Genomic DNA, 124,659 nt, shown 5'->3' on the forward strand with positions numbered 1-124,659 from the left:
TTTAAATGTTCTCACCAAAAGAAGTAAGTATGTATATCATTTGATAGATATGTTAATAGCCTGATTTGCTCATTCCACAATGGTTACATGTTTCAAAACATCACATTGTATGCCATAAGTATATACTATCAACCATTAAAAATAAAAATAACATTTAAAAATGAGGTAGCTGCCTTCCAGCAACTGTGTCTGTAGGGGGTATAATCCCAATGCATTTTAATATCTAGCACAATGATATTCTTTTCCAATGTGCTTTAGGACCACAAAGGGAGGGAACAAGTGAGGTTACACCTTCAGAAGCAGATGAGCCGCTTTCAACAATGATAAAGAATTACTCAAGTGATGACAGCAGGAGTATTCTAACCTTAGGGAACATCATGAACATCCCTTACACCTAAGAGGAGATGAAACTGCAAAAAGATGTTTGAAAGGGGTCGCAGCAACGAATGCTTCTAATGGTGAATCTCTACGTTAGCTGCATACTAGAATCTCCTTGGGAAAGTTCAAAAAATCCCCAAGCCCAGATCTCACGCCAGACCAATTAAATCTGAATCTATAGGGGTGGAACCCATAGACCTAAGTATTTAAACAAACAAACAAACAAACAAACAAACAAAACTCAGATAATTCCAAAGTGCAGCCGAGGTTGAGAATCGCTGTTTTAAAGCAGGTGCAAAAAATTAAACGTGGACTTTGATAGGGGGACGGTGGTAGGCATGGATGAACTGAAAAGCCCTTCAGAATAGAGCGGTGACTGCGAGAGCAAGGACAAAAACTATATGAGAGCCCGTGGCAGGAGATTTAAGGGCCGTTCTTGTGTGGGACTGACAGGATTTGGGGGACGGTGACGCCCTCAGCATACACCCGACTCTATTAAAGTTGAGTTATTCTGCCAGCGGCCCTGTCCCTACCCGCAATCATATTTTCTAGCACCTTTTCCCACAGTTTGGAAAAAAAAAAAAAGGGCGAAAACGTTCTCCCACGTAACGCGCCGTGGACGTGTATGGGAGGAGCAAAGGCCTGAGAATCACAAGCACGCGGCCGCTACCATTTCTTCGCGATTCCAGAACCAGAATTCACGAACATTTAGAGGAGGCCTTCCTCGGCTGTGTTTGTGCCCCACTTACGGAGCGATGGTGGATTTCTCTGGGCAAACTGTCGCCTTTACAACACCAGGGGGCGGAGGCGGGAGGGAGAGCGGCAAGGGTAAAGGCGGGGCAACTGCTGACGTTCCCGCTGACGACTCCGACTCAGCCCTAACCCTGGTTTCCGGCGGCGCGCGGCTCCCTTTTCCGCTCTCCCGCGCGAGCACAGGTACCGCCTCACTCCCACGCGCCCCCCAGCGCTGCCGTGCTAGACAGCTGAGAGAACAGACACAGACCTGTCGGAAGGTCCTCTGCAGGTCCCCCTTCCGCTCTGCCGATCGACTTCCGCCTCGGGCAGTCAACATGTACGTTGCGGCTGTCTGGCGAAGCTGCTTCTGAGCGTTTGCGGAGGCGCAGCTTCCCCTCTGCGGGGCCGCCCTGCTTCCCCCCGATCCCCGCCTCCCCCCGCCCCTCGCTCCCGTCCCTGGGGTCGGCGGACTTCTCGCTACATGGGGGCGGGCTTCCGCGGTCGGCGCACGGCTTCCTGTTCTGAGGCTGCCCGGCGGTAGGCGGTGGCGACTCTGCCCGCTCCCGTTTCGGCGCGGTGACCGAGCGCCCGGGAGGCTCGAGGACCGCATCGTGTGCCGTTGCGCCAAGCCCGGTCCTGCGCCGCCATGGCCCCAGTGCAGCTGGAGAACCACCAGCTGGTCCCGCCCGGAGGCGGCGGCGGGGGCAGCGGCGGACCCCCGTCAGCCCCAGCCCCTCCTCCCCCGGGAGCCGCCGTGGCGGCGGCCGCTGCAGCTGCGGCTAGCCCGGGCTACCGGCTGAGCACCCTCATTGAATTTCTGCTGCACCGGGCCTACTCGGAGCTTATGGTGTTGACGGACCTGTAAGTGCCCCGAAACCCCTGCCTGTTCCCCAGCCCCCCCTTCCCGCCCAACCGGCTGAGACGTTTGCACCTCCCTCTCCCCGAGAGGCTGCTGTGTTCTCCGCTGGACTGCTTAGTCTAGAATTTTTGAACTCCTGGGGTTCAGCGGAGGTGGAGAAGCTTTGTATCTGGGGTCTTCCTGGCAACGATGCAACCGAGACTTGTTAATTTTGCGTGTTGTTACACTTCCATCCACTGAAAATTGTATGAAATTTTTGTCCGAGTTCCCAACAGAACTCTCTTGATTTCTTGGCTGGAATACATAATATTCGAGCTTTCAGAAAAAACTCCATAGACGGGAAATTTGTATTACAGCCTCTTGACGATACGTTTTAAATGTAAGCTGTTACTGCTTCTAAGTTAATGGAGGAGCTACATGCGTTGTGTATAAAATACAAATTTGAATTCGAAGTACTTTTTTCTGGAACTTTTGAGTGTTTGAGGTCTTAATGAAGTTAGTGTGAGTAAAATTTTTTTTGTATGTAGCCTGTTATTTCTTGGAGTATGAAGGGGGTTTATAAATCACCTAGTTACCCATGAAATGCCTTGGGGCATGATTAAGTTGTTAATCCCTTCAGAATAGGATCAGAATATACTAATGAATTTCAGTGTGTGAAGAAAAGGCACCGTAACATTTTGGGACTCAGTTGTACATCTTATAACCCAGGTTCAGAAAAAGTTAATCAGAATTTTATTTTTTGTCTATTGCAAGACTTCAGATCAGGGTTATCAGTTGAGATACATTAGTATGCAGATATTAGGCTGTAAAGCGTTACAGTAATTCGTTTTAGAGATTGATAAGATACTTGTTTGCAGATGGCTGAAAGAATAGGCTACACTTACTCCTGTAAAACGTCATTCTCAGTTTTGATGTACTGTACTTTTTTGAATGGGACAGAAAAAAGTAGAGTTAAAGAAGCCTGCCCATGGCTAATGAGAAATTTAAATAGCTGTCAGGATTAGGGACTATTGTAATGACATACCTCTCTGCACCATTTATTGTTGGATTTCATAAAAATCCAAGAATATCCATGAGAAAGTTTAATGTATGTGAAGGTCACTGTCCTATATAGAGCTATGGAAAAAAAATGTTGAAAACTGATGCTATCGGTGGTGTAGTTTGCTTTTCCATAGGGGATTTGTAGAAATTCCTTGAATTGTGGTTTTTTGTCTTTTTACTATTTTAGGAGTTGGTGTATGAAGAGAGGAACATCTGTTTTGTTGCTGTAGAATAAGTATGTAGTTATAGTCCCACACCCTTTATGTGATGATTCCCATATTTGTATCTCCAGCACAGACCTCTCTGATGAACTCCAGACTCTATATCCAGATGCCTACATTTCAGTATCTTGATAGGCGTTTCAACATAGCAACTCCAGGACCAAACTACTGATTCCACTGTCCTCCCTCCTGCAAAACCTTCTTTGCTATCTCACTAAATAGTATCTCCATTCTTCCTGTTGTTGCTCAGGCCAAAAATTTTGGAGTAACTCCTAGCTCCTCTTTCTTCACATCCTACATACATCAGCAAGTCCTGTTATCTTTGTCTTCAGAGTCTGACCATTTCTCAACGCTTCCACCAAGTGTTGGTCCAAGCCACCTAATCCTTCACCTGTGTACTGCAGTAGTTAGCTCACTGGTATCTCTGTAGTTCCCTTGCCCCTTCTATAGTTTCTTCTCCACAAAATAGCCAGAATGATTCTTTTAAAATTTCTCTGCTCAGAACCCTTCGATGGTTCCCCATCTCACTGAGATTAAAAAGTTTTGATAATTGCCAGGTGTGGTGGCTCATACCTGTAATCCCAGCACTTTGGGAGGCTGAGGCGGTATCACTTGAGCCCAGGAGTTCAAGACTCTTGTCTCTACCAAAAATAGAAAATTAACTGGGTGTGGTGGCCCAAGTCTGTAGTTCTAGCTACTTGGGAGGCGGAGGTGGGAGGATTGCTTGGGCCCAGGAGGTTCGCTTGAGCCCAGGAGGTTGAGGCTGCAGTGAGCATGATCGCATCACTGCACTCCAGCCTGGGTGACAGTGAGATCCTTTCTCAAAAAAAAAAAAAAAAAAAAAAAGTGTTGATAATCACCTGTATAGTGATCATAAAATTTATGGTCCAAACCGGGACACTTTTGAGCATAGTGGGGCTGATGATAATGTCAGAACAAGAGGCATAAACCAGGACTGTCTTGGGCAAACCAGAAAATCAGAACATGTGGTCATCTTACCTTTAAGGCCTTACATGATGTGCCTTCTCTTTTCCTTACCTCTTTTTTTTTTTTGTCTCCAACCTCTTTACCACTTTTGGTTTGTCCCTTACCTCTTTAACTGCATGTCCTGAAACTCTCCTCTTTGCTTATCCTGTTCTGACCACATTACCCTTCCTGATGTTTCTTTTTTAAGACAGGGTCTTGCTCTGTTGCCCAGGCTGGAGTGCAGTGGCACAGTCATGCTCACTGCAGCCTCTTGACCTGGGCTCAACTGCTCCTCCTGCCTCAGCCTCCCAAATAGCTGGAACTACAGGCATGTGCCACCACACCCAGCTAATTTTTTTATTTTTGATAGAGACAAGAGTCTCACTATGTTGCCCAGGCTGATCTTGAACTCCTGGGCTTTAAGCAATCCTCCCACCTCTGCCTCCCAGATTTTTTTTTTTTTTGAAACAGAGTCTCACTGTGTTGCCCAGGCTGGAGTGCAGTGGTGTGATCTCGGCTTGCTGCAGCCTCCGCCTCCCGGGTTCCAGTGATTCTTGTGCCTCAGCCTCCTGAGTAGCTGCGATTGCAGGCATGCACCACCACACCTGGTTAATTTTTGTATTTTTAGTAGAGATGGGATTTCACCATGTTGACCAGTCTGGTCACAAACTCCCAACTTCAGGTAATCTAATCTCCTTGGCCTCCCAAAATGCTGGGATTACAGGTGTGAGCCATCGCGCCCAGCCTCCAAACCTTCTTGATGTTTCTTGTTAGTGCCTAGCACGGTGCCATCTTCAAGCCCTTGCTTTTTCCCTAGAAATCTGTGTGGATTGCTTTCTCATTAGTCCTTTAGGTCCTTGTTTACATACAATTTATCAGAAAGATTTTCTCTGACCACCTATAAAATAGTACTCTGCCCCTTCAGTCTATCCTTTCTTGCTGCTCTATTTTTCTTTACAGCACTTATTGCCACCTGACATTATTAGCTTGTTGTTTGTTCCCACCCCATAAGGACAGAGATTTTGATTTATTTGTGACTTTCCCTGGGGCCTAGAACAATGCCTGGCACACAGGGCTTAACTAAGTATTTATTGATTTAATACATGAATGTTTAGAATTGTCATCAATATATGGTTTGATAGAAGAAATAACTAGTGTTTGATAAATCAGTAGGGTGACTAGTTTGCAAGAATCTGTTGTACACTTCAAAATAGCTAGAAGAGAATAATTCAGATGTTTCCAGCATAAAGAAAAATATTTAAGGTGATGGATATCACAAGTACACTGATTTGATCTTTACAAATTATATAAATGTATGAAATTATATGTACTGTGAAACCATACATCTTTAATGCATCAATAAAAATATTGTTCAAAAAGAATTGTAAATCATGGGAAATTTAATAGGAAAAGTTATTTTTGCTCTTGATACACAGGTATACTAAAAAACTTTTTTCACTTTTGATTGTGGTAATTATTAATAAAATTAGTTTGGAAACTTACCATGGAAGTTCCTAAATAGTATATTTTCCCTAAAAACTGTCAGGATTAATATGTTAATGTAGAGCCCGTGTTCTAGCTATACTTTATGAGTCTTTAGGGAAACAGTTACTTATTTCAGTAACAAGTGATGCTTGTGTGTGAACTATCGAAGGTAAAAAGGACAACCTTGGCAACTTAGGTGGTTTTGTTTTGGTCTCAGATTTCTGGGTTTTTCTGCTTATCCACCTCCCTTCCCCCTCAACATACACACTCTCATCCTAGAGTTTACTCTCTGCCTTGACTTTTTAGAGACCTAGGTTCTACCCTTTATTATTTTTTGAGATAGGGTCTTGCTCTGTCACCCAGGCTGGAATGCAGTGGCACAATCATGGCTCACTGCAGCCTGAACTTCCAGGGCTCAGGTGATTCTCCCACTTCAGCCTTCCAAGTAGCTGGACTACTTGCCACCACACTTGGCTAATATGTATTATTTGTAGAGCTGGGGTTGCTGTGTTGCTTAGGCTGGTCCCGAACTCCCGAACTCAAGTGATCTGCAGCCCAACCCCCACCCCCCGCCAAGCCTCCCAAAGCGCTGGGATTACAGGTATGAGCCATGTACCTGCCCCTCCCCCCCCTTTTTTTTTAACTTCTTTTAATTAAAATCAGAAAATGCCAGGATCTCAGTCATGTCATCTTGTCTTATTGTGCTTTGGTGTAAATAAGTTTCTATGCCTTACTTCCCAACATTTGCATTTTAGAGCTTTTACCCTATGTGGTAACTTTCTTATAGATTATAGAATTTCAAATAGATTAGGAGGAATAGGGGAAAGGGGAGGCAGGCAGCAAAGCCCGTCTTTTGTCCCTGAACTGATGCTGCCTCTGACATGAGATGGTCCTTTTAGGGTCTCTGAGGCAGGTAGGAGGAGTGGGAACAATGATTGCTATTCTTTCTACCCCCAGAGGCTCTACTCCCCTTCTCCCCTTATAGATACCCATCGTTCTCATTCTCCCCCTCCCTTGAGGTGAAGACAGGGTAAGGGCTGTGGATTCTCAAGGAGTGTTCTCAGGAGGTTTGGCATGTAGAGGAACTTGCCAGTAGCTGCCTTTATTTGCAGTCTTCTAACAGGACCTTAATTTCTGCTTCATCCCTCTGGTCTTCATCCCACCTAGCTCTCTTTATCATTCTGACCATAACTTTAACTTCCATCTCACTGTCTACCCTAAGAATAGCAGGTAACTATAAGCCAGAGCTCATTTTAATATTTTCTCCTCCTTGTACTTTGAACCTCTGGAAGTAGTTTTAGTTTTTCTGTTCCTGTGGCACATGGGTGGGAGACAATCTAAATGGCTGGGTGTGTATACTTCAAGAACTGATTAGCTGTGAAAGAGGCATGAGAGTTGTTTAGGCCATTGAATCTTGGACTGTGGGATAGAGGTTAACAGAATGTGGCAATTCAGGAGGCATTAAGGATCTTTCTAGACATCAGTGGATGTGAATGTTTAATGGTATAACTTATCTGGGAAGAAGTTGACATTGGTTGCTGGCTATCAATATTGGAGGACTAGCAAAAAGAAATTTAAAAATCCTATTGGAGCTGTTTAAAAACAATAAAACATTTTTCATTTAACCACCATGCAACATAATTACTGTAAAACCCTTGACATACACTGGCCCTTTTGTATGCTTAGCTTCCAGTTTTGTCCACCATAACACAACATGGAGGGATTATTGCTTGGAAACAGGTATCCATTGGATACAGGGAGGCTGGCAACAAAGTAGTAAGTTCTGCATCTGTGACCATTTTGGTTTTAAAATAATCTTTTCTCTGTTACCCTATGATATAGTGTGCTAATGTGGGACTTGGGCTTTTTAAATGTTTGAGGTTCATGCAATACGTTTTGAAATATTTTGAATGGAGAGAAATGTTCTTTGGTTGGTTTTTGCCTTACAACCATGCTGCTGGAAACTCATAAATCTAAAAAAGCATAGGTAGCCACATGACCCTGTAGTAGCTGTTTACCCAGTTTTTCTGAAACATTAATGTGTTTAATAGAGTCAAAGTAAAGACTATTATCACATTAGAATGAAGGTATACATGTATTTAATCAATTTGTTTTTTGTTTTTTGTTTTTTGTTTTGTCTTAGACTGCCAAGGAAATCTGATGTGGAAAGGTGAGTATGAAAACAAACAAACGAACAAACAAACCCTTAAAGTCTCTTTATTGATCAATCTATGAGTGTTGGTGTGTGGGTATGGGTGGTGTAGGGCTGTGGATTGGAAACCTAGGCCCAAAGAGTCTAGAATGATTTTTCACACCATGGGTTTAGGGAGTCCTGGGAAATATAATTTCCTAACCCTTAACAATAGTTGGTGTGAGACCAGTTCTACATCTTCTATTCTACAAACCTTTATTGAGTGACTGACCTGGTCAAGTCCCTAAGGGTGATATTAAGATGTAGAAGGTATAGTCTGTAAAGGAAGACGCTGAGGAGCAGCAGACTGGCTTTAGAAAGTTGACTGCCACAGGCATGGTGGCATGTGCCTGTAGTCCCAGCTACTCAGAAGGTTGAGGCAGAAGAATTGTTTGAACCCAGGAGGCAGAGGTTGCAGTGAGCCGAGATCAGGCCACTGCACTGTAGCCTGGGCGACAGAGTGAAACTTTGTCTCAAAAAAAAAAAAAAAAAAACCACAAAGTTGGCTGCTAATTTATCACTTGCAACAATGATGCTATTAAGTATCTTTAGAGAATTGACATTTGCCTGCTGCTCCTACTGTTACATAGTTAACATTTTGGTTCAGTTGGAGCTTGGAGCTTAAGATTTAACTTAAGGCTAAAATGTTTCCAGAGGCTAAAGGAACAAGCTAAATTAAAGTTTCAAAAAAATCATTTGATGGAGATTTAAATTGTAACTACAGTATACGGTACTTGACCATATCTTTGGCACTACTTATGCTCCTTGGCTGATTTTTTTTTTTTTTTTAATACCAAATCACTTGGCAACTTTTTAGCATTTCTTAGTGGCAACACTCCATTGCCAACCCCAGCTTAACTTTTTGATCGACTTAGAGATCAAAAAGGTAGAAGTAAAAGAGACAATTAAGGCAACCTGTGTTATGGTTTGGCTGGTCAGTATTAAAGGGGGAAAACGTTAAGTCAAGGATTTGTTCTGTCTCCTGTGGGGTATGAAGGGAAACTGGGCCTTTGGAAAACTCATGTTCCCTATCACTTGAGATGACATGGTGTCAGAAAACCATGTTACTGTAGTTTACAAAGGGGACATCTCCGTTCTAGTAGAGGACTGCATTTGGGAAACCGAATTAATAATAGACAAGTGTGTTTGCTCTGTGAGAGGAGCAGAAACATTGCATCCTCTATAAGCCATTGCTGAGTTAGAGTGAAGGTACTGAGGTTCCCAGCCCTGAGATCTGCTGGATCTTAATGTGTGTTTAACATTTCTGCTGTGTCTCAGTCTTGTCTCATGATCCTTCATAGACACTGGCAAAGAGTTATAATTATGCCCTTGATTCTTCTCTTTATAGTACCACTAATCATTGCTGGCCTATCTTCAAGAGAGCCTTTTAGGGTGCTTGTGGGCTGTGTGTGCTCTCAGTAGGAGCTAGCCTCTAGCCTTCAGTCAGGATTGTACTTCAGCAAGAACTTTTACTTTGGTGCATTGCGTTATGGTGGTGGTATTGGCAAGATGTAGAGATGTGGATTGGATCTGTAGGTCATTGAACAGCTGTACTAAGATTAATAGGTCAGAGCCTACTTGGAGGGAGGTTGGTGTCCTGCTGGGTCCTGTCATCAGTCCTGGCTTGTTGAATATTTTTTTCAGTGTCTTAGACCATGAAAGATATGATTATCAGTTTTATAGCTGCTATGAAGTTGAGAGATCTAGCTAACACATTGATTGACGTTAGTAAAGCTTTTGGGGCTTTAGGATGAGATAAAAGTACTAATGAGTATTGGGGGAAAAGGAATAATAGTGAGTATAGGATAAAACTAGATATGGACAGACCTTTTATTTTTAGTACTCAAAGTAATTTCTTTAGCTTTGCTTGGATATTTTTTAATGTATCCAAGCTTGTCACTGAAATTAGTTTGGTAAAGAGTTACGTAGTTAAGTTCTTTAATTATTCAATTTTTTTTTTTTTTTTGAGATGGAGTCTCGCTCTGTCGCCCAGGCTGGAGTGTAGTGGCCGGATCTCAGCTCAGCTCACTGCAAGCTCTGCCTCCCAGGTTTACGCCATTCTCCTGCCTCAGCCTCCCGAGTAGCTGGGACTGCAGGCGCCCGCCACCTTGCCCGGCTAGTTTTTTTGTAGTTTTTAGTAGAGACGGGGTTTCACCGTGTTAGCCAGGATGGTCTCGATCTCCTGACCTCGTGATCCGCCTGTCTCAGCCTCCCAAAGTGCTGGGATTACAGGTTTGAGCCACCGTGCCCGGCCTGATTATTCAATCTTTCATGCTAGTGCAGGATGGGAAATGGTGCCCTTTTGTAGAATGAATACAGTTTCAGGCTTTGGTAATGATCAGTTTCAATTCCTTTCACTTACCAAAAGGGTTACTAATTACTTACTAATTAAATTACTCCTAATTTCAGTTATGAGTTGATAATTCATAACTCTTCATTTAATCCCTTCTGTGAACCAGTTTACTTCTACTGCCATATACTGAATTTAGCATATTTTTGTAAACAACTTTTATTACAATATGAAATCAATTTAAAAATGTGACTTATTGCTAAAACATTCTATTTGGTTTATTGCTCTGAGGTGAAAAAGCATATGCAGATAGTATACAAAATGTGACAATAGTTCATATTTAGATAAATACTTTAGGTGGCTCATTTTGTAGTGGTTTTAAGCAAAGGCTGATTTATTTATATATTTATTTATTTTTTTGCTCAGCTGAAATAAATTGTGAAATACTTTTTCTAATATGTTGGTTCTTTAAGAGTTGTTTTATTTTATAGGAAAATAGAAATAGTGCAGTTTGCTAGCCGGACACGCCAACTCTTCGTTCGATTATTAGCTTTAGTGAAATGGGCTAATAATGCTGGCAAAGTGGAAAAATGTGCGGTGAGTTAAACTTTTTATTTTACTTTGTATAAAATAACTTTTTGGATGTTATGATAGACATTTTAGCTTTAACTATCCTTGCCGATTTGAGTGACGTGAATAATCATATTTCTGAATGATAATGTATATTTCTGCAGAAACTTAGTATTTTTTTGTTTTTTTAATTTATTTTTTATTTATTTATTTATTTTTTATTTATTTTTTTTTATTATTATTATACTTTAAGTTCTAGGGTACATGTGCATAACGTGCAGGTTTGTTACATATGTATACTTGTGCCATATTGGTGTGCTGCACCCATCAACTCGTCAGCACCCATCAACTCATCATTTACATCAGGTATAACTCCCAATGCAATCCCTCCCCCCTCCCCCCGCCCCCCTCCCCATGATAGGCCCCGGTGTGTGATGTTCCCCTTCCCGAGTCCAAGTGATCTCATTGTTCAGTTCCCACCTATGAGTGAGAACATGCGAAACTTAGTATTTGTTTATGGACACCTGATCAGAAAGAAGAGGAGGTAGCTGGAGACATCATTACATGAGGAGACTTTAAATATGAGACTGGGGCAAAAGGGGGAAAATTGTTAGTTTATATTTGTACGATTCCTTAGAATTTGCAAGGTTCTCCCTTACATTTTGCTTATTAATTCTTGACAATCCTGTGAGAATGGCAGAGTTGGTAATTTTTTTTCTCAGTTTTACAGATGATGAAACGATAAGGTTCCTAGAAGTTATATGGCTTCTTCAAGGTCGCAGAGGCTGATAACAACGTTTTTCTGTTTGTTTATCTACTAATTCTCCAAACCTCTAATAAGCACAGGGTATAGGGGACAGAGGATGGAATCTTCAATAAGGAATAGTCCCTGCATTTGAGAACCTCATGGTCTTTTGACTATTGAATCACTCTTTGGAATGCAAAGTGACATGCAGTGCAGTGTACCAAAGATGCTAAAATCTACCAGAAATAAAGTTTTATGCTATGTTCAAGAAGCGTTAAGGAATAAAAACTTGATTTTTTTTTCAGATTGTTCACTGTTGGCATATAGAAATATTACTGATATTTTGTATGTTGATTTTGTATTCTGCAACTTCACTGAATTTATCAGTTCTAATAGATTTTGGTGGGGTCTTTAGGTTTTTCCAAATATAAGATCATATCATCTGCAAACAAGGATAATTTGACTTCTTCCTTTCCAATTTGGATGCCCTTTCTTTCTTTCTTTTGTCTGATTGCTCTAGCTAGGAGTTCCAGTACTGTGTTGAATAATAGTGGTGAAAATGGGCATCCTTGTCGTGTTCCAGGTCTGAGAGGAAGGGCTTTCAGTTTTTCTCCATTCAGCATGATAATTAGCTGTGGGTCTGTCAAATATGACTTTTATTATGTTGAGGTATGTTCCTTCTATACCCAGTTTTTTGAGGGTTTTTATCATGAAGGGATGTTGAATGCTATTACATGTGTTTTCAGCATCAGTTGAAATGATCACATGGTTTTTATTTTTCATTCTATAGATATGATATATCACATTGATTGATTTGTATATTTTGAACCATCCTTGCATCCCAGGGATAAATCCCACTTGGTCATGACGAACGATCTTTTTAATGTTTTGTTGAATTTGGTTTGCTAGTATTTTGTTGAGAGGATTTTTGTATCAACATTCATCAGATATATTGGTCTGTAATTTTCTTTTTTTGATTTGTCTTTGTCTGGTTTTGGTATTAGGGTAATACTGGCCTTGTAGAATGAGTTTGGAAGTTTTCCCTCTTCCACTATTTTTTGGAATAGTTTAAGTAGGATTGTTATTAGTTCGTCTTTAAATGTTTGGTAGAATTCAGTAGTGAAGCCATAAGGTCCTGGGCTTTTCTTTGCTGGGAGACAAATTATAATTAATATAATGAATTATAGCTTCAATCTTGTTACTTGTTATTAGTCTGTTTGGGTTTTGAATTTCTTCATGGTTCAATCTTCACAAGTTGTATGTGTCTAGGAATTTATCTATTTCCTCTAGATTTTCCGATTTATTGGCATGTAGTTGCTTACAGTAGCCACTAATGATCCTTTGAATTTCTGTGGTATTAGTTGTAATGTTTCCTTTTCATCCCTGATTTTATTCATTTGGGTCTTCTCTCTTTTTTTCTTTGTGAGTCTGGTTAAAGGTTTATCAATTTTGTTCATTGTTTCAAAAAATCAACTTGTTTCATTGATCTTTTGCATTGTTTTCTTCGTTTCAAATTCATTTATTTCTGCCCTGATCTTTAGGTTTCCGGTTTCTCTTGCTTTTATAGTCTTTAAGATGCATCCTTAGGCTATTTATTTGAAGTTTTTCTTCTTTTCTGATGTAGGCACTTATAACTATAACTTTCTTTCTTAGTGCTGCATCCCATAGGTTTTGGTATGTTGTGTTTCCATTATCATTTATTACAAGAAATTTGTAAATTTTCTTCTTAATTTGTTCATTGACCCACTGTTCATTTGGGAGCATATTGTTTCCGTGTGTTTGTATAGTTTCCAAAATTCCTCTTAATGTTTTCTAGTTTTATTCCATTGTGGTCAGAGAAGATGCTTGATATTATTTCAGTTTTTCTAAATGTTTTAAGACTTGCTTTGTGGCCTAACATACGGTCTATCCTTGAGAATGATCTATATGCTGAGGAGAAGAATGTGTATCCTGCAACCTTTGGATAAAATGTTCTGTAAATATCTATTAGGTTTATTTGTTCCATAGTGCAGATTAAGTTCTATGTTTCTCTGTTGAGTTTCTGTCTGGGAGATCCGTCCAGTGCTGAAAGTGGGGTGTTGAAGTCTACAGCTATTATTGTATTGACATCTTGCTGTTTAATAATATTAGTATTTGGTTTATGTATCTGGGTGCTCCAGTGTTGGATACATATATGTTTACAATCATATCCTTTTTCTGAATTGACTCCTTTATCATTAATGACCTTGTTTGTCTGTTTTCATAGTTTTTGTCTTGAAATCTATTTTGTCTAAGTATAGCTACTCCTACTCCTTTTTGGTTTCCATTGACATATAAATCTTTTTCCATCCCTTTATTTTCAGTCTGTGTATGTGTGTCTTTATAGGTGAAGTATGTTTCTTATAGGCAACAGATCATTGAGTCTTGTTTTTTTAAATCCATTCAGCCACTCTGTGCCTTTTTATTAGAGAGTTTAGTTCATTTACATTTAGTGTTATTATTGATAAGTAGAGATTTACCCTTGCTGTTTTGTTGTTTTCTAGTTGTTTTGTGGTCTTCTCTTCCTTTTTCCCTTCCTTCTTATCTTCCTTTTAGTGAAGGTGATTTTCTCTGGTGACATGATGTAATTTCTTGTTTTTTATTTTTTGTATCCGTTGTATTTTATTTTATTTTTTTTCTGAGATGGAGTCTTGCTTTGTTGCCCAGGTTGGAGTGCAGTGGCGCAATCTTGGCCCACTGTAACCTCTGACTCCCAGATTCAAGTGATTCTACTGCCTCAGCCTCCTGAGTAACTGGGATTACAGGCGCATGCCACCACGCCTGGTTAATTTTTGTATTTTTAGTAGAGACGGGGTTTTGCCTCGTTGGCCAGGCTGGTCTTGAACTCCGGACCTCAGGTGATCCACCTGCCTCGGTTTCCCAAAGTGCTGGGATTACAGGCGTGAGCCACTGCACCTGGCCCATTGTGTGTTTTTTGATTTGAGGTTACTGTGAGGCTTGCAAATACTGTCTTATAACCCATTATTTTAAACTGATGACAACTTGACACTGATTGCATAAACAGACACGCAAAAAGAAAACTAATGAAAACTCTGCAATTTAACTTTATCTCCCTCCTTTTTAACTTTTTTGTTTGTCTTTAGTTCTTATTGTCTTGAAAAGTTCTGTGTCTTCAAAAGTTGTTGTAGTTATGATTTCCTGTTGGTTTATCATTTAGTCTTTCTATTTAAGATAAGAGTAGTTTACATAGTACAATTACAGTGTTATAATATTCTGTATTTTTCTGTGTGCTTACTATTACCAGTGAGTTTGTACCTTTAGATGATTTCTTCTTGCTTATTAATATACTTTTCTTTCAGATTAAAGAACTCCCTTTAGCTTTTCTTGTAGGACAGGTCTGATGTTGATGAAATCTCTCAGCTTGTTTGTCAGAGAAAGTCTTTTTTTCTCCTTCATGTTTGAAGGATATTTCCACTGGATATGCTATCCTCGGGTAAAAGTTTTTTTTTCCTTCAGCACTTTAAATATGTCATACCATTCTCTCCTGGCCTGTAAGATTTCCACTGAAAAGTTTCCTGCCAAACGTATTAGAGAGCTCTGTTGTATGTTATTTGTTTCTTTTCTCTTGCTGCTTTTAGGATCCTTTCTTTATCCTTGACCTTTGGGAGTTTGATTATTAGATGCCTTGAGGTAGTTGTGTGGGTGCTAAATCTGCTTGGTGTTCTGTAATCTTCTTGTACTTGAGTATTGATATCTTTCTCTAGGTTTGGGAAGTTCTCTGTTGTTATCCTTTTCAATAAACTTACTACCCCCTATCTCTCTTTTTCTGCCTCCTCTCTAAGGCCAATAATTTTGAAATTTGTCCTTTTGAGGCTATTTTCTAAATTTTGTAGGTGTGCTTCATTCTTTTTTGTTCTTTTGTCTCTTCTGACTGTGTATTTTCAAATAGCCTGTCTTCAAGCTCACTAATTCTTTCTTCTGGTTGATCAACTCTGTTATTAAGAGATTCTGATACATTCTTCAGTATGCCAATTGCATTTTTCAACTCCAGAGTTTCTGCTTGACTTTTAAAGCAATTATTTCAATCTCTGTTAAATTTATCTGACTGAATTCTGAATTCATTCTTTGTGTTATCTTGAATTTCTCTGAGTTTCCTCAAAACAGCTATTTTGAATTTTCTGTTGGAAAGGTCTCATATCTCTGTTTCTCCAGGATTGGTTCCTGGTACCTTCTTTTGTTCATTTGGTGAGGTCCTGTTTTCCTGGATGATCTTGATGCTTTTAGATCTGGGCCTCAAAGAGTTAGGTATTTATTGTAGTCTTTGCAGTCTGGGCTTGTTTATGCCTGTCCTTCTTGAGGAGGCTTTCCAGATATTTGAAGGTACTTAGGCCCCAAGCTCAATAATGCTGTGGTTTTTGCCGACTCATAGAGATACTGCCTTGATGGTCTTGGATAAGATCTGGAAGATTTCTCTGGATTACCAACCAAAGGCTCTTGTTCTTTTTCCTTAGTTTCTTCCAAAGTCTTGCTCTTTGTGCTGAGCCACCTGGAACTGGGGGTATGGTGATGTAAGCACCCATATGGCCACCACCACTAGGACTGCACCAGCTCAGACCTGAAGTCAGCACAGCACTGGGTCTTGCCCAAGGCCCAGTGTAACCACTACCTGGCTACCACTTACCTTCACTCCAGGCCCTAGGGCTCTATGATCAGCAGGTGGCGAAGCCAGTCAGGTTTGTGTTTTTCAGGGTAGCAAGTTTCCCCAGGCTTTGGGTGAGCCCAGAGATGCTGTCTGGTGGCAGGGATTAGAGTCAAAAACCTTAGTAATTTGCCTGATATTCTTTTCTTACTGTGGCTAAGCTGACATTCAAACCACAATACAATTTCCTTCCTGCTTTTCCCTCCCCTTTCCACAGGCAGAGGAGCCTCCCGCTTTGGCCATCACTGGCCCATGGGAGGGGTTCTGCTAGGCCACTACTGATGTTCGCTTAAAATCGAAGGATTCTTCAGTCAGCTTGTGGTGAATAGTGCCAGGCCTGGGACTCATCCTTCAGGGCAGTGGGCTTCCCTCTGGCCCTGGGAAGGTCCAAAAATGCTGTCCAAGAGCCTAGGCCTGGACTTGGGGACCCCAAGAGCCTGCTTATGCTGTACCCCACTTTGGCTGAGCTGGTACCTAAGGTACAAAACAAAGTCCCCTTTACTTTTCCCCCTGCTTTTCTCAAACAGGAGTCTTTCACCATAGCCACTATAGCTCTGAATGTGCTTGGTCCACACCTGAAGTCAGCACATCTCAGAACCCAAGGTCCATGGCATACTACCTGGGTATCACTGCTGGTTATTCAGGGCCCAAGGGCTCTTTTATTCAGCGGGTGATGAATCCTGCCAGGACTGGGTCCTTTCCTTTAAGGCAGCAGGTTCCCTGCTAGCCCAGGGTGTGTCTTTGTCATCTGTGAGCTAAAGCCTGGAATAGGGGCCTCACTACTCTGCCTGGTGCCCTGTCCTACTGTGGCTGAGCTGGTATCCAAGATGCAAGACAAAGTCCTTTTTACTCTTTGCTCTCCTCTCCTTAAGCAGAAGAAAGGAGTCTCTTTTGTTGTCACAAGCTGCGCTGCGTGGGGTTTGTGGAAGAGTGGTGCAAGCACTCCCTTAGGCCCCCAGCTGGTGTATCCCTAGGTCGTGTACCACCTAGTCCTCTGGCTCTGAGCCCAGCCTAGCGCTAGGAGTTGCCTAGGAATTGCAGTACTTGTGTCCTAGACTGCCTTTCATGTTTACCTAGGACTCCAGAGTACTTTGGCCCACATTAGCAAGGCTTGCGGAGAAACTCAAGTTCTGACCGCTGCGATGGGCAATTCTCTGGCCAAGGCTGGTCCAAATGCTCCTTCTGGCCCAGCACAACTTTGCTTTCCACTATGACAGGGCAGCACTGAGTTCAGTGTAAAGTCCCCCAGTCACTGTTCTCTCCCTCCCTTAAGTGCAGGGCCTCTGCTGGGGTAGCAGGGGAGGGGCAGTGTCAGCAATTCAAGACTGCCTCTCCTGCCCTTCTCAATGCCTCTTTCAGTGATATGAAGTTAAAACCAAGTACTGTGATGGCTTACCTGATTTTTGGTTTTTGTAATAGTGCTTTTCTGCGTGCAGATAGTAAAAATTTCATGTTCCTGGAGAGGGGGTGACTAGTGTTGGCTTGTATTCCACCATCTTGCTCTGACCCTCTCAGCATTTTTGTTTTCTGAATGTAGATACAGATGTGTTTATGTCAGGGATACAGTCCGTCAATGAGAATTAGAGGGATTGTTCATGTTTCAACCTAATGATTATTTAACTAGTTTTATTAGAGATTCTTGATAATGATCTTTAGCCATGCCAGATGTGTTATGAGTATATAGATCCATAGTTTATAGAACTCTGACTAATGGTAAAACAACCTGGATAATGTTTTGCCTAAGAAAAAGAGAAAATATCTCTCATTCTCCTGGAGATTTTTTTCAGTAGCTTTATCGAGCTATCATTTACATACCATACTATTCACCCACTTAAAGTATACAATTCAGTGGTTTTTGTTATATTCACAGATATGTGCAACCTTCATCACAGTCAATTTTAGAACATTTTAATCACCTCAGAAAGAAAACCTGTGCCCTTTAGTTGTCACCCCCAGCTCTCCTCTAGCCCTAAGCAGCCGCTAATCTACTTCGTCTCAATAGATGTGCCTGTTCTGAACATTTCATATAAATGGAATCAAATGTGTTGTGTTGTGATTGGCTTCTTTAACTTAGCATTTTTTTTTTAGTGTAGTATTTTCAAGATTGATTCATGTGATAGCATGCGTCACTACTTCATTCCTTTTTATGGCTGAATTGCATGGATATACTACATTTTGTTTATCTGTTCAGTTAATAGGCATTTGGGTTGTTTCCAGTTTTGGATTATTATGACTAATGCTGTTGTAAATAGTCATGTCCAACTGTCTGGATGTATGCTTTTATTTATCTTGAGTGTATACCTAGGAGTGGGATGGCTAGGTCATATGGTAACTCTTTGTTGAACTTTTTGTGGAACTGCCAGACTGTTTTACAAAGTGGCCACACCATTTTACATTTCCACCAGCAATGTATGGAAGTTTAGTTTCTCCACATCCATGCCAACACTTGTTGTTACCTGACTTTTTGAGTCTAGCCATCCTAATAGGTATGAAGTGGCATCTCATTAAAGTTTTAATTTGTATTTTCCTAATGACCAGTGATGATGAACATGTTTTCATGTGCTTATTGGCCATTTGTGTGTCTTGTTTAGAGAAACATTTATTCAGTGTTAAATTCTAAAGGAGATTATTATTAAACATATTCACAGCTGGTGTGTGAATACTTAAAAATAACATGGATTAGTTCTTGTGAACTAAGACTATCTATGTGAATGGATTCACTAGTCGGTTACTCAAAACTCAAGTTTTATCTTTTTTTTTTTTTTTTTTTAAAGACATGGAGTCTCACTCTGTCATCCAGGCTGGAGTGCAGTGGTGTAATCACAGCTCACTGCAACCTCGAACTTCTGGGCTCAAGCAGCCCTCCCACCTCAGCCTCCCTGAGTAGCTGAGACCACAGGCACACACTACTGTGCTCATCTAATTTTTAAAAAGTTTTTGTAGAGTTGGGGTCTTACTTGGTTGCCTAGTTTCGAACTCCTGGCTTCAAGCAATCTTCCCGCCTCCACCTCCCAAACTGCTGGGGATTACAGGTGTCAGCCACCACACCCAGCCACGTTTTATCTTGATTAATTATATTTCTAAGTTCAAGAAATGTAGCTGAAGCTAGTGTATTTTGAGTTCAGTGAAGTAGTTTAGATAATGTTTCATTCATTGTTTATGTTTAAGTGGAGCGATAGGGGCTGGATAACTGTGGCATCCCAGTAGGGTTGATGCATGTCTTTCTGCTGGGGAGGTCTTTGGTACTCTTTGAGCTTGACGTTGGTCTGATAAGCATTTTTACAGTGACCTGAGTTAAGGGAGATATGAGATGGCCTAAATCTGAGTAAAAGCCTGTTAAAAAGTTGAGAATGTATTAGCAGTGTCATGACTGTTGATAAGAAGTTAATGTTGGTGGCATTGATAGAAATTCATTGTACTAGTCATAGAAGGTAGCATTTTTACTGGACCATGCTGTATATTGGGTCTAACTAAGAATTAGAAGAAATATTTTTGTTGTTATTGTTTCACCTCTTCTGATTATTGACCTTTTGGGCAAGTGTCTTAACCTAAGCCTCAATTTTCTCATCTCTAAGCTCATAGTAATTATCTGGTTGTACTTCCTAGAGTTGCAAAAATCAAATAAAGTGTTTGAAAACACTAAGAAATTGTAGAGCACTGTGTTTTTGTGATGTTGGTATTAATTCTGGGTACTATGTTTTAAGTTGGCCACTGACAGCCTGTTTGAAGGACATGAGAGAGAAAACTTTAAGTATTGTTCTAGAATAGAACCAGAAGATGGCCGGGTGCAGTGACTCACACCTGTAAAACCAGCACTTTGGGAGGCTGAGACGGGTGGATCACCTGAGGTCAGGAGTTCAAGACCAGCCTGGCCAGCATAGTGAAACCCCGTCTTTACTAAAAATACAAAAATTAGCTGGGGGTGGTGGTTCACCCCTGTAATCCCACCTACTGAGGAGGCTGAGCCAGGAGAATTGCTTGAACCTGGGAGGCGGAGGTCACAGTGAGCAGAGATCGTGCCACTGCACTCCAGCCTGGGGGACAGAGCGAGACTCTGTCTCCAAAACAAAACAACAACAAACAAACCATGAACTAGAAGATAAAAGTTTTAGTGAGGTAGTTTTTAGCTCTGTGATGAGCTCTACTAGTTTAGGTATCCTTATGAAATGCATTGGGTAGAAAACTGATGGAAAGGATTTCTGTATTGGGCATGAAGTGGACCTGTATCTCATAATGGGTGTTTTGGAGTGTTTTCTATGTTCTTTCTAGGCACTGTTCTAAAGGTTTTTTATGTGTTAACTCTTTTTTTTTCAATTGATATATCATAGTTGTACATATTTTGGGGGTACATGTGATATTTTGATACATGTACATAGTGATCAAGGCAGGATAATTGGGATGTTCATTACCTCAGACATTCTTCTTTGTGTTGGGAATGTTACAGTTCTTGTTGTTTTGAATATACAATAAATTACTGTTAATTATCATTTCCCTACTCTACTATCAAATACTAGAACTTATTCCTTTTAACTGTATTTTTGTACCAACTTTTCTTCATACCTCCTCCCCCGTTCCCAGCTTATCTTAACCAACATTCTACTCTCTACTTCCATGATATCCACTTTTTTAACTCCCACATATGAGAGAGAATGTGCAATATTTGTCTTTCTGTGCCTGGCTTATTTCATTTAACATAGTGACCTTCGCTTCACAGTGAACACACTGCCATGCTGTTGCAAATGGCAGGCTTTCATTCTTTTTTATGGCTGAATGGTATTCCATTGTGTATATGTACTGTATTTTCTGTATTCATCTGTTGATGGACCCTTGGGTTGATTCTGTATCTTGGCTATTGTGAATAGTGCTGCAGTAAACCTGGGAGTGCAGGTGTCTTTTTGGCATGCTGATTTCCTTTCTCTTGGATATATACTCAGCAGTGGAATTGCTGGATCTTATGGGAATTCTATTTTTAGTGTTTTGCTGTTGTTGTTTGTTTGTTTTTTGAGACAGGGTCTCATTCTGTCACCCAGACTGGAGTGCAGTGGCACAGTCATGGCTCTTTGCAGCATCAACCTCCTGGGCTCAAGTGATCCTCCCTAGTAGCTGTGACCACAGGCATACACCACTATGCCAGGCTAATTTGTTTGTTTTTTATATTTTTGTGGAGACAGGGTCTCCCTGTGTTGTCCAGGTTGGTCTGCAAGTCCTGGGCTCAAGCAATCTTCCTGCCTCTGCCTCCCCAAACGCTGGGATTACATATGTGAGCCACCACACACAGCCTATTTTTAGTTTTTTTTTTTTTTTTTTTTTGAGGAACTTCCATAGTGTTCTCTGTAGTGGCTGTAGTACTTCACATTCCCACCAACAGCGTGAGGGTTCCCTTTCCTCCACATCTCCACATCCTCACAAGCATCTGTTATTTTTTGTCTTTTTGATAATAGTCATTTTAACTGGGATGAGATGATATCTCATTGTGGTTTTTATTTACATTTCCTTGATGATTAGTAATGTTGCATTTTTTTCATAATACCTTTTGGCCATTTGTATGTCTTCTTTTGAGAAATGTTTATTCAGGTATTTTGCTCATTTTAAAAATGGAGTTATTTGGCTTTATTTTGCTATTGAGTTGAGTTCCTTATGTATTTTGGATATTAATCCCTTGTCAGATGGATATTTTGCAGGCGTTTTCTCCTGTTCTGTGGGTTGTCTTTTCATACTGTTGATTATTTCTTTTGCTTTGCAGAAGCTTTTTAGCTTGATATAATCTCTTTTGTCTATTTTTGCTTTTGTTGCTTGTCTTTTTTTGTTTGTTTGTTTTTGAGATGGAGTCTCGCTCTGTTGCCCAGGCTGGAGTGCCATGGCGTGATCTCGACTCACTGCAAGCTCCACCTCCTGGGTTCACGCCATTCTGCTGCCTCAGTCTCCCGAGTAGCTGGGACTACAGGCGCATGCCACCACGCCCCACAAACTTTTTTGTATTTTTAGTAGAGATGGGGTTTCACCGTGTTAGCCAAGATGGTCTCGATCTCCTGACCTCGTGATCTGCCTGCCTCGGCCTCCCAAAGTGCTGGGATTACAAGCGTGAGCCACCGCGCCCAGCCCAGGCTAATGTCTTAGAGCATTTTCCCAATGCTTTTTTCTGGTAGTTTCATAGTCTCAGGTCTCACGCTTAAGCCTTTAATTCATTTTCAGTTGATTTTTGTATAGCGTGAGAGATGGGGGTCTAGTTTCATTCTTTTGCATATGGTTATCGAGTTTTCCCAGCACCATTTATTAAAGAAACTGCCCTTTCCCCAGTGTATGTTCTTGGTGCTTTTTTGGAAAATGAGTTGGCTATGTGTGGATTTCTGTGTTCTCTATTTTGCATTAACTGTTAATCCTGAGAACAACTTTATGAGATTGGTAATCATGATCACCTCCATTTTACAGCTGAAAAAACTGAGGCACAAAGAGGTTAAGTTACTCGCCCAAGGTTACAAGGCTAGTAAGTAGTAGAATTAAAATGGAGAACAAGGCAGTCTAGGTCTAGGAATACATGCTTTTAACTCCTTCATTACCAACCAACTCTGGAAGTCTGTAAGAAGAAAAAACCATTTTATTCTACTTATTTTTCCTAACTTTGATATTATGTATGTGTAATGTTAAGAATGGATAAATGAATTAGAAAGCTTTTACTTAAAGTGACAGAAAATTATTGCTCTTAAATACAAATGTATTAAATATTTCTTCTTCAAATTACTGGAGAATGTTTGAAGAACCACTTTGAAATAGGGAAAACTAATTATATTAATTCCCCTTGAAGTTTACTTTGGAATGATTTAACAATATTTAGTGTGAAAAGGAGATAGTTTTCAGGAATGCTTAATACATTTACCCTTTACTTTAAAGATGATTTCAAGCTTTTTAGATCAGCAAGCTATCCTGTTTGTGGACACTGCTGATCGCCTGGCCTCGTTAGCTAGAGATGCTCTGGTCCATGCACGCCTGCCTAGTTTTGCCATCCCATATGCCATTGATGTACTGACTACTGGCTCTTACCCACGGCTGCCAACCTGCATTAGGGTAAGTGCTTTGCCCCCATGTTCCTAAAAACTAAAGGTTTTGCCATTGGGTTGGATTGTATTATTAAGTAGCCCAGCAAAAAACATTGTTAAAACAAACAGTATATATAGTTTGCTTTTTTCTCTATAACTAAAGTTGTACTTTTTTGAAATAAGTTGGGGCCAGATGTGAATAGATATCAAAATGGGTGAAGGTTTTATTTTTTTTTCCCCAGGGGAGCGCAGATGTGCAGACATAACATCTATTTCAGATGTGAAAATGCTACATGCTAGTTGCTTTTTGAAAGTGTTTTAAACTTTTATTGTTTTGGTAGTTTACTGACTTGGTGCCATATTGTATTTTATACTTGTAAGAACTTGTGGAAGTTATCAAGTGATATTTAGTTGCTTTGTAAATAGAGCATAAAGGAGGTCATGTTGTATTATGATCTTAGCTAAATGACCGGAATCATTGTTGCTCTTATGCATGATAGTTATGGCCATTATTTTTGGATGTAGACTGCAGAAATGTGTGTTGAGATTCTCTTAGGTAAAATCGAAAACACTGTATAAAAACAGGAAAAGATTTTTTTTTAAATCCCTTTTCGTACATTATTTACAAATCACTTAAATTTTTTTGCAGGATAAAATTATTCCTCCAGACCCAATTACCAAAATTGAAAAACAAGCCACACTCCATCAGTTGAATCAGATTCTTAGACATCGGCTTGTAACCACAGATCTTCCTCCTCAGTTAGCAAATCTTACAGTTGGTATGTATCTGAAATTTATTTTTTTTTAAGACTTGATGGCCAGGTGCAGTGGCTCATGCCTGTAATCTTAGCACTTTGGGAGGCTGAGGCAGACAGATCACTTGAGGTCAGGAGTTTGAGACCAGCCTGGCCAACATGGTGAAACCCCATCTCTACTAAAAATACAAAAATTAGCTGGGTGTGGTGGCACGCACCTGTAATCCCAGCTATTTGGGTGACTGAGGCATGATAATTGCTTGAACCTGGGAGGCAGAGGTTGCAGTGAGCCAAGATTGCACCACTGTACTCCAGCCTGGGCGACAGAATTTGCATGTTAGAATATTTTCCTGAGTAGCTTTTTGGGTTTTATTCAAAGAAATAGCATTGTGAAGATTTGACTGACAGTTTTATGGTGTTTGATTCTATGACTTGTCAGCCATATCATTTCTCTTTAGTACCCAGAAATACAGTGCTGGTATTTGCAGCTTGGGAGTGGGGCTGGAAAGAGAGAAGGCTCCCCAGAGTTGAGCCTCAAGAAAATATTGTTCATTTATATTAGAAGAGTTGCCTTTCATTTCTTGACCTGGAAGCTGGCTACTTCTTATTCAGGAACCATTGAATTGTTGGAACCTTATGAAAGAACCTTCAATCTATTTAAAAATTTTTATAAGTAAGACTCAAAGTTCTAGGTCGGGGGAAGATTCTCATTTTCTAGCAAAGTACACTTCTTTTTCTTCATCTTTTTCTTCTAAAAGCAAATGGCCGGGTGAAGTTTCGTGTTGAAGGAGAATTTGAAGCCACCTTGACTGTGATGGGAGATGACCCTGATGTTCCATGGCGTCTTCTCAAGCTAGAAATTCTAGTTGAGGATAAGGAAACAGGAGGTAAATCATAAGTAGTGATTTAAATCATAAGTATTAATTTAAATGTTTGATATTTTTATATTATTGAAATATTCCCAGCTGGGGATTATGGCTCATGCTTGTAATCCCACTACTTTGGGAGGCCGAGGCAGGTGGATTGCTTGAGCTCAGGAGTTTGAGACCAGCCTGGACAATATAGCAAGACCCCATTTCTAAAAAAAATTTAAAAATTAACCAGGTGTGGTGTTGTGCTCCTATAGTCCCAGCTACTTGGGAGGCTGGGGTTGGGAAGTGGGAGGATCACCTGAGCCCAGGGAGGTTGAGGCTGCAATGAGCCATGATCATGCCACTGCACTCTAGCCTGGGTGACAGAGCAAGATCCTGTCTCTAAAATATATATATATATTCCTGCAAAATAATAAATGTGTGTAGCAATTTATCCTGTAATTTGAAGCAAGTTTTGTAATTGTATCTACCTATTGACCGTGGAAGTTTCAGTGTTTCTCAGAGTACAATGTCAAGTTTCTGTAGATAATTTCAGTGCTTCTTAAAAAAATTCATTGTTGTTATGTGCTTCCTTAGTTGGTATAGTGACACATTTGTACACCTATTTGATTAACTACCTTCTTTTCTTCTGCCAATGGAAGATGGGCGAGCTTTGGTTCATAGCATGCAAATCAGCTTCATCCATCAGCTGGTGCAGTCTAGGCTCTTTGCTGATGAGAAACCTCTTCAGGATATGTACAACTGCCTACGTATCCTTCTGATATTTGAGACATGTATTTGTAAGGATTTTGTGGTACCTCTCCCACATTTTTCATTTGGCCTTAGTCTTGTACTGTAGCAGTCTACATTCCTTGCCCCCATCTCCCCCACCCTTTTTAGGGTGCAAATAGAGCTGGAGAACTGGCCACTGTGAAGAATAGTGATATGTTTATAATAAACCAAATTTAAAATTTTACTGTTGACTTTACAGGTAAAAGCAAAAAGTGATTAGTTAAAAATAGTGTTGTTTGAGGTTGGGCATGGTGGCTCACGCCTGTAATCCCAGCACTTCGGGAGGCTGAGGCGGGTGTATCACTTGAGGTCAGGAGTTCAAGACCTGCCTGGCCACCATGGTGAAACCCCGTCTCTACTTAAAAAAAAAAAAAAGCCTGTTGTGGTGGTGAGCACCTGTAATCCCAGCTACTAGGGAGCCTGAGACAGGAGAGTCGCTTGAACCCAGGAAGCAGAGGTTGCAGTGAGCTGAGATCGTGCCACCGCACTCCAGCCTGGATGACAGAGCAAGACTCCGTCACACACAAGCAAAAAATAATAATAATAAAAAAGTACTGTTTGGTGAAAAAAATAGTACTCTTTGGTCAATCTGTGTTCTCTAAACTATGACAAATTAAGACACAACCCAGACTTTATGGTTTTATATTGGTTTAAAATTAAATATAAAACCTTTTTCTGAAATTATGCTATAAATTATAACACTTTTTAGGATGAGCCATTGGAGAAATAATCATTTCAGAAGTTTTCTTCGGAAATTTTTCTCCAGTTTTTCAATAAGAGAGCCTTTCTTAAATGAAGTTTGCCTGTATTTGATTGACTGTTGGTATAACATATTAATTTTACTTAACAACATCTATCAGATTCTTTCTGTTTATCACTTCAGTTAGAAGTGTTACATTCCCAAACTCTAATGTTAATCCGAGAACGGTGGGGAGACCTTGTACAGGTGGAAAGGTATCATGCTGGAAAGTGCCTCTCCCTCTCAGTTTGGAAGTAAGTAAAATCAGTTCTGGTGGGTTCGTGCTATGACTGTAAATACTCTTTTATTTCTGTTTTTCTCTCATACATCTGATTTAATATACTGTTGACCCTTGGATAACACAAGCTTGAATTGTGTGGGTCCACTTATATGCAGATCAATTTGCAAGATGCGAAACCTGCATATAGGGCCAACCTTCCCTATACGTGGGTTCTGCTGGCTGACTGCAGAACTGATTGCAAGACATGAGTTTGCATGGATTTTGGTATTGGGACAGGAATCCTGGAGCCAGTCTTCCAAGTATACCAAGGAATGACTGTATACCAATAGCTATGCACCTCTAGTAAGATGCTTTTGTTTAGTAAGGTCCCATGGTATTATGTAGACCACCTAGGACATCCATAGTTGACACCTGTCGTAGAACATGTTTTAAATACATAGACATTTACCTATTTGTACTAAGACTTACTATTCTTAAAAAGTTTGAGAGGTTAGTTTACTCTGGACTTATACCAAATTGCTAAAAGACCATTAGGTTAGATTGTTGGATATCATTTTTAAAAACATACATGCTTACCACAGTTTTCCACTTTGAATTGTGCCTGTTAAAAACTTTTCTTTGGGAGAAAATCGGTATTGGACTGTTTACAACTCTCAATTCCCTGTTTGAACTTTATTTGATTCCTGTTTTTCTCCCCACCCCCGCATCTTATTATCCCAAATGACCACCATTTTCTGTAAAGGAGTCAGAGGTGAGTAGATGCCACTTTGAAGACAGGTAGTTTTTGTTTTGGGGTTCTTTTTCGTGTGTGTATATGTTTTATTTTTAAATTATATATCTTAATGCAATAAATCAAATATTGTATTGGATTACAGAATAGCTATCTTCCCATTATTATTCCCTCCACAAACACTGAGGGCCTGCCATATTCCAGGCTCTGGCTAAACTGCACAATGGATTGTCTCTATTTTATTCTAGAAGTTAACAGACTGTGTTGAAAAAAATTCTTCATTTTTTTTCTCTAGTCAACAGGTTCTTGGGAGAAAAACTGGAACAGCATCTGTTCACAAAGTTACAATTAAAATTGATGAGAATGATGTCTCCAAGCCTTTACAGATTTTTCATGATCCTCCTTTGCCAGCTTCTGATTCCAAATTAGTAGAAAGAGCCATGAAGGTAAAAGATCTCAATATATTTTAATATTGGTTTAAATGAATGTAACTTGCCATTTATCCTTAAACTTAGCATAAATTTTAAAAAATATCTAATTCTTCCTAAAACCTTTTATGAAACTTATTTTAAGTAAATGTTACACTTCTTACATTTGTTATTTTTTTAAAAACACCTGATACTATAATATATAATTTTTAAGATATTCTTTCATATTTTATAATTTAGATCAGATACCATTTTAATTTTAAGGTCTGGCATTAGGGCACCATAACTAATTTGTAATATCTTTGCCTGCACTTACCAAAATGTTAACTATAGTTTTTAAGCTATCAATACCATGTAAGTTAATTTTTAACTCAATACCATGTTAGTTAATTTTTATCTTTAAGTTTGCTTTCTATTAGTGGTTAACACTTAATCAATGTGATTCCAAAAGAAAATATTTTGAAGCACAGTAATCTACTGTTGGGCTTTTAAAGTAAAAATGTTTAAATTGCATGTATGAATTTGTTGTTCTTATTTATGCAGATTGACCACTTATCAATAGAAAAACTTCTGATTGACAGCGTCCATGCAAGAGCTCATCAGAAGCTCCAAGAACTGAAGGCCATTCTTAGAGGCTTCAATGCCAATGAAAACTGTAGGTTCTTTTAAACTGACATTTGTTTTTCTTTGGTTTAAACTAGTATCCAGTTTTATTTGATGGGAATCTTAATATGACTTTTTCCTGATATTTTGCTTTTATTGTGGAAGCTGGTATTTCTGCATTTAACTTGTGATCTGCCAAACTTGTCCTAATTTTTCCCTTATTACTTATTTAGCTTGGCCTCATTTTTGAAATATTTGTGTATTGGATTTCCTTAAAACTTTATGAAATGGGGCTGGGCATGGCGGCTCATGCCTGTAATACCAGCACTTTGGGAGGCCGAGATGTAAGGATCATTTGAGTCCAGGAGTTCTAGACAAGCCTGGGCAAAAAATGAGACCCCGTGTCTATTTATAAAATTTTTTAAATAAAAAAGAAAAACTTTATGAAACATGAGCTAACAATTTAATATGAATGATTTTAAAACTTTTTTTCTAGTGATAAAACAACATACCAAATATTTATAATATACTTGTAAAATATGCCCCTTTGAGTGAAGCAGAATTCATCCCTTGTCTTTTTTTAAAAGTTTTAAAAATTATTGACAGAGTTCAAATAAGAAATGCAGGTACATGGACATAGTGAAAAATCTTCCAAGTTTAATTACCTAGTAAGTATATTCAGAGCTTTGAGGGACAGTCATTTAGAAAGTGAACCCTTTCATTCTAGGAATATAGGTTCATAACATCATAATAAGCATATTTACTATCCCTGCCCCAATTGTTTTTGGCCATAATTACCTTGTGCCTGCAGTGCACAGTCTTTAATTAAGTTAGATGACGTAAGTGAAGTGCTTTATAAGTAGGAAGTCTTAATAGTGCTAGTAACGAAGGTACTGCCTTTTGTCATCACAGAGCCCAGCTCAACCCATTATACTTAAAAAAGCTGCTTCTTAGATATGTACTAGTAACTCTGAATTAAAACCACTTTGACAGAAATAGATTTTTAAAAAATTGCCTGAAGGAAAGACAGAAAGTTAGAAAACGAAATCTGCATTTAGAATACATACTCATTCAAAGAAAGTGAAAAGATAGAGGTGAAAAAGGGGATCTAACATAAACCAAAGCATTAGCTTATATTTTTAAAGAGACTAAGGAGAGGGACAGCCTAACTTAACAAAAATGCAAATATGGGCCTTATAAAAGAAATAAAGAATCTGCCAGAAATTTGGTGAATGTATTGGTTAGATGTATCTTGGGGGTGCCTGTCCATTAGCCCTATCAGGGTTTAACATTAGCTTCATCAGTACTTCATTATCTTAATTTAATTAAAAGCTTCATTAGAAGGCCCTCCCCTTTAATCCCTCAAGCAAAGATGTTAAATACAGACCTAAAAATTATGATTAGAAAGTATAATTGAAACTCTCACTGGAGTTAGAAAGGCTACTAACCACTGCCCCCTTTTGGTGTTTTTTTCTTAATAGCTTTATTGAGATACAATTCACATATAATTACCTCATTCAGTGGTTTTTACGGAAAGAGTTGTGCAACTATCACTGCAATTTGATTTTAGAACTTTTTTTTTTTTTTTGGGAGATGGAGTCTTGCCCTGTCGCCCAGGCTGGAGTGCAGTGGCGCGATCTCAGCTCACTACAGGCTCCGCCTCCCGGGTTCACGCCATTCTCCTGGCTCAGCCTCCCTAGTAGCTGGGACTACAGGCACCCGCCACCGTGCCCGGCTAATTTTTTGTACTTTTAGTAGAGACGGGGTTTCACCGTGTTAGCCAGGATGGTCTCGATCGCCTGACCTCGTGATCCGCCTGCCTCGGCCTCCCAAAGTGCTGGGATTACAGGCATGAGCCACTGCGCCTGGCCGATTTTAGAACATTTTAATCATCCCAGAAAGAAACTGTGTACCCATTAGCAGTCACAACCCATTCACCCCTCTCCTTCTCTGTCTCCCTTCTGGCAATCATTAATCTACTTTCTACCTCTATAGATTTGCCTATTTGGACGTTTCATATAAATGGAATCATAATGTGTGGTCTCTTACATACTGTTTTTAACACAATTTTTTTGAGGTTCACAGTGTGTTTCAATACTTCATTCACTTTTATTGTCAAATAATCCATTGTATGGCTATACCATCTTTTGTTTATCCATTCATCATTGTTGAACATTGGGGTTGTTTTTCTTTTTTGGCTATTGTGGATAATGCTGCTATGAACATTCATGCCCAAGTTTTTGTGTGGACATAAGTTTTCATTTCTCTTGGCTGTACACCTAGGAGTGTAATGGCCGGGTCTTGTGGTAACTCTGTTTAACCTTTTGACGTGTTTAACACCACTTTAAAATCTAACCAGCAATGTGGGAAGGTTTCATTTTGTCCACATCCTCACCAATACTTGTTATTGTTTGCATTCTTTTATGTGAGGATGCAGTTATCTCAGTAACATTTGTTGAAGACTGTTTTTTCCTATTTAATTGTCTTGTCACCCTTGTTGAAATTCCCCTTTTGTTTTCTCTTTTTTAAGAAATGGGGTCTCACTGTGTTGCCCAGGCTGGTCTTTATCTGTCTGTCTATCTATCTATCTATCTATCTATCTATCTATCTATCTATCTATCTGTCTATGTATCTATTTTAAGTCCATGGCCTGCTGAACAGGCTGGTCTTATGCTCCTGGGCTCAAGCAATCCTTCCACATTGGCCTCCCAAAGTGCTGGGATTACAAGTGTGAACCACCATGTCCACCTCTTTTGTTCTTAAGGAAGAGTTTAAGTATTTTGCAATCTTAATTTTTCTAATTTTTCAAAACTTCAGTTGTTGAGATTCCAGAAAATAGGGGGTGTGTAATCTTTTGATAGGCTTTGGTTTACTTTAGTATCATCTGTAAACAAGGCTTAGTAAAAAAAACGGAGCAAACACTTGTAAGTTAAAAAATAGAAACAAAAAACTATGATTGCCAAGGGATAAATTACTTTGAAAAATAAACTCAAAGCATATGTTTACATAGGAATGGTTTTGTGTACTGTTCACCTAGGTTCTGAAGATTTCTAAAGAGAAGTCTTCAGAACTCAGGTGTAAAATTCCTTTTTGTAGAAATGTTAGAGATCTGAGTTCAGCTGTCTGCTCTTAAACAAGTCATTTACACTATTTGGGCCATTCTCCTCATCTGAAATTTGAGGATATTATAATAGTCCAGGCTCTTCCTAGATCTTAAACTCTAGTAGGAATGTGCTACACCAGTGGTTTTCAAGCCCTAGGTGTTTTGTAGAGTCCTAGGTGTTAGAGAAGGGTGCCTTAGGGACTACAATTTGGAAGGAAGGGGGATGCTTGCATGCGGGGTTGATCTCCTCAGTTCTGCTTTAATCAGGACAGTTCTAGAAATGAGGACTGCTAGAGGAAAGGGTCTGCCGACCCACCATTTTAGAGCGTGTGCTTTAACTTGTTTTTAAAATTCACATGCATGCATTTATACTCTCCATGTAGTCTTACTTGATCCTTTTTTGATGGGTGAGCATGCTTTATTAAGATCCCTACTGGAACCAGGGACTACATAGTCTATTCTTAGAATCCCTTAGTGCAGTCACCCTTAAATCAGCTGGCTTTTCTTTTAACACCTAACTGGAATAACCCAAGGAAATGAGTAGTTCAGAGAATGGAGCATTTCAAGGGAAGGCTAGGGGAAGGCATAGACTTCAGATTTTGAGCAGCTCAGGTATGTGGTTTCGTGGGGGTAGAAATGGTTTAGGGGAGAGGAGGCAGGACTTTGGAGATAAGTTCCAAAAAGGCAGTGCAAGGCACTAAAGGTAACTTGAGATATGGCCTAGTTGGCAGCATTGCCTAACTCTTGAAAGCCAGGGTGCTGCTCCGTTGTGTTGTACTCTACCCTTCAGCGCTTGTAATCAGGGCATCCTGATCAGTTTGGAAGCTATGAACCACACACAGCCATTCCTAATTGAGCTTAGTGGCTGCTCTTCACTCTTCACACTTTATATTACTGTCTGTTCATCCATTCCTCATCTTGTTCTCAATAAATGATAGAAATAAAAGGAGATACGTATGTGTTCTTGCGGGACGAAATAGCAGCAAGTCCTGTCATCTTACACTGCTTTTAATTCCCTCTTCTTTATTTTCTTTGCAAGTTTCCCCATTTTTGTATACCTAAAACCTGTTGCCTTTAAATGCTTTAGGGCATTATGTATTTTATTTTCTGTAAAGAAAACTGTGGGCATTGGTGGTTAAAAAATATGTACATCAATTTATGTCTAAGTATTTCTTGTCTTTTGAACTGTGTTCTCTGTATTCTTTGATGCCCTATTTTTCTAAGAATACTCAATTGTGGTAATTAGATTGAAATTATAATTGTTACCCCAATTCCCAGAACTAGTTTTGCTCCGTTGCCACACTTTAGAAATGGTTTTGCTTTAGAGAATCCACTCCTACCCTGTCAGGAATTGTAACAGTATGGAAATGTTTCAAAAATCAGTAACTCTGTTTCACATTTGTAATAACTTTTTATTATGTTAACATAGTAAGTTCAGCAAAACATCACTGATTTGAACTAATTTGTCACATTGGTCTGAATTATAGGGTAAAAGAAATTTTTGTTTTTGCCCTTTTCTGTTTTTTTCAGGTCAGAGTTCTGCTGGATTTGCATGTTAAACATTTTGTATACAAATATGTATTAGATGTACAGGTTGAGTATCCCTTATCTGAAATGCTTGAGACCAGAAGTATTTCAGATCTTGGATGTTTTTTTCAGGTTTGGAATATTTACATTTATACTTACAGGTTGAGCATCCCAAATCTGAAAATCCGAAATCCAAAATGCTTCATTAAGCATTTCCTTTGAGCATCATGTCAGCACTCAAAAAGTTTTGGATTTTGGAGCATTTCAAATTTTGGAGTTTAGGATGCCCACCCTGTGCTTTAAAGCAATTTATTTTTCTCTAATTAAATATATCTTCTGCAATCTTTTACTTTATTAATTTGTTTGATAATTTGTTTGTGTAGACAGTACCAATGGTAATGTCACCCATTTGAATTATTGAAAATTTATAGTAAGAGGTTTTGGTTTGTTTCTTTGATTCAAAAGGAATATAGATAGTATACATTTGTCGAACACTTTGCTTTTTAAAGCACTTTCACAGCCTTGTCATTTCTTGATCCTAACAACCTGTGGCATAGAGGGGAAGATGTTATTGTCCTTGTTTAACAAAGTAGCAGGCAGAAGCCACGCCTGGTGAAAAGCCTGCATCGCCACTCCCCTCTGCGCCTGCCACGTTACCTCTCCTTCCTGCACCTGTATCGCCATTCCCATCTGTATCTGCCTTTCTTTTTCTGTGCTGTAGCTTCAGAGGAACTTGGTAACAAGAAGAGCATATTCCTTTTACAACCCCTCAATCTGATCAGCACTTAGTGTGTTTTCAATGTTTTGCTTGTTTACTGGATTTCATTATGTCACTTGCAGAATTAAGAGAAAAGTTAATTGGGCCTGGTGGAAATACTATGAAACTCTAGATCAGGTATATTGTCAGCTTTGGGGATTTGTGTTTAGCAGTTGCCTATGTTCTTAATTCATCTGTGACTTGAAATGGAGTACACAAATGACTTGAAAAAAATTTTTCTTCCTGAGTAATCAATAATGTTTATTAGTTTTCAAGTGTTTCTTTAAACACATGGGCTCTAATTGCCAGAATACCTCTTTTTTATGAAGAATGGCATTGAAAATCATGCGGCCATAGAAGATATTTATTCTGTTTACAAACAACCAGTTTTCTTTCCATTATATATGAGAGAAAATCCTTAAAAATTAATTAACTTATTAGTAATTACCAAGTGAAAGTAAAACTAGAACTCAGCTCACTGATGAAACTGAATTTTCACTATTTCAACCCTCTTTAAGAAATTTTGGATTTTTTTTGCTGTAGTATTTGAGATGGGCATGTTTGTTTCAAGTCACCTTGAAAATTACTTTCTTTTCTTTTTGAACTACTAACTGACATAATAATACTATTGCAAATTTTGCAAAATCATGTTTTTTCTCTAACATTTAGGATCCTTCAGTAGTTGGTTTGTTTGTACTCATTGATTGAGAAATAATTTTTCTGGAAAATATTCAGATGGAAAAGTAATTTTTAATTCTTGATTGTTCAGCTTCCATAGAGACTGCACTCCCAGCTCTTGTTGTTCCCATCTTGGAGCCCTGTGGTAATTCAGAGTGTCTGCACATTTTTGTAGATTTGCATTCTGGAATGTTTCAGTTGATGCTTTATGGACTTGGTAAGTTACTAAATGATATAATCATTCAATGTAAGAAAAATTATTTTTAACAACAAAAAAAAACATTTTCTGTCATTAGGTATTAGAAAGAATGGTGTATGATGTTCCCCTTCCCGAGTCCAAGTGATCTCATCATGGAGAGGGGGGAGGGGGGAGGGATTGCATTGGGAGTTATACCTGATGTAAATGATGAGTTGATGGGTGCTGACGAGTTGATGGGTGCAGCACACCAATATGGCACAAGTATACATATGTAACAAACCTGCACGTTATGCACATGCACCCTAGAACTTAAAGTATAATAATAATTAAAAAAAAAAAAAGTGTGGCACACATACACCATGGAATACTATGCAGCCGTAAAAAAGGATGAGTTCATGTCCTTTGTAGGGACATGAATAAAGCTAGAAACCATCACTCTGAGCAAACTATCACAAGGACAGAAAACCAAACACCGTATGTTCTCCCTCACAGGTGGGAATTGAACAATGAGAACACTTGGACACAGGGTGGGGAACATCACACACTGGGGCCTGTTTTGGGGTCTGGGGAGAGGGGAGGGATGGCATTAAGAGAAATACCCAATGTAAATGATGAGTTAATGGGTGCAGCACACCCATAGTACATGTATACATATGCAGCAAACCTGCACGTTGTGCACATGTACCCTAGAACTTAAAGTATTATAAAATAAATAAAAATTGAAAAAGAAAGAAAGAAAGAAAGAAAGAATGGTGTATGTAGTGTCGAAAGTGGGTATGGAAACAATAACTCTGGCTGATGTCAGTTCCTCAGGGCTGTTTTAACTCTACTTTGGATTTTCTTGTAGCAGATGTTGAACTTCCCAGTATAAAGCATATTCATGTTTGCTTATGTAAAATATGTTGATGGCCGCTGTTTTTTTAGGTTAACTTATCTGTCCCAGTAGCTCAGTTTCTATTTTACCACTGGGTGACATGGAAATTACAACAAGGAATTCTAATGTCATTTGTGGCTGAAGAACATTTTTATTACAGTAGAAACATCTAAGATGACTTGAGGTACAGAATCCTGGAGGAAAGGATTTTTTTTTCTGGGCTAAACACAGTAGAAATTAAAGTTTGATTTCTTACTTGTTCTGCTACTGAGTTGGTGTTCTGAAATGATGAAATAAGAATTTAGTGTTTTTGTATTGCTACTGGACAGTGTTCTTGAATATATTAGGACATCTGCTATTTGAAATTAATATTCAGCTAGAAAGGTTGAAAATAAAGGACTTTCTGGTTATATTTTATAGCCATAGATTTTTTCTATGGGCTGCTCATGGAAAACTGAACTAATTACTTTGAATGACATCACATTTATGATGGCTAAATGATGCATTTATGAATTACTTTAACTGTGGGTTCCAAATAAGGCAAATGTTATTTGTTCTTAAAAACTTACATTTAACTGTTTTCCTGATTATTAACATAGTACATACTCATAAATAAAAAACTTAAACGCACAAAAATTAGAAAAGCAACAGAAAATAGTCTTTTAGGGATGTATGCTTGTCTTAGCAGCTCAGGCTGCCATAACAAAATATCATAGACTAGGTGACTTAAACAACAGAAATTTATTTTATCATAGTTCTGGAGGCCAGAAATTGAAGATCAAGGTGTCAGCATGGTTGATTTCTGATGAGAGCTCTCTTTCTAGCTTGTATGTAGACAGCTGCCTTCTTGCTGTGTCTTCACATGGCTGAGAGAGCAACTTCTCTGGCCTCCGTTCTTATAAATCTACTACTGATCCTTCATGAAGTCCCTACCTTCATGACCTCATTTAAACCTAATTGCCTCCCAAAGACCCCTTCTCCAAATACCATCACACTGAGGATTAGGGGTTCAACATATGGATCTTGGGGGGACATAGTTGACCCCATAGCAGTGCTTTTCTAATTTTTTCTATACTTTGTCCCCATTAATTAAAATCATTTTGTGTCTTGCTTTTTTTGCTCATTATTTACTAGCATTTTCTACTGTCATTAAAAATTCTAACTGACTTAATTTGCAAGCTGATCTTCAGCCAACAGCTCTTGCATATGCCAGAGATCATTTGTGTTTCATAAGTAAACATTTCAGTGGAGTTTTTGATTTTATGATTTTTAAGGTTCTAAGTCTAGTAATACTGTGAGTTTTAAATACTTATAATTTAAAAATACTGATTAAGTAGACTAAGAGTTTGGGGAATTAAAATATAGGCAAAAAATGGATTCATGTATTTGTTACTTGTTCTTTCTGCCAGTGTACATTTGCTATTAATTAGTTGTCGTATCTATAATGCTGCCTAAATGTTAAAGAGGGAAAACAAACTAGGTTGGCTTATTTCTCATGATACATTTAGTTTAATTTTTCTCTGACTCAAAAACAACATAATTTTCTGCCTTAAACAATAATTTTCATTTGTTTTACACTACTTAGATGAAGGTTTTGTTTCCCATGTAAGCAGTTAATTAATTAAGTGCTTTATTCTGTAGACCAGGCCACTCTGGATGATATGGAGAAGTCTGTGAATGATGATATGAAACGAATCATACCCTGGATTCAGCAACTTAAGTAAGCTTATTTATATAGCTCAAAACTAAAAATGGAAACTTATTTTGACAAGATGTTTTCTTCTCCATCATTACTTTTGGTCAGTCACTGTCCTTAAGGTTTATGACATGAAACTTAAGTGCCTTTTGGTACCTTAGAATCTAAATTATCTTGAAATAGTTCCAAGATGTCAGTTTCTCATATCAAATTCTCCTCTAGAGCAAATATAGGAGCAAATATAGGTGTGAACGGCATAACACTCAGCTTTCATCCCTTACCACATTTTTTTCTGTACAAGCACTTTACAAATCACTTAAACAATGAATTTTATTGTATCAAGTGTTCTCTGTAATAAAGTCCTATTTGTTCTTATCCAGGGTAATCATCATGGTTGACTACCAACTGACACTTTCAAAAGTCATTTCTGCTTCTCGAACACTGTCATTCAATTTGGCTCAAAATCCTTTAAATGCTTCACACTGTTAAAGTAAATAAATTTGAAAATGGAGCTAGATATAATTCTGTGGAGTTTCATTACCACTCTGGTACACAAAGGTACCCTTATAGCAACTCTAACAAACTCTTTCTTAAAATTAATAAAACAAAATTCCAAAGGATAAAAAAAAACTCAGAGACTAAAACCAAAACTGGCAAATGGAGAAGGCAGTACGGGGGGCAGGTGGGGCTTGTGTAAAGAAAAGACTATAAAGTGGGATCTATTGTTCTTATAATCTTTTAGCCTCTGCCCTTCCCTTTAGCCAATATTTGAAAAATTCAATATAACCAAGTAATGTTTTCATTAATAGGGTATGATTTTTTTTTTTTCTTTTTTTGAAACAGGGTTTTGCTTTGTTGCCACCCAGGCTGGAGTAGAGTACAATAGCGTTATCTCAGCTCACTGCAACCTCTGCCTTCCAGGCTTAAGCGATTCTTCTACCTCAGCCTCCTAAGTAGCTGGGACCACAGGCGCATACCACCATGCCCAGCCAATTGTTGTTTTCAGGGATTTTTTTTTTTTTTTTTTTTTTTGAGACAGTCTCACTCTGTTGCCCAGGCTGGAGTGCAGTGGCGTTATCTCAGCTTACTGCAACCTCTGCCTCCTGGGTTCAAGGGATTCTCCTGCCTCAGCCTCCCGAATGACAGGGATTACAGGTGTGTGCCACCATGCCAAACTAATTTATTGTATTTTTAGTAGAGACGGAGTTTCACCATGTTGGCCAGGCTGGTCTCAAACTCCTGACCTCAGGTGTGATGTGCCTGCCTTGGCCTCCCAAAGTGCTGGGATTACAGGCATGAGCCACTGTGCCCAGCCCAGGGAATGATTTTTAAAGCCAGTAGATAGATAATATTATGTGAGCCTTTATTTTTGAGCAGCTATTTAGTTTATCTGTATGTGAAAAAAAAAAAATCAGTCATTAATCTGGGTAGTGATTTCTAAAACTTTTAGTGTTTTAGCATCATTGTGCATTTTGGCTAAATAAGCAAGGTTTAAATATCCTAACATGCTTAATAATTCACATCTTGCATAACTTGAGGTTGTTTATCTGGCAGTTCTAGCTGACCAAAATATAAACTAAAACCAGAAAGCTAAGTCCCAGAAGCCTTTAACTCACCAAATGTGTGCCTGTACGTAAACTTACATAATTTATTTATAAGAAAAGTCCCCTGATTGTCATTTATAATAGTGTTTCTCAAATGATCTGTGGTGAATGACCAGTTTGCCACTAATCTATCATGGGACACTGATTTTTCGAAATAACTTTATTGAGGTATAATTTACATACCATAAAAATGCACCCATTTTAAGTGTACAATTCAATGATTTGTTGTAAATTTACTGACTTTTGCAACCATCACCACAATCCACTTTTAGAACATGTAGGACATTTCCATCACCCCAAAGAAATGTCCATTTATAGTTAACCATTCCCAACCTCAGAAAACTCTGAATCCACTTTCTATTTGCCTTTTCTGGTCATTTCATATAAAGTAGAATCAAAATATGCTGTCTTTTGTGACTGGCTTCTTTCACTTAGCATAATGTTTTCAAGGTTCATTCATATTGTAGCAGTACTTCATTCCTTTTTATGACTGAATAATATTTCACTGTACGGATATACCACATTTGGTTTATCCATTCATCAATTGATGAACATTTGGATTGTTTCCACTTTTTGGTTATTATGCATAGTGATGCCATGAACATTCATGTGTAAGTCTTTATGTGGACTTATGTTTTCTTTTCTCTTGGAGTGGCACCAAGGAGTGGAACTGCTAGGGCGTACAGTAATTTGTTTAGCTTTTAAAAGAAAATGCCAAACTGTTTTCCAGAATGACTGTGCCATTTTACAACCCCATCAGTAATGTTGCGAGAATTTCCATTTCTCTACATCCTTGCCAACAATTGTTACTGTCTTTGAATATAGACATCCTAATGAGTATGAAGAAGTATCTCATTGTAATTTTGATTTGTATTTCCCTAATAATGATGTTGAGCATCTGTTTGTTCATGTGATTACTTTTTTAAATAATGTGCAATAAAAATGCATTCCAGGAAAAAAGAAATGAAAGAACATGTACAAGATATAAGCCCCAGTGTTTTTTTATTAGAATCAACAGATAAAGTTACACTTCACTAAATATAATCAGAACAAACATAGGAAAAAAGAAAATTATAGAAACTGTGTACATTTTTCATTGAAAGTGTACACACACGCAATTAATATAGAAAGTCACTTAGACTCAAGTTTTTGTCCCACAGAATCATAACAAATAGTGAAGAGTGAGATAGCAGTTTCAGATCAACTTTGAAAAGACCACCTGGTATATCAGTAGTTAGAATTTTTAATGTGACACATGAGCTTGTTTCTTGTTTGTAATAACTTGTCTGTGTTAGATTGATGATCATGCTAATCATGAGAGATGTTTCTCATGTTTTCCTTTTAATAACATACATAGTAGAGATATCATTCTCACAAAGCTATGTTGATGGGAATCAAAGTAGAGATTTGAAAGAAATTTTAGCAAGTTCAGGATATTAATTTTTAATTTTTATTCAAAATGAAGCAAGTGATGGTATATTTTCAAAATTTATCTTCATTCCTTCATCAGTAACCAATTCTTGCATTTGATCGTAAAGTTGTAGTTAAATTTTTCTTTCAATGAAAAAAACAAAACGGTTTCCAGAACAGTTGACAAACTACCCTTAAAATGTCATATATTATAACGTGGTTTTACTGCACATGACTGGTATACAGTTTGTACCACATGCAACTTGCCACACAAATGTATCAGCACCCAAACTGGTCTTTGCCCTATTCATCAAGGCAAGGCTGCTGATATGAGCTGGGATGTTGTGGCATTGTTATGCTGCTGTGAAAATTCTTGTTTTCTGTAGTTTCATTATGCATCAGTGGAGTTTGTGAACCAGCCATTTTATCCCTTTTTTACATATTATATGGTGTCCTAGTTTCAAGGATAGATAATCACATACAAGGAATAAGAGGAGTACTATATTAAAAACATCAGTGAAATCTGGCAGCTTACCTTTGTGGGAACAAAGGTAGTTAATACTACTGGGACCTGCTAGATATACTACACACTTCACACATACACAATTTAAAAACTGGGGCTATATAAAGAATATTGAGATTAGTTGATGCTGTCTTTAAACTATAGGAAATCTGTCACTCCTTATAATAAACTAATATAGTATCTCATCCTTATAGTTAATTCTACCTTATAACTAAGATCATTCACATTGTGGTTTAAACTTCTTAAACTAAAACTAGAATTGACGGTCTAATGCAAAACTATGAAGAAATGATTTGTCATTATGGCCATGTGTCATATTAAGTTAAATTTGAGTTAAATTTCAATTAATTTTTTTTAATGATCTTTAATCATTCGTAAATTGATAGCACGCAGATAATCAGAAAAGTCTGAGATTTGATGTGGATTATCACTTTTAAATTCAGGTTTTGGCTTGGACAGCAGCGTTGCAAGCAGTCTATAAAACATCTGCCTACGATAAGCAGTGAAACATTGCAGCTTTCCAATTACTCAACTCATCCTATTGGAAACCTTTCTAAGAATAAACTGTTCATTAAACTTACCCGCCTTCCACAATACTACATTGTAAGTATGCAAAGGAGTGATTTGGAGTGATCAAGTTTAGTAATTCTGTTAGTATCTTAAATGACTTATTGTTTAACTTGCCAATGAATTTTATTGAATATTTGACTTTCATATAGTGATTCTCAACCCAGGGGGTTAGAATGGGGGAGAGAGGAATGTCATATCTCAGTTGGGGAACATAAGGTATAACCCCATCCCTCACTCTAGGGTCCGTCCTATCATGAGGCCTAGTCTTTGATTGCAATGAGACATCTCTGTAAGAATAAAAAATTTGAGAGCAATTCCTGGTGATATTTTGATGTCAGATAAAGTTGTTTGACTTGAATATTAACTTGTATAGTGAAACCTTTCAAATATGGACTGGCTGAATTGGCTTTATTTTTTCATCCTTCATTGATTGAAGGCATCTTTCTTTTTATTGAGTATGTGTTCCTTTTAGTGCACAGTGAGGTCTTCTCTTATTCCTTTTTCACTGTTTCTGTATGTTTTCTAATTTCTTTATTTTTGAATTAGTTAAATTTGCAATAATTTGAAATATGAGCTCATTCTGAATATATTTTCCTGCTTGTTGAAATTTCTGGCCAGGCGTGGTGGCTCACACCTGTAATCCCAGCACTTGGGAGGCCGAGGCAGGCAGATCACGAGGTCAGGAGATGGAGACCATCCTGGCTAACACAATGAAGCCCCATCTCTACTGAAAATACAAAAACAAAAAATTAGCCAGGCATGGTGGCGGGCGCCTGTAGTCCCAGCTACTTGGGAGGCTGAGGCAGGTGAATGGCGTGAACCCAGGAGGTAGAACTTGCAGTGAGCCGAGATGGCGCCACTGCATTCCAACCTGGGTGACTCCGTCTCAAAAAAAAAAAAAAAAAAAGAAAAAAGAAATTTCTGTATATATACCAAGTATACCAAGTAGATGTGTTGGCTAAGAATCTATGTTTTACAAATATTAATTCAGGCCAGGTGTGGTGGCTCACACCTGTAAAACTAACACTTTGGGAGGCTGAGGCAGGAGGATCACTTGAGCACAGACATTTGAGATCAGCTTAAGCAATATAGTGAGACCTCGTCTCTTACAAAAATAAAATAAAAATAAAAATTTTAATTCAAGATTGTTGGTTGAAAGTAATGGGAGTGAACTTTTTAAGGTTTTGACCTGTACTTTTAAAAGATATTATTTTAAAAGGACACCATGTGTAGGCTAACATATCTTAAGCTCGGGATACTTATGTAGACTAATGAGTCTGTCATTGATCTGAATTTTACTTTTTTCTGAATTTTAAAACAGCAGCTGTAGAACTAGATTTGGCCCACAACAAAAGACTATTGTTTCAGTTCTCAGTGAGCTTGCTTGGTCTACATGTGAAATGATAATACAGAATACATGCATCATAGCGAAACCCATGAACATACAAAGATCTCTTATAATCAGCCATGCACAAAATAAAATAAAAATGGTTATAATTATTTTCTGACATTTAGCATCAACAAACAACCAGGCTTTAATGTCAGTGACCAGTGATCTATTATAAAGCAATAATTTGTTTCACATGGTTTACACCAAAACTGAATGTAGATTACTCCTCGTCCTCTAGATTTATCACTTAGGGGAGATATGTTCATGGAAGTGGAAAGAACTACTACGATGGACATTAAGAAGAACAGAGGAAAGTCTTGCTGCAATTGATCTCCCTTTAAATGTGTTTCTGCCATTTTACCTTTCCTTTTTGGTTAGCTTTATTAAGATATAATTTACATAAAGTAAAAATACAGACTTTTTAGCCTGAGTTCTGATAAATGCATACAGTTGTGTAGCCTCCATCTGAGGACACAGAACAGATCCATTATACCCCAAAATTCCCTCACAATACCCCTTATGATCAGTCCCCTCCAACTAGTAATCACTGGCCTGTTTTCTGTCTCTATAGGTTTGCCTTTTCTGTCCAGTTTCTTTGACTCAGCATAATGCCTTTGACATTCATCTGTAGTGTTGTGTGTATAATAGTTTCTTCCTTTTGTTGCAGAGTAGCATTCCATGGTGTGGGAGTACCACAGTTTGTGTTTAATGAGTCACTCATTGAAGGACATTGGGGTTGTTTCCAGTTTGGGGCAATTGTGACTAAAGCTGTTAAACATTTGCATATAGATTTTTGTGTGTGCATAAGTTGTCATTTTTTATTTCATCTTGGATAAGTAACTAGGAGTGGGATTATTGGGTCATACGGTAAATGTGTGTTTAACTTTGTAGAAAACTGCAAGCTGTTTTCCAAAGTGATGTACTATTTTGCATTCCAGCCAGCAATGTATGAGAGTTCTAGTTGCTCCTCATTCTTACCAACAGTTAGTCATTAGAATTTTTAAAAAATATTAACCATTCTGATAGGTATGTAGTGGTGTCTTATCGTAGGCCTAATTTACACTGCCCTAATGGCTGAAGATGTTGAGCATATTTTCATGTGCTCATCCTATCTTCTTTGGTGAAATGGCCATTTGACTTTTAATTTTAACATTTCCTGAGGTACCTCATCAGTGTGATGCTTTCCTGAAGAGTATGTGTGGGGAGGAGGGGTAGTAAGGGAGAAAGGAAGCAGGAAGAGAGATGGGAAAGAATGTGTGTTGGTCAGGAGCCTTTCCTAATGGCATTTATTTTTGTCACTAAAGTATTTAGGGACTTTTCTTAAATTTTAGCTACACCTTGGAAACAGTAAGCAGGTATAGTAGGAAGAGCAAGCCCTCTGGAGCCAAACTTCTGGAATCAAAGCATGAGTCCGTCACTTACTACATGTATGACCTTGGGCAAGTAACTTGCTTTTTTTGTGCCTTAGTTTCCTCATCGCAAAAATAAAGATAGACTGGTTGCGGTGGCTCATGCCTGTAATCCTAGTACTCTAGGAGGCCTAGGCGAGCGGATCACCCGAGGTCAGCAGTTCGAGACCAGCTTGGGCAACATGGCAAAATCCCTCCTCTAATAAAAATACAAAAAATTAGCCTAGTGTAGTGGCACACGCCTGTAATCCCAGCTACTTGGGAGGCTGAGGCATAAGAATCGCTTGAACCTGGGAGGCGGAGGTTGCAGTGAGCTGACATTGTGCCACTGCACTCCAGCCTGGTTGACAGAGTAAGACTGTCTCAAAACAAACAAACAAAAAAAACCTACTTCACAGGGTTATTAGGAAGATTAAATATGTTAGCATCTGTAAAGTATTGGGACAATACTTGGCACGTATTATGCTTTGTATCAGTGTTAACTGTCAGTATTGTTACCCTCACAGTGACCATATTTTTCAGTTGAAAAATTAGGGTTTGTTTTTACATATTTGCAAGTGTGAGGGTTGGTTGTCATTTTTCTCTGCCTTAATAATGGAATTTTTAGGATGTTTGAGTGGTTAAGGGAGGCAGCAGAGCAATTTAAAATAGATACCATTCTAGAAAATCTAGCAGACTGTATTAGTCTGTTTTCGTGCTGCTGATAAAGAAATGCCTGAGACTGGACAATTTACAAAAGAAAGAGGTTTAATTGGACCCACAGTTCCATGTGACTGGGAAGGCCTCACAATCACAGCGGAAGGCAAGGAGGAGCAAGTCACAGCTTACGTGGATGTTGGCAGGTAAAGAGAGAGCTTGTGCAAAGAAAATCCCATTTTTAAAACCATCAAATTTCGTGAGACCCATTCACTGTCATGAGAACATCACAGGAAAGACCCGCCCCATGATTCAGTCATCTCCCACCGAGTCTTTCCCATAACACATGGGAATTATGGGAGCTACAAGATGAGATTTGGGTGGGGACACAAAGTCAAACCATATCACAGACCTATTGGATTTAGGCATAATTTTTTATTTTCAATTTAAAAGCTGAGATATGAATATCAAGAACACCTAACACATAATAGTTTAAATGCCCCATTTGTTATACTTTATGGTTGCTTTTGCTTTTATCATTCTTCTTTGGTCTCATGTACTTTTTGGAAAACAAATTATGTATTTACTAGTAATGCTCTTTTTTGATACGATTGATTTAACCTCTTTTTTTCTTTTTTTTTTTTTAAGACATCTACATTAGATTTATAATTCTGAGCCTTACTTGATGATGTACAGAGGAAAATATCTGACACTTATTATTTCTCTGAGTCTTATTTCTTTTTGGGATTTTTAGGTTGTGGAGATGTTGGAGGTTCCCAATAAACCCACACAACTGTCGTACAAGTACTACTTTATGTCTGTGAATGCTGCAGATCGTGAAGACAGTCCTGCAATGGCATTGCTGCTACAGCAGTTCAAGGAAAACATCCAGGACTTGGTTTTTCGTACAAAAACCGGGAAACAGACCAGAACCAATGCCAAGCGCAAGGTATGATTCCATATGAAAATGAGCACAGAATTTGTGTGTGTTAACTTGGTTGTGTTCTTTACTCATTTTTAATATGAGAAAGAACTAAGATACGGTTTTTAAGAGACGAGGCAGCAATAAGGCTTAAGTAACAATTGTCTACATTTTCTTGAAAATGCTTCTGTTTTAATTAAATAATTGTCCATTTTCCATGAGATAACTTGTTAAACACAAAATATTTACTAATAAATTACCAGTGTTTAGGTCAGTATTTACTCAGTAAATACAGTAACATTTGTTTTGGTTAACCCTGAACTTTCTTCCAGTATTTTAACTATCTTAATGAATTGTATCACATGTACCTTTTTTTTTTTTTTTTTTACCTGTTTGTGTTCTTTACTTAAATTCTAGTTGTCTGATGATCCATGTCCAGTAGAATCCAAGAAAACAAAACGATCAGGAGAAATGTGTGCCTTCAATAAAGTTTTAGCTCACTTTGTCGCTATGTGTGATACAAATATGCCATTTGTAGGACTTCGGTTGGAGGTAATTTTTTTGGAACAGTTCTGAATACCCCATATGAAAGAGTAGTTTTTAAAATGTGTTGCTCAGGGTATATATAGATTCCACTAGGAAAAGCAGAATGTTTGTGATCCTGTTCATTTTGGGAGGAGTGGTAGGGTTACAATCATAGCATCTTATGGTATACATGTAAAACATGGCTTGAATTATTTCATCTCTCTGATTCCAGATTCTGGGTCTTCTGCTCTTTATGGAAATTGAATGTAAATTTTTCCCAGTTAAAAAAAGTGGACAGGGCTGGGCACGGTGGCTCACACCGAGCACTTTGGGAGGCTAGGCGGGTGGATCACTTGAGGTCAGGAGTTTGAGTCCAGACTGGCCAACATGGTAAAACCCTGTCTCTACTAAAAATACAAAAATAATTGGGGCATGGTGGCACATGCCTGTAATCCCAGCTACTTGGGAGGCTGAAGCAGGAGAACTACTTGAACCCGGGAGGTATAGGTTGCAGTGAGCCAAGATTGCACCGCTGTATTCCAGCCTGGGCAACAGAGCAAGACTCTGTCTCCAAAAAAAAAAAAAGGATAAAAGAAAAAGTGGACAGGCTGAGTGCAGTGGCTGATGCCTATAATCCCAGCACTTTGAGAGGCCAAGGTGGAAGGATTGCTTGAGCTCAGGAGTTCAAGACCAGCCTGGGCAACATAGCAAGACCTCGTCTCTATTAAAAAAGTTAAAGAAAGAAAAACAAGTGGACAGTTTTTAAGAATTAACATTTTACTTTTATACCTCAGTAGGAGCATTGTTTAAGGCTATTAGAGACGGTTAGTTGATATTTGGGTGGCTTATTTTTGAGTTGGTAAAGCCATGTATATTGCTTAAGCCCTAGTAAAACTGGGATCCTTTCTAAGAAGCAGATCAGAAAGAATATTAAACTAAATTTTTACTTTTCTCACATGGGAGAAGCAATAGATTTATGCAGAATTAGTGCCTTTAAAGAATATGCAGTTGTGATATCCAATATAATCCTCAAACGTGAAAGGGAGGTAACAGACCTGCATTTTTTGTATTTCCAAAAAGGAGTTTGGCCAAGGATGGGTAGCCACTCAAAAGTGATACACTGAAACCCCAGTTATTTCTCTGTAGTTTAAAGTTTTATGTTTTGTAAGAATCCCCTCCTCTGTAAGTTATTGTGAACGAAGGAAAGACCTGGAAATGTGGAAATGGACTTTTTCAGCTGGGCTGATGATGATGGCCTTGGGAAGATTTGTTGAAAATAGCTTTCATGCTTTAGAACAGGGATTGGGAAACTTTTTCTGTAAAGAGCCAAATATAAATATTTTAGACTTTGTGGGTCAAGTGGTCTCTGTTATAGCTACTCAAATCTGCTGTTGTAGTGTGAACCAGCCAGAGCTGATATTTAAACAAATGAGCATGGCTGTGTTATGGTAAAACTTCATTTACAAAAACAGGCAGTGGGCCAGGCGCTGTGGCTCATGCCTGTAGTCCCAGCACTTTGGGAGGCCGAGGTGGGCAGATCACCTGAGGTCAGGAATTTGAGACCAACCTGGCCAACATGGTGAAACCCCGTCTCTACTAAAAATACAAAACTTAGTTGGGCATGGTAGCGGGGGCCTGTAATCCCAGCTACTGGGGAGGCTGAGGCAGGAGAATCGCTTGAACCTGGGAGGCGGAGGTTGCAGTGAGCCGAGATCACGCCACTGCACTCTAGCCTGGGCGACAGAGCGAGACTCCTTCTCAAAACAAACAAACAAACAGAAAATCCAGGCAGTGGGCTGGATTTGGCTCATGAGCTGTTGTTTGCCAACCCCTGCTTTACAGGACTTTGGGATCTGCAGGCAGAGGATAAGGTGTGAAATTGTAAAGAGCCCAGAGAGAAACCCAAGCCTAGAAACAGGCACCTAAAATAAATACTCTTGTCCTTGATGACCCAGCTCCTAGAACTGTGAGCTTGATGAATGTCCTCTTATCTGGATACTGGCCTTAGCTCCTAAACTGTAGTGTATCCATGTTTCCCATGTAATTGACTGTATTCTTGGACTCTTTTATTGTGTTATTTGGATTGATTATATGAATGTCATTCAGTTAACTACCTTTGCAGTGGGAAGGGAAGATGGATATATGGTGCTGGGGCAAAGCAGTGCATTTATATCCTCTCTTCCCTACCCACAGGCCAGAATTTGCAAAAATGTGCGTCTTTGTAGGCCTACGTAGGTTAATGACTGTAGACATACATCCTCTCTTTCCACCTTCTCTGTATTCTTATACTTGCTGCACATATGGGACACAGATGAACATTCTGTAGTGCTCTATTGAACTCAAACTCTTAAAAACTTACCTACTTTTTATTCTCAGTGAACATTCTAGCTATGTTAAACATAAAAGCAAGCACATTTTCTACTTAAAGTAATTTAGGCTGAGATGTGACTAACTAAAACTAAATCTAATCTTATAAGAGATGTTTATATATCTTTTTTTTTTTTTTAAATGGAGTTTCACTCTTGTCACTCAGGCTGGAGTGCAATGGCGCGATCTCGACTCACTGCAACCTCAGTCTCCCCGATTCAAGCAATTCTCCTGCCTCAGCCTCCCAAGTAGCTGGGATTACAGGCATGTGCCACCACACCTGGCTGATTTTTGTATTAGTAGAGATGGGGTTTCACCATGTTGGCTAGGCTCGTCTTGAACTCCTGACCTCAGGTGATCCGACCGCCTCAGCCTCACAAAGTGCTGGGATTACAGGTGTGAACCACCGCACCCGGCCGGATGTTTATATGTCTGATTGGTAGAATAGCAGCAACATTTTTGAGCTGGCCCACACTTCATTTCCTTTTGAATCTGAACCCCTACTTCCTATCTGGTAGCAGCTTTTTTTCTAAACCTTTCCCTTTCCCAGGCCCAAAGAGCGGGGCTCACTTAAATACTTGGAACTTCCTTAAATCCTTTCCAGAACATGGTAGATATAAATAGTCTGTCATGCAAGACCTGGGAATATCTGCCAAAGGCAAGCATTTCTTTAGATCAGATGACTTTCTGGCATACTGTAATTACTTGCAGTCCCATGGATAGGGTTTCAGGCACTATCTCTGCATTTATCTTTTTAATTTGCTTTCTGAATCCTTTAATTGGGAAAGAGATGTCATTGAGTAAATGCACAAATTGGAAATCTTTTCTTGAGTTTCACATAGGAAGTAGTTTAATTCTTAAAAATATATTTCAGAAGAGTTGTAAACTAAAAAATATTGTTTAGAAATAAGCTACGACAGTGACTCAAACATTGTTTTGAACAAACAGTATAGAATTACACGAGAAAACCATTCTTATTTTGTAGTGGCCTCTTGAACTACTAAAATTGATTCTAGATTACTTTTGGCTCACTGCAAAAATTAGACTAATCTCCTGAATTTTGAATATTTGCCACTTGTGGAGGTGTTTCTTAAACTAGATGGGCTGGGACAGCTTTGAGTTCCACTGGACTTTGTATAGTTTCCCAGGAAATCTAATGATGGGGATAATACTCATGCCTAATACGTTGTAACTTGGGGAAAGAATGGCCCTGTAACGTGCCACAAGAATAGAGACTGTAGTACTTAGAAATGGTAGTTGTTTTTGTAAAATTGGTGGTCTGATATAATTCTGTTTTTCTCTTTCTAGTTGTCCAATCTGGAGATTCCACATCAAGGAGTGCAAGTGGAAGGTGATGGCTTCAGCCATGCAATTCGCTTATTAAAGTAAGCCCCTGTCATGTGTTTCACTTGGTGCCATATGTTGCAGTCACACTCTGAAAGCTGCTTCTCTTCCATGAGACAACATAAAGCAGTGTTCAGAACCTGTGGGTGTTGTGGATTTCTGCATAGAGTTACTAGGGTCTGGGGGAAGATTCCCTTTAATCTATGGAGTGGCAATCCAGCATCACTTGGTTTTTTTGTTTTGTTTTGTTTTGTTTGTTTGTTTGTTTGTTTTGAGACAGAGTCTCGTTCTTTTGCTCAGGTTGACTGGAGTGCAGTGACACAATCTTGGCTCACTGCAACCTCCCAACCTCCGTCTCCTAGGTTCAAGCAATTCTTGTGCCTCAGTCTCCCAAGTAGCTGGGACTACAGGCGCACACCACCATGCCCGGCTAGTTTTTGTGTATTTTTAGTAGAGACAGGGTTTTGCCATGTTGGCCAGGCTGGTCTCGAACTCCTGGCCTCAAGTGATCTACCTGCCTCGGCCTCCCAAAGTGCTGGGATTACAGGCATAAGCCACCGCACCTGGCCTCACTTGGTATTTTTGGATGTCTTTTCATTCAGCAGATATATATTGAGTGTGATTGTGTGTCAGGCTTGAGTTCTGACATCCCCTCAGAATGCTGTCGGTTCATAAAGCAGAGGAATATGGACTAGTTCAGAAGTCAGGAAGGGTATCCTTGAGGAGGTACCAGTTGTACTCGGACTGAAGGAGAGGTGAGAATAAGAGGAAAGTGGGGCAGAGGTAGTGGAGGTCCTAACCAGAGGGATAACTGCTAATGTGAAGGCTTAGAGGGAAGAGAGAGCTTGGCATTTTTGTGCTGAAAGGAGTTCGGCATGGCAGGAGATGGGAGAAATGAGGCTGGAAATGTAAGCAGGAATTGGTCAGATCCTTTAGGCCTATGTAAATGTCCTTCAACAATTTAGGTTTTATCCTAATGGCACTAAGAAGCTATCAGATGATTTTAAGCTAAAACTGACATCATTAGATAGGTGTTTTTGAAAGCTCAACCTGATAGCAATATGGAGAATAAATTGAAGGGGAACAAGACTAAAGTAATGAAGTTGGTGAAATGGTTCACATTAGAGTTGTTGGTAGCTCAGAGCAGGGTACGTTCCACAAGGAGTTAGGAGAGAAAGTATTCACGAGTTGTGATTAGATTGGTGTTGAAGGTGAGAAAGAGGGGAAAGTGGCAAAGATGATTCTTGGTTTTATCTTGGGCAAATGATAGATGGTGGCAGTGTTTTCTGAGATAAGGGACACCAAAGATGTGAGTTTGAATGGACTTTGCTAAGTTTAAGGTGCCTGAATACCCTTTGGGCATGTGTTTCAAGCTCAGGTAACAGATCTGGGAAGGAGAAGTAGATAAAGTCATCACCATGGTGATAGTAATTGAGCTGGGGTAGTAAATTAGATCACCAGGAAAGAGTATGCAGGAAATGGTCATAGGGCTTAGTTCTAATGGACAAAGGACGAGGAGCCAAAGGATGTTTAGAAGTAAAGCTAATGTGGTACATGTGCTTTATAAAGTGACCCAGTATGGACTTGCAAACCAGAATACCATCTAAGAGATCAACCTTTTTGGTCCAGGAAACAGATTTCTTTGCAAAGGAGAGGTACACTTTATTGTTTCCCAGGTGTTGCTTAATGATATAAATTATATAAGCAATTTTTATTTATTGAATTCCTCTGTCTGCTAAGACATAGCAGCTCTGCAATTTGAGCAATGGGGCTTTACCATTTGTTATATAGGAATCTGTTTCTGTGGAAGGTAGAGCTAGCAAATAGTGTCACATGACTCATGTGTCATTAGTGCTCCCTTTAGATACCACAGAATTGAAGAACTAGAATAGTTCCTCTTCCAGGCTATCTTAACACCATTTCTACAAAAACATTTTCAGGAGAGAGAGAACTAGTCTTATAATGGAAATCAGTAGGAAAATGCAATACTTTCAATTGCGTTTGGTTTTGAATTGCTTTGCCTTGAATATAGGTTATTTTTTTTTCTTTTTACTCTTCTTGGCACCTGTAGATAAGTTGATAATTTGCATAATATCTTGTTCTCGGCATTTTTACAAGAGAAATTTCAGTCTCCTTTCTTCTTGAACTCAAGGGAATGCATAAGAGTCCTACCTAGGAAGGAAGTACTTTATATTTTTTTAGCTTCATTTTATAATAACTCTTAAAGTCTTTAATCCTGGCTTTTGTTTTCTTTATTTTAAAATATAAAGGAAAATATACATAAATGGATGTGTTAAAGATAACTGTTCGTCCAGTAAGTGCTGTCCATTGTTGGAGTAGGGTTTAGAAGTGAAGAAGGAAAAAGTAAATAATAAATGTCTCAACATGATTTTATTAAAATCCTATATAGACCTAATTAGTATGGAATTGGACTCATGCATTTGTTTTCAGAAACTCTTGTAACAAGCTTTTAGTCGTGGATATATTAATATTGAATATGAATATGAGTTGATACTTCAAAGCTTTAAAATTGGCACACTTTCCTTCTCTTTGCCAAAAATACATTCTGTTCTTGTTCTACTTTATCTCCTTGAAAATGTGTTGAGCAGGCCTCCTTGATGCATCTCTGCAATCATAGTATCAAATGTATCATGGTAAGCTTCTTCAGTTGCTATGGTTCATGGACCTTTTGCCTTGTGCAAATTCAAGAACCTTGATCCTATAACCCAAATCAGGCTTGGCACACAAGTTTTGAGAGCGGCATGCTCATGGTGCCTAGTTTTGAACACTTCAGCAAACTTCCCACCTTCTCGTTGAACTCATGTCACAGTCATGGGCAGTAGTAAAGGTCCTCTGGCCACACCCACGAGGGTTTTTCATTTCCTCCATTGTGTTTCTTTGCCTCCTATAGCTTATGCTGATAATGCACAGGCACAGCTCTGTTTTTGCAAGTTGTGCGGCCCAGCTTGTCCTTCACACACGTGTACAGTCTTTATAAAAACCTCTTCACTTTCCTTTTAGGCACACTCATGCTGCTTTTGCTAGTACTTTCAGTGATCTCCCTGCTTTTGCACTGCAGGGCCATAGTGGGGTTAATGATGTTTGTAAAAGCCCTCACAACAAAGCTAACACACATCTGCCAGACCATAAAAGACCATAACCTGGCTCCTCAATTTGTTTAATACTGAGAAGTACAGGAGAAAAGTTGGTTAGGAGCAGCCGTGTAAAGCAAACATTTTTGAATTGGCAAAAATTTTCAGATAGGTTAATCCATTGTCCAGAAAATACCTTCCACGGTTCTTAATTTTTGGCTACTATAGTAGTATTTTGCAGTATTTTAAGTTTGTAACAATTTTGTCAGGTTTCCTTTTGGGGAACCTGGTTTTGGGTTGTTGTTTTTTTCCCCCTCACATGATCATGCCGGGAAGATAAAAGTTACAGTTTATTTTTATTCATTCTGTTCCATTCATAACCTTAAAAGCAAGTAACTATTTTACGTGTGCCTTGAGGTAGAGCTCATTGTATCTGCATCACAGATTAAAGTGATATACAATGCACTTTCAGGGTTCCGCTGTCCCTAAGAGCATAAATGGAAAAGAGGCTTACACTAATGTTAGTTCTCACTTGAACACATACTGACTTCTGTGCTTTCCTTTTCTAACTAGATAGATTTTGTGAAAAACCTGTTTTATTTGAAAGGAAGATAATGTTCTGCATTTATATTTTCAAACTTGAGATTTAAAAATCTGTCTGAATTGGCTGCTTTATAACTCCTATGGGGAGGGCTATGTTGTGAGGGGTAAGGGCAGGCAAGTCGTCAGTGTACCTGTCAAGTTGAAGAACAGATAAGTAGTGTATGCAATTTCTGTAATAACTACCCAAAATATAGTTGCACAAAATCTTTCTGGTAGTGATAAAAACTATATAGTGTGAAAGATTAACTTTTGAAAAACTTCAAAAGCTGTATATTGAAGAGAAGCTGTGATAGAAGTTTTAATTAGCACATGCAATCTGTTTTTTGCTCTCAAGTTGTTTATTCCAGGTCAGTGGTTCTCCACCCCAGGGCAGTTTTGCCCTGCAGGGGACTTTTGGCAATGTCTGCAGATGGTAGAGACCTGGGCTGCACAAAACAGCCCCCTCACCCCACAACAAAGGATTTTCCAGCCCCAAATACCAATCCTGCCAAGACTGAGAAACTTTGTTCTAGGTGTTATATTCTGAATTAAGGGGTCTGAACCAAGATTCCATAATTCCAATTATATTTGTTGTTTTTTTTGCCTCAATATAGATATTTATTATACCAAATCTGAGAATTAACCACCTTCTGTATGAGGTAAAGGTTATATATAATTAAATAATATCTCTCTTTTTTTTTTTTTTGAGACGGAGTGTCACTCTGTTGCCCAGGTTGGAGTGCAGTGGCCGGATCTCAGCTCACTGCAAGCTCTGCCTCCCGGGTTTACGCCATTCTCCTGCCTCAGCCTCCGGAGTAGCTGGGACTACAGGCGCCCGCCACCTCGCCCGGCTAGTTTTTTGTATTTTTTAGTAGAGACAGGGTTTCACCGTGTTAGCCAGGATGGTCTCGATCTCCTGACCTCATGATCCGCCCGTCTCGACCTCCCAGAGTGCTGGGATTACAGGCGTGAGCCACCGCACCCGGCCTATAATATCTCGTTATTTTATCTCTTACTGAAATTAACTCATAAATAGCTAAAATATATTACCTCATAATGTTTTATGACCAATGAGATAGTTTGTAAAGCTGTAGAAAGAAAATGGATAGGTAGGTATTTTAAGAAACCAAGCTACTACATTCCTCTTGTATATGTGATGTATGTGTGACAATATGTATGTTAAACGAGTTAATACATGTAAAGGTCTATGAAAATAAGGGTTACCTCTACAGAGGAGGAGGTGGCAAAGTGGGGATAATGAACCTGGAATTTTATCATGGTTATTCAGTCAGTGACCAAGATTTGGTTTTACTGCAAGGGAGAATTAACCTACATGGGGCCAGGCTTGGTGGTGTGCACCTGTAATTCCAGCTACTTGGGAGGCTGAGGTGGGAGGATCGCTCAGGAGTTCAGGGCTAGCCTGGGCAACACAGCAAGACTCCATCTCTTAAAAAACAAAACATATGAATACCTGCTGTGTCAGCCACCATAAGCACTTTCATTTTTTTCATCAATGACACATAAAGTAATTCTTCATCTCTATTTTGTAATTGGGAAATTCAGAGACATTAAATGTGGCTGAGTCAGAGTTAGAATGTGGGTCTCTGACTCCAAGGCCCTTATTCTTTGTACTGTATCATCCTGTCTTCAAAGAGTGGTTTTATAAGGATTTGTTCCCCTTAGCTTTTCCTTGAGGATGTTCTAGATAGATTTTGTAGAAAACCAGTGTTCTTGATTTTCATTCTGTAGAATTGTAGTCTTTTTTAAAGAACAAAATTATGAATAAAGACAAACATCACTGTTAAAATGAGAGTTCTAATCCATATTGATGTGAATGGAAATGGATTAAATACTATTAATTGCTGTGAATTGCTTCCTGCCTTGGCAGAAGGTATCTAGAAGTGGAGTTTGAACTGAAGCTCTAATGTCATACCCTGTCTGTCATTGTGTACATTGCGCTTTGTCTGTGTAAAGTGTATTTCATATGCTGTCTTTTATCACCAGAATTCCTCCCTGTAAGGGTATAAGTGAGGAAACCCAAAAGGCTCTGGACCGCTCTCTTCTTGATTGCACTTTCCGATTACAAGGTAGAAATAACCGCACTTGGGTAGCAGAGTTAGTGTTTGCAAATTGTCCACTTAATGGCACTTCTACCAGGGAGCAAGGTGAGATGTTTCACACATTTTGTCTTTGCATATTTCTGGATTTTTTTAGTATCGGTTACTATTAATATTCTCTTTTAATCCTGTAGGCCCATCCCGGCACGTTTACCTGACATATGAAAATCTGTTGTCTGAGCCTGTTGGTGGTAGAAAAGTGGTTGAAATGTTTCTTAATGACTGGAATAGCATTGCACGATTATATGAGTGTGTGTTGGAATTTGCACGTTCTCTACCAGGTACATGTAGAGATAATCTCCTTTTTAAATAAATAATAATAAAAAAAAAAGTCCATACCCTTTTTTTAACTGAAGAAGTAAAACATGCACAGTGTTCAAAGCAAAAAAATCAAAAGTATGTCTAATAAAACTTAAGTGTTCCTTTCACTTCAGACTTCAGTTTCCTTCCCCTAATGAAAACCACTGTTAAGTTTCTTTTGTTTGCAAAAATTTTACACACAGGTATACTGTATCATAATAATAGTGCTTATTTACTGTGTGCCATACAATATTATAAACAGTTTGCTTGTGTTAACAAATGAGTTATCTTCACAGTCTTCACAATCACAATCATGAGGTGAGTATTATTCCTCATTTTACAGAAGAAAACAAGTTGCAAAGACCAAGAACTTTGTATAAAGTCCCATAGCTAGTGAGTGGCAGAGTTGGAATTGGAACCCTTTAACCACTATGCTAGACTGCTTCAGTGTATCTCACCTGCCCTTGCCCCCTTTTGTAGAAATGGAAGCATATTATTTATTATGCTGTTGCTTTTTTTTAAACCAAGTTACTTAACTAGAGACCTGTCTGGGCATATAATATTGCCAAAATGCCCTCTTATTCAAATTTATATTTTAAAATTTTACATGTATAATATTAATCTCCTTTTCGTTTCCTTCGGTTTAGACATACCCGCTCATCTAAATATTTTCTCAGAAGTTCGTGTTTATAATTACCGCAAACTTATCTTGTGTTATGGAACCACCAAGGGAAGCTCAGTAAGTCTAATAGAAATGCTGAAGTTCCTGTCTTATGAATTTTTTAAAAATCAAGAATTAAAAAAACATGAAAATTACCTTAATATAAGTAAGAGCTCAAGTAAAAGTTAGGGATAAAATGGTAAATTTTAAATGCTTGTGGCTGTAAATATAGTATACTATAATGCTTAACTCTTTAAAATTGAAAACAAAAATAATAACCCTGTGATGGGGTATATGATGTTGAAGCAATTTGGACAAGGTAATGTACTGATGGTGTTTGTATTTTTTTCTTCACTGATTACAGATTTGCTTGGCAATGTGATTATTGTAAGGAAAATTATGTATGAGTGGTTATAACAATATGGGATGTTTTTGCTTTTGGGCACATGAATGTTAACATTGTTTCATCTTAATCTTGAAGTATTTCCTGTAATCTGTAGTTCTTTATTTTTTTCCCACCTCACATGTAAAGTCCTAGAAATGTAGTATAAAAATGCAGCCAACTGGTTTCTCTCTAGACTTCTACGTCAAGTAATGTCAGGTTACTTGAGCTTTTTAAAATCTATTAACCAAATGTATCTGTGTTCAGAGTGGCACCCTTCCCCTTTATGACAGTGCTCCTTAGTTGATGGTACCAAGAGTGTGACTCTTCTTTAGTTCAAGAGAAAAATGAAAAGAAAAACTAATGATAATTTTCAAATAAAGTTTAATAAAGTTGTTTTAGCGCCTTTCTGTTTTATTTAGTAAAAGAGGACTAACACATGGTCAGGGAATGTACTTTCAATATTAACACATATTAGCACATCTGGAGTTCGAATCCAGTCTTATTTTATTGCTTGTTTTCCAAAAAAAAAAATCTCCTTTAGATTTTTGGCATTTTGCCTTACTTTTAACATTTTTCCCCCTACTTGAATCTGTTACTTTCTCAGTTTCTGAAACATGTAATCTTTTTCATTTAGATTAGTATCCAATGGAATTCAGTCCATCAAAAATTCCACATTTCTTTGGGAACTGTTGGCCCAAACTCAGGTTGCAGTAACTGTCACAATACCATTCTCCATCAGCTTCAAGAAATGTTCAACAAAACACCAAATGTGGTTCAGTTATTACAGGTAATTAAGTTTATTTTCTGTCTAAAAATAAGAGTTGTATGCTAGCCGTGCTGGTTCACACCTGTAATCCCAACACTTTGGGAGGCCAAGGCGAAAGGATTGCTTGTTCTCAGGAGTTCAAGACCAGCTTGGGCAATGTGGCAAAACCCTGTCTCTATAAAAATACAAAAATTAGCCAGGTGTGGCGATGCACGCCTGTAGTCCCAGCTATCTGGGAGGCTGAAGTGGGAGGGTCACCTGAGCCTGGGGAAGTCAAGGCTGCAGTGAGCCGTGATTGTGCCACTGCACTCCAGCCTGGGTGGCAGAATGAGACCCTGTCTTAAAAAACAAACAAACAAACAAACAAAAACAGCATTTAGTGTCTCAGGCAAAACTCTTCAAAAGATCATGGAGACTTGTCTTTAATGACTAAGACTGATAACTTTTGTCTTCTATATCTTGAACACTTCTTTGAGAATTTTCTTTGATTCAATGTGGACCCAGTGATCTAGTTTGCATTTTCTTCAAGGGGAAGTTTTATGGAATCTGCCAGAAGGACGTTGTCTCGTTTTTGACATTTATACACTGAAAAGTCTGAGGTTTTAACGTTTGTACAGAAACTGGTTGCTCTCACTGTGTTTGTTCCTTTTAGGTACTGTTTGATACTCAGGCTCCATTAAATGCCATCAACAAACTCCCCACTGTGCCCATGTTGGGCTTGACCCAGAGAACCAACACTGCCTACCAGTGCTTCTCCATTCTACCACAGTCATCCACCCACATCAGACTGGCCTTCAGGAACATGTATTGCATCGATATATACTGCCGGAGTCGAGGTGTTGTGGCAATACGGGATGGTGCCTATAGTCTTTTTGATAACAGCAAATTAGTTGAAGGTTTCTATCCTGCACCAGGACTAAAGGTAACAGACTTTAGTGTTATAACATGAGTAAACATAAAAATTATCTCTAAAATAGTTTCTTTGATGGGGAAATAATGGGGAAAAGCAACAAATTCCTGTTTAAATTTAATATAAGTAGCAGTGTTAATTCATCATCTCTATAACTTCATTCTGAAGGAGCTAGAAGTTCTGATAAAGTGCTGTGCTTATGTGTATGAGATGATTAAAATATTTTTCTTTACATTCTTACCTTCTGATTAGTAGGATGAAGATACTAAAAAGAGTTGTATTTGGTCTTTGGAACTTTAAAAGTAGTTTTTATCATTGATTTTTGAAAAGATTTGGTCATCAATTCTACTGTGATGCTTATTTATTTATTTATTTATGAGACAGAGTCTCACTTTGTCACCCAGGCTGGAGTATAGTGGCACGATCTTGGCTCACTGCAACCTCAGCCATGTGGGTTCAAGTGACTCTCCTGCCTCAGCCTCCCCAGTAGCTGAGATTATAGGCATGTGCCACCATACCCGGCTAATTTTTGTATTTTTAGTAGGGATGGGATTTCACTATGTTGGCCAGGCTGGTCTCGAACTCCTGACCTCAAGTAATCCACCTGCCTCAGCCTCCCAAAGTGCTGGGATTACAGGCGTGATGTAATCTGTGCCTGGCCTGATGCATTTTAAAAATGTAAGGTCCTGGACCCTCGCAAAGTGCTAGGATCACAGTAACCTGTGCCTGGCCTGATGCTTTTTAAAAATGTAAGGTCCTGGACTACAACTGCCAGAGTGGTTAACTGATGTGATAGCTCAGTTGTATGTGTTTTTTGTCTGGAGTCAAATAAATCTAAAAGGCTTGATTTGAAAAATAGTCTCCTGCAATTCACTCTTGTCATTTTCTTGCTCCCCAGATGCCCTGTTTTCAATTCTTATATAGCTGATTATCTTGATATTTATATCTTTATCTCTAAGTAGAATGCCTACATTGCTATTTGTTTACTTTTTGGTTGAGGGCATTATCTGATTCTCACAATGAAAGATGAGCATTCTTTTTTTTTTTTTTTTTTTTTCTGTTTTTCTTTTCTTTTCTTTTTTTTTTTTTGGAGACAGGATCTCGTTCTGTCCTCCAAGCTGGAGTGCAGTGGCATGATCATGGCTCACTGCAGCCTCAACCACCAGGGCTAAATCCATCCTCCCACCATTCCACCTCAACTTCCCCAGTAGCAGGGACCACACCCGGATAATTTTTGTATTTTTTGTAGAGATGGGATTTTGTCATGTTGCCCAGGCTTTAGTTGTTATTAAATTCTTTTTTATGTGTGCCTTCCTCCTTCCAGGCTGCTCTCAGTACATAAACACATTTGTCTTTCCTCCTATCTTGGTAACATGGTTAGGTAGCAATTTTGATTAGATTATTTTTCAGCATTTGCACTGTTATGAATATGTAAGCATTGCTGCAACCAAGCTTACTATGATTATTTTTCCTGTCTTGCTCAACATTTTATTTTATTGGGAATATTAATTGGGTCTTTTTTGGTTTCACTTTCTCTGTAGTACCTATCACTAATTAACCTTAAACTCTCTTCTATTTATATAACTCCTTTTAGTATGTTCAAACATATCAAGATACCTTATTGATTTAATCTTGAAGAAATCTCTTCAATAGGCCTCTGACCTGCTCCAATTTGAACTGATAGCAGTCTGGGCCTTCTACACAGTTTTCACTTAGGAATCTGCAAAAGGATGAAAGGGGAGATTCCTTTATTTCTCTTTTATGTTGCATGTTGCATGCCTTGTGTCGTGGGCCCCTTGTTTTTTTTCTTAGTTTATTTCATTGTTTTGATTACTGGGAGAAGGTACATGGTGGGTGGAGAGTTAATTTGAAATCATGTATGCCTGAAAGCATCTTTAGTTTACCCTCATCTAACTGAAGTGGCTAGGTAAAGAACTCTAGGTTGCAATCATTTTCTGTAAAAATTTTGAAGAGACTACTTCATTGTCTCCTAGCTTGCATTGTGACTATTGAGATGTGTAATGAGTTCACACTGTTGAACATTATGTGACTTGACTGGGCTCTTTCAGTCTGAAAACTTACATCCTTTTGCTTTGGGAAATTTCCTTGCACTATTTCTTTGTTCATCTCCGTTGTTTTCTCTGTTAGCTCGTTTGGGTACTCCCAATGTTCTGATGCTAGGCATTGTGGACTTGTCCTCTAGTTTTCCTATTTCTTCTGTTTTTTTTTTTTTTTTTTTTTTTTTTTTGTCTCTTGTTTCTGGGAGATACCTCACTTTTTTCCTCTTATCCCTCTATTTTTTATTTCTATCAATATTTTATTTTGGCCATTCTTTAAAAATTTTTTTCAAAAGGTCTTTTTTTGTTTCAAAATGTTTATTTTAAACATTCTATTATATGACAACATTACTTTTTCTTCTTTTTATCCTACATAATCTCTATTTTATTTACCTTGCTTTTGTGTATGTGGGGGTGTGGTATTGATTTCTTTTATATTAGTGTCTTTACTCAAATGTTAAGCGATTCTTAACTCCCTGCTCTTATTTAAAGGTAAGACTTATTGACTGTGGTCTTCATTGCAGGATGATCTCCTTGTGCCATTTCTTTGGGAAACTCCTGATATCAGTAGCTTTAGGTCTTTTTGTTGGACTGGTGTGAGTACCAAGACAGAAGTATCCAAATCTTCTGCATAGATGGTATGCATCTGGCTCTCAATATTGGGAAAGTCAAATGAGAAAACGAGTATTCTCAAATTTATGTAGACTTTGATCCCCATTTTTTATATGGTAGTCCTTCTCTCAATTGATCTTGGCATCCCTCAAGTCAGAGATCCTCCTCCAGGGTGGAAGAGATCAACCCAGCTCAGTGAGAATAGCAGAGGATCTGGAGGGTCTAAGTGTCTCTTAGACTTTCACTTAGTCCTTCTGTTATTAGTCCCACTTTTATCCCCACTTCCAAAGGTACCCATATTAGTCCGTTTTCACACTGCCGTAAAGATACTACCCAAGACTGGGTAATTTATAAAGGAAAGAGGTTTAATTGACTCACAGTTCCACAAGCTTAACAGAAAGAATGGCTAGGAGGCCTCAGGAAATGTACAATTGTAGTGGAAGGTAAAGGGGAAGCGCAAGAGCAGGGGAAACTTCTACTTATAAAACCATTAGATCTCATGAGAACTCACTATCACAACAGCATGGGGGGAACTGTCCCCATAATCCAATCAATCAGTCCCTCTCTCAACACATGGGGATTATAATTCGATTACAATTCAAGATGAGATTTGGGTGGGGACACAGAGCCAAACCATATCAGTGCCTGATACTGCCAGTTCCAAAGTGTCTCGGGGATCTGGATGGAAATAGTTTGCTGCTTGGCTTTCCCCACAGCTTACTTAGGATACAGCTTTCTCACATTGGATGGTTCTAGTTGCTACTAAACCATCTGCTTTGCAGCCTCCAGGATGTATTGCTGTTTTTTCTGTTCTCCCATTCTTTTTGTCTTTGTTACTTATTGCTTCAAAAATTTTTTTCCAGTAGTTTTAGTGGGGAAAGAATGCAGTGTGTGTTGTGAGCCCATCATCTTTAATTAAAAGTAGACTGTCGACTTTTTTTTTTGAGACAGGGTCTCACTCTGTTGCCCAGGCTGGAGCACAGTGGTGGGATCACGGCTCACTGCAGCCTCAACTTCCCAGGCTCAAGCAGTCCTCCCATCTCAGCCTCCCTAGTAGCTGGATCCACAGGTGTGCACTGTCATGCCTGGCTGATTTTTGTATTTTTTGTAGAGATGGAGTTTTGCCATTGTTGCCCAGGTTGGTCTCGCAAGGGATCCTCCCACCTCAGCCTCCCAAAGTGCTGGGATTATAAGCATGAGCCACTGGGCTCAGCCCACTTTGGACTTTTAATAGCTCTCTAGTGATTCTGATAAGCTTATGATAGAATACTGGGGATGTAAGGAGTGTTAAAGAGAATCTGTGCTTGAAACATAAACTCTGATAGCCTTGCTCAGTTTTGACAATATATAAAAACAAGGCTGTCCCACTCTTAATGGTTCAAGATTAAATCATGTAATATAAAAAAGGAAAAAATTGGATCATTTCTTACTCAGTTTTCCTTTCATATTTTCTAGTTTAAAAAGTGAGAGCGCTCACTAGCTGGGGAATTTTCCAAGTTATGGCCAATATGCTTTTCATTTTTTACCCCCATTTCTGGATTAGAAGTTAATAAGAAAATATTATGATCTGATGGTAAGAGGTGCCAGGATGTACTTCTTTCTTCAACTTTTTGCTCACACAATATTTCTTAGTTGATATGACCTTTTTTTAGATGCTGTTTTTGTTAACTGTTTTCCTCAGTTTCCAGCTTCAAAATTAACAATATTTCTTCTAGGTTGTCCTAGTAATGATCTTCAAGGATCAACATACTATGTTTCTGTTTAAATATTCTAAATAATTTAAAATGTTTTGCTAATAATGTTAGGTAAAATAATCTAATTTTTACCTGTTTATATCCGTAGACGTTCCTGAATATGTTTGTTGACAGCAATCAGGATGCTCGAAGAAGGTCTGTAAATGAGGACGATAATCCCCCTTCTCCTATAGGAGGAGATATGATGGATTCTTTAATATCGCAGCTCCAGCCACCACCCCAGCAACAGGTAATATCTAGCCAAAATTCCAAGTGGTATCACATTTCTGTAACTTCACAGGTTCTATAGGCATCAAAGACAAGGAGGTCCTTGGTGGGCCCGAGATGCCCAGGAAATACTTACGAAATAAAGAGTTACAGAAGGAGGTGAGGAGGAGACTTCCAGTGACAAGAAATGAATAGTGTTGGAAACAGCATTAATCTCAGATCATTCACGCACTTAAAATGATGTTATATGATTCCAGGGATGGAAATATCATCCGCAGGATGTGAGATCTTTGAGAGAGTTTCCTCACCTTGTCTTGAAGGACAGATGCTACTAAGTAGAGCACAGTGGACTAAATGTCTAGCGATGTTCAGTAGGGACTGCTACAGAGAACAGGTGGACAAATTTTCAGGGTTCTGTCCTCAGACCATTTGGATAAGCCACATTATAGAACCATAAGAGCTTTCAGTTCTGTCCTGTCACCTTCACATGTCTGAGAGTTGAACAGGCCCCTAGGCCAGCCATTGTTTTCTCACAGACCCTCCTGAAATAGAAGGTGAACAGTGATCATTTAGCCCTTCAACAGTCCTGTGTGACTCCCTAGTCTGAAAAGTCCTCATTGAGGCTGTAGACTCTGGGCTGGAGTCTTCAGGGGCTCCATTTTTAGTTGTATATGAGCACACAGCCTCTAGGCAAGGCTCTTTGGCACATCCTTTAGTTTTGGTTTACAAAATAGCTCACTGCTTCTCACCCAGAAGCTTTCATGAATAGCATTGCTTGAAACCAGCATTGTGCAGAGAATCCTCTTAGCTTATTTTATTGCTTAGCTTCTGGTCTGGCTACTTAGTGACTACAACTTTCCAGTGCTTAAATCTTTGAAAAAATACTAGATTCTTACTAGAAGGAGGGTTTTTTGGAAGCTCTGTTGTTCCTGGCAGCTATTTAGGGTTACTTGCCTTCTCGCTGTTTCCCTTCTTGGCCTTCATGTAGAACAGGGAAGCTCAGTAAAGGCCTATGCAAATGTCTCTGTAGCCAAGGTGCCACACTCTTGTGACAGACATTGACTCAGATGAGATACTAGCCCTCCGAGGATGCTGGGCCACCATGGGAGAGAAGTACCTTGGCCCAGCGGATATCAGAGCAGCCTTTTTCTTGTGGAAGCCACTTTCTTGCATTTTTTATTTTTCCTGTACCTGATATGGAGCAGGGAATGAGCCACATCCTTTGGGGGAAAGAAGTAACTGAGATGGGCTGTCTCATGACCATGGCCGTAGCAGGGCCAATGTTATAGGGGGAATGGAGGGAGAATGTGGTCCATTATTCTCTCTGTCTCCCAAGATAAGTTGTTCATTGGCTCCTCTATAATGATTTTTTTTTTTTTTTTTTTGAGATGAAGTTTTGTTCTTGTTGCCCAGGCTGGAGTGCAGTGGTGTGATCTCAGCTCACCGCAACCTCCACCTCCCAGGTTCAAGTGATTCTCCTGCCTCAGCCTCCCGGGTAGCTGGCACTACAGGCACGCACCACCATACCCAGCTGATATTGTATTTTTAGTAGAGAGGGGGTTTCTCCATGTTGGTCAGTCTGGTCTCAAACTCTCGACCTCAGGTGATCTGCCTGCCTTGGCCTCCCAAAGTGCTGTTGTTACTGAAAAAAATCATAATTTGACACAGTGAGAGCCTGCAGCGCTAGTTTATTAGATACTCTGATTTGGCTAAGAGCTGTATACACCCAGTAGCATTTCATACTGAACGTGAGATTTCTAACTAGGAAAATAGTTGCAAGCTAAGGCAGAAGGATTAGATGTGGGTAGATTGGCCAAAGGTTAGGATATTCTAGAAAAGTTAGAATGATTTGTCACTTTGGGAAAACTTGAGGAATTTTCTGCTTTTTCTTGCTCTGAATTCAACCTGTAGGTAGAGCCTTTTTGTTTGTTTTGTTTTTAAGTTAAAAAGTTTGACACTTAATACCAAGTCAGAATCCTTTTAAAAGAATATTCATCTGCCATGGTTAAATGTCTTTATACTCCTAAAGATTGAGCCTTTTATTGAGCAGTTTCAGTTTTCAGTTTTTTCTGCTTATCAGATATCTGTGCAATGCTTCTATTTGTAAACTGTTCATCTCCCTGATAAGACAGTTGTGAGAAAAAAATGTTCATAAAGGGATTCATGTACATTTTACTTGATGTTAGCAGGTAGCTTTTCTTCTTTTATGTAAAATGCTGTTTTAGTGTATAAGCTAGTCCATGAGAAAGGAAAGGAAGAAAATATAAAAGTTTATGAATATCATAGTTTTAATTAACAAGTTAGTATGGCTTACATTTCCAAACATAAAGGTACATTCTACATTATTGGATAAAACAGTATGGGCAAATACATGATTTTGTAGCTTATGAGTTAGCCTGAATTCTATAATTTCTTTAAGATAGAAAGAATCAATAAAAAAAAAAAAAGTAGACAATCTGGTTTTAAAAATCGGTAAAAGATTCAAGTCATTTCACATAATAGGATGTCCAAGTGGCCAATAAGCGCAGAAAAGGTATTCAAACATTATTTGCCATCACAGAAATACAAATTAAAGCTACAATGAGGTAATACTCCACACCCACAAAAATGACTTCAAGAAAAAAATTGATAATTATTTCCAACATTTGATGTTAGGAACAACTGAAACTCTCGTGTGGCACTAGAAAATATGTAAAATGTTACAACTACCTTGTGAAAGTGATAAAGGTGAGTAAAGGTCAGGCTGAGCTACCATATTTCATTGATACTAAACGCCACCAAATGTGAGATGCATCAGTTTTTATCTACTGCTCAGAAAGAAAAAGCACTGCCAGTTAAACTAACATCCCATAAATGGAAAGAGACACCCTGATTTTAGAGATGTTAAAGTGTGGGGGGAAAATGTCTTAGAATCAATGAAATGGTAGATAAATAATAGAGATAAATCAGTTATATGCTAGATATAAAATGAGCAAAAAACATCTTGAGGGATAGAAAGCATTGCAAGATCGGGAAAGAGGATGTTGCTATTTTAAAACATTTCGAAAGTCAGGGTTTATAAAGACTTGTGTTGTTGATGTGTATTTATTTTGCACGCTTTTATACCTCATGTTTCCTATTTGGTAACCAACAAAGTGTGTAAATATTAACACTGTAGCTATAATTAGTGAAAGCCACACTCTTATGCTCCACGCAGTTGGCCATTTTACCAACATTTAATTTTCTTCTTTTCAGCCATTTCCAAAGCAGCCAGGAACATCAGGTGCTTATCCTCTTACTTCACCCCCTACATCTTATCATAGCACAGTCAATCAGTCTCCCTCTATGATGCACACACAGTCTCCAGGTAAGATATCACTTACTTTCTTGTCACGTTCAACTTTCAAATCCAAAATACACACACACACCCCCTCCCCCCCCCCCCCACATTGAGAAGCACTGTGCATCTAGCCTCAGGCTTCAGAGAGAATTCCCTTTCTAGTCTATGGCTAGATAGTTGTCACTCATTTATTATGGAAGGTTTGTGAAGTCTGTGTCCAGGCTCAGGAGCACTTTAAAAGGTTTAAATTAATGTCACCCAGAGCCAGACTCACAGCACAACTCCAGGGGGTGCTAATCACAACATGATCTATATTACAGATCGACAGACTCTAAGGCCTATAGAGCCAAATCCTGCCTGTCATCTGTTTTTGTAAATAAAGTTTCATTGGAATGAAGCCACACTTGTTTATGTAATGTCTATGGCTGCTTTCCCACTATGACAGCCCTTTACAGAAAAAGTTTGCTAAGCCATGGAATAGGTGGAAGGGTGGCCTGCCCCCAAGCTCCGAGTCAGGCAGTGCACAGTCTGTTTGTCCAGACATAATGGCTTTGTTGGCAGCCCTATGAAGTGCGCTGTAAAAGTGCTTGAGAATGCCAAATTTTTGCTTTTAACTGAATGATTCAGTGGTATCTCTTGAGTACTTGCTCAGTGCCAAATGCTGCCTGGTGCTGGGGATTTAGCAGTGAACCAGATATCAGCCCTGCTCTTGAGCTTATCATCTAGCAAGGAAGCTAGGTCATCAGATTTATTGGGGAGAATGACCCCTTGCCTACTAGGTCCTGGTAATATGTCCAGAGCATAATGATGGTTTTTTTCAAAGAAAGTTTTAGCATAAAAGATGTGATATGTAATATAGGATGTAAAATATAAGAAATTAAATGACTTTTAAAAGCATGCATAATAAAACCTTTTATCTACTGTAAATATATCAGTCCACTCAACTAAAGAATACATTAAGTAGTTTAGTACCAATTGAAGGCATTCGGGCTTATCAGAAAACAGGACAAACAACTACATTAAATCCTGATTTTTAAGTAACAAACCCAACAAATACATCTGCTTTTAAGTTTTCACTTTGAAAAGCAGAATTTGCAGTGCATGCTTTTCTCCTTTATAAAATACAAAAATTCTTATAGATATGTATATGTGTGTCTGTATATGAGAAATTTGTATTGACCAGAAAATCCGTTAATCTGCAGGTGGGAGATGTAATGATATAACTTATTCAATAGCTAATTCCATTTGTAAAATGAGAATAATATAAAACCTTTTCCATAGGGATGTTGTAAGAATTGAATGCAATAGTTCACATAAAGTGTTTAGCCTGGGGCGTGGTACATGACAAATGCCTCTTTGACCAGTCCATTGTAATCTGTCTTGTTGCCCAGATTGGGCTGCTCGACATCCCGCACTGCCTAGGCACTCGCACCCTGGCAGATCCCACCCCCACCATGTCTCACACGTAGCCACTCATATTGCTCTTCACATTACTTCAGTGGTGTCGTTTTAAAAAAATAGATCCTCATTTTTTAAATCTTTAAATTCACTTTTATTTGGGGGGTGGGGTGTGCTTCCTCTGCTTAGATTCCTAGATAAACAGTCTTCATCTGTAATGCCAAGTATGATGAGTGTTACAAAAAGGGTCACTTGGGCTTCTGAAAGAGCGTTCGATAAGGAGGGGTTCAATTGTTTGTTTCTTGGGGATGCCTTGTTTGCCTCCCTCCTTTCAACACTAGTTAAGCCGAGACGTGAAGGGTGGGTCAGAGTTACCCAGGTGCAGGGACATGGACAAGGAAGATATCTCAGGCAGACTGTGCAGGGTGTGTGGAGTCTGAACTCCCAGAAGATGGTAGACTCTTCCAAATGGCTGGTGTGTGGAGAGACAGGACTCTGTTCAAAATTTTGGCCTTTATTGTATGGGTAAATAGGAAGCCATTGTTGGATTTTAGTCTGGGTTAAATTTATACAACTGAAAGTGACTAGAGTGGTGGATGGGCAGATTTCACAGAGAAAGGAGCAGGGCGTTCTCTTGAACCTGTTGATTTTGCAAGTCCCCAGAGAGTCCTAAGTCAAGATGTCCAGTAGGCAGTTGGCTGTATGAGCCTATGGTTCATCAGAGATGGTTGAGCCATAGATGAAGACTTGGAAGTTGTTGTTGTCATGTCTAGGGTCATTGAAGCCCAAGTGGGTAGTTGAGTCCACCCCTAGGAATACCAGTGGTCAGTAGGGAAGTAGCAGCTAGGGAGGAAGTAGGCAAAACAGGAGAAACAGGATTGTAGAACCCCAGGGGAGTGTGTTTCTAGGATAGGAGTTGACATTGTTTTTATACAGTAGGAAGGGAAAAATATTTTGAAATAATTATAGTAGTAGACAAGCATATATAGTGCTTACTGTGTGCCAAGCCCTAGTCTAAGCACTTTACCCATTTAATCCTCACAGCAAACCTGTGGTGTAGGTCCTATTATTATTGCCGTTTTATGGAGGAAAACTGAGACATGGAGAAGTTAGGTCGCTTGTCCAGATCATACAGCTAAATAAGTAAATGTAAACACTTAAAGGTTGGTCAAGTTGATCAACATACTGACTGAAAGTAAGGCAGTGCTTTAGGTATTAGAGAACACAAAAATATGAAATTATCTCACATAGTACAGTTCCCCCTGCCTTATCGCTCTCCGAGGTTTTAGTTGCCTGAGATCAACTGAGGACCAAAAATGGGCAAGTATAGTACAATAAGATATTTAGAGACAGAGAGGTACCATATTCACATAACTTCTATGATAATATACTGCTAAGAGTGTTCTATTTTACTGTTGTTAATTTTTTACTGTACTTAATTTGTTAATTAAACTTTATCATATATGTGTGTAGGATAAAAACAGGTTTCAATACTATCTGAGGTTTCAGGCATCCACTGGGGGTCTTGGAACATATCCCCTGTGGATAAGGCGGGGACTGCTATAGTAGAGAATTTGAAACATGCTGATATTAAAGGTAATTATGATAATGTAGCAAGTGTTTAAATGTTGCATTTATTCATAGTTTTGGTAGCCATAGTTCACCCTTTCATAATCCTAAATTAAAACTAGTCCTGTGGCTTTAAATAAGTTAACGTTTGTTTGTTTTTTATATCTCCAATCTCAGTCTCTCCGTAAGTCTAGTATTGTATTTTCTTTTTTCTTTCTTTTTTTTTTTTGGAGACAGAGTCTTGCTCTGTCATCCAGGCTAGAGTACAATGGAGCAATCTCATCTTGCTGCAACCTCCGCCTTCTGGGTTCGAGTAATTCTCCCGCCTCACCCTCCTGAGTAGCTGGGATTACAGGCACGCGCCGCTGTGCCTGGCTAATGATTGTATTTTTAGTAGAGACGGGGTTTCGCCATGTTGACCAGGATGGTCTCAAACTCCTGACCTCAGGTGATCTGCCCGCTTCGCCCTCCCAAAGTGCTGGGATTACAGGCGTGAGCCACCACACCCGGCCTTGTATTGTATTTTCTAACTGCCTATTCGGCATAATTTCCATGTAACATCTGGTAGATACCTGAAACTCAGCATGGCTGAAACTAAACTCCGGATCTCTTCACTGCCCCAGTGCTCCTCTTCCCACAGACACCCCAGCTCAGTAAATGGCAGGCCCGCCCTTCCTGCTACTTGGGCTGAAGCTCTTCGAGTCATGCTGGATGTCTCTTTCATACCCATGTTCAGTCATTTACCAAATATTGTCAGCTTGATTTTCAGAATTTACCCAGAATCCAACCACTTTTCACTACCATAGTCTGTTACCTTTACCCAAGCCACTAGTCCTCTCTCACCTGAATTATTGCAGTCATTTCTAACTGGTTTTCCTGTCCCTACCCCTACCCTTGCTCTATAGTCTGTCCCACAGCAGCTAGAGTGATCCTTCTGGGACAGAAGTTCGTCCATGATTTCCGCTCCAAACTCTGCATTGGATTCCCACTCATTCAGGGTAAACCCTAAGTCCTTAGAGTGGCCCACAAGTCCCCATGTGATCTGGGACCCACCCCTCTTCCTCCAGCCTCTCTGGTGTCCTCTCTTCCCACTGCCCACCTCGTTCACTCTGTTCTTGCCACACTGGCTTCCTCCCTGTTATTTATAACTGCTTCCACCTTTGGGGCATTTGCACTAGCTCTCTGTTTGGCTGGAATATCTCATCCCCTGGGTATCCTCATGCCTAATCCTTTCTTCACCTGTCAGCTCACATGCCCCTTTCCTTAGAGAGGTCTTTTCTGATTGCTATATATAAGGAACAATACCCACCTCCTTCACTACACGATATTGTCCCCTTACCCTGTTGTATTTTTTTCCATAGCACTTACCGGACAGATACTTGTCTTTCTCATTCTATTAGAATATAAGCTTTGTTAGGGCAGGGATTTTTATCTCTTTCGTTAACTGCTGCATCCCCAATGCCTAAAACAGTGCTTGGCATGAAGTCGGCATTCAGGCCTTCTTGTTGAATGAATAACTGAATAAAAAGTACACCGGATTTTTAATCAGTCAATATAAGAGCTAGAATTTGGGCCCATGGAATTGAACACTCTCTTTCGATAATGAAATCTTGCCAGTTTTTCTCTGTGTTATATATATGGGAGCTATACTACTCGTTTCTTTAGTTTGTAGAGAGATTTTTAACTTGGGGTCCTTGGACAGGACATAAAATGTGTCCTGCAAGATTATCTATAATTATTTTCCTTTATTAGGAAATCTGCACGCTGCCAGCTCCCCAAGTGGGGCTTTGAGAGCCCCATCACCAGCGTCATTTGTTCCAACTCCTCCCCCATCCTCGCATGGAATCTCAATAGGACCAGGGGCCAGTTTTGCTAGTCCACATGGTGAGTCCATACATGGAAATCGATACAGCATAAGAGCTTGATGTGAAAATAATTTTTGTTGAGTAAATTTTTTCATTGCAAAATTAATACTTGTTTATTGAGGAAGTAGCAAAAATATTGCTCAAGCAAAAAGAATCAAATTTATCTAATTCCACCACACAGAGGTAATGACCAGTGAGTTGGTCTCTGCCTTGGACTTTCCCTTGCTGTTGCTCTGCCTTGCCCTTCCTGTCACATGCCCTGCTTGCCTGCCCTCTCACGTTTCTGTTATTCTCGCTTGCTCTCTACCCAGCTGCTTGTCTCCCCCTTCAAATACCTGCCCTTGCCCCCCTACAGTGGGTACCCTAACATACGAATTGTTTTGAGACTGGAATTTTTTAACTTTTTAACTAAAAAATTTTATTTTGAATTGATTCAACTAGATAAAAATTAGAACCAGAACCAGGAGTCAGTGAAATGTTTCCTTTTTATTCCACCAACCACCAGTTCCTCTTCCCAGAAACATGTAGATATTCTTGCAGAGCTGTTTCATGCATACACAAGCAAATACATGCAAGTGTTCTTTCCCCTCTCCTTTACACACACGACAGCATACTTTACAGTGTTCAGTGCCTTTTTTCACTTAATATATCATGAGTATGATACCATAGAACATAAACAGGTTCCTCAGTTTTTAAGTTGTATAGAACCTGGGATTTTAGTTTTTACTATTAATATTTGTGGGAACATTTCTGTCACATCATCATACCATATGGCGTAGTAATATCCCCTTGTCAGGGTGTACCATGACTTAACTGCTCTCCTATTGTTATATGTTTAGAATGTTGCCATTTTTTTCACAATTAAAAATGGTGCCATCTGTGCTCATATCCATGATTGTTTCCTTAAGTTCCAAAAATGGAATTGTTGTATCAAGGGTTTTGAGAAATTCTGAAGCTTTCGAAACATATTGCTAACTGCTCATCTGAAAGGCTGTACCAGTTTCCCATACCATCATACAAGAATGTCTGTTATCCTGCATCATTGCCAGCAGGGAGTATTACATATTTTAAAGACCTTGGCCATTTTGTTTTTTTTGTTTGTTTGTTTGTTTTTTTGTTTTGTTTTGAGACGGAGTCTCGCTCTGTCGCCCAGGCTGGAGTGCAGTGGCGCAATCTCGGCTCACTGCAAGCTCCGCCTCCCGGGTTCACGCCATTCTCCTGCCTCAGCCTCCCGAGTAGCTGGGACTACAGGCGCCCGCCACTGCGCCCGGCTAATTTTTTCTATTTTTAGTAGAGACGGGGTTTCACCATGATCTCGATCTCCTGACCTTTGTGATCCGCCCGCCTCGGCCTCCCAAAGTGCTGGGATTACAGGCGTGAGCCACCGCGCCCGGCCGACCTTGGCCATTTTGATAGGTGAAAAATGGTATCTTATTGTTTAATGTGTTTCTTTTTTTCCTTTTTTTTTTTTTTTTTTTTTTTTTGAGACAGAGTCTCTCTCTGTTACTCAGGCTGGACTGCAGTGGTGCAATCTCAGCACACTGCAACCTCGGCTTCTCAAGTTCAAGTGATCCTCCTGCCTCAATCCCCTCCCCAGCAAAGTAGCTTGGACTACAGATGTGCACCACCACGCCTGGCTAGTTTTTGTGTGTTTTTTTTTTTTTTTGTAGAGATGGGGTTTTGCCGTGTTGCCCAGGCTGGTCTCAAACTCCTGGACTCAAGCAATCCACCCACCTCAGCCTTCCAAAGTGCTGGGATTACAAGTGTGAGCCACCATGCCTGGCCGGTCTTTGGTGTTTCTTATTTTATACCTCCCAGTTATATATGCTTTACCTATGTTCTTGTGTTTTTTCTTACCCATTTGTAAGACTTAAGTAAAGACCATTTAGTCTCTGACATATACATAGTAAAAGTATTTTTTCAGTTTGTCATTTGGTTACAGAGGGATATAAAAAATATGTTGAAGGTATCTGGAGGATGAAATTTATTTATTTGTTTTTTATTTTTGAATATTTTCGTGGATACCAATGGAGGATGAAATTTAAATATCAGATTGTTCAGGAAGTCACTGCTTTCAAAACTTGAGTCTTGGTTCATTTCTTAGTCAACGTAGCCTAAATAAAGAATATGGAAAATTTCCTTCTCCTCATTTGTGGAAGTTGGTTTAAAAATATATTTCTGCCTTTAAAGGAACTCTGAGATTGTTTGCTTAATATTTTCATGCATATAGTAGCATACATTGTTTCATATTACATACATTGAAGCTTGTGTGAAGGTAAATTTTATCCTCTCTCTATCTTTATATTTTTCTAATTTTTGTATCATGTTAAAAAGTACCTTACACAAAATAGAGATTCAGTCATGACATGTTAACACACATCAAGCTTCAGTGAAACATCTTATTGGAAGAAAAAATAAAATTATTACTATGTAAAGATTTGAATGCTGTCAAGTAATTTTCAGTTATTAAAATATAGGTTTTGAGAATCATTTGTTTACCTTTTTTATAGGAACTCTTGACCCTAGTTCCCCATACACTATGGTGTCACCAAGTGGACGAGCAGGGAACTGGCCAGGATCTCCTCAAGTGTCCGGCCCCTCACCAGCAGCACGCATGCCTGGAATGTCACCAGCCAACCCCTCACTACATTCTCCGGTTCCAGATGCTTCTCATTCCCCTCGAGCTGGAACAAGTGAGTATCATCAACATTTTTATGTTCTTTTTTAGTATAACTCAAAGTGACGTATTTTGTTGCATCCTCACATTTGAAAGTCATGATCTACTTTTTGAGAGAGGATACTTAAAGGATATTACATAGGATCCTGATGAAGAGATGCATAAGGGGAGTGGAGTTTCCATGTCCTCTGTGAGCCTCCACATGTTTGGCTATCTGGAAGTTCTCCAAACTCTCTCCTTTTGGGTTTTTATGGAAGTTTCATCACGTAGGCATTATTGATTAAATCAATGGCCACTGGTGATCAACTTTGGGGATGGGGCTGAAACTACCAACCTTCTAATCGTGCCTTGTCTTTCCTATGATCAGCCCCCTTCCTGAAGCTACCCAGGGGCTGCCAGCCATCAGCCATCTCATTAGCATACAAAAGGACACTTAACCACTTTGAAGATTCCAAAAATTTTAGGATTTGTATGCTAGGAGCTAGGATGAAGACCAAATATATATTTCACAATATCACACATATTAACACAGAAGAGAATTATATACATTTATTGGTTAGCTTTTGTTACATAACATTTAGTGGCTTAAAACAATATATGATTGTTATATATTGGTTCACAATTCTGCAGGTTGGCAGTTTAGGCTGAGCACAGCTGAGTGATTCTTTCAGGCTCTGCTGGGCAGCTCACTTATGTGTCTGTAGTCAGCTGCTGGGTTTGTTTGGGACTAGCTGATCTAAGATGGCCTCAGATGGCAAGGTTTCGCCCTGCTTTGGGTGGTTTCGCACTTGATCTGAGGCTTGTTCACATGGTGGCTCAACAGGATTTTAAGGCAGGGAGTAGAAGCTGAGGCCTACAACTAGCCCAGTGTCACTTCCACCACATTCTGTTGGTCAGAAGCAAGTCACTAGGCCAGCCAGGTTTCAGGTGGAGAAAGGGAGTTCACCCCTTAAAGGAGTTGCTGCAAAGTCATATTGCAAGGGGCCTGGATACAAGAAGGAGAAAAATAGTGGCCATTTTTGCTAACAGGTTGTTAATATACGATTGTTACACCACAAGGAGTAACTGCAACAGTACAGAATGATTTAGAACATCAAAGATTTGTGATGAAGGCAAAACAGGAAGCAGTGAGATAGTATGTATTTGTAAATGACATAACATGTTTTCCTTCCCAAAAGGTTCTCAAACAATGCCAACAAACATGCCTCCACCTCGTAAACTACCTCAGCGCTCTTGGGCGGCATCCATACCTACCATCCTCACTCACAGTGCCTTGAACATTTTACTGCTGCCCTCTCCAACGCCAGGCCTTGTGCCTGGTCTGGCAGGTAGTTACCTTTGTTCTCCACTTGAGAGATTCCTTGGATCAGTCATCATGAGACGACATCTTCAAAGAATTATTCAACAAGAAACGGTATGGGTACCTAGTGACCTTCTAAGTGGTGATTGTTAAGGGTAAAATGCTCAGTTGTCCTGCAGGATAGGATCTGAACTAACGTGACATTCCTTCACCTTCCCTCCTTTAACAAGCTCGTTAGAATTATGCTTTTCACCCTAAACTGGCATTAAAAATGGACTCCATTATTTTCTTTTCCATTCTTACGTTAACATAGTTCTGCATTATACAGTTTGCTGTGCTGTGGCTTCTATGTTATGTGGCAAACTGAACCTGGAGATAGGTCTCTGCAGCACACAGGACCAGTGCGCACAGGATCTGGCCTTGCAGAGAATAGCATACCAGTAATTATTTGCCTTCTGGAGTGCCCGTGCAGGCAGACTGATTTTGAATCTGAGTCTTTATGGAAATAAAATAATTGGCTGGATGTGGTGGCTTAGACCTATAATCCCAGCACTTTGGAATGCTGAGGCAGGAGGATCACTGAGCCCAAGAGTTCCAGACCACCCTAGGCAATATAGCAAGACCCTCTCTCTACAAAAAATTAAAAAAATTATCAGGCATGCACCTGTAGTCCTAGCTACTTGGGAGGTATAGGCAGGAGGATTGCTTGAGACCAGGAGTTCCAGGTTACACTGAACTGTGATCATGCTGCTGTACTCTATCCTGGGTGATCAAGTAAGACCCTGTCTCTAAAAAAATAAAAATAGAAAAAAAATTTAAAGAAAATTATTTATGGTTACAAGGACAAAAGCTTCTTTTAAGATATATGAACAGGACAGGCACAGTGGCTCATGCCTGTAATCCCAGCACTTTGAGAGGCTGGGGTGGGCAGATCTCTTGAGGTCAGGAGTTCAAGACCAGCCTGGGCAACATGATGAAACCCCGTCTCTTCTAAAAAATACAAAAATTAGCCAAGCATGGTGGTGTGCACCTGTAATCCCAGCTATATGGGAGGCTGAGGCAGAATTGCTTGAACCCGGGAGGCGGAGGTTGCAGTGAGCCGAGATCGCGCCAGTGCACTCCAGCCTGGGCAATAGAGCGAGACTCTGTCTCATAAATAAATAAATAAATAAATAAACAATTGAGTTTTTAAAAACTCTTGTAGAAAAAAGACTTCTAACTTATTCTATGGTGATAAAGCCTTAGGAGATAATTTATAATTGAGAGCACCAGTTCTAGAGTCAGGCTGCCTGGGTTTGTAGCCAGCCATACTACCTGCTAATGTGTGTTTGGGCAAATTACTTCAGATAATAGTATTTACCTAACTGATAACAGTTGTGGGAATTTGAGATATTTCATGTAAAGCCCTTAATATAATGTCTTGGCATTTTCATTATTTATAATTACTGTTATTATTGGTAGATGCATGTATTAATGAGGTAGTCAAAATGGTGAATGTTTAGGCTGGGCACCGTGGCTCATGCCTGTAATCCCAGCACTTTGGGAGACCGAGGCAAGCAGATCACTTGAGGTCAGGAGTTTGAGACCAGCCTGGCCAACATGGCGACACCCCACCTCTACTGAAAATACAAGACCAGGCACGGTGACTCATGCCTGTAATCCCAGCACTTTGGGAGGCCAAGGCAGGTGGATTACTTGAGCCCAGGAGTTCGAGACCAGCCTGGCCAACATGGTGAAACCCCATCTCTACTAGAAATACAAAAATTAGCCGGGTGTGGTGGCACACGCCTGTAATCCCAGCTGCTTGGGTGGCTGAGTCATGAGAATCATTTGAACCTGGGAGGCAGAGGTTGCAGTGAGCTGAGATCGTGCCACTGCACTCCAACCTGAGCAGATAGAGAGAGACTCTCTCTCAAAACAAACAAACAAAAACAAAAATTATCTGGGCGTGGTGGCACATGCCTGTAATTCCAGCTACTTGGGAGACTGAGGCAGGAGAATCGCTTGAACCTGGGAGGCAGAGGTTGCAGTGAACCGAGATCGTGACACTGCACTCCAGCCTGGGCAACAGAGCAAGACTCCATCTCAAAAAATAAAAAAAAATTAAAAATGATGAATGTTTAAAATATTCACTCCAGTGAATAGTGTGAAGCCATTTTGCAACTTTCATACTAAGATTTGGTATGGAAACGCTTTTGAATAAATTAGCATTCAAAAGAAAAAAGAGAAAAATAAAATAAACTAAAATTAGCACTCAAAATGGTTATCATCAGACTTGGGATCTAGCCTCAGCTATGCCACTTACTATCTATGTAAGCTTTCAGCTCTTTGACCTCATTTTGCTCAGCTACATAATCAACATACTCTGCCAAAACAGGGGTCAGTAAACTATGGCCCCTGGTTGCTATGTCCTTCTCACCACCTGTTTTTGTAAATAAAGTTTTATTGGAACACAGCCACACCTGTTCATTTATGTATTGTCTATAGCTGCTTTCAGCTGTGATGACAACATTGAATAGTTGTGACAGAGAACATATAGTGCATAAAACCTGCAACTTTTTCTATATAACACTTTACAGAAAAAGTTTGTCAACCCTTGGGCTAAAATAAGAGCCTAATCCAGATCTAACCTTTTGTAATTGTACTCTGTATTCTTTTTTTCTAATGTGCCACTTAAAAAATATATATATATATATTGTGGAAAATGTTCAGCATATACAGAAGTAGAATAGTATAATGAACTTCTGTACTCTCATCACCCACCTCCAACAGTTAACTAATATCAGTTTGTTTCATCTAGAACTCCTCCCCTCAGATTTTCACAGCAAATCTCAGACATAATTTCTTCCATAAAAATTTTTGCATGTGTCTCTAAAGGGTATGGACTCTTAAAAAAAAGTGCACCATTCTCTACCTAAAAAAAAAATTTCTTTATCACCACATATCTAGTTAATATCCAGATTTCCCAGGTTGTCTCATTTTTTACACTTTGAATCAGAACTCAAATAAGTTTTTCTAAGTCCCGTTCAAAGTTTTGGTTCCCCCCTCTAGTTCTCCTTCTTCATCCTTATACAATTTGGAATCATTGAATATTTTTTTGATCCCTATGTTTTCTATCACATTGGTCAGTCCTCTGGATCAAGCTACTGAATGTATTCAGGCTCAAGTTTTTTGATGTTGTTTTGCAAGAATACTTCATAGGTAGAATTATGTTCTTCCATCAAAAGGCACATAATGTCTGATTGCATTTCTTTTTGCAATGTTGACAGCAGTTGATGCTGAATGCTGTAGGTGCCTTTGTTTTGGAATAGGTATCAATTTAGTGGTTTTGCTTTTGGAACAGTTCTCTCAGTAACATCTTCATTTTCTCTTTGATTTACATGTTAATTTGATGTGTCCTTATTTTGCAGCTGCAGCTGATAAATTCCAATGAACCTGGAGTGATCATGTTTAAGACTGATGCACTGAAATGCAGAGTTGCCCTTAGTCCCAAAACCAACCAAACGCTTCAGCTAAAAGTGACACCTGAAAATGCAGGACAGTGGAAACCTGATGAACTTCAAGTTTTAGAGAAATTCTTTGAAACAAGAGTATGTGTTTAATAATGCATAATTTGAATATAATTAATGAAACATAAGCATTAATGTAGAATGAAGAATAACTTGCTTTATTTATCCCTGTAGGTTGCAGGACCACCATTTAAAGCTAATACGTTAATAGCCTTCACCAAGCTATTAGGAGCTCCTACACACATCCTGAGGGATTGTGTGCACATTATGAAGCTGGAGCTGGTAAGTTACAGAGATATACATTTCCAGCAAGGTTTGTTTGAGGAGGTTAGACTTGGTGGGAGCAGTGTCTATTGGTTTTCACCCATCTATATAGTTTCTTCTATTTTTCTCTTAAATTCTTAAATATTTTTAACTTAAATTTGTTTATCTTTGAATAGGTAACACAATTCTGTTTTATCTTTTGAATTTAAAACAAGATAATATAGTGAGAAATTTCCCATCAGTTCCTGTCTAGCTATCCCTGTCCCCTCCATCCCTGTCCAACTGTCTTCTGGCCAACCAGAGTTACCATGGCTTGCCTCTCCTTCTAGAGATGGTCCATTCATAAAAGCAAATAGCATTGCTCTCATAAACTTTTGATTGATTGAGACAGGGTCTCATTCCGATGCCCAGGCTGGAGTGCAATGATGTGATCTCGGCTCACTGCAGCCTCAACCTCTGGGGCTCAGGTGATTCTCCCACCTCAGCCTCCTGAATAGCTAGGACTACAGATGCACGCCACCATGGCTGGCTTTTGTTGTTGTTGTTGTTGTTGTTTTTGTAGAGACGGGGTTTCACCATGTTGCTCAGGCTGGTCTTAGACTTCAAGTCTCAAGTGATCCACCCACCTTGGCCTCCCAAAGTGCTGGGATTACAGGTGTAAGCCACCGTGCGTGGCCCTCTTGTAAATATTTTAAATGAAATGATATTTACACATCCTGTTTTGTACTTTTTTCCATTTTTATTATGAGCTGGTTTATGTATAAATTTATAACATGTAATTTAAAAAAATCTGACTCCTCACCTTTGTTGGTCCTAGACTTTATGTCCTGAATAGCTGTTAAAACTGAAGTGTAGGCCGGACGTGGTGGCTCACACCTATAATCCTAGCACTTTGAGGGGCTGAGGCAGGCAGATTGCCTGAGCTCAGGAGCTCGAGACCAGCCTGGGCAATGTGAAACCCTGTCTCTACTAAAAATACAAAAAAATTAGCTAGGCATGGTGGCATGGCCTGTAGTCCCAGCTACTTGGGAGGCTGAGGCAGAAAAATCACTTGAACCTGGGAGGCGGAGGTTGCAGTGAGCTGAGATCTCGCCACTGCACTCCAGCTTGGGTGATGGAGTGAGACTGTCTCAAAAAAAAAAAAAAAAAAAAAGGCCGGGCACGGTGGCTTATGCCTGTAATCCTAGCACTTTGGGAGGCCAGGGCGGGCTGATTGCCTGAGCTCAGGAGTTCCAGACCAGCTTGGGCAACATGGTGAAACCTCGTCTCTACTAAAAATGCAAAAAAATTAGCCAGGCATGGTGGCACATGCCTGTAGTCCCAGCTACTTGGGAGGCTGAGGCGAGAGAATCGCTTGAACCCAGGAGGCAGAGGTTGCAGTGAGCTGAGATCATGCCACTGCACTCCAACCTGGATGACCGAGTGAGACTCCGTCTCCAAAAAAATCAATCAATCAGTCAATCTGAAGTGCAAAGTAAGAGACAGCAGGATGCTCCATGGGCAGCAGCTGCCTTCAGAGCACGGAATATCTGTTCTTGGTTTGTTGTTGGCCCTTTGGGGATTTCCCTTAGTTTCTGCACAGCTCAGTCTGCATTGGTGTTAGTTTTCTAGGGCTGCCACAACAAATTACCACAAGCTGAGTGGCTTAAAACAATAGGAATTTATTATCTCACAGTTCTGGAGGCCATAAATCCTAAATCAAGGGGTCAGCGGGGCCATGCTCTCTGAAGACTCTAGGGTTGAATCTATTCCATGCATTTCTCTTAGCTTCAGGTGGTTCCAGCAGTCTTTGGTATTCCTTAGCTATAGACTCATCACTGCAACCTCTGCCTCTGTCATCACATGGTGTTCTGTGTGTGTCTCTGCCTGTGTCTCTTCTGTTCTTATGAAGGACAATAGTCATATTGAATTAAGGACCATTCTAATGACCTCATCTTAATTTGATTACATCTACAAAGAGACCTGGTTTTCAGATAAGATCATATTCATGGGTGCTGGGGGTTAGGAATTCATGTCTTTTTCAGGTGTGCAATTCAATGCATAACAGCATTTAAAAACATGCCTTTTGGCTGGGTGTGGTGGCTCATGTCTGTAATCCCAGCACTTTGGGAGGCCAAGGTGGGTGGATCATCTGAGGTCGAGAGTTCGAGACCAGCCTGGCCAACATGGTGAAACTCCATCTCTACTAAAAATACAAAGAATTAGCCAGGCGTGGTGATGGGCACCTGTAATCCCAGCTACTCAGGAGACTGAGGCAGGAGAATCGCTTGAACCCAGAAGGTAGAGGCTGCAGTGAGTCGAGATCACACCATTGCACTCTAGCCCGGGTGACAGAGCAAGACTCTGTCTCAAAAAATAAAAAATAAAATAAAAAGATGCCTTTCCACCCTCAATATTTTTAGTGTTTGTGGTGGATGTGATGTCCGGGATATCAAACCTGGCGTATTGCTTGAAATGGAGGAGCATCTTGCTTTATTCACTGAACAAATCTTGGAGATCTTTCCATATCAGTATATAAAGTATGTCTTTGTTTTGTGTTGTTTAACAAAGCTTAGTATTTCATTAGGTGAATGTATTAAAATTTCTAAGTACTCCCAACTTGTTGGCCATTTTGGTTTCTTCTATTTTGCTGTTACAAACAGTGCCACAATAAAGAGCCTTTTTATGGATGTGCCAGTATACCTGTAGAATTGCTGGGTCGAAGGATATATATAATTGTAAGTTTGGTAGATTTTGCCAAATTGTTCTCCACAGAGGTTATGCCAGTTTATATTCCCACCACCAATGAGAGTACTGGCTTTTTCCCACATCCTTGTCAACAGTTTTATCAGTCTTTAGACTTTGGGTCTTTCTGATTTGTAGATTTTTAGGTCTTTTGATTTGTAGGAATTGGGTATGTACATTAGCGAAGTTAGCCCCTTGGGATATTCATTGTAAATATTTTTTCCTCGTTTTTCATTTGTGTTTTGACTTGACTTTTGGTAGGTTTAGCTATGCAAAATTTTCTTTTAAATAGTATAAATATATCAATATTGGTTTTTAAGTTTTCCTGATTTTGTATCATTGTTAGATTCTTCTCACTCCCAGATTTTGAAATAATCCTCCCAAAGTTTTTTTCTAATACCATTTGGATTCATTTTTTTAATTATTTAAATTTTTAAATCTATTTTTATTTATTTATTTTGAGACAGGGTCTCACTTTGTTTTGGTGTCAAATGTGAGGAGGTATGGATCCAACTTTTTCAGATGCTAATTTATCATATAATCAATCTTCTCTGTATGGGGAGATTTTGAATTCTTTCCTGTGAAAGTATGTAGTTATATAGATGGAATCAAGATGGCAGCTGATATATTTTTTCAATCTTACAGTGGTCTTTTCATTTTAATGTTTCTAGTGTTGATTTGAGTAACTTCAATTACCTCACTGGTTTTTTAGTTAGCGTTTTACTATACATATTGGGGCAATAGTATTCTTTTGCTAATAGTCTCAACATTTGGCTTCTGATCTAATAGGCTGTAGGAAACATTATTTATGTCAAAAAGAAATCCATTTGAATTTTTAAAGGAGTAAATATTTATGTGGCAAAAAAAGCACCAATGGATATAATTTTAAAATCTTTCACACAGTTTGACTAGTTTGTTTAGGGTAAGAGTTGGAAACAGGACTGGGAAGTCTAGATTGGCACAGTTAAGAAGGGCCTCGAATGCTAGGTGTTGGTCCTCAGTTGTGGGTGGTAGGGGGACAGCATATGTCACTAAATGTCACTGAGCATTTGTGAGCTTGAGTAGAACCATGTTGTAGGACCTATGTCTGATGGTGGTATAAGGATGGACTAAAAGACGCAGCCACTGGAAAGAGCTGTTAGGGGAGCACAGGAGAAGTAATAAAGCCCTGCACATGGTGGCCTCAATGAATATAGATAGGAGGGAACAGGTGTCAGAGATACTGCAGAAGCTGAATCCATAGGCCTTAGGAATTAACGAAGTGGGAGGGAAGGAAGGGGGAAATCTTACATAAATCCACACTTGACTTTTCAGTTAGCAACTTCATGTATATATTTGTTTTGAAAAAGTGTAGGTTATCAACTTTATGTTCTGTTAATAATTGGGTATGAAACAAAATTCTAACCTCTCAGACTTTCGTAGTAGAATATAATTTTAAATGTTTATATGCCTTTATCTTGATTTTTTTCCCCCTCAAAACAGTTCCCTGACCAGGCAACACAGCTGAAATGGAATGTTCAGTTTTGCCTAACGATCCCTCCCAGCGCACCACCAATTGCACCTCCTGGGACGCCTGCTGTGGTGCTGAAATCCAAAATGCTATTTTTTGTAAGTACCACCCAGCATCTGTGCATGTACAGAGCTTCTGAGGAGAAAGCCACGTGATAATAGAGCAACTTTTGGATAACTGCATAAATTATCTTTTGTTGCCAAATAGAGCCCAGGATTCCTTAATTGTCAGCGTAGATGTCATGACATCCTGGTTCCTTTAGTAATAAACAGAAATTTATTGAACCAGGTAATTGTGTAGCACAGTTGCATCTTAACCATAATATTCAGTTGTTTGTCACTTTTCTTGTCATGTGTAATTTTCTTTTGCTTGCTTATCTTAATCTGAAAGCATAGTAAATGATAGTACCTTTGATACATTTAGACAGATGTTTTATGATGTTTTTATTCTCTTTGTGTGTGTTGTGTGTATACAGCTTCAACTAACTCAGAAAACATCGGTCCCTCCCCAAGAACCTGTTAGTATTATAGTTCCAATCATTTATGACATGGCTTCAGGTACAACCCAGCAGGCAGACATTCCCAGACAGCAGAACTCTTCTGTTGCTGCTCCCATGATGGTCAGCAACATTCTGAAGAGGTTTGCAGAGATGAATCCACCACGACAAGGTACATGACCAGTAGAAAATATTTTATTGCATAGATGTTATAAAAGTGCTTTTGAGAGACACCCCTTTCTCCTCTTCTCTTCTCCCTCCTCACCTACTCTACCACCCAGTCATAGCAGTAGAGGTCTGGTTGCTGTGGCCCTCTTAATGTCTGCCTGTCGCTTTCTTCCTTTCTCACTGGTTCTTCATTTTTGTCCGTTTCTCTGCTGCCTGGACTTTTTGTTAGTGATTTACTTACTATTGGGACTGACCCAGTTGCTAATGCCAGAAGCTTGTATTTATAGCACACATTGCCACAAAGACCTAGGTTAGGATGATAGAACTTTCCATGGCTGTGAATTCCTGCCCTACCATCAATACCTGCCACTCTGTACATCACAAAGTTGAAATGCATGTTGGTTTCTCATATTTCATGGTTCAATCATGAATAGAAGAATATTATTAAAAGTTCTGTATCTTCTAAATGTTTTGTGAAGAATAAAAGCTGATACAAATGGCATTACTGCTTTTTTGGGCTTCTTATATAAGTGTCAGGTGGGTGCAAGTGAAGCTTTTCACCATGTGCACAATGAAGCTCTCAAACTGAACATTTCCGAGGAAACCAGAATGTTTCTAGAAAGATAAACAAGGTCCCTGCAATACTGTAGTAGCCTTCACTTAACACGTAACTCCTGGCAGTGCTAAATTTGGGGTTGCGAAATACAAAGCTCAGCCAAGAGAACTTTTCTTCCATTTTGCTCATTTCTAATATTAAGGAAATTTAAATTTAAAATTTGCTTATTTGTAATATTAAGGAAGTTCTCTGTATCTCTCTGTTTAGAATAGTTAAATAACAATTATGTTTTTAAATGAGGGAAAGTTGTTCTCTGAAACATTTTTAGGTACTACAGTGTCCAAAGTTTTCTAGAACTAGGAATCAGGAAAGAAATGATATATTTAACTATTTGTTTCCCCACATTGGATATGCAGGCGAGTTCTCACTTTAGTGTATAAGGAATACACTGGGCAGTAGAGAAGGGTGTGCTTCTTTTGTTGTAATACTTCTTCTACTTCTTAAAATTTTCTGCTTTCATCCTTTGACTTCTCTCTTCTTTCAGCTAAAAATAGGTCCTCAAGAATCAAAGTTTAAAGCTATCAGAATTCTCAAAGTAACAGTCCAGTAGAACTTTGATAATAAATACCATTCCTTCACAAGAAGATGGCTATCATTATCTTAAGTGTTTTTATGTATTATGTCTTGTGGAATTTAAAATTAAAAGGAAAATGTTTTGATCCAATTGGGATCAAGCAAGTTTTCCTGCCTATCAATAATGAAAATGTGTTTTTTAAAAAACAATATCACTTCTCCTTTTAAGAAATTGTTGAGATATTTTGGAAGTGTTTTCCTTTTTTATCCCCCTTGGACTGGGCAGACCTTTGGATTTCCTTTTCTTTCTGTACCTTCTCATGTGCACAGGATCACTGCACATCCTGCCCTTTGCTGAAAGGCGATGGTTCACATGAGGTCTTCAGTTCTCCCACTTTCAGCCACTGTATATAGTGTTAGACCATGCTCTAGAGGAAGGGATCCAGCTTTTGGTTTATAATATTTAAATACTTGTAATATTTACAAGAAGCAGAGTATTTGGTTTCTTTGAGCAAAGGGGAAGTTGAGGGGATGAATTGCCAGCACCCTCCCCACCCACAAATCTTGTTTTTGGATTGTTGGTGCACCATACTTCAGTCTCCCACCCCACCTCCCACACCCATCACTTCTCTTCTGATGAAGTGCTTTTAAGAAAAATCATTTTTGTATATAATTGATTTTAATGTTGAACTCTGGAAGTTGACCATTTCCTTGAATTTTGGGAGAAAACTCCAATAGATGTCAGAGACTTGCACTGTCCAGTATAACTGCCACTAGCCAGCATGTGGCTACTTAAATTTAATTAAAATTAAATAAAACTTTAAATTCAGTTCCTCAGTCACAATAGCTATATTACAAATGCTTAGTAGTCATAGCACACTTATACAACATTTCCATCATCACAAAAAGTTCTATTGGACAGCGCTGTCATAAAAATTTTCTATCTGGCCTTTAATGCAATGTTTGAAAGATACCACCAAAGTTGTAACTAATGCATAAATATAAACTAGATGTTTTTATGATATCCAAAATGCCCATAAGCACTCAGTAGCCTTAAAGCCCAACTTCAAAGGCTTATCTAATGCTACACTGTTTCTAAACAGAAACTCTAGGCATATCTTCCTAAATTCAGACCTAACTGGGACTTGCCCGAAGTTTCCTCCTGAGAAAAAAAATCCAAATAAATATAATCTGATACTTAACACCACAGCTTAATCCCCAATAATCTGGGCAGTTAAAATTGTCTTTTATTTTGATCTTTAAAGTTCTTACTAATTTTAGATTTAATTACCCCTTCCCCCACCGGTGTGTTAACATCATCTTACCTGTATTGCGAATAGCTAATGACCATTTTTCTCTGTTGCAGGTGAATGCACAATATTTGCAGCTGTTCGTGATTTAATGGCTAATCTTACACTGCCCCCTGGTGGGCGTCCATAGACACTATTGTTTTTAAACCAGGAAGGCTGACAGATGAGACAACAAAAAAAATCTGAATTCAGCCTTCAGTTTAAAAAAGGAAAAGGACTTTTTAAAAAAACTTTAAGAGCTAAATATTCTAAACTGGCAAAAATTTTCAGGGTGCACTTCTTTCATCAAAATGATCATCAATCTTTTGTATAATGAACTTGTATAGTGTGTTTAAATGGGACACATTTCAAAGGAAATAAATCAGTGTCCGTTTGCCAGTAATAAATTTAATATTCTGTTTTATACTATAAAGTTATGAAAATGCCAAACTTGTTTATTTAATTGTTTTCTTATGTTTTGGGTGTAATAGTCCTTTTTTGGTTTTTGTTTTGTTTTTTAAGGCAGGTCTGTCATTTTTGAATACTGTAAAACTGTGATAAACTTTATATTGAAGCTGTATTTTAATATGACCGCTTTGAATCCTTACATGAAATGTTCTGGGAGTTGTTATAAACACACCCCAAGGAAGCAATATTTAATAAAACTAGGTCAAAAACAAAACAAAACAGTGACACTCACTTGTGTGTATATAAACTCTAAGAGACATCTTAGGCCCTCCTTCATCTTTAACCTGGTGGATGGAGCCAGTTATTAATTTATAATAATACATGTCTGAAATTTGACCGAAAACATCATCTTTATGTCAAGGTTAATATATTTTCTTCAGACATTCCTAACTTGACTAGTGGTTAACATTTAGCACCTCAGTTGTCTTTCAATATATAGGATTTGGGTGAAAAATAAGGAACTTAGTCTTTGAGAAGGGACAGTACGTGGTTCATATTGATCAAGGATCCCAAATAATGCAATCATTCTCATTTGTTGAGGATGTGGGAACTTTTCTATCAGGAAAATTTAGTTTACAGAATACTTCTGCATACAACATTAATTAGGAAACAAAGAACTTTAATGCTGTACCCCTGCATGAAGTTTCTGTGAGCTTTCTTTATCTTGCTTATCTTCCTTGCCTTCCCCACCAAAATTGGGATTGTTCTAAACAATTTCAATTTAATTCATTGTCAACAAAACGATAGAATGTTTTGCTTGGAAGAAACCTGGTCCATTCCCCTCATTTTGAAGAATCCCAAATCCTGGGCCTGTCCAGGGTCAAATGGAGTTTTTGGTGTTGATACATCTCTGCAGGGTTTCTTTTTGGAGTACTGTGCTGTCTTTCCTAGTCAGTCAGGGACTTTTTTCAGCTTCAAAGAACATGATCTGATGCAAAGGTCTTCTACTGACTTCATGGTATTTAGGAAAAATTTTTAAATGATAATACCATGCTGAGTTATCTGGTCACTGTAATACTGGTTCTCCATTAAAATGTAGATGCTTTGTCTAATTCTACTTTAAGATGATTTAATTGAGCTTCTATAACTATCAACTACCAAATTCTAGTTTCAAGTGTCTCACTGCACCTATATCATATCTGTTCTCAACTTTGCTTGATTCTCCACTCATTTTCAATCAGAGTTGAGGCCTTCTTTGCCTTTCTTCTTTGTCTTATTTCTGCCTTCATCTCCCACTTCTCACCCAACTCTGCCACTGTTCAGGAGCAGTTGACTAAACTTTTATCCTTCCTTTAACTTAACCTTTTTATCCTTCTGTTTTTAGTTCTTACAGTGGTAATCACATCAGTTTGGCAATCTAAGATGTCTTTGTCAAGGGTCAGCCCTTTTCTATTTGGAGCTGAATCTTTTCTTTCATGTAGAAATCTACATGTATATACAAGAAATGTATTTTTATCTGCAGGATAATATTGTTTCAAATAATTTTATTAAGAGTTAACTTTTTAGGTATTTTCCCTTTTAATGTGGTTTTGAAATGTTAATTGCATTTTTACACATGATGCATTCAGTGGACGCTCTTTTCTCCTAATTATAACTCATCTCTGAATGCATTGTGCCAATCAAAAGATAGGATTCAGTGAACAGAATTTGCTTTTGATGCTTATTAAGAGTAAACCCATGAATTTGAATTTTTATATTCTGCTTGGTACTTGGAATTGATATATACCTTATTAAAGCTTGAAAACATTTAGCATTTGAATAGTAAGTTTCATCACAAATCATGTCTTTTGCCTCTTTTGTTACCCAGGTTCAATCAAAGGGACTGGATGTCCAAGTGATTTTCTCTAATAATCGGGTTGGGACTTAACTTTAAGGTGTTTTCAATGTGATTTTAGTATTTTCCAGTAATAAATAAAATTTATACAAAGTTTCAGAGAACTACCAACTCTCTCTAGTTAATTTTGATGAATATGTTTTCGTTAATAGTCTGGTTTAGTATTAATTTAACCTTGAAATAAGAAATTGGTCCTGATTTGCCATCTTCATCTTTCCATCTGCTGAAATGCCACTTCAGAATGTATAAAAGTACTTTCGGAATTAGAAGAAAAGTGAGAGCTTCAACAGAACATGTCAAGTTGTTAATAACAGGAGCTGAACCTTATGTTTGAAAATTAACTGAGTGAGTTAAGTGCAAGCATAAACAAATATATATGACTTTGAATTTAAGAGCCACTAATAACTGTGTTCTAATTAACACAGTAATCTGTTCAGCCAAAGGATACTAACAGCCATTCTTTCGGCTGTGGTTAATTTGATAACTTGAAGAAGTTATAACTTTGCTACCCTGGATTCTGATCCAATTTCAATATAAAAAGTTGTTCCTTTCATAGTTTTTTCCCCCCAAAAGAAATGTCTGTTACATTTTACCTTAATATTTATTTATCATCCAAGTGTTCTTGATATAAAATCAGTATACAGAAAATTTTAAGAGAACTTACATTCAAGGGACATAGAGGGAAAATGTTAATGTATATTTCATTGTTTCTTGTGGAATTTTTTTTTTTTCATTTGGTTTGAGAATGGACACTGTGTCTAAGGATGTGATTTAAATTTACTTAGGATGGAGTTAGCATTGAGGTTATTAAGGCAAAGTTAGCAGAGGCCAACCAGCACTGTGCTGCACAACTCCAGGAACTCCATGATATGCTCAAAATTTTCTGTAAGTTGCCTCCACTTCCAAGTGACCAGTGATTTGTTAAAATACCTTGCCCAAGAATATAACTGATTGGTGAAAGGGCATATTTAGGTCAATATAAAATAATAGCAAGTATTTATTGAGAGCTTACTATGTGCTAGGCATTTTCTTAATATTTCAATCTGTGTTTAATCCTCACAACAACCCAATGTGGTAGGTTATTGATATCCTCCTCTTAAAAATGACTAAATGGAGGCCGAGAGAAATGTAATTTGCCTGAGATCAAATTAAGGTTGCTTAAGATCGAACTGCTAAGAAGGGGCAGTTTGAGTCTGAGCTAGTGCTTCTAAACACTGGGCATTTTTGCTGTGAACCACAGTCAGGGGAAGGTTTAATGTTTTGGACTCTTTCCTCAGAGACTTAACTACACACAATTTTGACATGTTTTCCAAGCTCAGAAAGCTCACTAAAAACAACTAAAACTGACTTGACTTGTCACTTGGAGTTGACAATCCCAATGCCTTCTGACCTTTGTGGCACTTCTTTGGAACTTAAATCAGACTTCCATGTGCAAGGAGCACTAATTATCATATAACCAAGAATACTAGATAGTTATTGTCTAACCTTTGCTAGGTGCTTCAGGATGTCCTTATCTGGCTCAGATGTGCAGCCTTCTAGAATCCAAATGATGTGTTGCCCTAAACTGGCAAATGCCCCCCTTCTAGGTGGTCCAGTGGCGGGGGATTTTGAGTTTTGGGTCAGCTTGGCACACCGCCGGCAGCCAGCGGTCACGGTTCACTAATACCTCAATTTGCTACAGCTGGTGTGTGGGCTTAGGCACCAGTAACTCTAGAATTGTATAATGCAAAGAACACACACGATTCAAGTAATGTACCCTGAGCATCTTGTACATCTGTACAGTAAAAAAAAGTTAAAACAGAAGTGCCCTACATTAGGAGAGGAAGTCGAATTGGATGCTGACAGGGTCTCGGGGACGAAGAAGGCCTAAGGGTTTCAAATGGCGGCTGCTTCCCCAAGCACCAAAGTTCTTAGACGTTAGACGTCACCCAAGTGGGGTGGAGCCGACGTGCCCCGGAAGTCAAGACGCCCCGCCCCGGGATCGGTGGCGCCGCGCCGCGCAGGCGCAGGCGCCGGCGCCGCTGCCTCGGGCACCTCCCAGGCTCCGCGCCTGCGCACTGCTGTCCGTCACGCCCCGCAGTCTCCTGGGTACAAGCGGGGAGCCATGGTGCTGTCGGAGCTAGCGGCGCGCCTCAACTGCGCTGAGTACAAGAATTGGGTGAAGGCGGGCCACTGCCTGCTGCTGCTGCGCAGCTGCCTGCAGGGTTTCGTCGGCCGTGAGGTGCTCTCCTTCCACCACGGCCTACTCGCCGCAGCCCCCGGCTTGGGGCCACGCGCCGTCTGCCGCGGCGGCTCACGGTGCAGCCCGCGCGCCCGTCAGGTGAGCACCTGGCTCGGGGCCTTGACCACCGTGCCCACCCCACCCCTCCTCATCCCCGTTCCTGTCCCAGACCCAGAGCGCAAGTGTCCTGTTCCCTCCGCGAGGCAGGGCCAACCGCGACGCCCCTCCCTCCTGGGCCCCTCCTCACCGCCGCCTCCTGTAGTTTCAGCCTCAGTGTCAGGTGTGCGCTGAATGGAAACAGGAGATTTTGAGACATCACGTCAACAGAAATGGAGACGTGCACTGGGGAAACTGCCGGCCGGGCCGCTGGCCCGTGGACGCCTGGGAGGTGGCCAAGGTAAGCGCCTGAGGCTGGGACGGAAGGAGGAGGCGGCGGGTCACCCAGCACTCGGGGTGGCTATCTGGTCCTGTGGTCGCCGGGGCCTCATAGACAGATGTGGAGAGAGAGATTGATCAAGGATCTAGGCGGTTCAAGGGTGGTATGGGGGACCCAACCCAGCTTAGTGAAGTAGAAGCTTTCTTCTACTCGTCTGCTTCCTGAGGGCATTTGAGTTTGTTACCCCTGCTTGGAAAGTTATAGGAAAGATTTCTACAAGAGATGTAGGGGCAAGATGTAGAGCGAGCATCATGAGCATAGGCAGGGAGGGAGGGAGACTCACTGAACAGCTCATCAGCTCTTTTTGGCTATAGGAAGCTATAAGGATGACAGAGTAAGCCAAGGGAAGTTAGGGCTAAAATAGAAAGCACCTTAAGTGCCCAGCTAAAGGCACTTTGGGGAGCTGGGGATGGGGTAGGCAGCCGGATCTGTCTTCAGATCTTGGCAATGTCACTTACTAAGTAGACCGAGTGGGAAATTTTTTTGCCCAGTAAGGGACGGAGAGGGACAGCCAGAAGTGGCTTCCTAACACAAATTGACTTTAGCAGTCAGTCTACATGCCAGTAGTTATCAGCAGGCACAGAGTGGGCACTGGAAAGGAGCAGTGCCTGGGAAGCAGGTGATCTGAGTCCTGGCTCAGCTGCTGTGGTGTGACACTGGGCCAGCTTGTGCTCCCCAATCTCAAAAATGAAAGGAATTGGGGCTGGGCGCGGTGGCTCATGCCTGTAATCCCAGCACTTTGGGAGGCCAAGGTGGGAGAATGGCTTGAGCTCAGGAGTTCAAGACCACCCTGGATAACATGGCAAAACCCCGTCTCTACAAAAAATGCAAAAATTAGCTCGGTGTGGTAGTGCGTGCCTGTAGTCCCAGCTACTCAAGAAGCTGAGGTAAGAGGATCGCTGGAGCCCGGGAAGTGTAGGCTGCAGGGAGCCGTGATCACACCACTGCATTCCAGCCTGGGTGACAAAGCAAGACCCTGTCTTAAAAAATTGAACTATATCAGGGGTCCCCAGACTTTTGGGTATCACGAGCCGGCAAACCCACCACACCTACACATTCTTCCCCATTTTTTTCCCACTGCAGCCATAGAGTTGCTGACTTCTACTTTTACCTAGAAAAGAGAAAAAAACGGAAAGAAAGAAAACTCTGCCCTTTGCAATGCCTGTCCCTCATCTGTTTGGTCTCCGTTGCTGCTTTCACACCGTTGGAATCCTCTTGTAGCCTATGCTACCTCCTTATACCCCTCTTTGCTCCTCTTGGTTGCTGTCATTTACAGACCTTCTAGTCCAACCCCATCCTCTCAGTTTCTGGGCTCCTGATTCTAGCATCCTCTGCTGTACTCCCACTCAGCCTCCCGCTTGCATGCCCACACCCTGGACCTTGGCATAGGAAGTCTCAGTGTCTAACATCCTGCTGGCCTTTGGCACACTTATTCACACACCCCTGCCCCCAACCCTGTGCCCCATACTACTTCCGCTTCTTTGAGGCTTCCACTGCTTCCTGAATACCCAGCACCCTCTGCCCTCCTGCCTGCCTTTGTCACCTCAGCTAGCCCAGATTCCATGGCCTGTCATTATAATCAGTCCCTTGCTGTTATCTCCGCTTTTTTTTTTTTTCTCCTTTCTCTGAACTTGCCTGGGCCAACTCCAGTCCTGATGACAACATTTTCTACTTCTGATTAGTGGGAAAGAATCTCACAAGGGAGCTGACTAGTTTCACTTTCATTCTTGATCATGAGCCCCAGTGGTCTGGCCACATCTCTCTCTAGGCTTCTGTTTCTGGAGACTACTACTTTTCCTCAGCAAATCCCCACTCCCGTTCCTCCGCCCTTGCTCATGCTTCACGAAATTGATGGAGGCCCCTGGACATATATAGTTGTCTCTCCTTATCCATGGGGTATTGCTTCCAGGACCCCCAAGGATACCAAAATCCACAGATGCTCAAGTCCCTGATACAAAATGATGTATGTGGCATTTGCATGTTACTTACATACATTCTCCTATATACTTTAAGCCATCTCTAGATTACTTATAATACCTGATACAATGTAAGTGCTATGTAAATAGTTATGCTATATTTTTTTAAAATTTTTATTACTTTTTACTATTGTATTATTTTATTTTTCTGAGAATTTTTCATCCACAGTTGGTTGATCCTATGAATGTGGAACCCATAGATATGGAGGGCTGACTATACTTCCTCTTCTTTTTGCCAACACCAACTAATCTCCATGTGCACCATCTATTTCCTTCTGCTACAGAGGAGCAAGGGTGTCTCTCCTCTTACTGCCTCATACCTCCACTCGTGTATTGGATCTTATCCCTTTTCTCTTGCTCAAGGCCTTTGAGGCTTCAGTTGTCCACTCTCTCTCTTGCAGCTCATTCCTATCTCCATAGAAAAAGCTTTAATATAGCCATGGTTTATTTAAATTTTTTAAAAGAAAGAATTAAACAGTTACCACATGACCCAGCAATTCCCTTCCTAGGTATATTCCCAAGAGAAATGAAAACATGCATTCATACAAAAAAGTGTACACAGATGTTTATAGCAGCTCCATTCACTATAGCCAAAAGGTGGAAACAACCCAAATACCCATCAGCTGATGAATGGAATTTTTAAAATGCAGTATCTCTGTACAATGGAATATTGTTTTGCTGTAACAATGTAACAAAGGAATGAAGTACTGATACATGTTACAATGTGGATAAATCTTGAAAACTGTATGCTGAGTGAAAGAAGCCAATCACATATTATATTTATATGACATGTCCATTTTATATAAATTCCATTTAGACTCCATTTATAAGAAATGTCCGCACGGTGGCTCACGCCTGTAATCCCAGCACTTTGGGAGGCCGAGGCGGGTGTATCACCTGAGGTCAGGAGTTTGAGACCAGCCTGACCAACAAGGAGAAACCCTGTCTCTACTAAAAATACAAAAAATTAGCCGGGCATGTTGGTGCATGCCTGTAATCCCAGCTACTCAGAGACTGAGGCAGGAGAATCGCTTGAACCTGGGAGGTGGAGGTTGCCGTGAGCCGAGATTGTGCTATTGCACTCCAGCCTGGGCAATAAGAGTGAAACTCCGTCTCAGAAAAGAAAAGAAAAGAAATGTCCAGAATAGGCAAGTCCACAGAAGCAGAAGTAGATTAGTGGTTGCCAGGGCTTTGGGGAATGAGGGATGATAGCTAATGGGTATGGGGTTTCTTTTCGTGGCAATGAAAATGTTCTAAAGTTGACTGTAGTGATGGTTTCTTTAAATATGCTGGAAACCACTGAATTGTAATGTGTAGATGGGTGAATTATATCTCAAGAAAGCTGTTTTTTTAAAAAAACACTTGAATAAATACTTGGAAAATAAGATTTCAAGAGGCCAGATGTGGCTCATTCCTGTTATCACAGCACTGTGGGAGGCAGAGGTGAGAAGATTGCTTGAGCTCAGGAGTTCGAGACCAGCCTGGGCAACATGACGAAACCCTGTAACTGTCTCCACAAAAAAATACAAAAATTAGCCAGGCGTGGCTGGGCGCGGTGGTTCACACCTGTAATCCCAGCACTTTGGGAGGCCGAGGCGAGTGGATCACTTGAGTTCAGGAGTTCAAGACCAGCCTGGCCAGCATGGTGAAACCCCTAAATATACAAAAAATACCTAAAAAAATTAGCCAGCTGTGGTGGTGTGTGCTACCAAAAAATACAAAAAAAATTAGCCAGCTGTGGTGGTGTGTGCCTGTAATCCCAGCTACTTGGGAGGCTGGGATGGGTGGATTGCTTGAGCCCAGGAGGTCAAGGCTGCAGTGAACTGTGGTGGCACCACTGTACTCCAGCCTGGATGACAGAGTAAGACCCTGTCTCAGAAAAAAAAAAAGAAAAAGAAAAATGTCCCTTGATCCATTCTCTCCTGCTGTCTCCCCATTTCTCTATCTGCCTCCTATACACATATCCAGCAAAGCATCTCAAAAAAGAGGTTTCATGCCTGTTCTCTTCTTCTCTGCTCTCACTTCCTCTTCAACCCACTCTGCCTCGGCTTCTGCCCCTGTCACTCCACTGCATCTGTGACCTCATCTCTCTTACCTCCCAGAGCCATTTGGCACTACTGGCTGCTCTTGAAACCCTCTTGACTTTCCTTCCATCTCCCTGGCTCTTCCTGCTCAGCCTCCTTCTGAATGTCTTTTGGCCTTCCCCGGGACTCGGGGCCGGGCCTCTTCTGTTCCCTTCTTCTCTGGTGACATTGCCCAGGCCTGTGGTGTTAAATGCTAACTGGCTCCCAAATTGGTGGCTCTAGCCCTGCCCTCTGTTCTGAGTTCTAGACGCACACATCCACCTGCTTACTTGCCCCCTCCACTCCATCGCCTATGGAGCACATTTTATTTAGTTTGAAAGTAGAACAGTTTGTCTTTGCCCCCTACCCTATGCCCATTCCCCATTACCAACTTTCTAGAATCACTCTTGTTTCATCTCTTTCCCTCTCAGTACCCCCTCTCTCCTTGTTTGTACCTGCAAAATACTTTTGGAATCCTCTTTTCCATCTCCACGTCACAACTCTCACCCTCTCCTACCAGGCCTCTGCTGCTCTGAGCATCTGTGGTCGGTCCTTCACACAGCAGCATGTACAGTCTTCAAATGGGAATCAGATCATCCTAAAACCCTTGGATGGCTTCCTGATGGCCTTAGAATAAACCCCACACCTTTCCAGAGCCGATAAGGCCTGGCACGATTGGGCCTCTGTTTATTTTCCAGCCCCATCTCCTACTCAGCAAAGAGACAGTGGAGGATAGAGGCAATAACATGTTTCTCACTGCTGTGCGTTTGGCGTGTGGAACACGGTGGTATGCAGTACAATTTTAAGACACTGCTTTCACTGCAAGGATGCCGCAGAGCCTCCCTGTTGGCTTCCAGTTCTAAAGAAAGGGAATAATTACTAAAATAAAATTTTAACAAGGCCAGGCACGGTGGCTCACGCCTGTAATCCCAGCACTTTGGGAGGCCGAAGCAGGTGGATCACTTGACTCCAGGAGTTTAAGACCAGCCTGGGCAACATGACGAAACCCCATGTCTACAAAAAATACAAAAAATTAGCCAAGCATGGTGGTGCATGCCTGTAATCCTCCCAGATACTTGGGAGGTTGAGTTGGGAGGATCGCTTGAGCTTGGGAGTTTGAGGCTGCAGTGGGCTGTGATTGTGCCAGTGTACTCCAGTCTGGGCAACAGAGCAAGACCCTGTCTCTAAAAAACAAAACAAAAACTTTAACGTGGAAGAGATTGGCTTATATTGGTGAGAAAATGCCAGACAGGACCTACCTTATAATGGAAAAGAAAAACTACTACACCTGATTTGGAGGTGACTAAGACCCTACTAACTTTGCATTTTCTTCCCAGCAACAGCTGAATTCAGCAGTTTCTTTTTTTTCCTTTTTGAGACAGGGTCTTGCACTGTCGCCCAGGCTTGAGTGCAGTTGCACAGTCTCAATTCACTGCAAACTCCACCTCCTGGGCTCAAGTGATCTTCCCATTTCAGCCTCCGAAGTAGCTGGTACTACAGGTGTATGCCACTATGCCTGACTAATTTTTTTTTTTGTATTTTTCAGAGCTTCTTTTCCTCAGTTTCATGGCATTAGTTTGCCTGTGGTAAGTTAGTTAGCTTCTTCGTTAACCTTTGTAGCATTCATAATAGACTTCTTTTTTTTTTTTTTTTTGAGACAGAGTCTCACTCTGTTGCCCAGGCTGGAGAGTAGTGGAGCAGTCTTGGCTCACTGCAACCTCTGCCTCCTGAGTTCAAGCGATTCTCCTGCCTTAGCTTCCCAAGTAGCTGGGATTACAGGCATGTGCTGCCACACCCGGCTGGTTTTTGTATTTTTAGTAGAGATGGGGTTTCACCGTGTTGGCCAGGCTGGTCTTGAACTCCTGACCTCAGGTGATCCACCCGCCTTGGCCTCCCAAAGTGCTGGGATTACAGGTGTGCGCCCGGCCCATAATAGACTTCTTTCAGAGGGTCAGCATGTCTGTGGCTATTAAGGCACAGAAAGATAGTGATGATACTGGCTACTGTACCTGTTGATAGGGGCCAGCCAGGGTTTACAAAATTCTGAATTATGTGGGACTCAGGTGTATGATTTCACCACCATCAGGAACGTAGCGCTGACTTTCCTTGGCATACATGAGCACTTACCCCAGCCTTTTCAGAATGCTTTCATGAGCAGCCCTGTAGGAGGCATTGTAGTTGCTTGCCTATTGAGATGTGTTTTCAGTGGAACAGGTCTCTTAAATAAAAGGGTCTTTTTTGTTGTTTTTTGTTTTTGTTTCTATTTTGAAACAGGGTCTTGCTCTCTTGTCCAGGCTGGAGTGCAGTGGTGTAATCAGAGCTTATTGCAACCTTGAACTCCTGGGCTCAAGCAATCCTCTTGCCTCAGCCTCTTGAGTACCTGGGACTATAGCACACACCACCATGCATGGCTAATTTTTTTTTTTTTTTTTTTTTTTTAATAGAGATGGGAGTCTTGCTTTGTTGCCCAGACTGGCCTCAAACTCCTGGGCTCAAGTGATCCTCCCGCTTTTGCCTCCCAAAGTGCTGGGATTACAGGAATGAGCCACTGTACCCAGCCTATTTAGAGTTTACTGTGAGTAACTTTTTGTTACTCCCTTGGCAGGAGAGTACCCTTGTGATTCTTAGCCTAGTAAAGTTGTTGCATCCCGATATAAGTTGAGAAATATTTCAGGAAAGAAATACGCCCAGGCTTTCCTGTAACACCATTTTGGGAGTCTGTGCCATAAAATCCTACTAAAGGCAAGATCCTGCTAGCTTGAGGCCCTTCTGGTATATCTAGTATCTCCCATCCCCGGATTCTATCTGTAACTCCTATGTGGGTCCTACTCGCCTTGCACCATCTACATAATAATTGCCTGCATTGATGTCCTGGTTACTGGCATGTACTGAGCACTATGCTAGGTGCTATACCTGCATTCTCTTATTTCATTCTCACAATATCCTTTGAAGTAGATAAGGACAGTTATCCCCCATTTACTGGTAAGGAATCTGAGGGTGACTTGACCAAGGTCACAGCTGGCAAATGACAGAGCTGGCGTTTGAACCCAGTTTTCACTCCAAAGCCCAGACTCTTAATGTATTACTTCCATACCGAACTTCTTCAAGTCATTTAGAATCTGTCCACTTTTATTTTATTTTTAAATCTTTTTATTTAACAACTCAACCACTGAAATTTCAGTAAGGAAAAGAAAAAAGGTGCCTTCTACTCATGCTTTCTGTTTATATGCCATTAAGACAGGATGGAAAGCCAGTTATATCATATGTATCTAATAGCAGGGATAGTACAACCCTTCAGTTATTGCCCTTGACCAAGGTTTAGCTGTGACAGTGTTTCCCTACTTGCATTTTGGGCCCATGAGGCTCTAAGTTGAAACCTCAGTGCGTAAGAGAATTTCAGTCATCATTTGGAAAACAGACAAGTAACCATCGCCTTTCCATCTCCTAGAGTTGGAAGAGGCTCAGGTCCCCCTCCTCCCTCCCTTGCTATAGGCCTTCATGCCCCGAGGACTAGCAGACAAACGAGGACCTGAGGAATGTGATGCAGTTGCTCTTTTAAGTCTCATCAACTCCTGCGATCACTTCGTGGTTGATCGAAAGAAAGTCACAGAGGTAAGAGCTTTCAGATTCAAAAGCATACCCTGAGTCTGTTGGGTCTATGCTGTGAGAGCCAGTCATGAGATACACCTGTGATGCTAAGCCAGCCATGCAGGTATAGCACGTAGTAGTTCCCCGGAACAGTGGTGTACAAAGAAAGTTAGACTTGGGTTCAAAGTTGGCATCACTAAGCAAGCTAGTGTGACTCATATCATGTCTTCTGTGATGTCCAAGAACCCCAGTGCAAATGCAGTCAAGAGTAGTTCTCCTGAATTAGTTTCCTAACAACTCATTGTGCCGTTTGCCGCTGAAGTAGATGAACCTAAAAGTCTCTTCCCTGTTCTGCCATAAACAGAACCAAAATAATTTTCCTTATTAAAAAAAATACAGAACATTGCATCATTCTGCCTGTTGTATGCCAGCATTGGAATCCTACCCTTCTGAATCTCATTGGCTAAGCAGCTGCAAGACCAAATGATATAGAACTGAAGAAAACTTGAATACTGATGGAGAACAGTGTCAGAATAGATCACTGTGCTTGTTAGATTTCCTCTGGGAAACTTAAATTTTTCTCTAGTTCACCAGAGAACAACTCATACATTTATTACCCTGAAGGTCATTGGAAAGAGTATATAGCTATACCTGGATTATTTATAATAGGTAGAGAAAATGCATGTATCTTTTGTCTGCATACCAGCAACTACCAGGATTGAGACTCCTTTATGATATCAGCAGAAACAAAGAACTATCATAGTAGTTGAACCCTTTGATATCTTTTAACCAAACTGTGGAAGACTCTATATGAATTATATATTAATACATGATTAGACAAGACCATTTTTCTAAAGACAGAGGCCAAAGTTTATTTTCTTTTCATCATGGTTTCCACATCAGGAAACTCCCTAGACCCAGCTTCCTGGTGCTCCAACAGTATTTAAAAGACTTCTGTGTTGGCTGCTTCATCCTGTGGGTATACCCAGAGCCGATGAGCTTGTTCTTTGGCAGGTTGTTTTAAGTTAAGGGATTTTGGGGGAATGTGGAATATCCAGCTGGCCACAAGACTTCAAGGGCTAAGGATAGTTGTAGGCTTATTTGTATTTCTTACATTGACTAATGTATTATTTGTGTGACTGGGGATTGAACAACCCCTCAAGCCTCAGCGGCACCAACAGGTACCTACAGGTTATGTTAGGAATTTCGGGATTGCTTGGAAATCAGCTCCAGAGACTCAAGGAGGGAGAAAAGGCTGAACCGTTACCCAGGAGCCATCTTTTTATTCCTAGAATCCTGTGGCCATAATCTGACTTATTGTCATGTCTTATGTGTCCTGCATGATTTTTTAAAATTTCAAATTAGTTGTCATAAAAATCTAAATTTCCAGTTTCTCATGAAAAATCAGAAGATCTGGGAACACAGGCTCATATAACTCCTATGGCAACAAGCTGCATGTTAAGTAGAGGCTGCCCCTTCAGATAGGGCCTCTGCTGTCCAGTTAGCTCTGAACCAGTCTTTTAGTAGGGAGATGACTCCTTACCATTACACATGGCCAGCTTCCCTCAGGCTACCTGCCTGACCCTTGAAGGCAGAAGGAGAACTTCACTTCTTGGTGTCTGCCCTCTAGACAGGATGGAACTAAATATGGATCTGACTTGCGGGGCTGGAGGGCTGAAGTGTCCTCCACTCTGATACAGGTACATGCCAGCTTATGCCCATGATCCCAAGAAAGTTCCAGGCCTTCTGACGACTGCTTTTGTTAATTTGTAATTAACAAAGCCTTTCTATGATTTTTCTTTGGGGTCAAAGATCTCAGTTTACCCCATTGTTTGATTTTGAAGCTTTTTATCTTTTTGTCTTTCTGCAGGTAATTAAATGTCGTAATGAGATCATGCACTCTTCAGAGATGAAAGTATCTTCTACGTGGCTTCGAGATTTTCAGATGAAGATCCAAAATTTTCTGAATGAATTCAGGAACATCCCAGAGATTGTGGCAGTATACTCCAGAATAGAACAGGTAAAAATCATGTTTAATAGTTCTGGCATACAGAATGAAGGGAGAGAAAACAACAACAGCCACACATTTAGAATTTGAAGTTTATTAGATTTAACCTAAATATTAGAATGTAAGCAGGGGAAAGAATGCTGATATGAAATCTGCAATTATGCTGGGCTGAGAAACTTTTCTGTGGTCACGGTGCACTATTAATATGGATCCAGTTCATTATGTTTAATTACAAATTATTTGAGTAATTCAGTGGAATGCGTTTTTCATGAAATCAGTTCATATATTTGTGTGGCAATCCCTCAGCTGTTGACATCTGACTGGGCTGTTCACATCCCTGAGGAAGATCAGCGAGATGGGTGTGAATGTGAAACGGGAACTTACCTGAGTGAGAGCCAAGTCAATGAAATAGAAATGCAGTTACTAAAGGAGAAACTTCAAGAGATATATCTTCAAGCAGAAGAACAAGAGGTGTTGCCTGAAGAGGTAAAAGAAAAGTGTTATAGGCTCCGTGTGAGTAAACAACACAAAGAAAGATTCTGGGGAGGAAGAGTAGCTCATCTTAACAAATAATTAATGGTGGTTTTGATTTATAAGTCAAATAATTTCCAGAAGTGTGAATATGCTTTTGGCACAGATTAATGTTATCTCTTAACAAATATTTTCACTTTCACATCAGCAAACATTTGAATGCCTAATCTGTGCCACAAAGTGGAAAAATCTGGTAAGGGCTACAATAGAATTCTGAAAAAAATGCTCCAGACGTTCTCTCCTGGTCAGAGGGACTGCCAAAAAAAGATTTTGCTAAGAAGATGCTGTTGAGCTGTGACTCACAGAATCAAATAAGAGTCTGACAAATTGGCAAGAGAAAAAGATGATTCTTGACATCTGAGAGCACAGTACTTGCAAAAGCAGGGAAGGATAGTCTAAGCCTGGGCAAGGACAAGTGAGCACAGGAGCCATGGCCAGGTTTGAGGATGGTAAAGTGGGCTGGAGCCACATGCCAAAAGGTTTTCTAGGCCATGCCACGGGGTTTGGGCTTCATTCCCAAAAAGCAGTCAAGAAAGGGTAATAGGATCAGATACAGCTTTTAGAAAGTTAACTCTTGTGGTAGCTGGAGGTTGGATGAGTGGCTAGCAACTACCCAGAAGGCTCTTGCAGTCGTGTGAAGGTGAGAGAGAACAGAAACTAGGGGCTGTGGAGGAACTGGATTCTGGAGGCAGTGCCTGGGCGGAACTGATGGATCTTGGTGGCCAGGGAGATTACTTGGAGCATGGCATGGGGCTGGAAAAGGGTGGAGAAGGTAGGGAGGGGAGTGTTTAAAGAATCATCAATGTTTCTAGTTTAGGACCTGCAGGCTAATGATGGTCTAAGCTCCCAGGTACAGGAGGAACAAATCTCCTTTGTCACATACAAGGTATAAAATAAATTAACAGTAGTTGAATTATATTCCAGCAAGGTTCAGAAATATTCCAGCACTGGCTGGATTAGACTTCAAGATCACCAGGAGATCTTGGAAAAATCATTTCACCTCTCCATTCCTCCTTGTCCAAGGAAAGTAGTTTTGCTGGTTACCTCATTAAACATAGGGAGAGTTTATTAAATGCAAATTCACGGAGCCATGCTCCTTGCAGGTAACTATGCCTGTATTAACCATTCCAGCTTTGATCCAGCTTTGATTCAGCATGGTGAGCCCCTTTAGCACAAGGACTTGGTACCCCTGGTTTTTTGGGTGTGCCTACCATGGTACACCATAGGTATTTAAAATGATGTATTAGAATGTTTAATCTTCTCTTTTCTAAATCCATGTGTTTCAGTTCCTGTCTTTATTTTATAATGCCATTAGAGCCCCAGTTTTCTTTCTGCTGCTGTTTTCAGAAGCTAGAGCCAGGAGTTTGTGTCAGTTGAGAGCTGGAAGGGAACCTGGCAGTCATCTTATATCCCCTGCTTTGCATGTGAGGCAAGGGCCCCAAAGAGCTTGCACTGGGGCTGAGGGCTGGCCCGCAGGTCTCCCCCTTCTGATCCTGTGGCTTCCTGCCTGCTGTGCTGCAGATCTTATATACTGAGGAGCTGGCAGCTGTAAGTTTTGAATCCCCATTATCTCTGTTTTACAGAAAGGAAATAGGGATTAATTGGCTTGTTCTCTGGGTGGAGTCTCTAGGTGGAGTTAATAAATTCTCATTTTTCATGCTTTCTCTTCAGCAGACCATGGCATTTCTCATAATATTTCAATTGATCAAAATGTGAGGATTGATTGGCATGTTATCTCAAAAAAGTTGGAAGTCAGGTTTCTGTGTATATGAAATTTGACGTCTTCTGAAAGTTCAGTACCCTATATGATTATCCATGTTCTTTCGGGTTAGTTGCCAAAATCAGAGGATTTGTTAAGACCAGATTTCAATGAATCTAAAATGCTGTCAATTGTAAAACATACCATTATTTCAGTTACTTCTAAGAAAGAAAAAACAATGCTGCCAGTTTATTATAAGACACTATCAATAGTAAGATGCATTCTCATTTGAGATGTTAGAATAGGAAAAAATGTGCATCCTGGGATCAGGAAATACAGTGATTGTATTATGACCCCAGGGCTTTTGTTATAAATGTTATCAAGAACTGTTTCTTGTTTTTGTTAAAACAGTAGGGGTAAAGGCGAGGTGCAATGGCTCTGACCTATAATCCCGGCACTTTTGGAGGCCAAGGTGAAAGGATCACTTGAGCCCAGGAGTTTGGGACCAGCCTGGGCAACATAGGGAGACCCCATCTCTTAAAACAAACTAACAAACAAACCAAAAGAAGTAGGGGTAGGGTTAGAAAGCTAAGTTGAGAAAAATGATTGATGGTAGTAATTCAGTGTGACACCTCCTGCAAACACATCATGGAGTGCCACAGAGAGCTCACCATCTCCACAGTTTTCTATTAGTTTGGTGAACCTTAAAGGTATAGAACAGTAGAAAAAGTGGGCTCACGTTAAAATACACTGTGCATGTATTGCTGTGATTGTGAGATTTTACTCTGCTTCGGAGCCAAATGGCAGTAGCAGCTGCTCAGCCCCTTGTAACATGGAGTTTGTGTCGGCCATGGGCTCATCTGCCCCAGAATTCGGCTGCCACCTAAGTGCCCTTCACATAGTCCTGCCAGCCCTCATTGCTCTGTTAGGATCTGGGAGTTAAAAAAAAAAATCCAACTAAAGTACATTGAGCACAGTTAGTGGCTAAAAAACATGAAAATAATTTTCACAGACTTTAAAATCAAGACTGATTTCTTAAACCCTGGTGAGGGAGCCACCTTCACAGAGACCTGCAGGGAAGCTTAGGGATAAGGGACGATGACAGCGTGTACTCAAGAGGTCACTGGGGAAAGGATAGAAAATGGCACTTCATTCATTATATTCTAGAAATTTTTATTGAGCACCTACTGTGTGCCAGGCACAGTTCTAGAAGCTTGGTATGCATCAGTGAGTGAAACAGACAAAGATCTCCAGAGTGGGAGCCAGATACTAAACAGTAAACATAATAAGATCATGATGTGGGGCAGTAGAAGGAGAAATCCAGTGTAGAGCAGAGGGAGGGTGATCAGGATTGGCAGAGTGGGGACGAATGTCAGGTTGCAGTAGAGTAATTAGGGTGGCCTCTTTTAGAAGGTGAGACTTAGCAGTACCTTGAAGGAGGTGAGGATTAACCATGCGTGTATCTGGGGGAAGAGGATTTGAAAGAATAGTGGGTGAAGAGGTCAGAGAAGTGAAGGGAGAAGAAGCAGGTCCTACTGGGCCTTCTGAGCCATTGGGATGACAAAAGGAGCCCCTGGCTGCAGTGGTGAGGGTACCCTGGGGTACTGGAGGGGAGGGGCCAAGATAGAAGCAGGGCGACTGGTAGGAGGCTACTGCAGTGGACCAGGTAAAGGATGGTGGTAGCCAGGCTGAGGGTAGAAGTGTAGAGGTGATGTGAAGGTGTGCCAATGTGGCACGTCAGAGAAAGAAAGAGATCAAAGCAAGGCCAAGAGTTTTGGCTTAGGTGACTGGAAGAGTGAAGTTGCCGAGCGTCTTTTGTCTCCAACAGTAGACCAGCACGTAGTAGACTGTGAGTAAATTGGACATTTATTAAATGAATGTAGTTAGGGAGGAGGGAATGGACCAAAGCTGCTAAGTGCTTTTAGTAGTTTATTTCTGATCCTCACCAGAATCCTAGGTGGTGTTGGTATCATCATCCTTAATTTGTGTACCTAGAAGTAAGCTCAGAGAGGTCAAATGTCTTGGCCAAAGTCACACAGCTAATTAAGTGACAAAGCTGGGCTTCAGTGTCCGAGTCTGAATATTCTACATTCCAAATTTTTCTAGTACTTTCAGTTTTTCCATCTCTACTTTCTCTTCCCCCTTTACATATAAACATACAAAGCCTTCTCTGTTCTTAATACTTTTTTTTAAGCCTCCTTTTGATTCATCCTGCCAACCCCGAGCTAAAATAATCACCCCATCCAGAACACCTCTTAAGCACATTTCAAGAGTAAATGCATTTGTTGCATTTCACAAAGGAGAAAACAAGTTCCAAGAAATGTCAGCTATGGGACACTCATGTTGAAGATAATGGGAAAGAAAGGCAATTTGGGATGGAAAAGAGAACTGAAACCTTGAACAAAAGAAAAGAAACTAAGTAGAACAGAGCACATCAGTCCTGAGAGTCTGCGGGGGGGTCAGGAGGTGGCAGCAGAAGGACCACCGTTCCCAGGTTATCATGTGAGAAAGTCTCCGCACAAGTGGAGGGGCACCCCACTGAGGGCAAAAGTCTATCTGGGAGTATGCGTGTGGTGCCTGGGCCCTGCTGGTGCCATCATGGACATCTGATCAGAGCCGCAGGAGGACCCTGGGGTGTGTCTAGGGCACCGGTCACGGTCACTGAGAGCTAACGATGCAGTGCCCACAGTTCCTAACGCATGCTGTGAACCATGTCATCCGTGTAATCTTCATTTCACATGTCTGTGGCTTTCAGATTTATTATTTAAAGCTCAAGCATCTTGCAGGAGCTCTAGGCTAGTTTCCAGCTGTATATTAACCAGCTCCTGAAGGGCACATTCCCGGTCTACTTACTGACCAATCTGAAACCCTCTGATCATCTGCAGCTCCTCCCTGTCCCTCCCCACTCCCTGTGCATCCTGGCCACAGCCTTAGCCAGTCATTCACCTCCCTCCCATCCCCAGCATCCATCATCTGGCATCCGGCTCTTTCATTTGCTTACTTCACAATAACATGAGTATTTGCTGGGGTTCCACACCAGACTTACTGCATAGGAATCAGTGATGTACACTCTGCAGTTTAAGAACTACTGCTCTCTTAGGGCTGAGTGCTCCGTTACTTTTCTTCATTAGATTTATATAACCCTGACTTGACTTGCAGTTGAGGGTTCCCCATTTAAAAGCATTCATCGCTGGGCATCGTGGCTCATGCCTGTAATCCCAGCACTTTGGGAGGCCGAGGTGGGCAAATCACCTGAGGTCAGGAGTTTGAGACCAGCCTGATCAACATGGCGAAACCCCATCTCTACTAAAAACAAAAATTAGCCGGATTACAGGCTCCTGTAATCCCAGTTAGGAGGCTGAGGCAAGAGAATCACTTGGTCCCAGGAGGCGGAGGTTGCAGTGAGCCAAGATCGCACCATTGCACTCCAGCCTGGGTGACAGAGTGAGATACTGTCTCAAAAAAACAAAAAATACACACACACACACACACATATACATACACACACACGTATATATGTATATATCCATATGTATAATAATTCAGGTACAGAATTCAAAAGAAAAGGGCATTTTATTTATTTATACACATACACGTGTGTGTTTGTATAAAATGACGCCCTTTCATGTAAAGACAGGAAGTTTTAAAGCAAAAAAATGGAAAGAGACAAGCAAATACTCCCTTGTGTACCCCCAGAACCACTTATCCTGGGCCACTATTTTTTGAGTGGAGGATGCTTTGTTTTAAAGGGTTTGTTTTGTTTTTGTTTTTCAAACTTTAACCTGTCTGTGGACAGATACCTGTAGCCAAGATTTCTGTCTTTTGGGCATATGAGTAGGAGCCAGTCTGGGAGCTAGTGGGTTTTTCATTTGAATTACAAATCTGCTATAAAATCGTCTGAGCTGTACATTGCATGGTTTCCTCTTGCAGCTCTCAAATCGACTAGAAGTGGTGAAGGAATTTCTGAGAAACAATGAGGATCTTAGAAATGGCCTTACAGAAAATATGCAGAAGCTAGACAGCCTCTGTCTACATCAGAAACTGGATTCACAGGAACCTGGGAGACAGACACCTGACAGGAAGGCCTGAGGTGAGTTCAGGCAGATGATGGTGTTAAAGAAGGACAGAATCGCCCCATCTCTTTCATGTCTGTTCTCTCATGTGAGGCCATCATGAACACACAACAGTCTAATCTGAAGTTTGTCCTTATTGTTTCAAAGAGAGGACACTGAGGTTTGTGTTCTTTCTCTACTTAACGGTTCTTAAGTCTGTGAAGTAATTCAACATCAACTCCCTGTTTAGCCAAATATACCTGAAGTCATTGGTCTAGAATTAAATGAATCAGCTTTATAACATAATCAAAAAGCATTTCTGCCTTAAAATGACACCATTGATGCCTGGCTCTTACCATGGCATTAATAGCAGTTGATTAGTTTCCATAAGGAGAACTTCTTAAAATGAGTAACTATCTTCAGCATTTTACTTTTTTCCCCTCAAATAAAAAAAAAAAATCAAAACATTCTCTTTCATTTTAGGTTGCCTGTCAACAAAAATCAGGCATGTTCTGTGAAAGTCAGCATGGCTTCCGTCTCAGACATCCTTTTCTGTGCAAAAGGAAAAAGTTACCAGACTATTGTACCCAAACAAAAAGGAATTTTTGTTGTTTTGTCCTGGACTTTCCTCTCTTTGGAACTATTTTAATATTTGTAAACTTGGGGTTGTATAATCTATTGCAATAAAAAATATTAGATACTCTTTGCCAAAACTTGCTACCAGGCCGGGCGTGATGGCTCACACCTGTAATCCCCAGCACTTTGGGAGGCCCAGGCGGGTGGATCACCTGAGGCAAGGAGTTCGAGACCAGCCTGGCCAACATAGTGAAACCCTGTCTCTACTAAAAAAAAAAAATACAAAAATTAGCTGGGCATGGTGACATGTGCCTATAATCCCAGCTACTCGGGAGGCTGAGGCAGGAGAATCGCTTGAACCTGGGAGGCAGAGGTTGCAGTGAGCTGAGACCATGCCACTGTACTCCAGCCTAGGCAATAGAGTGAGATTCTGTCTCCAAAAAAAACAAAAAACAGCAACAAAACTTACTACCATCCAGGGATTTTTTTGCTATTTAAAAGGTGAATTTATTTTCTGGTCCTAAACTGTAACTGCTTAACTTAGTAAAGGCTGTGTTTGGCCAGGCCTGTGCCAGAGGCTTACCTGGAGTGCTCCACCCACTGGCAGGCAAGTCCTATTCCTATTCACCCAGGATGCCCAAGGCTGGGCTGGGATATAAATGCTGGGATAGGAAAGAAATATTTCCTTTTTAGAGGAAAGCAAGAAGAAGCACTGCCTGAAAGGCGATTTTTCTAGTTGTTTCCAATTAGTACAGAAATGTTACTGCCTCTGGGTGCAGTGGCTCACGCCTGTAATCCCAGCACTGTGGGCGGATCACTTGAGCCCAGGAGTTTAGTACCAACCTGGGCAAGTTGGCGAGACCCCATCTCTACAAAAAAGTTAAAAATTACCTGGGCATGGTGGCACACACCTTTAGTCTCAGCTACTCAGGTGGCTGAGGTGGGAGGATCCCTTGAGCCCAGGTGGTCAAGGCTGTGGTGAGCTATGATCATGCCACTGCACTCCAGCCTGGGTAACAGAACAAGACCCTGTTTCAAAAAAACCCCAAAAAACTGTTACTACTAGGTTGGAGTAGCCTAAGGCAGTAGGGCAAGGAGTTGGGCCCAGGCTGGTCTGTGGGGAGCTGGAGAATGGTGACTCAAGTGACCAGTGGACTGACAGGACCCAGGCCAGCATCACAAGCAGGGATGTCAAGCAGGAGCAGGGGAGCTTCTCACTTGGCAGTTGGTTTATGGTACACATTTGAAAAGTAAGCTCCTGGGGCCTGGCCTCACATGCTCAGTGAATATTTGACTGAAGGGACCCTCTTAGCTTGGGAGTATTCCCGGATCTAAATGTTAGTTATGCTATTAACTAAGCCTGGTCCTTCATTACAAAATTTTAAAATGAAATTGCATCATTCTTGTGGAAATTCAAAGACAAACATTTTCTTTCAACAAATTCACACATTCGTTCATGCTTTTTCTATACCTTTTACCCCTAAAGTCATCCACTCCTGACTTCCTCCTGCTGGTTTCCCAAACTGCGCAATGACTGCCCCATCGTAGGCAGTGGTCTGCGGAGTCAGCCTCACTTTCACCTTTCCCCGCATCTACTTGTTTCCAAGGCCAGCGGTACTTAACTGGGTCAAGTTGCCTGTGGACCTTCAGGAACAGAATTGCCATGTTCCTCGCTGCCTGCAGGAAAGGCTCCATTCCAAGCCCAGTGAAGATGTGTGCCTATCCAGCCGCCTACCAAGGATGTCATCTGTAGAATGGGTGGAGGGCAGGGGTTTATTTGGGGTACATTTTTATGTTAAAATGCACTTAATGTCACTCTGGAAAGCCCAGATGAGTGCAGATGTGCCTGTAACTTCCTCCTTTAATCTGTCCAGGTAGTATTTAATCTTTAGTCTTACATTTTCTTTCTCCCTTCATTTCATGGAATTCCTTGAGAAAACTTCAACAGTAAAGAAAGAAATTTCATTCATCTCACAACTCTTCCAAATGAAGAAACTTAGCGAAATTTATTTCCGAGCTTCTAGATGTGCAGTACAAAACTTGGGATCAAATGGAATCTTGATTCATTAACCAATTTAAGATCTGACTTCTAATTTTAGTAACTTTGGGTTATGAACGCTTCCATTTTATACCTGTGTCTAGTTAGTTTGCCCACAAGCTTTTATCAAGGGTCCACCATGTGCCAGCCCCTGAAGTAGATATAAATACAAGGATGTGTAAGGTATGGATGATGGTATACGAGCTGTCATCTTACTGGATTTGTCCGCTCTGATAAAGATACGGTTCCGAAAACTTTTTAAAGCCCCAGAGAGGACTTTAAGGCAATGTAGCATCATATATAGAGACATCAACCTGTTGATATCTTTCTATTTAACGGAACTGTGCACCTGGGCACAAGGGTGTGCACAACAGGATGTGTACAGCAGCACTGTTAAAGTGTAGCACATTATACTACAGGATCTTATGCAACTGTTGGAAAGAATGAAGCGACGCCGCACTGTGGTCATGCAGTGGTCTTTAAGACATACTAACTAGAAAAGCAAAAGGCTTAACAATGCATAGCAGTCGCGCGCGGTGCCTCACGCCTGTAATCCTAGCACTTTGGGAGGCTGAGTGGGGCGGATCACCTGAGGTCAAGAGTTTGAGACCAACCTGGCCAACATGGTAAAACCCTGTCTCTACTAAAAACACAAAAAAGCTGGGCATGGTGGCACGTGCCTGTAATCCCAGCTACTCCGCAGGCTGAGGCAGGAGAATCGCTTGAACTAGGGAGGTAGAGGTTGCAGTGAGCCGAGATCACACCACTGCACTCCAGCCTGGGTGACAGAGGGAGACTCCGTCTCTAAAAAACAACCAAAAAAACAAACACAAGAAAACAATGCATAGCAAGCTATAATGTTGTTTGTGTTTTAGAATAGTAGAGGTCTGGAAAGTTGTTTGCTTTTCCCCAGTTTTTTTTGCTGTGTTACCTCTGTAGGAAATTGAGGTAGAGGGGAAAGTTAGAAGGAATATTTGACTTTTCTGTTTTATATCCTCCTGGGTGAAATTTTTATAACAAACATGTACTGGTGTATTTTGAATGTTTTTAAAATTTTATATTTCAGAATAATAAAATATAAATTCAAACTGCAAGCTGGCTGTGTCGCATTTCCTGGGCTATGTTGTAGCCTCCATTCCTCCATTTTGTAGCTCCACCTCCAGGGTCACCTCAAATTGTCAGGGCGGTGGGAAGAAGCCCAGCACGTGGATCACTTTCTGCATAGGGTTGTCTGTTTCATTGTGAAGCGCCTTGTCTTCTTCGTCCAGCAATATGATTTGTTGTCAGCCTCTCCCTGGGACACAATATGTGGTTCATAGTTTTGAAAGAATTAGAGGAAAAAAATGGTATTAGCATTATAGTTGCAAAGATAAAGCAGTTCTTTGGATTTATCCTGTTCTTCACCAGGGAGCTCAGAGTACCTAAGGAGGAAGACATTACATATTCAACTCAGAGTAAAACACCTGATTCTGGGAAATGACTAAAGTGTGTTGGTGACAAAAACTGGAAAACTAGCTCTGCCAATTTAGAAAATGTTACTGGCTTTATAAAGTTGTGGAGATCTGTAGACAGTTTAAATTGCCAAGGTTAGAAAGGATTACGTTTGAGAGTTTGGGAAGATTATGAAATGATTGTTACCCTAATGATTTAAAAGGTTCATTTTTATTAAAGTATGAATTACCTATTTGGCTTTAAACACTAATATCCTTGGCTTTAAACACTAATATCCTAGGCAACAAAGGGTTAGCTCACTTAGTTGGGTGGGCATATTGTGAATTAGATGCCCTAAGTGGAACATTGCATTATTGTGGAGGTGTTGCAATCTTTTGGACATTTCCTTGAATTGTTTTGACCTCTAAATTGTAAGTATAGAGTAATAGGAAATTAGCAGCAGAGATTACCTCCTTTTCCCTCACGAGGTTAATTAGAAACCTACCTGCTCTGAAATGTCTTCAATAGACAGTGGCCTTTTATTGAAATAGACTCAAATTACAAAATGCATATTGTAAGACAACCTAAAAATATATTAATTTCTATTTATGAAATTGTTAGTGAAGTGGATATAAAGTTACTCATTTCATAACTTTAAGAACTGGTTTTTAATACTGCATTGTAGTCTGAATTATCTAAAACATTAAGACCCACTGTTACCTTCCAGAGATTTCTGCTTCTCAAACCCATGCTCTATATGTGCATGTTAGCAATGACCACAGAACCGTAAACTGAGCATTTTGTGACCTCTCTTTGGGAAGGTAGGCAACAAATTTACATGCTTTACTTTCCTACTGACTACCAGAAAGGCATGAGAATTATTTTAGCACCACGTGTGGTAGCCAGCATCCAGGATGGCCCCTAACAATGCCTGCTTCCCATCCTCATATTGTCCTCCCACAGTGTACCAGAGTTGTTTTGTGTGAACACAGCAGAAGTGATGGTATGTAACTTCTAAGATGAAGCTGTAAAAGGCTAGAACTTCCATCTTGGGCTGTCTCTTGGAACACCACTCTGGGGGAAGCCATGTCACAAGCAGCTGTATGGCGAGGCCCAGATGACAAGGAACTGAAGCCTCCTGCAAACAACTATGAATGAGCTTGGAAGTGGATCTTCCAGCTCCAGTCAAATCTTCAGAGACTGCAGCCCCAGCTGACAGCTGAGAGTCCCTGAGCCAGAAGTCCCCCACTAAATCACTCCCAGATTCCTGACCTTCAGAAATTAAGTCAGATAACTGTCTTAAACTAAGTGTTGGGGGTGATTACATGGCCATAGATAATTCACTACTTCCCCATAGTTCGTTTCCCACCCCCTCCCACCCCCATCCCCACATGCAGAATTTCGTGAAACACAGCGACTGCCCACAAAGAGGATTACTGCTTTAATGGCAGAGAAGATAAAGGGGAATCTTCTAGAATTCCACAAATGTGCCCATTTTGTCCAAAAACTGATGTCTTCAGAATCTTTGATAGTGCTTTTAAATTTCTTTGCATTTGAAAACTCTATCTAAAGCAGGGTCGAATACTTCTAAACACCTACTTTGGGGTTCACCAGTAAACACTCTGGAACTTTCCGCATCCTTCAGAGGCAGGGGCAGGGAAAATTTTGGGGTCAAATCGTAGAGGGCAGCCTCTGCTATGTAGGTAATCGCCTTAGCCTACTGCCCCACTACCCCACCCTTCTCGTTTCCCTTTTCTCGGCTTTGTGATTTAAGAGTCCGTAGGAACCCCCCAAGATTCCTAGGGGAATACTCCGAGCTGCCGCTGTTGACCACTGACCCCTCACCCCCAGCTCTAGCTAGCATTCGACAGAGTGATAGGTAACCAGTTCTGCAAACTGCCATTTCCCCCGTTTTTAAGGATAAGAAAAGGAGGAAAGAATGATTTTGTCCTTTTACCTATTTACCTAGAATCCCAGGGTTGATGGCAATTGTCCCCAGAATTGTTTATCCTGCCTCCATGGCTCATTCTATAATTGCTCTCCGTCACCAAGAGATCCTAGGTTCTCTTGAGGACTCCTTAAGGCTACACTGTACCTCACCACATTCATTTAAAACCCACTTGGAAACATTTCCCTCAGTAGAAAGAGCCCCCAGACTTTTTTTGATGTACAGATTTGTGACTGCACCAAGTTGTGAGTCATGTGTGATACTAAGCAACCCTGTTTGCCCTGGACATCCAAAACAAGTAACAAAAATATGTTCCCAAGAGAGCTTTAAGAAAAAACAAAAAAGCTGTGAAGTGCTTTACATTCAAAGTCTTCCTCCCCCATATTAAACTATCTTGAGTTGCAGGTCCTGTGAAGAGAAAGACCAGCTAATCCATCCTCCCCTTCTAAAAAACATTTCCAGTTTACAAAAGAGGCAACACTCAACTTCAGTTCAGTGTTACTTTGTATTTCTTTATTAATCAAACTGCAGGTTTAAGTCAGATTCGCACTGTTTTAGAGTCAAAACCGAGGTCTTCATTGACCTTTTTTTAGGAGGAATGACAGTTCAGTGCTTGTGACCTGCGGAGATGAGATCAGGCCCTCTCAGTTCTTAAGAAGCTTGTTTCGGGGGCTGGGAACCCGGGCTGGTGGTGTCGCGGGCTTTAGCCTCAGCGCCGCCGCCGTAGTAGAGTAGGTAGCGACTGGCCTGCACACTCTGCGCCATCACGTTGGTACAGTGGCACGTCATCAGCAGCAGGTTTCAAGGCATCACGTTGGTACAGTGGCACGTCATCAGCAGCAGGTTTCAAGGCTGTACGCGGTAGGCGAAGCGCATGAAGATCGCCGAGTACAAGATGAACGCTGTCGTCATGCAGCCACTGATGATCTCCAGCGACACCTTCATGTCTTTATTTTTATTTTATTTATTTTTTTTGAGGCGGAGTTTCACCCTTGTTGCCCAGGCTGGAGTGCAATGGCACGATCTCGGCTCACCGCAACCTCCGCCTCCCAGGTTCAAGCAATTCTCCTGCCTCAGCCTCCCTAGTAGCTGGGATTATAGGCAAGTGCCACCAGGCCCAGCTAATTTTGTATTTTTAGTAGAGACGGGGTTTCTCCATGTTGGTCAGGCTGGTCTCGAACTCCCGACCTCAGGTGATCCACCTGCCTCGGCCTCCCAAAGTGCTGGGATTACAGGCGTGAGCCACTGCGCCCGGCCTGCCTTCATGTCTTTAAAGGCAGCCAGCGGAAGGCCCCAGTCGAACACAGGACCCCAGAAGTGAAGGCTGCTCACGTATCCCTGGAACTCCTTGCTCTGGAAGTGATCTCTCATCGTTCACCACGGTACCGCCATCCTCGCCATGATGGAATAGCCGTAGGTGTGCCTACGGACCGACAGCCAGACCACAATGAAATAGAGCGCAAAGCCCAGTATCCGTAGCCGACCCTGACAGGGTGCCCGCTAGCGACCTCGAGCCTTCACGTGGCTGCCATAAAGTGCGCCGACAGCACGTGCCGCTGTTCTGTCGGAATGAAAGGGCATGGTTTCACCCCGGCGCCTTCGCGTTGACTGCCATAAAGTGCGCCGGACCGCACGTGCCGCTGTTCTGTTGGGGCGAAAGGGAGTGGCCTCACCCACGCGCCTTTCCCTGAATGCCGTTAAACTGCCGCGGACAGCACGTGCTCCTGTTCTACGGGGTTGCAAGGCCGTGGCTTTGCCGTCGCACCTTCAAGTAACCGCTGTAAAGTCCTCCAGACTACATGCTGCTGTTCTGTGGGGATGAAAGGGCGTAGCTTTGCCCTCGCGCCTCCGCATGACTGCTGTAAAGTGCTCCACAAGCACGTGCAGCGGTTCTGCCAGGGCGAAGGGGCCTGGCCTCATCCTCGCACGTTTGCCTGACTGCCGTAAAGTGCTCCAGACAGCACCTGCCGCTGTTCTGCGGGGATGAAAGGGCGTGGTTTCGCCCTCGGGCGGACGTGACTACTGTAAAGTGCTCTAGACAGCCTGTGCTACTGTCATATGTTCCTGTTGGGGTTAGGGGAGGGGCGCAGCCTCACCCTTGCACTTTTGTGCCTTCCATGGACTGCCATAAAGTGCATACAGCATGCGTGCATGTGTGTGTCCTCTGGCAGAAGTGGAACCACAGCCTCAGCCTTCGTTCCCCACAGGGCTGCAGCTGCTTTTAAGTGCTGAGGGTTACTCGTGCCACCCGGAGAGGAGAGGGTCAGGCTACCTGCTTCTCAGCCATGCGAAGGGAAACTACTTGTTCTGACTAGTCCCTGGACAGTGCTGACTAGATGTTGATACAAAATTCCTCAACCAGGTTCAGAATTTTAGCCCTTACATAATTTGCCTGAGTGTTACTTGCAGACACGGTGACATTTCACCTTAAGATTTTAGCATCTGTCTCTTAAAAACAAGGATGGACCCCTACTTAACCACAATGCAGTAATCCACACTATAATATGCAGAGCATATTTAAATTTTATAGCTTTACGGCTTTTTTTTTTTTTTCCTTCTTGTTGGAGGGGGAAATCAGGATTCAATCAAAATTCAAGTTTAGTTAACTCCTTTGATTAATATTTAATCTAGAAGAGTTCCCTGGCTTTTTGTGTTTCATGACATGGACATTTTTGGAGTCCAAGCTTGTCGCTTTTCAGAATGTCTTTAAGTTGGATTTGTCTGTTTTCTTACTAGATTTAGGTTAAACATTTTTTGATAAAACAACTTCACAAGAGATGTTGTATTCTTAGTGCATCACAATGCGAGGCACATGACGTCACTTTCTTCCAGCATTGGTGGTACTAAGTTCGGCCACTTGGTTAAGAAGTTATCCGCGGAGAAGTTGCGAAGATGGCAGAGTGAGGCATGCGGCTGTAAACTGGCCTCTGGGCCGGGACCCCGGGAGGCTGAGTGCGTCTGTTGTATAGTGCGAGGAGAAGAAAAAAAGAGATCGGCCAGAGGAAAGGAACTAACCGAACATTCTTCCTCCCTACCTTACAGAGGGGAGTGGTCATCTACACTAAAGCAAAGGTTCCTTATCACAGGAAGAAAAGTTTCCTTGACCATTAGGTGCTTTTATATTCATCTCAAAAACAAAATTCTGAACCCAGGACTTGGCAAATTCAATACAGAGGAGCTCCTAGGATTCCAGTTATCCTGCCAACTTCTCCAGGAAGAAAGAAACAACTCGCATGGGTCTTCCGCTGTTTGCTTAATTATAAAGAGATCATTTTGCAAGCTGAAGGCTGAGTTTCATTTGAAACAGGTGCTTAGCTGGTGGTATTGGTGAATACTTTTCATTCCAAGCAAGAAGACTAAGTAAGTAGCAAGTATGGATGACTTCAGGGTTTAAAAAACAAGTCTTCCAGTTTCAACCACTACCATGATAAGCACAGTAGAGACTGCAGCAGTAAGTTCCAAATATGTGTTTCTAATTTGACGTGAAAGATACTAAAAAATTATATTTATATATTTAAGTCCTGGCTCATCCTGTGACATAGATTTACTGAATAAGAACAAAGGCCCAATTTTGAACAAAAACCTAGGTCGGATGCGATGGCTTACGCCTGTAATTCCAGCACTTTGGGAGGCTGAGGTGGGTGGATCACCTGAGGTTGGGAGTTTGAGAACAGCCTGACCAACATGGAGAAACCCTGTCTCTACTAAAAATACAAAATTAGCCGGGTGTGGTGGTGCGTGCCTGTAATCCCAGCTACTCGGGAGGCTGAGGGAGGAGAATCGCTTGAATGCGGAGGGGGCAGAGGTTGCAGTGAACCGAGATTGCACCACTGCACTCCAGCCTGGGCAACAGAGTGAGACTCTCTCGCGTGAGCGGGGAGGGAGGAAAAAACCTTTGGACATAGAGGAGTCGGTGGCGGAGAGAGGAGGATGAGAGAATTTTCCACAGAACTCCTTTTCCCTAAGAAAAAGAAGCAAAAATGCCTCGTGCAGTGCCATCTGACTTTATGGTGTTTCACATTATATAGTTACATTTCTTTAAACGCATAATATTAACTATTTTCCTGCAACCCAAGGTGGATACTTGGATGTTTTATTTTATTTATGTATTTATTTTTTGAGGTGGAGTCTCGCTGTGTTGCCCAGGCTGGAGTGACTGGTGCAATCTCTGCTCACTGCAATCTCTGCCACTGGGGTTCAGGCGATTCTCCTGCCTCAGCCTCCCAAGTGACTGGGATTACAGGCGCACACCACCACACTTAGCCTGATTTCTTACTCTAGATATTAGGCATAATGTTCGGCTGAAAAGGCTGGGACTCAGGTACTTTCCCCAGGTGGGACTGAACTTTCTAATCAGAGAATGGGCCTCAGAAGCAATGTTCCCAAACTTGTGGTTGGGTCATTGTAGATTCAGGCTGTGGAAAAGAAACCTCAAACAAGAAAAATAATTACAATAAGAAATTGATTTTCTTTTTTTTCCACAACAGTTATAGGTTATAAAGAACAGACTATCGTAGAAAACTGTCCTTGCTTCCACATCAGCAGAGGATCAGTATGTTTTGTCAGGTCTTTACATAAGACTGAAACCTTTATTTATGCTTCTTTGTGAGTAGAGAATACATTTTAAAACTAATTAGATGAAATTAAGAACAGAGAGTATTGGAACATCTCTGTGTTTTCTGGAATGTTTACTCAGATCCACGAATGCTGTGATGCTGGGAACTTAGGGCAGATTCACCAAAATTTGAGAGTGATAGAAATGGCCCAAAATGGGAAATGTTGAGCACTCTTACTATTAGTGAGACTGGTCAATCAACCCATTTGAGATGGGTAAAAAATACTTTTAGTAAAATACATATTATATATAAAATATTTCTTTGTTTTGAGAGCAGCTACTGAGTGAGTGGTAAAGCATAGTAGAAATAACTTTGGTTAAAAGTAAGTCAAATTTTTCTCTAAGTAATCTACCTACTTCCTGATGTTTTTCTTTAATATTTTGGAATTGTTCAAGACAAAATGGAGCCTACATATGTGGGTTCCACTGGTATGTTGAAAATGTCATATCATGGAGAATTTGGACCTTCCAAGTGTCTGTTAACCATCTTCTCTGTGTACTTCTGGCATCTTTTTTGGTAGGATCATTTGGCAGGAGGTAGAGTACCTGTACTTTTGGCACCATTGAAACCAGCTCTGGCCCACTTGTTTGAACAGCTATCAGACTCAGCGTCTCCATATGCTTTGTATTTTTTCAGTCCACAGTTGAGAGAACCAGTGTTTAATGCTCTTTGAAATTGTTTCTGTATCTTCCATGGTTCAGACAAGATGCATTTAACAAAATGGATATATTCCCCCCCAAAAAAGAAGTTATCTGCTGGGTTTCTCCATTGTAAAGTTACCTTTTCCCTTCAAATAATCCAGGGGGAGCTGCCTTGAGAGTGTATGGATATTCTATTCTCCAACAATTTTTTTTTTTTTTTTTTTTTGAGACAGAGTCTTGCTCTTTTGCCCAGGCTGGAGTGCAGTGGCACGATCTTGGCTCACTGCAACCTCCACCTCCCAGGTTCAAGCAATTCTCCTGCCTCAGCTTCCCTAGTAGCTGGGATAACAGGTGTGTGCCACTATTCCCAGCTAATTTTTGTATTTTTCATAGAGATGGGGTTTTGCCATGTTGGCCAGGCTGGTCTTGAACTCCTGACCTCAGGTGATCTGCCTGCCTCGGCCTCCCAAAGTGCTGGAATTATAGGCATGAGCCACCGCTCCTGGCCTCTCCAACAGTTTTTCACCTAATAGTTTTGATGTCTGTGGATGAAAAATCTTTAATGACAAAACTGGTGATTATTTTTCCAGTGCTTTTTGTTTTTTCCAATAAAAACAGCAACTGTTGGCCAGGTGCAGTGGCTCATGCCTGTAATCCCAGCAGTTTGGGAGGCTGAGGTGGGAGGATCACCTGAGGTCAGGAGTTCAAGACCAGTCTGGCCAATATGGTAAAACCCCATCTCTACTAAAATTATAAAAATTAGCCAGGTGTGGTGGCACGTGCCTGTAGTCCCAGCTACTCGGGAGGCTGAGGCAGAAGAATCGCTTGAACCCCAGAGGCGGAGGTTGCAGTGAGCCGAGATTGCACCACTGCACTCCAGCCTGGGAGACACAGCAAGATTCCGTCTAATAAATAAATAAATAAATAAATAACAACAACAAAAAAATAAAAACAGCAACTGTTGAAAAGCGATTGAATATGCATTGAAATACTAATGCTTTATGTAGTGATTTACACACAAGCCCATTGTACCTTTAAAATTAATATTCATTATCTGTGTTCATTTACACCCCAAACATTTTACAAATATGGCTTAAAAATATATAGTATAGCCATTCCTCCAAAAGAAAGTGGCATAATTTTTAGATAACTATTTTAAAATGCAGAGCTTCCAAATATGGATGAATGGTATACTGTTATAAATCAGGTCAGTATAAGTTTGAACTAATAAATCAGCAAGCATGTGTTGAATGACATTTTAGGCCTACACTGCCAGATGCTCCAGTGTCCTAAAAGAAATAGAAGCTACCGCTCCTTGTCCACAGAAGCTTTCAGTACTTACAGACTGTCTCACATAAGTTACTTGGTTTTGATCACCTATTGCTGTATAACAAATCACCCCAAAACTTAGTGGCTTAGAACAAAATCTTTTATTTTACTCCCAAATTTACCGTTTGGGCAGGACTTAATAGGGACAGCTCATCTGTCCCATGCATCACCAGTGGGGATATTTCAGCCTGCGGCTTGGAGGATCCACTTCGAAAATGGCTCACTCACATAGCACGCTGATGCTGGTTACTGGCTGGGAGCTCAGCTGCGGCTGTTAACTGGGGCCAGTTTCTTTCCATGTGGACCATTCCACAGGGTGCTTAGGCTTCCTCACAGTATGGTGGCTGAGTTCCAGGAGTAAACGTAACAAGAGAATCAAGTAGAAGCTATCGCGTAGGCAGAATTCTAAGATGGCCCCAGTGACCCTCACCCTTGTATAATCTGCACTTGAGTGTGAGCGGAACCTATGAATATCATTAGATATTATTCCCATGATTACATGACAAAAGAGATTTGGCAGATGTAATTGAGGTTTTGAATCAGTTGATCTTAAGACAGAGAGATTCCCCAAGTGAGCCTCCCCTAACCACAGCAACCATTTAAATCTGGGTCTAGAGGTCAGAGACCAGAATTCAGAGATTCAAAACATGAGAGGGATTTGACGTGAAGGATATTCTCCATAGCCGGCTCTGAAGGTGGAGGTGACCACATGGCGAAAAATGCATGCAGCTCCCAGCTGACCAAAGAAACAGAGATCTCAGTCTTATGACCATAAAGAACTGAATTCAACCAACAATGTAGTGAGCTTGGAAGCGGGTCCCCACCTCCACTCTGATCCTCCAGGAACTCAGCCCAGCTAACGCCTTCATTTCAGCTGTGTGACACCCTGAGCAGAGAACCAAGTCATGCTGTGCCCAGAATTCTGACCTACAAAACCATGAGCTAATAAACAGGTATTGTTTTCAGCCACTAAGTTTTGGGTAATTTGTTGCATAGCAATAGAAAACTAACATAAGCTATATTGGTTTTTATGGACTTAGCCTCAGAAGTCAACATGACATCACTTTTTTCATAGCCACAAGGCCACCCAAATTCAATGGAGGGTAGATAGACCCACTTCTCAAAGTTATACTTCAAGAAGAGCATAGGAGCTGGGTGCAGTGGCACACACCTATAGTTCCAGCTACTCAGGAGGCTGAGGTAAGAGGATTGCCTGAGCCCAGGAGTTTGAGACCAGCCTGAGCAACAGAGCGAGATCCCATCTCTAAAAATACTTGATTGATTGATTGATTGATTGAGATCTGCTCTCTGTCGCCCAGGCTGGAGTGCAGTGGCACAATCACAGCTCACTGCAGCCTCGACTTCCTGGGCTCAAGTGATCCTCCCACCTCAGCCACCCAAAGCATTGGGATTACAGGTGTCGGCCACTGTGCCCAGCCAAAAAATATATATATGTATATATGTGTGTAGATACATATGTGTATCTACATATATGTATGTGTGTATACATGTGTATATACATATATGTATGTGTATACATATGTGTATATGTGTGCATATACATATGTGTGTACATATATGGGTACATATGTGTGTACATGTATGTATGTGTGTACATTGTGTGTAATGTGTGTATATTATATATGTATATGTGTATATATGTATATATGTATATATGTCTATATATGTATACATATATGTGTATATACATTCATGTATGTGTATATGCATGTGTGTATACATATGTGTATGTACATATATGTATTTATGTATTATGTATATATGTATGTGTATATTATAGATGTATATATGTATATATGTATGTGTATATTATATATGTATATATGTGTATATATGTATATGTGTGCATATACATATGTGTGTGCATATATATGTATGTGTGTATGCGTACATATGTGTATATATTATATATGTACATATGTGTATATACTATATACATATATACACATATATGTGTGTGTGTATATATAGAGAGAGCGAGCATATAAGATAGGAAATATTGTGTCCACCTCTGGAAAATGCAGTCTACCATATTACTTAACTTGAAGTGACATAATTATAGAAATTTGGAGTTGAAAGGATCTCATGGATTATCTGTAAAATGAGGATGATAGTGGTACCCACCTCACAGCAGTGTTGCAAGGTTTCAGCATGTTAATCCACAGTAAATGCTTACTATAGGGCTTGATATATAGTAAGTGCTCAGTGTATTTTAGCTGTTGTCATTATTATCATCCAGTCCATCCATCTCATTTTACAAAGGAGGCATGAGGCCTTGAGATCATGTCATCTGTCATGGTGACAGCGAATTCATGGGAAACCAGGATTAAGGTTTCCTATTTCTCACCTCACTCCTCTACACAAATTACTGTAACTTGTGATGTGTTTATGTCTTTCCAACTATGTCGTTAAATTCCTTTAGGCCAGGGAAGAAATCACCAAATGAAATATTCCTTCTCCCTCCAAACCTTTCTAACATGACTGGATGTGGCCCAAATTTAATAAGACAAGGCCTGCCCACCCAGAGGAGCACTTTAACAGAAATTTTAGAGAAATGGAGGTACAGACGATGTGCATGTAACTTTCCTGGTAGACGCTTGGCTGTGCCTTTGTATAACATATGTGTCTACTAGACATTTGTTGATTGTTATAATCATGACAAATGGGCCAGACTTACACTAGAAATAGAAGGCAAGATATTATCTTGGAACTTTGCCAGCAGTTGAAGGGATACTTAGAGGTAAAAGGGTCTCCAAGGTGGATTGAGAAGATTCAGGGCTAGGATTGAGCAAAACTGTAGAGAATTTTACGTGTCTGAAGCAAAGGTAGTGATGAAACAGCTTTAGGATTAGAGAACATCAGTAATGGTGTCCAGCGATTACCTCTCCTCACAGCTAAATTAGTTCTGCTGTACAGTTTGCTGTGCTTAATAGATGAGACTGAACAGCTAAAGATTTTTCATTATTTCAAATAATATTTATCTGCTGTTAATGCTTTTGGCATTTCTACTCTTAGTGCTGCCTCACAAACGTGAAGCTGTCAGGTCCTATGTGACTCAATCACGAGACATGGCTGGCAAGTTTACTGTTATCTTTCAAAGGAAAATGCCGGGAGAAGACAAGCAAATACAACGATAGATTCATCCCTTTTCCCATCCATTTTCCCAGTGAAAAATGTGCATCGCACTCTTTCTTCTAACCAAGGTTCTCGGTCACAGCTCCTACGAAATCCTGCTTGATGGGAATGACCCTGGACCTACACGAATCTTCAGTGAGGTCCAGTGCAGCAGACCATAAAGGTGGCATTACTTAATTTTAATTGTTCTTTTTAACTTTTCATTTTGAAATAATTTCAAGCTGAGAAAACTTAGAAAAATCTAAAACAGGTATAACAGAGAAACAAATGCTCAAAAGAGCTCCCATATACCCTTTACCTAGATGTACCAACCGTTAACATTTTGCGATATTTGCTTTACTCTTCTCTCTAGCCTAAAGGTATTGGTTTTTTGTTTTTGTTTTTGTTTTCTTTGAGACAGGGTCTCTCTGTGTCACCCAAGCTGGAGTACAGTGATACAATCATGGCTTACAGCAGATTCAACTTCCTAGGCACAAGTGATCCTCCCATCTCAGCCTCCCAAGTAGCTGGGACTACACGTGTGCCACCATGCCCGGCGAATTTTTGTATTTTTTGTAGAGATGGGTTTTGCCATGTTGCTCAGGCTGGTCTTGAACTCCTGGGCTTAAGCCATCTGCCTGCTTTGGCAAAGTGCTGGGATTACAGGTGTGAACCACCACACCTGGCCCTTAACAGTATTTCTTAAGAGCATCAGTGTGTATTTTCTTTTTTTTCTTTTTTTTTTTTTTGAGATGGAGTCTCTCTATGTCACCCAAGCTGGGGTGCAATGGCACGATCTTGGCTGACTGCAACCTCCACCTCCCAGGTTCAAGGCGATTCTCCTGCCTCAGCCTCCCAAATCTCCAGCTGGGATTACAGGTGCCTGCCACCATGCCCGGCTAATTTTTGTATTTTTAGTAGAGATGGGGTTTCACCATGTTGGCCAGGCTGGTCTCGAACTCCTGACTTCAGGTAGTCCGCCCGCCTCAGCCTCCCAAAGTACTGGGATTACAGGCATGAGCCACCGCGCCCGGCCTCAGTATGTATTTTCTAAGCATATAGACTTTTGTAAACTTTCTTTTATATTATCACAATACACCCATCAAAATCAAGACATTCAACATTGATATAATACTATAATCTACAATCAGTATTCTTATTTGGCTAATTGTCTCAATAACGTCCAATATAACAATTTTGTTTTTCTAGTCTAGGATCCAGACCAGGATTACACATGGCACTTAATTGTAATGTCACTTTAGTCTCCTTTAATCTAGACCAGATCCTCTACCTTTCTTTGGCATTCATGACCTTGACATTTGTTTTATGTTTTTGACAGTCTCGCTCTGTTGCCAAGGCTGGAATGCAGTGATGCGATGTCGGCTCACTGCAATCTCCACCTCCCAGATTCAAGTGATTCTCCTGAGTAGCTTGGATTACGGGTGTGTGCCACCAAGCCCAGCTGATTTTTGTATTTTTAGTAGAGATGGGGTTTCACCATGTTGGCCAGGCTGGTCTCGAACTCCTGACTTCAGGTGATCCG

At 40.4% G+C, this 124,659-nt stretch overlaps 3 protein-coding genes across 9 annotated transcripts; 2 read left to right on the plus strand and 1 right to left on the minus strand.

Moving 5' to 3' along the window:
* Nucleotides 1–1,073: 1,073 nt before the first annotated feature.
* Nucleotides 1,074–88,932, plus strand: MED14 (mediator complex subunit 14). 4 transcript variants are annotated; one of them, XM_037992896.2, is made up of 31 exons: nucleotides 1,074–1,450; nucleotides 7,829–7,855; nucleotides 10,658–10,763; nucleotides 23,048–23,221; nucleotides 23,843–23,972; nucleotides 24,707–24,835; nucleotides 25,462–25,569; nucleotides 26,452–26,584; nucleotides 27,597–27,747; nucleotides 28,273–28,384; nucleotides 34,489–34,614; nucleotides 37,112–37,190; nucleotides 41,147–41,306; nucleotides 45,463–45,657; nucleotides 46,048–46,182; nucleotides 49,831–49,907; nucleotides 55,545–55,705; nucleotides 55,792–55,938; nucleotides 56,605–56,696; nucleotides 57,638–57,790; nucleotides 58,422–58,691; nucleotides 63,191–63,331; nucleotides 66,544–66,655; nucleotides 71,348–71,479; nucleotides 73,971–74,153; nucleotides 75,316–75,551; nucleotides 78,848–79,027; nucleotides 79,121–79,228; nucleotides 83,417–83,542; nucleotides 83,920–84,112; nucleotides 86,604–88,759. In XM_037992896.2, exons 1-31 carry the CDS (start codon nucleotides 1,134–1,136, stop codon nucleotides 86,675–86,677), a joined length of 4,467 nt encoding a protein of 1,488 aa, XP_037848824.1. In that variant the 5' UTR covers nucleotides 1,074–1,133; the 3' UTR covers nucleotides 86,678–88,759. The 4 variants fall into 4 exon arrangements, with proteins under 4 accessions (XP_037848824.1, XP_037848825.1, XP_072869894.1 ...); XM_037992897.2 differs by having other exon boundaries at nucleotides 1,229–1,314; XM_007991428.3 differs by lacking the exon at nucleotides 1,074–1,450 and adding an exon at nucleotides 1,630–1,974 and having other exon boundaries at nucleotides 86,604–88,932.
* A 1,949-nt stretch (nucleotides 88,933–90,881) lies between these two features.
* CXHXorf38 (chromosome X CXorf38 homolog) lies at nucleotides 90,882–111,107 on the plus strand. 4 transcript variants are annotated; one of them, XM_007991423.3, is made up of 7 exons: nucleotides 90,882–91,148; nucleotides 91,312–91,446; nucleotides 99,017–99,136; nucleotides 100,983–101,132; nucleotides 101,427–101,606; nucleotides 107,281–107,440; nucleotides 107,886–111,107. In XM_007991423.3, the coding sequence occupies exons 1-6, from the start codon at nucleotides 90,933–90,935 to the stop codon at nucleotides 107,437–107,439; spliced, it is 960 nt and encodes a 319-aa protein (XP_007989614.1). In that variant the 5' UTR covers nucleotides 90,882–90,932; the 3' UTR covers nucleotide 107,440; nucleotides 107,886–111,107. The 4 variants fall into 4 exon arrangements, with proteins under 4 accessions (XP_007989614.1, XP_037848826.1, XP_007989615.1 ...); XM_007991424.3 differs by having other exon boundaries at nucleotides 90,890–91,148; nucleotides 109,465–111,107; XM_007991425.3 differs by having other exon boundaries at nucleotides 90,890–91,148; nucleotides 109,586–109,693.
* Nucleotides 111,108–114,005: 2,898 nt separating this feature from the next.
* Nucleotides 114,006–114,796, minus strand: MPC1L (mitochondrial pyruvate carrier 1 like). Its single transcript, XM_007991422.3, is given in 2 exon segments — nucleotides 114,006–114,334; nucleotides 114,656–114,796. Coding segments are annotated over 2 exon segments (429 nt in total). The 3' UTR covers nucleotides 114,006–114,046.
* Between the last annotated feature and the right edge of the window lie 9,863 nt (nucleotides 114,797–124,659).

Source organism: Chlorocebus sabaeus, chromosome X (assembly GCF_047675955.1).
Source record: "Chlorocebus sabaeus isolate Y175 chromosome X, mChlSab1.0.hap1, whole genome shotgun sequence".
In the NCBI taxonomy this organism is placed as follows: Eukaryota; Metazoa; Chordata; class Mammalia; order Primates; family Cercopithecidae; genus Chlorocebus; species Chlorocebus sabaeus.

Bases quoted from the DNA above. Each gene is read 5' to 3' on its own strand.
- MED14 (XM_037992896.2), top strand. From the start codon at position 1,134: ATGGTGGATTTCTCTGGGCAAACTGTCGCCTTTACAACACCAGGGGGC. The intron at 1,451-7,828 runs GTACGTTGCGGC...GTTTTGTCTTAG, and splicing joins CCGCCTCGGGCAGTCAACAT to ACTGCCAAGGAAATCTGATG. The intron at 75,552-78,847 runs GTATGGGTACCT...CTTATTTTGCAG, and splicing joins GAATTATTCAACAAGAAACG to CTGCAGCTGATAAATTCCAA.
- CXHXorf38 (XM_007991423.3), top strand. From the start codon at position 90,933: ATGGTGCTGTCGGAGCTAGCGGCGCGCCTCAACTGCGCTGAGTACAAG. The intron at 91,149-91,311 runs GTGAGCACCTGG...CGCCTCCTGTAG, and splicing joins GCAGCCCGCGCGCCCGTCAG to TTTCAGCCTCAGTGTCAGGT. The intron at 101,133-101,426 runs GTAAAAATCATG...GCAATCCCTCAG, and splicing joins TATACTCCAGAATAGAACAG to CTGTTGACATCTGACTGGGC.